Here is a 144,179-nt window from a genome sequence, read left to right as displayed (position 1 = left end):
AAGCACTAATGAATATCAAAATATATTGTGCTTGTTGAGCTTGATGTTGAACTTTGATAGTTGAATCTTCCCTTCCTTTCTAATTTGATGTGGCAATCTTGCTGGAACTTCAATGTACATTGGATCAAAGTGAAAAGGGATTGGTTGAATTGAGAGGAGTGAGAAAATAGAGTGAAAATAGAGATTGTGTGAAATTGATTATGGCTATCTTTAGGGTTTCTAGACAAGGGCATGATTTTTCACTTAGGGCAACTCGTAACTGAAGCAATTATTTGACAAAAGATTAGATGAGGAGAGAGCTTATATAGCAACCTTCCATTGCCCTATGGTCACAAAACTAATCATGACTTGAATCCATGCTAGTAGTTATACGACCATTATTAGTTCAGATCTAGATAGCGAATGGGAAAAAACAAAATGGAGGGCTATTTAGAGCTTAAAATCATGAATTGATGTGCCAAAAAGTTGTGCCGCAAGCATTGAAAAAAGTATTGAGAAGAAATCATGCAAAGACATGGCCTATATTAAGAGATCCAAGAGCTCCATTAGAGCAAGGTGCTAGCTGGCTATGGCAGTCAAAAGAGGTAGAGTGAAAACAATAGATCCTTGAGCAAGGTTTAGCTATGGAGGTCAGAAGTCAATGACAAGAAGCATGATGGCTGAGACTAGACACACAGATTGTTACTCAAGTGAATTAGGTTCCAAGATTAATTGACTTGGATTCATAATAAGAAAAATCTTGAGTAAACATGGACAAGACTGAAAGTACAAAAAAGTACAATAGCATTCATATTCAAGTGATTGTCAAATACACTCTTTTATAGTTGCAAGATGATACCACTTTCCTCCACTGTGCCTATGGGATAAAGTCAACTCTTCCTAGGTTGAGCTACATATTCCTTACCTAGGTGATCCATATAAAGAGGCAACACATGGGTGTGATTGCATATTTCTCAACATAATTCATACAAGAAATAGTAAAGACTAAGGTTCTAACCATGTTAAGGGCAAACATAGTGCATCAAGCCATGGCTAGCACCTAACACAACCCAATGGATGGTTAACATAGCCATAGAACCCTTACATTGCATACGTCAAATGCCTTATCTAGAACTAACATACCTAATGAGTAAAATTATGCCTTATTCATAGGCTTGCACCATGAATAGGCCACAAAGAGTATCAATAAGTAGAGCCGCTCTAGTAGGATACTTATAGCCCTCTATTGTGGTTGCATAATCCATTCAAAAGATAGTCACAAAACATAGGTATACATAGCATAAGTATGATTGTTACCCATTGGCTTAAAAAATTATTTTTGCCCTTAGGATTTGATCATTCTTAATTTTCACGACTTGTTATATGATGGATTCCTATGATAATATATGATATCTAACAATGACACAATGATTCACTATGTTTCTATCTATTTTCAGCATATTCTTTGTGTTCTATGTTTCTAATTCTCTGAGTATTAGTGTTGTAGGATGTATTCTCATGTTTCTATCAAAACCAAAAATGGGCCCGACACTAGCTCTAGGGTTTTAGCCAAGCCTCCTATACTCACCCAAATAATCCCACAACCTCGTAGCCAAGAGTGTATAGACATCATGAACCGATTTATTGAAAAAATGCATTTGTAGATACAATCGCTAGATTATAGTCCAACGTGATGCCCTTTCAACTCCAAGTAGAGGGAGTACCCAAACATATAGGTGGCTAGCACCTCATAACACAAACAAAGGGAGTATCCCCCAACTTCTTACTATGGGCCCATTATGGATCTCCTACACCCCAAGGATTGGCCCTAAGATGGGACATCTCAACATATAACACATATACACAAAGTCCACTCTTCACAATATTTGTCCTAAGAGATAGTATATTCCTCACCAAATTAGCACCCAAGGAAATGATAATAATAACCCTAAATCCTAAACCCTTAATACTTAAAATAAGATCAAAATCTATATAAAAAGTGCATCAAAAAATTCAGATTTTGAATTATATTCAGCATATAAAATCTCCTCTCTCCCTACCATTTAGGGTTTTTCTTGCGATGGGTAGGTTAACAAGTATTTCCATGTATGTTTCTTCATAATCTAAGCATTAAATATACACTAAAACATAGAAATAGGTATAATCTAAGGTAAATCATCATGCCCTACCTCCATTATACATGCACAAACATAAGCTTAATTTTTCATGCATGATATCTAATTTTTCCTCAATTAAAACTCCTTTTTTATTTTTTACAATTATTTATAATTAAAATTTTGCTCTTTTTTTTTGTAAAACACTTAAGAATACTAAGATTCATCATTACTCTCCGTTTTCCTTCATGGGAACACAAGTTACCATGACTAATAAAATTGATGATTTAGCATAAAACCAAACTTTTGCATGTTTTGAATAAAGTGTATAAACAATTAAGATTTGTTATTCATCTTAATGTTTCTAATAGAATAAACCATTTTCAAAAACTGAAAATCAATTTCAACCATAGGAAACCAATATGCACCATAAAACCAAAAGGAAGTCCACATACACATAAAATCTCACAAGCACGACTTGTAATTCCAAAATGGAAAGCCACTAATACAATTTTCTAGCTGCTAATGCTTCCTTGGTGCTTCCTTGATCTATCCCTTCCATTTTGTTAGGAACTCGCACCCATTCCATCTCTCTCTTAGCCCATATGAATCACATTTATGGAGAGAGAGAAAGATTGAAATTTGATCTTGCTAAATACTACATTTCTCGCGCAGATCGGAGTAATGGAGAGTGAATTTTTTGTATATCAAATGTCCAAGAGCAGGAAGGAAATTGAAAAATGTCATTTTTGGGGGCATGGAGGAGGTGCCAAAAAAAAAGCCCTACCCCCTCCCCCTCTCCGCCATACATTTCATTTCTTGCTTTTCCCTAGGATTGCTATCTTTCTAAACCTTCACATTTTTGCTTTTAGTACTTAGTTGTTTGTGAATTAAAATTTTATTATTTAGTTTTTCATATGTCTGCACACATGACTTTACATAAGATTTCAACCTTGCATGAGAGAGAGCTTAGGGCAACTATATGCTATATAACCATGAGCAACTTCACTTGCTTGGAGGGTCCATGTCTTTAACAATTGGTTCACCTAATAAGAATGGTGGAGTAGTATCACTTGTGGGAGTGGACAAGTTGATACATTGGTGCACATGAAGTTGTCATTTTGATGAGAGAATATAGGAAGTAGGATAAGGCTATTCTCATGCCTTACTCTCATTATACATCCATGAACATCCTCTTAATTATTGATAATTTTATATGCACTGAAACTAATTTTTCCCTTTTTTTCCTCCCAAAAATATATTTTTTCTTTTTTTAAATATAAATTACTCAAATTTTAAGTTTTTCGGTTAATATGATTAACATGGACTATGTCCATGAGCATATACATTATTATTCCATATAAACAACATTGAACCCATAAAAACTAGCAAAACCTCTATTTTTCCATTAAATCTCATGGGTTACTACTAACCTCTCAAATAACTAGTTCATTTTAGCATTTTCACACTTGAACCGAAGTAGTTTCGGCCCGCTTGAGGGGGTAACGGCCTCGGAATTGCAATTTAACTGAATCGGCCGCTTTTCAACATCAAAATCTATCGCTCTCTGCCTTCCATCACATGCTTTCTAGTAAGAGCGGATTTTTAGAGCTCGTTTTGAAGCAAAAAAAAGTTGGAGAGGCCGTAAAAGACCAATTTTTCATGCAAAATGAAATGGTTGTGGATCAATGAGCTGGAGTTTTCCTAAATGGAGTTTGATGCCAAGAACCCAATGCAAGTCTCAGTTCGTCGATCAATTTTTTTTTTACCCCCCATGTAATCTCCACAAGGTTTCATGTTATGAAGCAGCTATGTGATCCGAGAGCCGAAAAGTGCATGACAAAGGTCAGGTTTACAAATTTCAACATCACAAAGCTAGATATCCAGTCCATTCGCGAATCAGAGTTTGTTCAGGCCTCCATTTGACAAAAAAACCATTCAACCAAGTGTAAACACAAAGGTTGAACTAGTTTTTTTCAAAGTTAGAACTTAATGAAATGTGGGGGCCAAAGGGGGGGCTGTCATTTTTTTCGGTGCCCCCACCAAAATGATTAAAATTTTATATTTTTTTACTAATAGAGTTGCAAGGAATGATCGGGGCAACACAATGAAGAATTTTCTCAGCCTCCATCACGACAAACGGATCAAAAATTGACGCATGGAATGAAGAGATATGATTTTAGTATTTCTCTCTCCTCTCTCCTCTTGTTGTATGTTCTCATGGATTAGTGTATGAGAGAAGGGGGTGGACTGAGATGAAAGATTTTGATCGTGCAATGATGCAGGAGTGCAAAGGGACGTAAATTGAGGTTGGACAGATCGTCAACAACTATTGAAGAGTGTTAGCGGGTCTCCAATTTCAAAATACCTACGTCATAAGGTGCGATTTCATGAGTAAGTCATAGATTTCATCGTTTTATGATAACTTTTGGTTGGAAATGGTTGAAAGTGATTATATTTGATTACCAATGCTCTGATTTATCAAACATGTTGAAGTAATCAAGAAAAATTAGTCGTATAATAATTTTATGCTAAATACACAAAACTTGCAACTGTGAACTTTAAGAGGAGTTATGCGTTTTTTGGGGTTTCGTCATGCGCATTTTGTTCCTATGGGTTGAAACGTGATAAGAAAATCATTTTCGATGAGATCAATCAATCTAAACTAGTAATTTAGTAAATATCAATAATTATTTATAAAAAATGAAAATAAAAATAGTTAAAAATAGATTTTTTGCATCCAAAAAATTAAAAAAAAGATTTATGATTGTGAATGTATGGTAGAGCTAAAGCATGAGGCCAGTCCTATCTCTATATTAAACTGGGTTTTTAATGCTTTCGTAAAAGAAAAATACATGAAAATACTCCTTAAACCTACCAACGAATGCATAACTCTAAACGATAAAGAGAAGGGGGTTGTTGAGTGTTTAGAATGCAGTGAATTCTAATGTTTCATTATGCATGTCATGTAGGGTATGCTGTTGTCTAAAATTAAAAGGGTCTAGTAGCATGATGTCACAGCGCGTAGGGTTGAAGGTCACCACAGGGGTTTGGCAAGAAAACTGGACAAGATAGATGGAGTGAATGTTTAAAGGTCCAAGAGGTACTTCACAATCAATCACAAGGGTTTGAGAGAAAGGAATGTATGGGGGTTCTGTCAAGATTGTGGGAGAGAAGAAAGGAGTCTCACTTGTAGCTTTCTTGCTTGCACAATGGGGAAATACACACAAGGGTGGAGGCTGAAAACAGTTTTCCTCTTCTTAGTTGTGTAAGCCAAAAGAACTCTCATACAAAGAAATAGAAGAACCCTATATATGGGTCTCAAACCAAACTCAACTAACTAAGGTGGCATACTAACTGAGCCACGAACTAGAGTAGATAAGGATAGCTATCATGTAGCTATTATTCATGGGCGGTGTACCAACCGCGTCTGCAACTGACAAGTCGGTGACATAAATACACAACGGTCACCCTGGCGTATCACGAGTGGAGCTCGATATCTCAACACTCCCCCTCGAGCTCAATCCCAATTCCTGCACACCAAGCAGGTCTCTGAACTTGCGCAGCTTCTCTGTGCCCAATGCCTTCGTAAATATGTCAGCTACCTGATCCTCTGTGCTAACATAAACTAGATCAATAAGACCTGGTAAAACCCTCTCCCGCACATAGTGATAATGCACCTCAATGTGCTTTGTTCTAGCATGATAGACTGGGTTATTTGCCAAGTGTATACTACTCATGTTGTCACAATAAATGACAACTGGCCCATCTGTGGACTAATGCATATCATAAAGTAGCTTATGCAACCAAGCTACCTCACATGCAGCCATTGCTGCACCCCTGTACTCAGCCTCTGTGCTCGACAAGGCAAATGTAGGCTGTTTCTTGCTGCTCCAAGTGACTGCAGCACTCCCAAAAGAGAACACATATCCACTGGTAGATCGTCTATCAGAAATACTACCAGCCCAATCAGCATCAGTGTATCCATGCAGCTGTATCTGAACCCCAGTCTCATAAAATAGTCCATACTGCAATGTGGACTTCACATACCTGAGTATGCGTCTAGCCACATCCAAATGCGATTTCCTTGGAGCCTGCATAAACTGACTTACCAATCCAACAGCATAGCTCAAATCTGGCCTGGTAATAGTCATATAAATCAAGCTTCCTACTATGCGTCTGTACATAGTAGGGTCTTCCAGAAGCTCACCTGCATCTGCGCTCAACTTCACATTCTGCTCCAAAGGAACTGAAATAGGCTTACAGCCTGTCATCCCATATTTGGACAGCATGTCCAATCCATATTGCCTCTGCAAGAGCTATATCCCACTTGGTGATCTAATCACCTCAATGCCCAAGAAATAACGCAGCTCTCCCAAATCCTTCATCTCAAACTTCTGCTTCAATAGCATTTTCACATGAAGGATATCTTCATCACTGTCACTTGTCATAATCAAATCATCAACATAAATGATAAGTAGCATAATACTTTTCTCTGTTTTTCTCACATAAAGTGAGAAATCTGCCTTGGAAATTTGAAAGCCAATAGTGACAAGATACTGTCCTATCTTGTCAGACCATGCTCTAGGTGCTTGCTTCAAGCCATACAAAGCTTTCTTCAACCTACAAACAAACTCAGGATGAACAGCATGCACATAACCTGGTGGCTGCTCCATATAGACCTCTTCTTGCAAATCACCATGCAAGAAGACATTCTTTACATCCATCTGATGTAAAGACCATCCCTTTGATGCAGCCATAGCAATGACTGCTCTTACGGTTGCCATCCATAGCAATGACTGAATGTTTCTTCATAGTCAATGCCATATGTTTGTGCATACCCCTTGACTACTAATCTTGCCTTGTATCTATTCACAGAACCATTTGCATTGTGCTTCACCTTATAAACCCACTTACAGCCAATTGCATTCTTACCTTTAGGCAAAGGTACCAATTCCCATGTAGCATTTGCTTCCAAGGCATCCATTTCTTCATCCATGGCTTTCTCCTATTTTTATTTTCCCATGGCTTGCTCAAAAGAAGTGGGTTCTGGTTCCTGTATCACCTTGACCATATATGCATAGTGAATGGTTGTAAATCCATCATATTTCAGCCTATCCACAGGATACCTAACTCTGGTAGACCTGCGCAAAGTGGGTTCACTCCCAGGTGCTCTCAAAACATCCCTGGTCTTCCTTACTCTAGGTGTAACAATAGAAGGAATACCCAACTCATTATCAATGCTCTGTTCTGAGCCACTAGATTCACCATCCACATAAGAGTGACCTGCATTCACATCAAACATGGGCTGATCAACCTTCTCTTTTCCTTTTCGTGATACCTGCATACCACTATCTGCATTACTTTGAGAAGATTCTCCTAATCTCAATCTGCCTGTCCATGGCGAAGAATCTGAACCACTGCTAGAGGACGCTCCAGGTCCACTAATATTTTGTGACTGCTGCTGTGAATTCTGTGCAGCATTACCATTTTGTGCATCTACATCATCAATCACATTTACTGGTTTATACCAGCTACTCATCTCATCAAAAACAACATCTCTGCTCACTGTAAACTTACGAGTATAAGGGTTATAGCATCTATACCCTTTTTGCTGCAGAGAGTAACCAATAAAGATGCACTTCTCAGCTTTTGGATCCAACTTGGATCTCAACTCATCTGGCACATGTACATAGGCAATACAACCAAAAATTTTCAAATGAGAAATATCTGGTTTCCTACCAGTATACCTCTCCTCTGGAGTCATTCCATGTATTGCTGCAGTGGGAGCCCTGTTCATTATGTAGACTGCTGTAGCAACTGCTTTAGCCCAATAAAAATCTGGCAGGTCTATTTCATTGAGCATGGCACGAGACACCTCTCCAATATGTCTGTTTTTTCTTTCTGCAATTCCATTTTGCTGTGGGGTATGACTGCATGAATATTGCTGCTTTATGCCATGCTCCTGCAAGAACCTTGCAAACTCATTTGAGAGGTACTCTCCCCCTCCATCTGACCTTAGGCATTTTATTTGCAGGCCTGTTTCTTTTTCAACCATAGCTTTAAGAGTTTTGAAATGCCCAAAAACTTCACTTTTCTTTTTCATAAAATACACCCAAACTTTTCTGCTATAGTCATCAATAAAAGTAACAAAATAATGACAACCTCCAAGAGATGCAGCTTTAGTAGTCCACACATCAGAGTGGATTAATTCCAATGGCTTCTTACTCTCTTGAACATGTCTAGGAAATGGTTTCCTTACCTGTTTTCCAAACTGACAGGCTTCACATACCTTATGCATTTCTGCAACCTTGAATCTAGGCAATCATGCAACAATATTTTGGGCCTGCATTGATTTAAGTCGCTGTACATTAACATGACCAATGCGTTTATGCCAGATATCAATATCTGCAACTACACCGGTCCCATGTGCAAACATTGCTGCACTCAATTCAGACATGTCTGCATCCAACGTAAACATTCTGCCCTTCTTCTTTCCTTTTGCTATCAAGCGATCTTTATTTTTCATATCCTCAACAAAGCATCCATGAGGATTAAATCTGACCTGCAAGTCCTGTTCAACCATTTGACCAACAGAAACCAGATTCTTGGTGATATTCGGGACATGAAATACATTGGACAGGTATTTCTTTTTCCCATCCTGCATAGACAAAGGAATTTTACCAATCTGCATAATCGGATGTGCAGTATCATCACCAGTCTCCACAAATCCTAGTTTTTCCATTTTCCTTGAATCCTCCATCCATTCCGCATGACCTGTCATGTGGTTTGATGCACCTAAGTCAACATACCACACATCGTTGCTTTCTTCTGCACTTGTCACAGAATTGTTCATGTGCTGCACCATAAACAAATGCTCATTTCTGTCATCACCCTGTCTACTAGAAGATGCATAATTTCCTTGTTGCAGTTTTCCATTCATGATGTCATTCTGCTTTTTATAGCAGTCTTTAGCCATATGACCCATTTTACCACAATAGTAGCATTCAACATTACTGTTTGCATTTTGGCCTCTTTGCCATCCACCACGACCTCTTTGGCTCCCCCTGCCTCTAGAGTTACCACGTCCTCCTCCATAGGACTGGTTTTCTTGAGTTTGCTGCATATTCTGATTTCTACCACGGCCTCCAAATCGGCCTCCTCTACCTCTGCCTCTACCTCTTCCAGCATTTGAGTAGAAGACAGTTTCTTTTGAAGTTCCTCCTGAAGAAGATGCACCACCATTTCTCTACTCCTCAGAAATTAGAAGAGCAATCAACTCCTCAAAATCAGGAAATCTTTCACGAACTGAAATGGATGTCTGAAACTGTACATAATCCTTTCCTAGACCATTCAAGGTCACAGAAACTAAATCATCATCTTCCACTGGCGACCCAATGGAAGCAAGTGCATCTGCAATCTTCTTCACCTTCATGTGGTAGTCATTGATGCTCATATTTTCTCTTTGCACATTGTGCAACTCTTGCTTGAGCTGCATTTTCCTGGCTTGCGTATTTGTGCTGTACATCTTTGACAGAGTATCCCATGCCTCCTTTGGCGTACTTGCATCTTGAATATGCACAATCATAGAGTCTGAAATGCTAATAGACAGCCAGTACATAACTTTCCTGGCTCTCTCATGCCATGCTTTGAATGCCTGCATTTGCTGTTGATTGGGAACATCAGGAAGAACTGGTTCTTCTTCATTTCCTGCAACAAATTCCCAATATCCTTTTCCCATAAGGAAATTCGTCATTCTAAACTTCCATGCCTGGAAGTTGTTCTTGTCAAGCTTTTCAGTTACAATCTGTGAAAGAGAATCAGACGCCATTACAGAACACTGCGAAAAATTCTGTCACTGCAAAAACTCAGCTTCACCCTCACAAGGGAAAATCTGCAAAACTGGCGAAAGTGGTATTTGACCGCACAGTCACTTCCTAGTGACGATTTTGCATAAACAGGAACCAAGGATGATTTTGAAACTCCCAATATCTCTGCGCACAAGCATACGATGCAATTTCTACAATAACTTTTCAGCGACCTGTAAAACAGTGGTCACACAACATAAAACAGGGCCTTTTCCTGAGTGCGTGTAGAAAACTTCCGCCTCCAAAATAGCCCTCGCCCGCAGCATATACTGCCCTCTTGCTTCACCGCGAAGGGCGTCTCAACCTGAGACAATGCACTCCTGCAATTTCCGGCTGTGCTACTTGCAGAGATCTGCTCCCAAAACAGAAAATGAAAGCAACACTGCTCCTCTTACCAGACCATCGCGAGCTTGGCTTGCTTTCTTGAGCTCCTTACCACGAACAAGGCTCTGATACCATGTCAAGATTGTGGGAGAGAAGAAAGGAGTCTCACTTGTAGCTTTCTTGCTTGCACAATGGGGGAATACACACAAGGGTGAAGGCTGAAAACAGTTTTCCTCTTCTTAGTTGTGTAAGCCAAAAGAACTCTCATACAAAGAAATAGAAGAACCCTATATATGGGTCTCAAACCAAACTCAACTAACTAAGGTGGCACACTAACTGAGCCACGAACTAGAGTAGATAAGGATAGCTATCATGTAGCTATTATTCATGGGCGGTGTACCAACCGCATCTGCAACTGACAAGTCGGTGACATAAATACACAACGGTCACCCTGGCGTATCACGAGTGGAGCTCGATATCTCAAGAGGTTCAAGAGCTTAGACTCCAGAGATGATAGAGATAAGAGAAGGGTTGAAAGTTTCAAGCCAAGTTCTTGAATATCTTAATAGAGCTTCCAATTGCATGTTCTTAGCAAAGATCACAAGAGTATTATCTCATAAGTTCTAACTCAAATCAAGCTTTTTTCTTGACTATAAGAGCAATCACCAATTATAAAATCAAGTACAATATGATGTCATGTATCATAAACAACTCTGCATCCCATAATTCATGCATGATGCCATAGCATGAATCAACTTTGCATGATTACATTTAGTGTAGACTGCTAGGGACAAAAGCTTATGAGTCAATTACAAGGCTTGTAGGGCAAAGAGACTTGCTTCAAGAGAGCTTCAAATTGAGTTCCTAATAAGAATAAGTTACCACATCCAAGAAATAAGAGAAAAAAACTCCTCTTAATTCAACTCAAAGCATCTATGAATAATCTACAAACATTGCCCTGCCATAGGGGCACATAATACTTGCATATTTTGACAAGATGTCTTCTGTAGAGTAAGAAATCAATTAAAAGAACAATGCTATAGTAGAATCTTTGAATATGGCTGAAGATATCAGCCCCAAATCAACCCAAATATCTTTCGAAATTCACCTCTGATGATAGCATAAACTTCCCCTATAACATTGTCGATGTGTTTGGTGTCAAGAGTCCACCACGGGGTAAGAGACAGCAGGGTGAAGGTAGATTTAGGGAGAGGAGTAGACAGAAGAGAAGGGGTTCGAAGAAATTGAAGACGTAGAAGAATACTCCCAACAAGAATTAGAAAATGTAAAAGAATACTAACAGAGATGAAGCATGCCAGTTTCTTTCAGCATTATGAGAAGATATAACTCTAATAGAAAAAAATGTGTATAAAATAATACCTTCCTCTATGCTGCTCAGATCTCCAATCTAATTCCTCCATTGGCTCCAAAAGGGGGGTAAAATACTAGGACACCTGGCTAGAATTCAGCAGATCACTCCTTCTTCATCTCCCACTTTGGAGTGTTATTCACTGCCTGAAAACGGTAATTGCGCATCGCGTGATTTTGCCATACTCTCTTTTTACATAAAATCCTCTCAAATTAGCTAAAAGCTACATGCTTTCTTTTACATGTTATCATAATCTAGAAGTTGTCTACAATTTTTTGGATTTTTACAAGAGATAATATCTAAAATATCAAAAATGGGCTAAAACTTGTCCAAAAATCTAATATTTTTGAACCATGGACACTAACACTAATGCCTAAAGCGGCATTGGCTCTCTAAATCTAAATGGAAACCACACTCTAGATTTTCTTACACGATGTGCACATAGCGGCACGACATCCACCCCCTCCTAACCTGCACATCCTTTGGCATGTGCCAAAGTCTTACAGATTTGCAGTGTCAGAAGAAGTATCTTTTGCCATATCAATGTCTTCATCTTTTACCTCTTCTTCCTCCTCTATGTCTTCATGCTCTTGAATTATATCCAAGTATTCTAACTCATATGTTGAACTTTCTCTTCGTTTGAAGAGCTTGATTATTTTTCCAGCTATGGGTATCTTCATGCTTGTTCTATCCAATTCAGCCAATGAATATGTGACATTGTCACGAACAACCTTTACCACATACGGGCCAAACCAATGCTTTACCATCTTCCTAGAAGCACTGTACTGATTGTCTAGGCTGCTATCATAGACAAGCACCTAGTCATTTTCTTGAATTGCTCTTGGCCAAAGTTGATGTCCCTTATCAAATCTTATTTTGCTCTTTAGTCTTGCTGTCTTTAGCTTCTCAATAGCTGCTTGAACATCTTCAGGCCTTCTTTCTAGCTGCCATATTCAGCAATTCTTCTCTACTGATGCCTTCCTCCTAAGGTAGAAGACTCCATGTGAGAATAGAATCTTCAATTGGCATAATTGGTTTTTATCCATGCATAAGTTCAGCTGGCATATAGCCAGTCACTGTACTGTGAGTAGTCCGGTCAACCCATAATACAAAAGATAGTATTTTAGGCCATTCTTTGATCTTTCCTCTACAAAACTTTCCTAGAGCTTTGAGAATAGGTTGGTGCCCTCTCTCACTTTTCCCATTTCCTTCATGGTTGTAGGCTAATGTTAAAGCCAACTTAATACCCAATTGAGCAAAGAATTTTCCTGCCTCATCCAGCATCCAACTCTCCTCTATCTGTAGTTACTTTACCCACACAACCATATCTACAAAACACTTCTTCAAGCAAAAAAAAAAAAAACAACTTGAGTGGATTTGGTTGTTAAGGCTTTGCCTTTAGCTTGATTGGTTAGATCCTCTTTTGCAAGCACTAAATATCACATATTCCATATTCGTGTAGGCATAGTTATAAGATCAATAACCCATCTATAATGTATAGACAAAGGATAAGTTGGTTGTAACCCATCTCGATGCTTGACCATAGAATACATCTAACACACATAACACGTTTCAACAAAATATGTAATGCCCCGATACATGTTTTGCAACCAATATTTTTATTTGACTTTACTAAAGGTTCCCCATATGCCTCTATGGCCAGCCCACAGGCTTTCATAAAATTCCTTCATTACCTATTGTTGCAATCTATTGTTACCTAAAACTCGGACAGACGCTCCTTTCTTCTTCTTTATGTGCTTCCATAGATGCCCTTCTTTAAGAAAAAAGCCATAAGCTTTCCTCTTAATATGCTTGAACTCTTCATGAGTCCAAGGCTCCTCCTTCTTCATTGTGCTCAAATATTGGCCAATCTTCAACCAATCTTCTTTGTAATATTCTTCAAGGAAATGAACTAGAACTTGAGCAATGCAATGAGCATGCTGGCTTCTAGTTGACCACCCTTCTTCCATAGATAAATCTTTGATCTTTGTTGTTGTATGCTAATTTACAACAGTACCTTTTCTTGTTCTTGCTGTACTTAATGCTATACCATTAAAAAGATAAGCTTCATCTACAAGATTCAGCTTTAGGTTTGTATATGCAGCAACTGAAAAGGTACTTTCAGCAACCATGGAATGAAATTCAACAAGTATAGATTCTTCAGCTTCATCTTCTTCCATCAGCTCTTCTTCATTGTCATATCTTGCACGTGATAGCATGTCAACAAAACTAGATTTGCCTTTCCTGCAATATGCTTTAATTCGGGGTTGAGAGATTTAATATATGCAATCTATCTTAGCATATCAATGTCGGGTATAGAGCAGTTGGCAATCATGCCCAAGAGTGGAAGACAATCAGTTTCTACCACTACGGAAGCACCTATAAAGTATTCACGATCACACTTTAATGCTGTTACAACTCCCCAAACTTCCCTTTTTACTTGTGTATACATTCTTTGACGTTCATTGAGAACCTTTGCTCCAAAACGAATTGCATACATGTTATCTTCAAGGTCTTCTTGGCTTACAGCCCATCCTATCCCAATGGGACTTGTATCCATAGTAAGGATGATGGGTTGACCATTTGAATAATTAGCCCTTTTGAGAGCGGGGGGCTAAAATTAACAAATTCTTTAGTTTGCGTACAGTGAGAGTATGCTCTTTCCCCCAAGAGAATCTTTGGCCTTTTCTTAATAATTGATAGAGATTTTTGGCTACATGAGCAAAATGTGGTATCCATATGAGATAGAATACACATGCACCAAGAAATGTTCTCACTTCTAAAATATTTGTGCATTTTTCTTACATTCTGCTGATGGCATCTATCTTGATTGGTGAAGGTTTACGTCCACAGGGGCAACACCGATGTCCGACCACTAGGACTTCTTCTACTCCAAAAATCGACTTAGCTCCAAAAAGGGTAAGATGTACTTCTTCTAGCCTTGTCAAAATCCTATCACAATCATGAATATGGTTAACTACAAATGTCCTGTAGCCATCTTTGTCAATCTCCTCATTCTTTTCATTGTCTTCACATCCTTTGATAGGTACATCATCAAGAAATGGAAGAGTAAGCTGTGGAATATAGTCCCTTAAGACTTTGTGCATGGCATTCATCACATGAGCTATGGAGTTTGTTGCATCTTGTGGTAGAGTGCATATGAGGACCAATCCAAGAGGTGTCTTCATTGTGGTAATGTCTCAGATTTCTAATGAAAGCTGAAATCGGTCATATCCTGAATATAGGTCACCCATAGAATAAATTACTCTACCTGCAAAAGCTTCAGCAAATTCGTCAACAATTGGACCGAAACCAACATTTTGGATTGTGACATGATTAACATGTTGAAATATTTGCAATCACACCTACTTTAGTCCCTTTGTGAGGAGCAGTGAGGGCTTAGGACCAGAATCCCATATGCACAGTAGGAGAAAGTACCACCACTCAATTCCTATAAAGCATTGTACTTGCACTCTTTTTCTAATGCAATGATAGTACTCTTTTCTTTCTAGTAAAGTGTCATGTCACTGTCAATACACAAGATTGTGTTTATGAGTCCAAGTCTCAATCTTGGAACCTAATTCACTTAGTTAACAATTTGTCCTTGTCAGGTTCAATGCCTTCATGAGTTTCGTTTTCCTCTTTCAACCTCCATAGCTTCCGCATCTGCCATGCTCTAGATCCCACGTATTTTAACATAACAGGCTATAGATCTTGAATGAATTGTAAAGATCCATTTTTCTTATCAAGAGAATCCCTGCAGGTGAACGACCAACTGAAAGAGCAATTTCAACTATGTTCATCAGCGGAATTTGAAACGAGGAACTATATAAGGCTTTGGCAGCCAACTCAAGCTTGCAACAAGACATGCTAGCTAGGGTTTTTGAGGAAGCTATCAAAGTTGATGATCAACTAAAAGAGAGGAGCTCCAAGAGCTCCAACTCAGAAGAAACCATCTCGCGAGGTTTGGAAAGAGCACCAACCTCTGGTGAGCAACCAGTCCCATCATCCCAAGATAAGGGGAAGGCCACCGAGACGAACCATGACTTGGCTGATGTCAAGATGGAGATAGTCAAGCTGCAAGACCTGTGGAGACGACCAACGTGGCCACACATCCAATGTGTGTACTATGGTGAAAATCATTTTCCAGCTGAGTGTCAAGACCCTCCGGCAAGACCTTGTGCTAACTACGATAGGTTCGGTCACAACGTTATGCACTACAGATTGCCCAGGAGACTTTCGTACTTTCAACCATATGGTCAGCCTTACCTAGCAAACACACTGCAGCCACTTTTTGGAAGGGGAGCCCCATTGGCCCTTCCTGCGCCTAACGACATTAAGCCGGCTATCCCCATGATGGACATAAACCCTACAGGTATACCTAGGCTGCACGATTCCTATGTGACCCATCCATCAAGTGACGCTCCAGTCCACTACGTGGAAGAGCCAAATGAGGAAGAGACTTTCTTATACCCTTATGTCTCTCACAAAGAAGAGGGCAACGCTGTCCTTATGGACTATCGACCAGTACCAGTGATGGCGTTGGGGAGAGGACGAGGTAGAGGCCTAGGAGGGCAGACGCAGGATCCAATCATCTGTTGGACCTATGGTCACCCAGGCCATGTCTCATCACGTTGCCCCGAGAGGGAGCAGTAGAATAGAGACAAAGCTGACCTAAGGTGTGTTGAATGTGGAATCACCCATCTCTTCGTCGATTGCCCAAAGCAGAAACCTTCTGCAAATTCAGCCGAAGTACCATCTGTCCCATTGGGGCTGTTTGGCATCGAGGACCTTGATGGGCCGGCATATCACTATCGGGGCCCAGCAACCTCGATGCAGCCTCGACGGGAAAAAAGAGCCGCATGCGAAGGAAGAGGAGGCTGGAGGCTAAGATCTCACTGAAAGTTGAGAGTGCTACAACTCTGCCTGTTGGAAAGAAAGTCAAGGACATAGAGACGGAAACTTCAACCCCCAAGACGGCCAAAAAGGAAAGTGCCAAGGTAGGGGAGTACCTACATCCGAAGCGCCAACTTGAGGCCATAGATAAGGTGAAGAATTGGGTATCCAAGAGCACTTAAGAGACACTAAGCCCATCCTAGAGGACAAGAGCGAGGATCTCATCAGCATGAGCATGGCAATCTCACCCCCTCAACCAAAGTTAGGAGATGCAACTGCACCGCAGATAGTACCCCTTAGGGCAAGCCTTAGTGCCACAAGCCCACAAATCAGTCACGACCATTGGCCAGGAAAATCCGACATAGGAGAGGGACGAGCAGTTGACAGCCTCCTCACCACGCTAGTGATCACCCCAGTGACGTTAAGCCTAGGGGAGCTGCTTAAGCAGCACCCCACCCTATGGCAAAACCTCAAGTAATGGGTCGAGGAATCACGAGAATAGGTGTGGGATGTGCAAGATCAAGACGCAGAAACACAAATATCGAGTCTAACGCTACACTCTGTGACAAAATCCTTGCACATTAATGCTTTCTGGGAAGGCACCGAGATGCATGCAGTGTTACCAGTCCTTACCTTAGGAGACACAATAAGAAAGGGGATCGTAGACATAAGAGCAAGGGTTAGTGTGCTAAGCCATGTAGTACTGCAAACCTGGGGAAACCCACCTATTGAGACCACTCGGTTCAATGTCACATTAGCAAACGTCATGAGGGTGAGGCCATTCGGGGAAATTAAAAATTGGCCAGTGAAAAGCACAGGTGTTCAGTTCTCTGTCGACTTTATAGTCATGAAGGGGGTGGACTACGATGTCCTGTTAGGCCGGTCCTAGATGCGCAATGCTAGAGTTATTGAAGATTGGGGTAACGGCTTGATATTCTTAGGAAATAGGACGAAAGCTGTGAGGGTAGAGATGGACACTTGGAAGACCTCACTAGGCAACTTGGATGCCATCTCCTTGATGCTCAAGGGTGACAATCAGGTCAAGAAGTCTTATGGGCCCTTGACCAAGTATATCCCATGTCCAAAAAATGAGCGGGATTGGATGCATGTCCTTGCTACAATCGACTTGTTGTTCTCGAACCAAGAGGCGCATGAGCAAGCCATCAAGATGATGTCCTTGCTACAATCGACTTGCCGTTCTTGGACCAAGAGGCACATGAGCAAGCCATCAAGATGATGGGCACGACCGATGGCATGCCCTCTATACCAGTGTGCATGATGGAAGGAACCCATCTTGGGAGACCTAATCCCGTCACCTTCCAAGTGCCAGGCAACAAGTGAGAACTCCAGAAGGCCCTGGAATACTTAAAAGACAAGCTGGCTGACAATTCAGCAGCAAACCTCAAACCACTCTAGGATCTCTTAGGTGAATCCGAGTGGCAATGGACCAGGGTGCATGACTTGAACCTTATGTACAACTGGACCTTAGTCTCGGATCGACGATAAGAGATGTACCAAGCCCTATAGGACGAGGAATAGGCTGACACAGAGGACTCTGACGACGAGTACGAAGACTGCCAACCCTTCAGTGATGGAAGTGAGGGTGAGGTGGATTCAGTGGAATACGACATTGAGGGACATGAAATAGAACAAATACGAGCGGATTCTAAGCTGCAAAAAAGAAGTGCCTACAAGATAGAGTGAGGACTCATGCACATAAATTGTGACCATGCCTGGTTAGAACACGTAGGAGCCATAGACCTTGAGCAAGCAGGCCTAGCTCAACCAGGAGCGACACCAGTGCTTAGAGTAGAATCACCATCTGAACTGCGACCACTAGGGGAGACCCCCTCTTCTAGCGAAGACGGCGAGTTCGACTTTGAGTCAGTGGTGAGCTCGGATAACGACCCAAAAATACCTAGGCCACCTGACGCACAATCGGGGACTTACCTGTCCACCTGAGGCGCAGACGATTGAAGCAAGGAAGGGCAAACCAACCCAAGGACACCCGAATGGACGAACAACGAAAACCACCACGGGACCTTCCAAAACGATTTACAAAATTCAAGAAAGGAGATAAGGTAGTGATTTTGATGGGTGCCAAATGGCAAGGTCAAAGAGGTGAACTTAGCCCGGGAAGGGGAGACACCCCAACCAGTCTTCGTTGCCGATGACTTGGCTGAGAAAGAGGAAGTGAGTATGGTCGCTCTCTTGCGAGAGTATATGGACGTGTTTGCATGGTCCTTAGAAGAGCTTAAAGGGGTAGATCCGAGTGTAGTGACTCATAACATACCCATGACACCAGATGTAGCACCGGTGAAGCAGCGACCATACCCAATGAATCCTAAGAACGCTCGTGCTATCAAGGAAGAAATAATAAGCTGATGAAAGCAGGATTCATTTACGAAATTGAGCACATGGACTGGGTATCACCCATAGTCATTGTGATGAAGAAAAATGGAAAAATTAGAGTATGCATCAATTATAAAAAGGTGAATGCTGCTACTAAAAGGGATAATTATCCATTGCCATACACCAACCACATGCTTGAAAGAGTGGCAGGCAAGGAGGCCTACAACTTTCTGGATGAATTCTCAGGATACAACCAGGTGCAAGTGCATCCTACCAATAGGCATAAGACTTCCTTCGCCGCCGAGTGGGCCGTCTTTGCATACATAGTCATGCCTTTCGGGTTGACTAATTCCCCTGCCACCTTCCAATGTCTCATGTGCACCATATTTAAAGACATGCTTCACAAGGAGTTAGAAGTCTTTTTCGATGACCTCTTCATTCACTCGACCTCGATGGAACACTTGAACAAACTCCAAGCATTCTTTTACCAGTGTCGCCTATATTGTCTCTCCTTGAACCCCTTGAAATGCCAATTTTGAGTGAAGCATGGATGCATCCTCGGCCATGTGGTGTCAAAGAACGGCATTGCCACTACTTCTCGAAGGTCAGGGCTATTATTGACCTTCCACCCCCAACCAACTACAAGGGAGTTCAATGCTTCTTAGGCCATACGGGATACTATCGACGGTTTGTGTTGAATTACGCATTGATAGTTAGACCTTTATACAAGCTACTGTTGTCTTCGAATGGACTGAAGCATGCCAACAAGGATATGAAGAGTTGAAGAGGGCTCTAACCACAGCACCAATTCTATGAGCCCCAGATTAGACCATAACCTTCCACGTGCATATAGATGCTTCTAAAATTGCTATGGGGGCAGTGTTGTGCCAACTTGGTGAGCACAACCTAGATTATCCAGTGAGCTTTGCTAGCAAAAAACTCATGGAGACAGAAATGAATTACTCGACGACGGAAAGAGAGGGCTTGGCTATGGTGTTTGCTGTGAAGAAGTTCTGGCATTATCTATTGGCTACACCCTTTACCTTCTTTGTAGACCATCAAGCCTTGCTATACCTAGTGAACAAACCTTGCACTACATGATGCATAGCTTGGTGGCTCCTTTTGCTTTTGGAGTTTGACTTCTCCGTGGTTGTACGGAAGGGAAATCAACACTACATGGCTGATCATATGTCACACATCCCCACAGGGGAATCCATTGGATAAGGCATTACCGATGAATTTCCAGACACCCACCTCTTTAACCTCTCCAGCGGGAGGGATTTATTCAAGGCCGATCTAATGCCATATTGGGCAGATGACATAGTCCAACTACTTGAGCACGGACTGCCTAAACAACCAATAGAGAAGGCAAGACTGAGGCAAATTATTCTCAAAATCCAACCCTACCAGTTGATAGGAGGCCAGCTATATCGCTTAGGGTAAGATGGATTGCTACGCAGATGCGTTTGCGAACATGAGATGCACGACGTGCTCTTGGAGACACATAGTGGGATTGCTAGTGGACACTTTAGCGGAGATACAATGGCCTGCAAGGTGTTGCAGTCTCAACTATGGTGGCCAACGTTGTTTCATGATGCCGCACGATTTGTTAAGCATTGTGACAAATGTCAGTGGACGAAGGTCCCGATTCGCAAGGATCAGATGGAGTTGACCCCAATCATTGCAGGACAACCCTTTGAAAAATGGGGAATCGACTTCATGGGACCCATCAGCCCCACTGCACAGTATTCTCAGGCCAAATACATCATTGTGGCCACAAACTACCTAACGAAGTGGGCAGAGGCAAGAGTAACCCGAAAGAACGATGCTCGAACGACTGCCAAGTTCTTATGGGAGTAGGTGATCTCACGATTCGGATGCCCCATCGAACTAGTCAGTGACCAAGGGAAACACTTCATCAATGAAGTGATAACTCATCTCCTATCCACCTTCCTAATTATCCATCAGAAATTCTCTCCATACTATCCTCAAGAAAATGGCCAGGCAGAATCCACAAATAAGATTCTTGTCAACGTCCTAACCAAGGTAGTCTCGGCCTCATGCAGCGACTGGGATAACAAGCTGATGGCAGCCTTGTGGGCTTACCGCACAGCTTACAAAATGGCTGTCAGACAAACCCCCTTTAGGTTGACCTACTGAACCAAAGCAATTCTCCCTGTAGAATTCTTCGTGCCTAGCCTACGAATTGTGCTTTAGGAGTGATGGAAAGGAAAGGAGGCATGGACGCAATGCCTAGTAGAGCTCAAACGCCTCTCGAGACTCGTCTTCTAGCCATTCATGCACTCATATGCGAGAAGGCACGACGCAAGAGCTGTTTTGACAAGCATGTCAAGCAACGCGACTTCGAACAAGGCAGCCTAGTGCTCCTATACTCAGTCAAGGGGCACAAGCAAAAAATGAAGTTTTAGGGTCTTGGACCTTTCAGGGTCCGTGCGATCAGCCGAACGAGCAACGTCGAGCTCAAGACTCTAGCTGGTGAAGGAATAGGCTTCTTCAATGGCAGCCATGTCAAGAAATACTATCCCCCCATGCATCCTTTGCATGAACCACCAATGTTGGAACCACTAGTCAACGTCCGGGTAGCCACCATCACCGAAATCGATGACGAGGATGACGAAATCGTGAAACCTACATACCTACACATCACGGTCACTGCCAAGCGAACATGCATCTTCAATGCCTTAATTGACGAGGGAGTGGACTTCAATGTCTTGACTCACGATCATTGGACCCAACTTGGCGAACCGCTACTACAACCCACTAACGCCAGGTTAAATCCATATGGGGGCCACTCCTATGCACTCCTCGATAAGTGCAGGGCCGTCGTTTCTATCGAGACTGAAACTGTATCAATGATCTTCTATGTGCTGCCAAACACCAAGGATGCAGGCACAGAGATGCTGCTAGGGCAAACCTTCAAGAAGAAAACTCGTTGCCACGTCGATTATGAGTTGCAGCACATTCACCTTGCCATAGGCAGCATCTGTATTGATACACCTTTCAGCAAGGGTTGCACGATGGAACAGTCCGCACGACCACCGATAGAACTATCAGCATCCGAATCTAAGGAGAAGAGTAGTGCTCAGCCACCACCACCCACCACCTCTCAAGAACCACTACTCGTGGTAACAAAAGCTAAGGCTCAATAGCCTAGTTTCCAATGGAGGCCTAAACAGCCACACCCGTCACCTAGGAGTCCTCGCACATGACCTCATAAGACCCAAAGCTCTAAACCTAGGACACCAAGGTGCAGTTACAGAAATCAAGGCATGATCGGGCGAAGGTGGGTCTCTAAAGCCCTCCTGCATGCACAAGGCTACTATGAGAGGAAGTCCTGGTTGTATATCCCTAAAGCCCATACGGCCAAGACCGCCACTCGTATGCTAACCCCAAGCCTGATCACCCCCATCCCCATCAAACCTCAAAACCATAAGCTGCAGTGCTCCCCAAGCCCACATCCATCAAGCCCATCTACACATATGCCCGAGAGACTCGAACAAGCCTACCGGTCCAAACGACAAACATCATCGCATGACCCATCACCCACTACAATCCATCCGACTACAATGATCCACTCTGAAGGCAATAGTCCATCAAAAGTAGCTACTGCTTCCCCAGCCCTAAGCTAGGAAGACCAACCGCAACCTAAGGCACACCCGCAACCCCAACTATCCACGGGATGACATGGTTGATTGCATTAGACGGCTCGATGCCACCTTCAGAGAGCTAGCTCTGAGCTATGACCGCTTGGACTTAGGCTTGTTGCCTGAGCCTTTTGCCAACCAAAATTTGCACGAATCCTTGTGCTTGGGAGACATTTGAACTTGCCTTCGCAAAGGTAGCAAACTCGCTGCTGTGTTGCTCGACAGCGAGGTCTCTAAAGAGCAAGCCCTCAAACAATGCCTCATAACGTCATACGATCAGCAAACCACTTCTGCCATCACCAACCAAGAAATTGCAAAATTATCCCAACTTGCTGGGACTGAATCCCCATTCTTACGGCACTGGTACACTCTTAGGTTGCAATGGGAAGTAGAGGGATGTCGAGTCATGACCAATGCAGAGCATTGCTGTGCAATCAAAACACTGGAGTACGACCCCACTTATATCGTGCCAACCTCGTATAGAGTGTTAACCACTCTTCGCAACCACCCCCTGGATGAGCACATCAAGGGACACCCTTACCTCGATCGCCTACTGACTGAGGAGGAGCTACACATTGCTAGCCGCAGTGCCTCCGATGACTTCCTAATAGATGTTCTCACTTACATAACACACGTTGGCACTCGCCCTTTTGATCTCGATCGTGCAGCTCAGTTAGAGTACAACCCCGATTTTTACACTTGGTTCCTATGTCGATGACTCCTAAGACCCATTGCCGAAGGTCCTCAACCTCCCACACCTTCAATCCTAGTAAGGATTCTTCTCAAGCTGGGAAGGGAAGGGGAGTAAGGTGAATCAAGAGATCAATTAAAACCCGTGAAAATCAAGCAAAAGCATAAGCACGTAGACAACGAGTGAGGTAGGAAAATGTCAAGAGAACTTTAAAATAAAGGGCAAAAAGTTAAAGCTGAAAGGGAAGGCTCCACATTGGATAGGATTTTAAGGCTTTCATTCAATAAACACATAGTCTTTCCTTTCTAATCTATGACCTTTTTTTTTGTGAATTGTTAATTTGGAAGCACTAATGGAAACTAGGGTTTATGACAGGGACAAAAGATGTCGCAACAAGACCGTGCCCACCAACTTCCATTCACGGAAGAGGAAAGAGCGCAATACAACATCACTCTGGAGAGCCGCGCATATAACCACCTAAAGTTTTGAACCATTCACAACATAGAAGGTTTGGTGGCCAAGGAGGAGGTGGCCAGGAGAGTCGTTGAAAAATGCAACTTCCCCAAGTACCTGGAAAATTTTGCGCAAGAACCTGACCACACAAAGTGTGTGGAGTTTCTCAGGTCTTACAACCCCATCAATGAGTGCGGCACCGTCACAATAGGAAGGGGACAAAACGCCAAACAGGTATAGGTTCGCTTAACCCCTGCCTTGGTGGAGAAGGCGTTGGGACTGGAGCCAAAAATAGAAAATAAGCAGAAGAGGGATGTGTATGCCATGCTAAGGATGAGAAAGGAGGACGTACTGACAAATGACGACATCAGCATCCAGGACATCCCTAATGTGGAAACCAAATTGTAGGCAAAACTAGTACATGCGCTCTTCTCCAACCAGTGCTACAACGCCTTGATGCACCAAATCAGTGTGCCTGTGCTGGAGAACGTAGCGGCTCATACCTTGCATGAAGTCAACTAAAACGGCTATGTGCTCAAAACTATCAACCAAGCTAAAGCACTGGCTTTAGGAAGCACACCCACAGGAGGAGAGTCTCCAGCTTCTAAGGCCATAAAAAGAAAGAAGGCCTCGTCCAAGGCCTCGTTCATTGCCTATGGAAGCATTTTAACTACACTCATCCACCAAGAGGCAGTGAAAGAGACATGGGATGTAGAAGAAGAGGAAGGAGAAACGCCCGATAGGTCACCCCCTCATCAGGACCAAGAGAGGTCTAGCGACAGGACCAAGACTGATAAGGAACGGCAGGGGCAAGAAGAGCAATCAAGCAAAAAGCAGGTCAAGGAACCCAAGAAGAAGACAACATAGAAGAAAAAGAAGACGAATGAAGGCCGCAAGAAGGAGAAAGAGGATTTGAAAAAAGCAAAAGGACAATCCCTCAAGGAGGCCGAGGAGAGGGAGAAGAAGAGGAAATAGGAAGAGGAAGAAACAACAGAACAAGTTAAGAGGGCTAAAAAGGCATCAAAACAGGAGACTGAGAAGAGAAAAAGAGAAGAGCTGGAAGAAAAGGAGAAACTGGAGGAAGAGTATAGGAAAGCCAAAAAAGAAAGGCAAAGAAGAGTTGCAGAGGAAGAAGAGGAACTAAGAAGGAAGGAGGAGGAGGACTTGTTGGCCAAAGCCACACGCCGATCCATTGAGCAATAGTGCAGGGCTGATGATCCAGGAACCTGGAGCCAGCTGAGGGAAGAAGGGCCTAGATCTAGCACACAGGTACCAAAAGTCGTGCCGCCCGCTATCTTGGAAGGCAAAGGCAAGGCCCTCCTCCATCCTATCCCCACCCTCATGGCACCCTCCACTGAACCAACCATCCTCACCCCTAGCACCCCCACGAGCATGGAGGTTTTCAACTTCGTGGCTTGGATGCAATATTTTATCAATAAAGAAATGGCCTAGGGAAAGAGCACAGAAACCACGGCCACGGGGCAAAAGAGGCCAGCCACAAATGCTGAGTCGAGGCAAGACCAGAAGCATCCGAGAGTGGAGGCCTCGACCACCCCAACCCACACAACAATGACACCACTAACCAGTTACGACAAGTACGTCACCGAGCTGCTCTCCCAATTGGAGAGGGCGAAGGAGGAAAAGAGAATGGCTGTGGCTGAGTTGGTGGCGGAAAAGGAGTCAATAGCCACCTTCCAGCTTGAGAAAACCCACACAACAGCCATGCAACAATGACAGATCTTTGACCTTAAACAAGAATTAAAGGCCAAGGAAGACATGGAAGAAAGCTACGAATAGTGGCCCGAGGAGGAAAATCAAGAACTAGTGCAGAGGCAACGGGAATACAAGCTCCTCTTGATGCAACATGGGGAATTGGAGGCAAAAACCTCCAACATCGAGCAAATGATGGAGGAACTAAATGCCAAAGAGGAGGAGAGAAGACAAGAGAGGGAGCAGTAGCAAAAGGAGATCAAGTCTATGACCAATCAACCGCACCTGGGAAGGAAAGAGCAAGAGAATATGAGCAGAGAACTCAAAGCCCAGGAGCAGAAGCTCATAACCCTAGCACAGAAGCAGGGGGAGATTATGGAAGGAATGAACAAAAGGGCAGAGGAATGGGCCGCGCAGAATGAGAAACGGGTGAAGACACTGGCACGGCGCCTTGCTTTGGTGGAAAAAGAAAAAAACCTTATAGAAAGTAAAGCAGACGTTGCCCAGACAACCTTCAATGCCCAGCAACAGACCTTCCTCAACACATTACTGGACACGGCCGGGCCAAAGGGAAAGGAGTCATTGGAGGGGGTGCAGAAGAAACTGAGCATCGCATGCAGGGCCTTGCAATGCGGGGCTACAAATGCCACCCCAACCTGCAAACGTTAGGCTGAACTTAGAAGAACAACGAAAGTACCTACTATTGGCCGGCCTAACCCCCTAGGGGTTGGACGCACTGGGCTTTGAGGAAGGAGTGCAACTAGAAGACCGGCAGGGGGAGGAGGCTGACCTTGAATTCATCATGAGGAGAACCAGCGAAGAGATAATCCCACAACCCCCCTCGCCGCATGATCAAGAGCAACAACAGATTGATCCACCCTCGAAAAAACAAACCGCACTCCGGGAGAGATGGAGAAAATTAGTTGAAGAAACCAGGAGACAATTAAGAGCCAAACCAATCGTGCAGCCATCCGCACCCCTCCCACCGTGCCCCGATGACCTCCCTGCTAGATTCCATGCGGAGATGGTGATTTGGAAACTGCAAGAAAACGAAAAGGACCCTTTCACCTTCAGCTTCCTCATGCCTAACAGCCTGCGGAGGGTCCTACCAATTAAGGTAATGGAGGAGGTGATCTCGACTGGCAGCCGACTGGGCCAAAAATGGCTGCAAGAAAGAGAGAAAACCCCCACTCTATGAGGCACGGAGGAAGCAGAGTTTGGGCAAGACAAGGTGTTTAAAATACCACATAGTGTACAGGGCTACAATTGCCAACCCCTTTGGAGGAGTGTGCAATATTAGCTTGCTCACCTGGATGGTGTTTTGCAACACCCTACCCTATGAGAGGAATGACCCCATATTCATGGCGTATCCTCATAGGGTAGATGTGGATTTTGTTTCCACCCTCCATGGGCGGCATGATTTCCCCATCATCTACAACTCCAACGCCGCCTCCTTCGAGCATGCCCTCCTTTTTGACTTAGGAAGCCTAAATGATTCCATGGCGCACTTTCTCGTGGACTTCTCTTCCTGCCCCGATCCAGCCTTTATAACTACTTATAATTATCTTAGGCTGCTTAAGCTATTACTCAAGCAGGACCTGACCCCACAAGAACTGGCTTGCCTCCCCTCTTTTTTGACCCCAACGCCATTGACAGCTGCGCCATGGCGCACCTAATGATGAGAGCTAACCTTCTTCCCTCCTTTTGCCTAACTCTCCTAGAGGATATGAACGACAACCAGTTTACTAGGTGCAACCATCCCTTCCTCTCCACCACCTCCCTCCACGTCTGCATGAACCTCAAAGGGTACATGCAAAGCCATCAATTTTTTAGCTAGTCCATCTAACCCCCTTCTCCGCCTCAATCAAACAAGGAAGATTAGGTACAGCCTGTCGTTCTACTAGTGTAATACAAATAAAAAAGAGAGAGAGAAAAGAAGCAAAGCGCAAGCGGATCATTACACATGGAATAACCAAAACAACTCACTTACACCAGCACTCAGCACCACATAAAGCACAATCACCGCACCTCGAGGTCCTCAAGTTAGGCATTCCCGGTGGCTTTGGTTGGCCGGCTCCGCCCCTAACCCCCTAGCCCTTTTTGCTCCCTCACTTCACGCTTAAGGCCCATCAAGGGTAGGACATACCTAGGGAGGCCACTCGCCTATGGTTAGACCTGTCACCCTAAGCTACTCGCACTGCACCTCTGGCACAAATGGGGCCCTCAAGTGTGGGATATCACCCATGCTACCCTGTGGTTGGACCCAACTCCCCATTCCACCAGCAAGAGCACAATGCACTACACAATACGATAGACACCCCCCTCCTTAGGTGGAGCACCACACCCTGTCCTTCCAAGCATCACCAACGTGCCCAACCACCGACTTCAGAGGCCCTCGTCAACCACTCGGCTATCCGTTTGACTTCTCCAACCAATCTTACTACCATGCTTCCATGAGCACCCAAGTCTACATGTTGCCATGCCCTCACATGACTACTTCACCAACTGCCTCTTAAACACCAACAGTCGACAAGAGTGCCATGGGACTGGCACTCGTCTCGGAGGGGGATAATGTTAACCCCAAGCCAAGAAGGTGAAAGGATGAATGAAAAAGCAGAAAGAATATGGAAAAGGAGCAAGGACACGCATGCGGTATCTGAAGCTAAGCCGAGGCCAAAAGCGTAGTTTTAAGTAAAAAGCGTCTCAAAAACTCAAAAAACTCTTGTAAAAGAGTGCCAGGCTCCCTCCTGTGCCACCTGTAAAAGAATAGTCGAATATAGGCCTAGGGCATGAAGCAAAAAGAGGGAATTAGAAAAAGGGACCTTGCCACAATGGCCGGTCATGTAAAAAAGGATGGGTGCCCATGGGATTTTAGGGTTTGTATATATAAAGTTCAAAAAGTGAATGGAAGCTCATTCTTTGGTGTGTGCCCAACAAGAGCTCTTCTCTTCTTCTCCTCTCCTTGCTTGTGTGTGCTCTTGAGAGAGGGAGTGATTGTGAGTGTGAGGGAGTGAGTGAGTGGGAGTGAGGGATCAAGAGGGTGAAGCTCTTCACCATCTCCTCTTCTCTTCTCTTCTCTTTCTGTCTCTTGCATGCGCGGCTATGGCTATTGGAGCTTGGAGATGGAGGAGGCTTGAGCATGCTTGAGCTAGCATCTAGGATCATGGAGCTACCGGAGTGTGCAAGAGAGAAGGCAACTCATATCGGCATCAAGGTAAGCTCACTACACTCGTAGGATCGATGGCGCATTGGCTCTGTGAGAGGTAGCCATTGTCAAGATTACGGGAGAGAAGGAATGAGTCTCACTTGTAGCTTTCTCACTTACACAATGGGGAAATACACACAAAGGTGGAGGCTGAAAAACAGTTTTCTTCTTCTTAGTTGTGTAAGCCAAAAAGAACACACGTACAGAGAAATAGAAGAACCCTATATATGGGTCTCAAACCAAACTCAACTAACTAAGGTGGCATACTAATTGAGCCACGAACTAGAGTAGATAAGGATAGCTGTCATCTAGCTATTATTCATGGGCGGTGTACCAACCACATCTGCAGCTAACAAGTCGATGACATAAATGCACAACGGTCACCCTGTCTATACTACAAGCAATCAAGTGATAATGGAGGTATCTTTATTTTTTTAATATTTGTGATGTTATTATTTTTCACAATTTTTGTTTAATCATTAAGCATCAATTCATAGAGAGAGAGAGAGAGAGGATTGTGTGAGATGAACTAAGAAAATAAGTAATAGAGTGACAGAGAGTAAATTAGGGCAGAAGATAAGATGATGTTATTGTTCTCCACTAGCCAAGCTTCTATATAAATGTGTTTAAATATCTTTGATCAATTCTTGTTGTGTGTGTGTGTGTGTGTGTTTTGGATAGAACAAAAGATAAGATTTAATGCTAATTAAATGTAGATTAGAAGCTAAGATTATAGGCTGATTAGGGATTGATCAGGGTCTATCATGATTGAAATCAAGAGAAAGAGACAAGATCCAACTGGGTTAAAAAAACATAGATATAGTGAATCAAAGGGGTGTAATTGTGTGATTTGAATGTTAATCCAAGTTAAAATTAGCATACGTTTTTATTTGCAGAATGCAAGTGCAAGACATACCAAGAGAAAGAGAGATATTCACTTTCAATCAGAGGATAAATATGTACCAATGTTCAAATTTAGAACTATGGAAAGGGATGACGCAATAAGATACAGGCAACAAGAAAGAAATGTAGGGGAAAAAATGTGGACCTTTGGGTTGATGGGTGTATTTATCCACCCCATCCACTCACTCAAAGGCCACCACAATTTGAAGGGCTTACATCATTTGTAAAGTTTGTTTGTGAAGGCAATGAAGAATTATATAGATACGCTGCAAACTTGTCACACAAGGATTAGTAGGGGTTCATCAAGCCTTGACAAATATGTAGACAAGATTACAAGGGAATATGCAGTCTTCAATGAAAAATGATAGATTATTGGCTAAGAAGGATAGGGAGAACCAGAGCCCACAACAAGTAATGTCTATCATTGAAGATGCTATGCATGCTACACACATGCAGAATATGGAGTTATAGTCTAAATTTATGGACTTGGAGAAGGAGAAATGAAACATAAAGAGGAAGCTCACAAAAACTTTGGAGATTGGACCCACTTTAAAAACCAAAGAAGCATGTGAGCGCATCCAATTAGTTAAACCAATTCACCAATTAACCAAAGGAAGTGGACAATATCATAGATGGATATATGCTCAATCTGCTATAATGAGAAATATGTTCCCTCATACAAAGAATGATACTATTGCCAAAGTCCTAAGCAAGGATATGGTCAAAAATGCATTGGAAAATTATAAATTTAGGGACATTGTAGATGGTATCGCAAGTGAACATCTTAGGGATGTGAATAACTTGTTTACTGCTACAGATGCTCAAGGATTATGTGACAAGGTGGGAATGAGTTCTAAGTCATACAATATGCTCTATCAAAAATTGGATATAGGTTTTAAACAAGTCTTCAAAACTAAGCGAGTAATGCCTCTACCAAAACCATTTCATGTGAAGAAGGCTCCAAAACAACTAAATGAGAAAGTTTTAGAACTAATTGGTGAGCCTACACATCTGAAACACACGCACATATTGAAGTATGGCTCCAAAGAAGTTGCCTTTGTATTGAATGCATCCAACTACTTTGTATTGCATATATGCAGGGTTCAGATTGCTATGTTCAAGTTCTACAATATGTCTATGGAAGAATGTAGAGGTCCTAAAACTTGATGAGAGTGAGATTATCAAGGGGAAAAAACTTAAACATGTGAGTATAATACTTATGAATCCAGCATTAGATCCCAACATCGATGGAAACCATCCTTTATACTTTAGTGTGCAATCAGAGAATGAAATATGGTGGCTTACAACATTTGAAGTACCAAAGGAGGGCCATAAGGTACTTAAAGTTTTTTTTAACCTCATAATATACCCAGTGTTATTCAATAGCAAAATAATGGAGCTATTTTACACATCAAGGGGTTTGGGAATTATCAAGTTGAATGGCATCTTGCAGGTGATTTAAAAACATTGAACTATATATTTGGTTTATCAAATGCAATGAATGCAAAGTTTTTGTGCATATACTACATGCAAACTAGGAAGAAAGGGAAAGATGGAAAGAAAGAATGGCTTGCCAAGGCAGGACAACAATGTGCTCCAACACATAATCAAAAAGTCATGAGAAATGGAATGCTAGTTCTAGTGGATCCAAACTTGTGCCCTATTTTGGAAATACCACTAACAAGGGTTCACTTTTGCACATTGCATTGTTTGGTTAGATAATTGAGAAGCTAGTATATGAATATATGTGCTTTGCATATAGCATGCAGCCCATGTTAGAAGCTGATGCTACATGCAAGAAGGTAGAACAAGTCCTCTTTGAAGTTGGATTGCAGGGGGGCCAAGTAGAAATAAAAAAGAACGAGAAAAAATTGGGCAAGAGTGGAAATAGCCCTTGTAAACCATACTTTGGCATACCCAAGTCTAGGAAGTTTATATCTCCACCTCGAGATGAGGAAGGCAATATGCTTGTACAACAACCAAAGAAGTATGAAGCATGGAAAAAGTTGCAGCTTGTTGTTCTGGATTGGAGCAATGGGGAATGAACAAGAATTGTGAAGGCAGAAGTGTGGATATACCTAGATGGATTAGCAACTCTCTTACAAAAGTTGAGGTTTAGAGATGGTGATGCCAATATATTTAAAGAGAGTTGCTAAATCTCATAAGTCCATGGTGGAGGCATGAACTACAAACATCATAACACACTACATGGTCATTACTGTCACCATTACAAAAAATATCATCATTTAAAATTAGTTTGTGTTTCTAATCTCTCTTCTTGTGCAGCATATACTTGAAGCACATGGTCTATACTTTGCAGATCAAGGAAGCTTGGCAATATGGTCAACTCAAGGCATGGAACGATCTCACCAGCAAGCTCATTGTGTGTTTCTCAAAAGGTAATTGATCATGGAGGTGGCATCAATGATTCCAATTCTATGAGGAAATTATTCCAATGGTGTATAGGATATTAGAGATACGATACGAGGAAAAAGAAAAGAAGTCTAAAACCTCTCAAGCCGAATTTATAAGTAGGGCAATATATGAAGTGAGAAAAGTAAGATATGAAAATAGCATAGCTAGACAACACCATGTAGAATGGTTGGTAGCCCAAGAGAGATATGGCAAGAAATGGAGACCTAGATAAACAATTTTGCATTTAGAGTCCATGAGAGGGCACAGATACTAAGGATATGACACATCAATACTCCTATCTTTAACATGAGATGTCTTAAAAAATTTGTTTAAAACTTCAAAGATTTATCACTATGTTTTTCAAATTCAATTTTGAACTATGTTTTTTAATTATGAAAAGTCAATTTCAAAATCCTAATATAAAGGTATGAAAATTCCAAACCTTAAAACATTCACTAGCCTAAAGAGAGAGGGGCATGAGGAGGGTGCCAAGAGACAAAGAGAGGTAGGGATGGGGTGGAGAAATGAAATGATAATTTTAAAGTTCATTTACACCACAGTAAGTTTAAAAGTTTTATATTTAAGTCAAGTCTCTCATTTCATTTTTTCCCATTACTCTTTACTCTACCCTCCACCTTTCTATCCTTCTAGAAGGTGACTGCAAGAGCAAGAGCTCAACACTCTTCCGAATCTAGTGGGTGTACTGTGAGTGACAAAGATCCTCTGGTGGCCAACAATGATGGCCCTACTGCAAATAATAATGGTGGTGCTACTATGGCCAATAATGGTAGCCCTAGTGTGGTCAATAATGATGGTCCATCATTGTCCAGAAATAGTGGTCCACATGCTCCAGTTGCTCCACCTCCCACTACTGCTCTTCTAGCTAGTAATACACATCCTCCAACACATAAGAAGTGAAGATGGAGACCAGGCATAGCTACGCTACATGAGTAAGGAAATTCCAAAAGAGTGCCAACTTGATTATTCCTAAGGTGCCATTCTCTTGGTTGGTGTGAGAAATACTGCAAGATTTGTAGTCATGGCATCATCACAAGTTCTTTTCAAGGAACCAAGCAAGGAATGTGGGGCGATGGTCAAAATCCAAGCCTTTCTTGCTCTTCAAGAAGCAACTGCTACTTGATTGATCTAATGAGTGATTGTTAACTTTTAGCCATTCATGCCTGACGTATCACTATTAAGCCCATAGATCTGGTTCTTGTTTGTAGGATCCGCAACAACAAGGATGCATTTAATTTTAATGTCAACTATATGCTTTGAGAAGCTACCTTGTAATTGGATCTATGTTTTAAGCTTAGGTTTGATTATAGATTATAAGGAGCTTAGTTTTGGGTTATCTTTCAAGTAGACCTTCAAGTATTTGATAGCACTGGCCTACAAAATGGAGCTAAATTTTGCCTAGCTCTAGTTGTACTTGGTGTGATGCACTATCTACTGTGTATTTCATAGTTTCGTAATGCTAAATCCGATATGTGAAATTATATTTTGACCATGATTTGCATTGTGAAAATTTTCAAGTTTCCAATTTTGTAAGTAGCTTCATTGATGATAAATTCAATGTGTAATCACGCACACATCAGTGTGATCAGTTGTACGTGGGCCGATGGACTATATATTTACTGTATTTAGTGGTTTGGCAATACTATATGCGATATGTGATATTCCATTTTACCCTTGATTTATTTTTTTTTGAATTTTTAAGTTTCCAATGTTTCACGTAGTTTGGTTAACAATACATTTAATATGCAGTTGCGCACACTCGTTGGTGAGTTTTTATGTTATCAATGAAGTATAATCCACTTAATGCATTTTCAAAAAAAAAAGATTAAACAGTCAATTTTATAAATCGGAATCTGGTGAAACTTCACCCACACGCCAAGCATCATAAAAACTCATGGATATTTAAAAAAATTCTCCATCAAAAGCCTCTGAGACACCTATCCGGAGGCTCGCTTCTAGGGCCCCAGATGCAAGCCTCTGAATAGGTATCCCAAAGGCTTCTGATGGGGCCTTTTTTTTGGGTGGTTGATGTGTCCTAGAGGAGTCCACATGTAAAATTTCACGTCAATCGGATCACTGGTTATATTTTCCAAAGCCTAGATACATTAATTCAAGTTTAAGGATTTTTAAAAATTTTGGCTATAAGTCTAAAGTTTCACCTCATTTTACACATTTCACTTTTGAGTTTTGATTTTTCTCTCCTAGAAGACATGGCACGTACTAAGAAAGAGGCCCGGAAACACCCCCTAGAAATCCCATGCACAAGCCACCTCCCCCAGCTCCACCACCACACCAACATCGCAACTGTCAATGGAGGCCAGGCACATTGGCTCTTCATGAGAACTCCCATTACCAGAAGACTATGCATCTCCTAATACCGAAGGCTCCATTTTCCAAAAGCTATTGTGGGAGATTATGGATAGCATACTAATTAGGAACAGCAAGAGGCACTTACCAAATGGATCACGCGTGTAACAACCCGATCGCTAGACTTCCCAGGTCTCCTACTTCCACTATAGGAAGCTACCCAAGCCTACCTCATTGACTTGTTTGAAGACTTGGTATATTCAGCGGTGCATGTAAGGAGGGTCATCGTCACCGACAGGGATCTACGGATAGTGAGGTACTTTCGGCAATGGAATGATAGTCCTCATGGAGATCAACAATGATAGGGGTGTACTACTTAAACATATATAGAATGTAGCTTCTGAAGAGATTTTGTAAAACCCTGGTTGTAATGGATCCCATGTAAATTGTTATGAATATGAATACAAATTTTTTGGCCCACTTCTGAAGAGATTTTGTAAAACCCTGGTTGTAATGGATCCCATGTAAATTGTTATGAATATGAATACAAATTTTTTGGCCCACTTCTGAAGAGATTTTGTAAAACCCTGGTTGTAATGGATCCCGTGTAAATTGTTATGAATATGAATACAAATTTTTTGGCCCATCTCATTTTTGTTTAGTCACTTATTATTGGTTTTATTTATGTCTTTGAGTTATCGTTATATGCATTCCAATGAATACATATTGCACAAAATTCGATAAAGCATTGCATATTAAATTTAGGATACAAATCATGTTGTGTATAAATTTGATAAATAAACATAACATTCAAGTAAAAAACAATAATAAACTACATTGCACACAAATCCAATCAACATTGGTTTTCATTACTTCAAGAGAAGATTACAAAGTGCATTACATTGGTGAAGATATCATTAGACAATAAGTGCATCTACTCTAGAAGTTGCAGAGGGGCTCATTGGACATTAATTGGATTTCTTGTCTCATAAAAGAAATTGGCCAATGACTCTCTGCACTGACTATAAAAAGGATTATGGCCATTCCACAAGATAACCACATCTATGAGAGCTGTATGTGTCTCATCTCAAGTATCTTGATCCAAGCTGATCCACTCCCCTCACAAAAGTTGCCATCTTCTATATCAAAAGCGAATGCACAAAGTTTTTCTAGCGATGAAATACTTGTAATAAAATAAAAAATAATGGTAATTAAATGTGACTAACACAACAATTCATCTAAGTAAGACTTATGTCAATTAAATCAAGGCATGCAAAGTAGTAAAAAAGATTTACTTGAATGTAAGATTATATTGGTTGACCCTATACCCAATGCTCTCATCAAAATGTGTTCTTTTGACTTGCCAAGACTCACCCAATAGTTGACTCATCCATTTGTCGGATGGACACTTGCATTGATAAGTAATCTTTGCTTCCTTCAAAACATCATATGAATCAAACAAATGTGCAAACAATGAGAATGGAATAAACTAACTAAGATGCACATCTTTGGAGTATGTGGTGGGTTTTATAGCACTATTGATGTCATATTTTATCTTGGACTTACATGCTTATGACAACTCCAAGCTACCAATCAACCATTCACCATTAGATAGTGGCAGCAATGGGACATGCTGCAATCTCTGGCTTTCCACTACATACAATGAATTATTAAAAAATAAATTTTGAGTTTCAAGTTGACTTGCAAAGTTATTAGCATAGATTAAAGAACCTATGTCTTCATGCCAAACATGTATCTTGTTGCTCAAACATTCCACATTTTTCCATTCATGCAAAGGTGATGAATATAGAGCTATCAATAAAACAAGAATGAATTAGAACACTTCAAAGATTTTTAAAAACAACTTTGATTCAAAAGAATCAACAATGATCAAATTTAAAAACTTAATGTTTTGTTTATAATTTACAATGTAGTTCTCGTCGTGGTACTAAGATTTGTTTGTGTATATAAACATGTTGGATCAACACTTCTGTTATTGTACTTGTTTCATTAAACACTTTTCTCAACTCTAAAATTATACCTTTGCAATGTTTGTTGGGGTTTGCAGCATCCTTACACTTGACCTTGAAACTCCCTTGAGTACTTGGGTACATCAAAATCCAATCCAACTTATAGTACTTATCATGAATCCAATTACCGCCTCTATTTGTCCTATTGAAGACCTCCACTCTACAAGTATGTTACTGATGTTTTCCCTCTATGAAGACATCTATAATAACCAAATAGAAAAGTTACCTATCAACATCATGTGTATAATTTACAAATGCTATCTCCAAATGAAATGAAATTTAAATGGAGCAATTTTTTAAAAAAGCATTGTACCTGTAATTTTTTTCACAAAGAAGCCCAGAGATGTTGAGCAAGAAGTTGACTTATAACAAGAGCATTGTTCCTTCATTGACAAATTCCTTGAGTACAAAAATAAAAGAAATCTCAGGTCAAAGCACACATAAAACTTACATAGGCTTTGTCCAAATGATTTCAAATTTAACCATGCAACAATAGAAAAAAATGACAATATACATGTGGCTCTCTTTGCAAAGAAGCCCAAAGATGTTGAAGAAGTTGCGTTTTTTAAAAATCATTGTTTCTTTACCCTCAAAGATTCTTGGAGTACAAAAACAAAGGAAATCTCAATATGCATATAGCTTGCATACATTTTGTCCAAACGAGATAAAATTTAACTATGGAGCAACAAAAAAAAAAGACAACATATATGTACCTTTGTTTACAGAGAAACCCTAAGATGTTGAAGAAGAAGTTGAGTGTTCAAAAGATCATTGGTCTTGACTATAATAAGAGACTCCTAGAGTAGCAAAAAAAAAGAAATTATATGTCAAATTATGCATATAACTTGCATAGGTTTTGTCCAACCGAGATAAAACTTTACCATAGAACAGCCATGGAAGAGAACAATATACCTGTAAAGTTTTGTGAAGAAAATCTTAGGACTTCGGTAAAACAAGATGTACTCTCATAAAACATGTGAAACTCGCTTTGTGTTCGTGTAGAGGAAATGAAATTTCACAGGGTTACAAATAGGGCAAGCAACAGTGAGGTTGTAAAATTTTGTCAGGAAAGAAGAAGCGAGGAAAGAGATATGATAAATTTTAGTTCTGTCTAAGAAAGAGGAGAAAATTGAAAAAGAGGAGAAATAAAAAGTCAAACATAAAAAATAAGAAAATGAAAATTCAAGTCACAAACTACCAAGAAGTGATAGCATTGTATTCCCCACATTTCCCCTTATTTTATTGTTGAGGGAAGATTTAGGCTAAGATATTGCTAGAAGATTCATGTTACATGAATCTAGAATCCTAGCTCTCTCATTGGTTAGGCCTGTATTCGTTTATTCACTTCTTAAGGGGCAAAAAAGAGAGTCCATATTTCTCCTAATGATGAAGCACTATATTGACATGATCACCCAACAATATAGGAAAAAAGTTGTTGATGTCAATTTCCTCAAGAAGCAGCAGAATTTGATAGGGAGTCGATGCCTCTGAAGAGGGTGCTTCCTCAAGTTTCAACTGTAAGTAGTGTGGCGGCCAATATTTTCCTAGGAATTGTCCAAATGTTAAATGTGATATATGCAAAAAGTCCAGTCATTTAGCTAGTACTTGTTGGAGTAAGATTAGTTCTCTCCAGCAAGGAAGTAAATAGCTAGGTCCAATTAACCATTGAGCACAAGGAAATAATCTCCAGCAAGATGAGTGTCAGGTGCCTGCCCATCGGCTTCCCATGTACTCTTTTAGCGGTCTATTGAGAAACAAATCTAAGTGTCACTGCTCGGCACTCCCAGGGAATGTTCTGAGTTTTGTCGCCTAGGGTTTCCCAAATCCGTCTCGCAATGGAACGTTCACGATCGAATCCACTAGGATCAACCTGAAATTCGGGTTCCTAGTTGTCAAGGTCTCCTATTAGCATTCTAGTGTCGGGTTTTGGACATCCTACTTTACGCAGAGATACCCAATCTGAAGCAGACCCATGCCGCACTTGGTTCAAAGATGGAAAATGAGAGGGATGCGCTGCTCAACCTCTCTGGCCATAGGGCATAGTCCCATTCCGGTCCCCTAAAACGGCATGAATCAGGTTCTAACCTAACAATACCTAAAGGTCAAATGATGATAAAAACTTATGACAAGCCTCCCAGTTCTCTGGGACCACCCTGCCATAGGACGGACGTGTCGGGGGTTCCGCCCACCCGCTTCCCTTAATAGCTTTAGTTTTCTAATTAGGTCCTACCACATTTATGTGTAACACTTAAAATCGGCTTCATTAATTAAGCCTTTTAGGGAACAGGGTTCGTTTGCATAACTTATAGCACAGACGCGAAAACAGAGCAAAGCAGTCTATTGACAAACAAGTTCCTTAACTTATCTTCAAGTTAATCTTTGTCACCCGCCCATACAGGAAAAATTATGTATCGCTTCTGTCCAACAGAAGTATCCCTTCTGCCCTGTAGAAGTAATTGGTCCAATTCACATGGCACCACAAACTCAATCCTTTATCTAGAATGGGATCTCCCAACATGCCCAAATGTTGGGGGCCACAGAGGTCTTCAACTCCATTCTAGACCTAGCAAGGGGTGTCCAGAGCTCCAACTGACCCGCAAGCTGTCTAGGAGTGAAACATCATTCCCGTAGTTGGCCTTTTCACCACTTGACCTTCGGCCCATGAATCGAGCAGTGCCCTCTCGGGTTAATACACGGTGCGACCATGGAGGTGATCCACCCGTGCAATATATCCCTCCTTAATTAAATCCTTTAAGAATCAAGCACAAACAAGGCATTTATCCCTAATATCATTTTCCAAGAAAACATTCCTTTATTCCCATGGCGACTTGTCATCACACAAACCCTTGCCATGCATTTACCATAACTCACAAGCACTTGGAATAATCATCCAAACAACAGCTAACAACAAGTTGAATGTAAAAACATTTAGGATGTTGTTCGATCAATCAACAAAACCAATTGCATTATTTCCAACCAATGCAAGAATAGACGATATAACATTTCCATCATATATTTGCTCTCCCCCTTGGGATCTAAGAGCAATACTATGCAAAAATGATTCTTAACACTTCCTTCCTTCGGGTAGGGCATATGTTAAGGGTTTAAACACTATTCATGATGTAAGTTCTATAGGTCACTTACCTTGCTTGATAACCCAATCCTAGATTTGGATTGGAAAAAGTCATCGTTATCGGATGGAACTCAAGACATCTTAGTTTTAACCCTTATGATTAATTTCTTGTACTAGCTCTTAGTCAAGTCATGAGGCAACTAGAAAATTATCCTCATATATCAAACATGTTATAGGCATATCGTGTAAATACTTGATAAGATAAGTGCGAGATGATTTCAAGTAATTAGACTCCAATAGGCCGTGCATTGAGCTAGAATCTAGTTTTTCTTAATATTTGGGCTCTTAGGCTAAGTACTTTTGAAGTATCTAAACTTTAAACTAGTACTTTCTATTCATGATTCTCAATGTCATATTCTTTTAGTAATTATGCTATTTGTAACCCTTGACTATACTTTAATCTAGCACTTGTATGCACAATCTTTTAATGTCGTTCTTTTGACGACTATGGCATTCATAACACTTGACTAATTCTTCCTTGTAATTGCTCTACTAGCAAATAAGTCATATGTAACTAGGTGCAATTATCTTCCCTTAATATATGCACTTCACAAACTCCCTCTTTCGAGTAGGTGAGATGAAATTTATCATTTCCCATGACCTATACTCGTGCATCGTAATATGGGGCCTAACGTACCTCATACGAGAATCAAAGAAAGCATCTATCAATTTGAAAATACATTACTTACGACCGGAACCACAGTTGGATTGATAGTGATGCCTTTGCCCGAAGCCTTGTTGTTGGTTGCAGGATTGTCATCCGCACGCGACATTCTTCGCTTGGAGGCCATCGACCGCAGGTAGACTCAAGAGATTAAGAAGGTAGAATAGATTCAAGATGGGAGAGCGTAAGAGAAGATGGTTAAGTCGAGGATCGAGATAGAGGGAATTGAGCTAATTCTCTTCCTTGCAGCCTCTCGAGGTGACTCTTCTCTCTCTCTCTCTCTCTCTCTCTCTCTCTCTCTCTCTCTCTCTCTCTCTCTCTCTCTCTCTCTCTCTCTCTCTCTCTCTCTCTCTCTCTCTCTCTCTCTCTCTCTCTCTCTCTCTCTCTCTCTCTCTCTCTCTCTCTCTCTCTCTCTCTCACAATCTCTTGGAGGGGTATACTCTCTCTCTCCCTCTCTCTTGCAGCCTTTCAGGATCTCCTTATGCTTTCTTATGCCTCTCCCATGCCTCATATTTATAGTGAATTAGAGAAGAGGGCTTGTGGTTGAGAAGTGGAGCTCTTTGTGGAGGGGGATCTTGGAAAGATTAGTGATCTGATGCTCGGATCATAAAATGATGGTTCCATTGGCTTCGAAAGGGGGGTAAAACTCCAAGACACATGGTTAGAAAGCTCTTAGTTCACTCCTTCTTTTCACTGTTCAAAGTGTTGTCCACTGCCTGTGTACTACGATCGCGGCGCACGCGATTTCGCAAATCCTCTCTTTATTTTTATCTTTTTATAAAATCTCCAAACTAACTAAAATATCACTTGTCTTTTCTTTTAAATGACATCCAGCTCTAAAAATCTCCATATCTTTTTTTAGGATAATATCTAAAATATACTAGCTTTGCCCAAAATCTAATGTTTTTGGACCATCCAAACTATACACATTAACCTAGTGATTAATATAACTCATAAGTCTCGTTCACGTTGTAATTTACGTGAAGGGTGACTATGATCCTTGCCAATCCGAGAAAAATATCAAATTTACGACTCTCAATTTTTCTAAATAATATATTTTAAATTAAATAAAAATTATTAATAATTAATGTTAGTTAGTTTTTACCTTAGTTAGTCTTTAGTTAGTAATCTTACTAACTTATTAATTGACTAACTAACTTTCAAACTAACCAACTAACTTTTATTGTGTGGAAATATTACAATGAGGAACCAAAGAAAATATTGCAAAGAGGGAAAGCTATTGTAGAGGAACTGCCTAGTGGCAATTGAGTCAACCTTATTGAAGTTGTTTGTAGTAATGGCACTGAAGATTCTAATCTATGGGTTATTACAAGAAGTCAAAAAGGGAAGAGAACCTGACAAAGACAAGGTAAAACATGTCGAGGGAAACCCTAAGAAACATGATACGGGGACGCAAATCCTTAACCCCGATATGGAAGGGGGACCTCTAAAGATGCCATAAATGGTAAAACTGATCCCAATAAAGTGTTGCCAAGGAAGAAGGTAAAATCCAAGAAAGAGGCACCAAATTTGATTCAAAGACCAAAGAAAAGAATGGTCTGGTGAGAAAAGTGAGCTCTTGCTAGCTATCATGAATTTGATTTAGCGAGTTCTCTTTACGAAGTTAAGCCAAATGTAAACCTCCTATAGTTGATTAAGTTGTCAGTGCGCAAAGAGTTTAAGAAGAATCTTCGTAGTGCCTATATCATTGAGCCCTTGGGAATAGTGCGAGTAGGTGATGATTGGTTTGAGCATGTTGAAAAGCATTGTCCAAGGGTAGTAGCATATGTTGATGGAATATTAGTGGATCATGCTATCGCAGATATAGGATCCTCCATCAACATTATGAGTTCGGAATTGATGGAGAGGCCGAGATTGGAAATTAAAAAAGATACCTCCTGATTCTCTTAATGGATGATGATAGTTTAAGACAATCATAATGTTGCATTACTAAAGTCCATGTGATCGTCACTAATGTGAAATGAATTTTGGACTTTAGGGTTATCAGGTTTGTAGAGCAGCCTAGCTATCAAGTATTGTTAGGTAAGCCATGGATTTTACAAGCGGGCTGTTCGGTAGATATACCCACTAGTCGGTTGATCTTTGGTAGAGGTGCTAAACATATAGTAGTAGATGCCTACCCTGAATCTCCTCAAAGTGAAAGAGTTCCTTTATCCTCTATAGAAATAGATACATTGGAGGATATGGCCTAGTTATCAAGTATTGTTAGGAAAGCCACAAATCTTACAAGCATACTATCAAGTTGATATACCCATTGGTTGGTTGATCTTTGATAGAGGTGCTAGATGTGTTGTAGTAGACACTTACCCTCAATCTCCTCAGAGTGAGAGAGTCCCATTATCCTCATCGGAGTTAGATACATCAGATGCTCCATCTTCTAATGAGATGTTATCAAGTGACGAATCCAACAAGGGGTCCACTACAGAGGATATCTATCAAGTAACTTTGAATAAGCCAATAGAGGCTTAGGAGAGGATAAGAGATGCGGATGTAATTGAGCTAGACTTTGGTGTGATGAATGATTCACAGCCAATCAAATTAGGATCCATGCTCAATTTGGAAGAAAGAAAGAACTATGTGTGCTTGATTTAGGAATTCCATGATATCTTTGCTTGGAGTTACAATAAGTTGAGAGGCATTCCTCCCAACCTGACTATTCATACTATTCCTCTAAAGGAAGGTAGCCACCCTATGTGACAAAAAGTAAGGTATATGCCTTTCAAATTAAGGGACATGCTATTCGAAAAATTAACAAAACTATGGAAAGCTAGCCTAATATTTATGGTACAACACACAAAGTAGTGTTCATCAATTGTTATCGGGAAGAATAATAATAATCAAATCTGGCTTTGCGTAGACTTCAAGGAGCTTAATAAGTGGACAATTAAGGACTACTACTAGTTTCCATTTATTGATTCGATTTTGGATCAATTAGTGAGTAGGAAAATTTAGTCATTTATGGATTGCTTTATTGCATACAATCAAATGGCTATTGCAGATGAAGACAAATTGAAAATGATGTTTATCACTATCTTTGGTACCTTTGTGTATCATGTGATGGCCTTTGGTCTATGCAATGCGCTTGGGTCTTAGCAACATACAACTGATAAGACTTTTGGTGACATCTCCCCTAAGGAGTTAAAAGTCTTCATTGATGATTTGAGGGGGGTAGCCACCACAAGGGAAAGACAATTGCAGACAGGTTTTGAGCATTGGTGACATCTCCCCTAAGGAGTTAAAAGTCTTCATTGATGATTTGAGGGGGGTAGCCACCACAAGGGAAAGACAATTGATTATTCTAAGGAAAGGTTTTGAGCATTGCAGATAGTTCTGCGTTGCCCTTAATTGACAAAAGTGTGTCTTTGGAATGCCCTATGGATTGTACTAGGCCATGTGGTTAGTTCAACTGGTATTGCGACTATCACTGAAAAGATAAAGGTTATAGTCCCCATGAGCCTGCCACAAACTCCAAAAGAGATACACATCTAACTGTTCATCAATGGGATATTATTGGAGATTTATCAATGCATTGGTAGAAAGAACATTACCATTGACAAACTTGTTATCTTTTAACTATCTATTTAATTAGAGCAAAGCATGTCAAGTATCCTTTGAGGATGTGAAGCAAGAATTAGGGAAAGTACCAATCCTAAAAGCACCCATAAGAGGTGAATTTTTCTATATATTTTCAGCAGCCACAATGCATAGTATCAGCTACTATTTAGCCCAAATTTGGGAAAAGAAATGGTATCATCCAATTACCTTTGCCAATCGAAAATTGGGGATATCTAAAGTCAACTATACTTATATGGAGAAATTGTGCCTTGGAATGGTTTTCACGACAAAGAAATTTAGGTACTATATTCTCTATGAGAAAGTAGTATTTTTTACAAAGGCGAAGAGACTTAGACGGTTGATGAACAAGTTGTAGCTGTCTGATTGTTTCACAAAGTGGTTAATCACTTTGCAAGAGTTTGATTATGAGATTAGGAGTAAGCCACCAAAGTTACAGGGTATTGTAGAATGTCTTGTGGAATTTGGGGAGCCAAAGGAAATTTTGGCTAAAGGAAGTGGCATTGATGGTCTATTTAAAATCGAAACAGCTTTCATTCCTTCTTGGTATGTAACTATAATGCACTATTTATCTACAAGGGGATTTGGAGCTACTCTATCGAATCTGAGAAGAGAAAGATTAAGCAACAAGCACTACGCTTTTCGATTATAGTGGGTCTTTTGTATCAAAGAGATGTAGATGACATTTATCATCAATGTGTAGTACTTGATGAGGTACCATTCATTCTTGAGGAATTCCATGATTCAGCTTATGGGGGACATTTTGCTAGATGGCTTACTGCCTAGAAAGCTCTTTTGTTGGATATTGGTGGCTATCAATTGTCCTGGATGCTTTCAATTATGTTAGGCAATGTTGTGATGTCTGCCAAAGACATGATGCCAGGGAGAATCAGAAGTGATCTCTAAATCCTATTTTAGTTACGTTACCCTTCGAAAAATGGGGTATTGATTTTGTGGGACCAATATACCCTTCATCAACTACGCGTAAGTGTTATATATTTGTAGTGGACAAACTACTTTACAAAGTAGTCTGAAGCTTGAGCCACGATAAAGGATAACACTAAGGAAACAGTTAGTTTCATCATGAAGCAAATTGTTTGCCATTTTGGTCCACCTAAGGAGATAGTGTTTGATCGAGGGACATACTTCGTGAACAAGGTTATAGTAGCCTTAACGAAAGCTTTGAAGATTTAGCACAATAAAACTACCTAGTATTGGTGCGCAAATCAGATGTTGGATGCATACGTAGCGAGCACCCCAAGAACAAGGAACTCTACTTTAAGCTCAAAAATCAAGAGAATAGACTTGCACGACATGAGGCAAAAAGACCAATTGGGTTTAATCTCCCCCCATGCCTTGTGTGAGCGCTTCACAAGGCATGTATTTATAAATTTATTCATATCAAAGCTCAAAAATAGCCCAATTTTACAATAAGCATGCTTTAGCTTTTGTGTTTGCTTTTGTCCAAATAAAGAATAAAGCGGTTGGGTGGACCAAGAGTCAGGTTGTGCCCAAATACAATCTCCAATAATGAAATATTTAAACCATGCACCCATGCATATACAAAATAATAATTATTTGTCAAGCGCTTCAATAAATAAGCGTGCCTAAATGAATATTAGCACCATGCCTTTAATGATAATACGAGTGCCCATAAAAAATGATAATTGCTTCTAGGTAATTTGAATACACGCTATCGCTCCCAGTGCTTTCCAACGCCACTGCCACCTACTCTACACATCAATTGAAGCATTCACAATTGTTAGAAAGTAATAAAATTAAATCGAAAAAAAGTGAATACCTAGCAGTTTTCAGCTACAAAATAAATAAATAGGTTGAAACTCCGTCCTAACCTTAATTTAATATGAGTGCACTCTAAACTCATAAATGTCCATTAATTTAAATATGTATTTTGTGAAATCACCCACAGTCCCATGTGCACATTAAATTAACATGATGCCCGAAAAGGACAAGCGTCCCCGTCAACTTCTCGCACAACGAATCCACCTTGTGTACGAGCCCTGATAAATAAATATAGTTTTATGGAATCCATCGTGGAATAAAAACTCACAGAATCCACTGTGGTCTCATGGAATCCATCGTAGAATATGCCTCCTGGCATCATTGTTTGTGGTTTTGAAATTGTGTATGCACGCAAAAGATCTAAAATTTTATTGTTAGTAGCTTTTGTTTGGCCATTTGTTTCAGGATGAAATGCATATGAAAAATCAATCTTTGTACCTAAATTAGCAAACAAAGTAGTCCAAAATTTATTACAGAATCTAGAATCACGGTCAAAAATAATAACTTTTAGCAAATCATGGTTAGTGAAAATAGTCTTCAAAAACAATTGTGTAGCTTGAGATGCAATTAATGTTTTCTTGCATGGAATGAAATATGCTTGTTTTCTAAATAAATCTTCAATAGTCCAAATCATATCATAATTAGCTTGGGTGTTAGGCAAACCAGCTATAAAATCCATTGAAATACATTCCCATGGTCGTTCTGGAATTGGTATAAAGGCATTAATAAACCATATTGCTTACCATGGTGTCACTTAACTCTTTGACAAATTAAACATTCAAATACAAAGTTAGAAATATCATATTCCATTTGTGGCCAGTAAAAATCTTCAACCAATGTACGTAAAGTAGAAATAATACCTTTACAGCCTTGATATGGGAGACAATGAATTTCGTGCAACACAAATTATCTAAATGGAACAATTACATACAATCTTTTTTCATAAAACATAAATCCATCAAAATAAGACAATAAATCAATTTTAATCTAGCTATTTGTAACTAATTTATTCCAATTAACTTGAAAATTGGGGTCTTGATCATAGGTATCTTTCATAGGGATAAGGGAGTCAAAAGATATCACAGAGATATTATGGATAGTTGGTCTTCTACTCAAAGCATCGGCAACAACATTCTCTTTTCTAGGTTGATATTAGATAAGTGGGTGGAAACTTTGAATAAAACCAGTCCATTTAATATGAAAATCAGAGATTTGTGGTTGACTAAGGAGATGTTTGATGCTTTGTTGGTGGCCAGTTTTGATCATAAATTCAGATCCCATTACATAGTGTTTTCATTGACGTAAAGCTTGTACTACTGCTAGCAATTCCTTATCATAGGTAGAGTTGCAATAAGGCATTCCAGAAATGCTCGGTATATTGTGAAAAAGGCTCACGATCTCTTTGTTGTAGAAGATCCCACTATTTTATTGTTTTTTCGTGGAATTGAGCTGGAATAAAATTCTGTAAAATTTTCTTTTGAAAAGCCTCCCAAGTAGTAGGACAATCAATACTTTTGCAGACAACAATCCACCATAGTGATGCTCTATCCACTAAATGATTAGTGACACACTTGAGTTTGTCTTTTTCGGCATACTGTTCTTCATGGAAATAATCAGCAAACTGACTGATAAAAGTGAGAATAATCTTTCCATCACATAGCCCATTAAAAGTACGAAATTTGAAATTTCTTTTATTTATCTTGGCTTCTTTCCAGATAGATTGTGCTTTGAGTGTCGCATCAATCGTACGTCGTATAGCATCTTCGAGTTGCGGTCCATCTTGCTTCACAATAGATCGTTGAAGAGTGACCAGTTGAGCTTGCAAAGTTTGACGTGCTCTTTGTTCCTCTTGAAGCTACATCATAATTAGGTCCAATTTTTGCTCCACCGTTGGTTTCGATAAGTCACCTTCAGTCATAAAATCTTCCATTTTTTGATCGGTCATCCTGCAAAATTTCAAACAAACTCACACTCTCAAAATTTTGTTAGTGGGATGAGTGTAGCTCAAAGTCGGGTTTACAAGGCTTGCTTCTTTTTTTTAAATGGCTTTTTACGATCTTTCTTCTTTTTGCGGGTACGAAAATTGATGAAATCCTTCTTCCAATTAATACTTTGTTCGTGTAGATTGTGTATAGCAATCTGCTTGTTGAAAATTATCTCTATCGCAGCACGGGTGTGAATAGAGGCTTGCAGGGAGGTTGGAAACGAGTTCAGGATTAGCTCAGTGTTAATGCCCTCTAGGAAAGAATTTGAAGATTGAATTTTCAAGCTTTAAAGCCTTAAACTTTAGAAAATTTTAAGCTTAATAGGATTAATCTTGACGATCAGGACGGCGGTAGCTTTTCGGTGACCTCGTCATCCTGGAGTACGTCCTCCCGCCACAAACGACTGAATTTTGGAACCTTTAAGCTTTAATCCTAAACAATAAGCTTAATGGTTGATATTTAACTTTGCTGCCTGAGAGAGAAGAGAAAAGGAGCGTCTCGAGTGGTCCTCCGTCACAGACTGTGGTCCTTCGTAATCCAACAGCACAGCAGGGGGTTCTTCACTCTTAGGAACATGCTCCTATTGACGGATTGTCGCGAGGCTGACTGTAGAGCCTGTTCATTCCAAGAGCTTCACCTTCACGCAAGATGGTAAGAGATTGGAAGCCCTTGATCTCATCCTCACTGTAACACCACTAGTGCGCAAATCGGATGCTCGCTATGTACGCATCCAACATCCCATTTGCGCACCAAGTATAATCCTCAAGAATATGGCCAAGTTGAGAGTATGAATAAATAGGTTATCATAATCTTATCCAAGATAGTGTCAGAAAGTAAGCACAACTGGGATAAGAAATTATATGTGGTAGTGTTGGCTTACAATACGACATTTAAGAAAGCTACCACACCCCGTTCAAGATGGTGTATGGGGAAGACTGTGTTTTGTCATTGGAAATAGAGTTGCCACTGTGCGTTTTGCCCTCAATCATTCGTTGGGAGAGGCAAAAGCATTGTAGGAAAGATATACTTTGCTTGCAAATCTTGATGAAATTCAGTTGTAGGCTTTATTACATCAAGAGGTAGGGAAGAAGAGACTGAAAGCCCTTTAGGATCTTCAGGCTAAGAAATATAAATTTGTGAAGGGTCAATTGGCGCTATATTATGATGCTCATCGGGAATTATTTCCTAGTAAATTAGAACCTAAATGGGATGGCCTATACAAAATTGTACGTATAGGGAAGAATGGCTCTACAATCCTTTTAGTAGACTTGTTGGGGATAGAGTTTAAGAATAAAGTTAACTTTAATAAGCTAAAGCCTTACTACATGTAAGGGCTAACATAGGGCTTGGTGCCTGTGTAGGTTCTTCATGATTCAGCTTAAACTTCCAATAGGTACCAAGGCAATCAAATGGGAAGAATCATTCCTTATCTTGACCATCCATATCTAAAGTAATGTTACCACCAAGATTGAGCAATCTAGTGGAGTAAAGGTTACCAACTTATTGAGTGGTAAGACAGATCTTACACGTGGGAGATTAAGGTCTACTTCTACCATTGTCAACAAATTTTAGCTAGCATTCCTATTGAGTCTAGCAAGGAAGGAGGGATTGTGCCTGTTATATATCCTCTCTCTTGGTTTGATTTTGATTATCATAAGTATGAGTGAGCTTATCAATATGGCATGGCCTATCACTAAAGACTAGATCTATAGTTTGTATTTTGGTGGATTCTCGCGGAGCTTCTAGAGGGCCCGCTAACCATGTGAGTGTTGGGGTGGTCATTAAAGATCCCTGATGTTGGGTTTTCATGAAAATTGAAGACTTTAAGGACCTTTTTTTACTAATAATTTAGCAAAATACAAGGCCTTGATCATGGGGTTGAATGTAGCCCGATGTAGTAATATCCGTCGATTATTGGTGAAAGGTGACTTGCAATTAGTGATTAATCAATTAAATGGGACCAGTAGTGTGCGGAATCCCATCTTACGCATGTACCACCGTGAAGCCTTGTATATGTTGCATATTTTTGAGACAGTGACTTGTTAGCTAGTTCCTTGACATTGGAATCGCTTTGCAGATTCCCTAGCCAATTATGCTTTCGTCGAAGATGTGTTTTTTAATTGTGGTCCAGGGGAGCTTTACAATTACCTTCTAACATTGGCCGTGGACTACTTTGGAAACTTCTTACTGACACGTCCTATTTTGGTCATCGATGGTTAGTTTGGGTCATGAATCAAGTAGCAATTGAGCACCTTCCTATTCTATCATGCACACATAGGATTTTTTATCATCATATTCATTGGACACCCCTTGCTATTTATGCCAAGGCGTTAGCTAATAACCTAATGCACTTAGTGTAGGGCCTGAGGAGCCTATCCTCGGTCGATCTTGTGCTTTAGTAGAGCAATGTCAAGACCAAGGGGTTCTTTCAATAGTACGTTATTGAATGGTAGTGAAGTGGATTATCTCATAAGGCCAAGAGGGCCACTTTGTTGGTTGTGAGCTGTTATATTTCTTAAGGCCAAGAGGGCCATATGTCTATTTGGTGTAGGTATCTTTAATGTTTTTATATTTTAGTGATTGCATCATATAGGTTTGACGAAGTTCCTGGAGGGAGCCTTTGCTGCACAACAACTTCTTGTGGCCATTCCAAGTGGTGTCATCACCTTTCCGAGTTTTCCCTTTAAGTTGGTTTAGTGTTATATGTGTTTGTGGGAGTTATTTTCTTTTCATTTTTTGGAGATTTTCAATCAAGGCATGAAGTCCTAGGGTTAGGTTAGGTATATTTGGGGGAGGTTTGAGTAAATGTCTACCTCTTGTAATGCATTGTCATGCATTGAAAGACTTGTTTTAGAAGGCAGTCCTAGTGACCCTGTGTTCTGTTAGCCTACTAGGCAATTGTTCTAGGAATCCCTATTAGTGTGAGGCAATTAGAGAAGCCTACCGAAATAAAAAAATGAGAAATTCTTGAATATATATGAGTATAAAAGTCCAAAGGTGTGTAAAAAGGGGTTCTAACTCCTAAAATAGAAAAAAAATTTAAAAAAAATCTTAAGAATAATGGATTATTGCCTTGCAAGGGCTTGGTAGGTTCCTGGGTATAAGTCAACAGACCTGGGGATAAGAGTAGTGGATTATCACCTTGCAAGGGCTTGGTAGGTTCCTGGGGATGAGTCAACAGACCTGGGCTTGATGCCTTGTCTTCCTTGTTGGGGTAGTAGCTAGCCAAAATAAAGGAATAAGGACGATTGGGGAAAAAATAAAAGTGAGCAAAAAAAAGGGTTAAGTGTCACCTCACGAGAGCTTGGTAGGCTCTTGGGTACTGAGTCATACCTGATGCCAATGCCTTGTTCTCCTTGGGTCACTCTACACTCAACTCCCTCCTATTTACACTCTCAAGTATGGAAATCTCAAAAAGAAAAATATGCTAAAAGAAACTATATGATGACCAAGCTATAAAAGTCCTTGTCTCTAGTAGGAGTTCTTGGTCTAGTTGTCCTCAGTTAGGTAGGTATTTCAAACCACCACTACAATGACCTCTTTGATGGTTCTTTTCACTAGTCTGTGTTGGAGCACTTAGTTAGCAACTCACTTTGGATCTTTGTCAGATTATGCAGGGCCTATCCCTTGAGGATCATCATGCCTTGATTATGTCAAGGCATAGGGTGAGAGCTGTTCTTGAGCTTTGTTGAGTATTATTTCTTATGGCAACTTGATGCTTTTTATGGTTGTTGTTTGTGCATATCAACTCATGGGATTTGACGAGCTGAGTCGCCCTATCTAGTGGTTAATAATAATGAGAGTAGATTTTTAGAGCCTATCTTGAAGCGAAAAAGAGCTTGGGAGGCTATAAAAGACCAATTTTTCATGCAAAATGAAACGGTTGCGAATCAATGAGTTAGAGTTTTCCTAGCTTGACTTTGAAACCAAGAACCCAACGCAAATCTTGGTTCGTCGATTAGAGTCTATTTAACCCCACATTTAATCCTTGCAAGGTTTTGTGTTATGAAGCAACTATGTGATTCGGGAGCCGAAAAGTGCATAGCAAAGGCCATATTTATAGATTTTGATGTTATGAAGTCAGCTACTAGTCTGTTTGTGAATCGGAGCTCGTTCAAGCCTCTGTTTGACAAAAAAACCATTCAATCAAGTGTGAACACAAAAGTTGAACTAGTTTTTTCAAAGTTTGAGCTTAAGCTTATTTAATCTTATGAGAAATGAAAGGTCACGATTTTATGAAACGTGGGGAAGGGGGGCGTTTCTCTTGGTGCCCCCAAAATGATTAAAATTTTACATTTTTTTACCATTAGAGTTGTAAAGAATGGTTAGGGCAGTAGGATGAAGAATTTTCTCGCCCTCCATCTCGACAACAGATCAGAAATTGGCTCATGGAATGAAGAGATCTAATTTTAGTATTTATGTCTTCTCTCTCTTCTTGCTATATAGTCTCATGGATTAGTGTATGAGAGAACGGGGTGGTCTGAGATGAAAGATTGATCATGTGATGATGATGCAAGAGTGCAAAGGAATGTAAATCGAGGTTAGACAAATCGTCAGTGCTATATTGAAGAGTACAAAATGAGTCGATATATTATCAACGGAGGCTTATGTACCCAAAAGCAGGAAACTAAAGAAGAGAATTTTTTGCAAAGCTCATGATAGCCCTCTAGCTAGATATCTAGGGTAAGCCAAAACTCTAAATGTGATCAGGAAAAGCTACTATTGGCCAGGAATGAAAGCAAGTGACCTTAGATATGTAATCCAATACCTAAGCTGTCAAAGGATCAAGGTTGAAAAGATCAAAATTCCTAGCAAATTAGATCTCCTTGATATTCCCAAGATGAAACGGAAATATTTAGTATAGATTTCATAGTAGGCTTACCCACAAATCAAGGAGGATACAATTATATCCTAATGATCTTGGATATGCTTAGTAAGGTAGCTCATGCTATTCCAATAAAATCAACCCCTAAAGCTTTTGACATCACCAAAGTCTTCATCAAGGAGATGTTTTAACTATATGACTCCAAAAAGGATCATCAATGATCGTGACACTCTCTTTACCTCCAAATTTTCAACTAGTCTCTTCCAAGCCATAGGGACTCAATTATGCTTCAGTACAGCATACCACCCACAAATCAATGGAAAAACAGAAATAGTAAATAATATCTTGAAGGATATTTTGAGGGCTTATTGAAGTTGAGAACTAAAGGAATGGATTGAATACCTTCCATTGGTAGAGTACACCTACAATGCTTCATTCCAACAAAGCAACAGAATGACCCCATTCCAAGCATTTTTCGAGCTAGACTACCTATCTTTCCTAAACTTCTATAATCCAACCATAAAGGTAGAAGCCTCTAAAAGAATGTTAGATTACATGTGAGAGTAGGTCAAGGAAATCTAGCAAGATATAAAAGTAGCATAGGATTGCCTACACAAATCCACATAGAATTGATCGAATCTGTAAGGTGATATAGTCTTCCTAAAGATTTAACCCAAGAAAAGCTCTCTATCTCTTGGGAAGTTCAAAATCTTAGTCCCAGATATTGTGGGCCATACAAAATCATAAATGCTTTGGACACATGCATACAAGCTAGCCTTACCTTCCCATCTAAAGATCCATAATGTATTCCACATAAGCTTACTAAAATCTTATGTTCCCAATCCAAAATATATCTTGAATAATGAACAAATTGTAATACCAATCCAAGGAATCCTTGAAGTCCAACCCAATAGAATCCTAAAAATTAGGAAAAAAAACATTGATAAAAGAATATATAATCCTATAGAAAGACTTCCTAGAAGAATATACAACCTAGATTGAGGAATCCATCCTCCAAAACAAACACCCCGAGTTTCTCTCAAGATGGGGACATCTCAATTTCTCTAAGGGGAAGAAAATGTAACATGCCCAAATTCCTTAGTCAAATATACTCATTTCGGCCCTAATCATATGCCTCTTTTTACTTAGGGTAGCTTAAACTAAGTTAATTAGTGCTTTACCAAACCAAAGAGAACTTTTATAAATTGATTATAATTCTTATATATTAAATTATTTTATTTTAAAATTATATTAATCTATATTGGAATTTTTATGGATTCGATACCAATTTCTCAAATTATTTTACTAACCATCAAAATGTAACATATCCAAATTCCTTCATCAAATATACTCAATTTGGCCCTGTTCGCATGTCTATTCTTGCTTGAGTGTTAAATAGTGCCTTACCAAACCAAAATGATTCTTTACAAATTATTTATTATTATTCTAGATTAAATAGCTTATTTTAGACTTTTGAGATTTATTTTGAAATGTTAATGGATCGAATATACATTTTCAACATTAGTTTACTAACCATCAGCTTTTCCAAATCATGATTAATTTTTTTAGAATTAATTTGAATTTTTAAAAATTTTTGAATTATCAAAAGTCAATTCAAATTTTTTTATACTTTTGTACATTTTTTAATGTAATCTCCATTAATATCAAAAATCAATTCAAATTTCTTGATAATTTTGTACCTTTGTTATAAAAGTTGTAACCTCCATTGACATGATATTAATTTTATCCTAATTTTTTTTAAATAGCTATTTTTTTTCAAAATTTTTAATTTTATAAGTGGATTGAACTCTGTGTGTGTGTGTGTGTGTGTGTGTACATACCTACATACATACATACATCTACATATACACATGCGCGTATATGCACATACACACACACATACATACATGTATACATGCACATACGTGTGTGTGTGTGTGTGTGTGTGTGTGTGTGTGTGTGTGTGTGTGTGTGTGTGTGTGTGTGTGTGTGTGTGTGTGTGTGTGTGTGTGTGTGTGTGTGTGTGTGTGTGTGTGTGTGTGTGTGTGTGTGTGTGTGTGTGTGTGTGTGTGTGTGTGTGTGTGTGTGTGTGTGTGTGTGTGTGTGTGTGTGTGTGTGTGTGATGTCGAACTTCCCCAAGAATGGTATATGAATATCTCTTCCTTACAAGTGCAGGAGCTAAAACAACCTTAGGCATTCAAATCTACTCCCACATTGAGGAAAGGAAAATATGTTATTAGCACCCCTTCCACAACTAAATCCATCGGAAGGAGCTGAAAGCCATCCTAGGTACAACTAGCTTTGCATATCTAGCAAAATTTTCTCAAGCCTACATATTCTCATGAGTCTATGGATGAAAATAATATATGCACACGCTGCAAGAGACTCATCACTCCCACGTGTTGCATTACTAGAATTGTCAATACTCACAATTTCCAGCCTCAAGAGTTCTCTCATAATGACTCTTACTACAAAGCTATCCCATTCCTTCGCCCACTCATCAATGGTGATTGGACTACAAAGAAACATGCCCTAATTGGAAGTGTCTCTCCCTTCATTAACTCCAAGAACAAGTTAATCAGATTCACGGAAGTATGCACTCTCTCAATACCCATCTTGGTACTATTGAAACCTCTCTCAAACCTATGGAATCCTTTAAGCTCCAAAGTCTATCCACCTAGCTTTCCACCACCACTACTTCCTCTTCTAATAAAGTAAACCCTACTAGAACTGATAAGGGGTGGGAATTCCACCCACCTAACCTCCACAAAATCAACGCCCTTTTAGGTGAAGCCCCTCTAACTCCTTCTTGCCCTACCATGAGTGATCTCATGTATTGGGAATTTGAAATGAAATCTAAGGAAGATGATGAGGGTGAGGAACAATACGAAGAAAACCTCCAAGGTGTACCAGCTATTAATGGTACTACATGTTGGGGATAAAGGCGCCTCTGCCTAGCTACCCGTGTATTACTACACTGATAGTACCCGTCACTGCACACTGCAGGTGGTAGGCGCCCATCACCGTCACTTTATTCTTTATTCTTTTAGTGATAGTTTGAATAAAGGAAGGCCCAGTCACACATTGTGACTGTTGGAGTTCCCAGTTGTATCTCTCTCTCTTCTTGCTCTTGCTCTCCGCCATAGCTCACTTCCAAGCAAGTTTTGATCCTTCTCACCTTTTAACTGGTATCAGAGCTTTGGATTAGAGCTTGATCATGGAGCTTGGCCTGGCATTATTTCAGCCTGGATTGAAGACCTAGAGCTTGGAGCTTCAATGCCAGCCATGACTTCTTCCCCCCAAGGTAAGATTTCATCTCCCGCCTCTCCCCGGCCCTCATAGACTCTTTGCAGGTGTTCCTTGGCTTCATTAGGCATCTTATATGCCCCCATTTTCCTCTTATCCTCAACATAACCAGTAGGCCCCACAGTCAGCTCACGTTTTTTTTGCGCCTGTTTCAAAATCTGGCTCAAAAATCCTGTTTTTTCTCATATGTCGGGCATTCGGAAACCGATTTAGGCAAGGTCTAAGTCCAACTTGGGGTTTTGGCATGCTCAAGATGCGATGACAATGTTAAATTTGCCAAATTCTTATCATAGCATTTTCTACAATAGATCTGAGTTGATTTACAGCAAGAAAATGTCATGCTCTTAGCTTATGTGATGCTTCCGAGGCTTGGTATTTGATGCCCAAATACTTTGGGGATATTTGCCCAATGTTTTGAGATGCTTTGGGACTTGGTTTGAGCTTCCATAGCTCAATTTATGCAGGGATGTACTGCTGTACATTGTTTGGGAAACAAGGTTTTATCAAGGACGACTTATACATAATGCTCTTTGTTGACATTCGAGTGTCCTGTTGGATGTATTGATGCTTGGTCATCATGGTTTATGCACCTGGGTATGCTATTTGAGAGCTATTGAGCCTTGATTTGGATGCGGACACTTCGTTGTTGGTTGGGATTTATGCCACCTTGGTTGACAGGTTATTTTACCTCCAGTTTGGTTATGCCTATTAGTTCTGGGCTATGTCTTTGGGATATGCAATGAAGTATTGACCTTCAGGGTACAACATCGAGCTTGTCTTTGGTTTTGGATCTTCATTTGAGCTTGAGCTTGACTTTGGAATGCATTTGATGCTCCATCTTGGATGTACATATGGCATGTATGTTACCTATGTCTGACCAGTCTTGACATGCTTGGCCTATGCCACTACTACATGCTACTTATATTGTTTGGAGCCGATTGCTACTAGTTCCTTGTCTTGGCCTACATCTGGCTTCCAAGAACTTGGGATATTTCTTGGCTTGCCAAAGTTGTATTTGGGATATAGTTGATGTCTATGGATGCTCTAATTGGAGGCTACAAAGCCTATATGCTCATGATTTCTTATTGATGTCTGGTCTTGGATCTTTCATCACTAGTACTCTCATATGCCCTTCTTCAGCTTCTTGGCTTGATCCATACGGCTTTTGTGCTAGTGGGAGCATCGTCGGATATTTGACAGATATTGAGCAGGTGGTTTATGCTATTGAGCTTTGAGTCTTCTAAGACTGGGATCTTCTTCACTTGGATGTTGCATGGTTGATATGCTGCGGTCCTCATACATGTACTTGGGCTGATTTGGGCTTCGCACTCCCTGAGCATACACCTCTTTGTGTCAGGTCTTGCCAATGTTGTGTACACTTTGCTCTATTACATAGGGGGTGTGCTGGCTTACTGATGGATTTGTTTAACATACTTAGGTGTTTGCTCGATGTACGTATGACTATCATATGCTTATTTATGTGTGCTTGATGTTGGTTACGCTTTGATAGTTAGTGGTTGACTTGGTGCATTGATTTTTCCTACACTTTGCTCTCATTGTACTTGGTTGTAATTTATTACAGCAAGCAGTTATGTATGGATTGATGTGGAATTTTCATGCTGAATCATCCTGATTTTATGTACTTTTGATGTATTTGGTGGGCATCATCATTAGCTATCAGTTGTGGTCATTTTGCCTTGGTTTTAGTGGTATTTGCTTGATGGTATGAGTTATGCCTATTGGAAGAGCCAAGTTTGGTAGGTATTAGTGTAGAAATCGCAGATAAAGCCACTAAGGATGCATGGTGAGCAGCCTGAAACTATGATGATGACAAATGGGATGAGCTTGATGAGTTATGCAAGTCCACCCTCATATTGTCTCTCCCTAAACAGATGCATTACAATGTGGTTGAGGAAGCACAGAGTGCTTGGCAGCTTTCGGATAAAATTAAGAATCTCTATGACAAGAAAAGTCCAGCAAGTTAGATGTATTAGCTGAAGCAGCTTATGGACTTGTGCATGAAAGAGATTATGACAATGTTTGCTCACATGAGCAGTTCCATGATATGCTTAAGAACTTGACTTCGCAGGGTATTACCTTTAATGATGAGGTTACTCCATTTTTTTTGCTTGGGATTCTAAGTGAGTCATGGGATGTATTCCGCATTGCTTATGTGCTCTTGCTACTATTTTGAACTTTCCTGATGTAGAGAGTGCTCTTTTACAGGAAGAGATCAACTGTAAGAACTTGGAGCCTCTCATGTGCCACATGCTTTGACTGTTAGAGTCAGAGATGGTAATGGCAAGAATGATCGTGGAAATGGCCGTGGCAGGGACTCGTAGAAGTCTAATTCTAAGTCGCGTTGTAAGTTGCACAATAAATCTCGTGGGAGAAATGCTAATGTGACATGTCATCATTGCGGCAAAAAGGGTCATATATGCCCACAGTGTCATGAGTTGCGTAATGAGAAGCGCAATGAGAAGGGGAAAGACAAAGTACAGAAAAAGTCCTCTAATCACAGCATTATGCCTGCGAAATCCAGTGTGAAAATCAAGGAGATAAATGTTGTGCAAACTAATGACTCCGATGAGGAGTACATACTTGCAGCTAGTTCTTGTTATGCTACATCGTTGTGATCGATGTTCACTCTATGTATGCGTAGTATTGGCTTTTGGATTCTGGTGCTTCATTTCGTGTTACACCATGCCGTGAGTGGTTCCACTCCTACCGCACTGTCTCTGGTTCAATTCGCTTAGGTGATGATAGGTCACTTGCTATTGTTGGCATTAGGGATGTCCAGCTGCAGTTCTCTACTAGTAGTACTTTTTTGTTACAAGATGTACGTCATGTACCTACACTTACATGTAGTCTTATGTCTCTAGGGCAGCTTGATGATGCTGGGTTTCATGCTTCATTTGGGGATTTTTCCTGGAAGATCACCCATGGCAGACTTGTGCTTGCTAGAGGTGCCAAAGATGGTAGCCTCTATCCTCTTGTAGTTGATGGGTCCTCTATTGACCATGTTTTTCAGTGGGTTCCATCCCACATGTATCTCTTTGGCATACCCGTTTGGGTCATATGTCCTTGAAGGGAATGAAAATGCTTTCTAGTTTGTAGTCCTTATTGCCCCTTGACTGCGCATGTTTTGATTCATGTGAGCATTGTCTTTATGGCAGACAGACTAGGAATACACATAAGAAGCCTGGTAGGACACACATGAGTGAGCTCTTGGCATTGATACATTCGGATGTTTGTGGGCCCATGCCCTATCAGTCTATGGGTGGTGCAAGGTATTTTGTGATGTTCATTGATGATTTTTCACGTAAAGTATGGGCTTACCCCATTAAGCTTAAGTCTGATGTCTTGGCTGTATTTCAGAGATGGCTTGCATTTGTTGAAAACCAGACTGGGCATAGGCTGAAATGCCTTAGGACTGACAATGGGGGAGAATATATGTCATGTTCTTTTGAGCAACTATATGATGAGAGGAGTATTAAACGTCAATGGACCGCCCCCTATACCCCACCCCAGAATGGTTTGGCTGAGCGGATGAATAGAACCATCCAGGAGCGTATACGCAGTATGCTTAGCCATGCAGGCTTACCATAGAACTTTTGGGCTGAGGCAGTTAGTACAGTTGTGCATGTCATAAATAGATCACCTTCTAATGGTTTGGATTTCCAGGGAGGAGGTATGTATTGGAAAACCTCCATCTTATGCGCATCTATGTGTCTTTGGATGTGAGGCATTCTGCCATGTGCCCAAAGACAAGTGTACTAAGTTGGATCCTAAGAGTGTCAAATGCATTTTCCTTGGCTATGGGGATGTAGGTGAGATGGGTTACCGCCTCTGGGATCCGCAAGCGTGGAAAGTCATCTGCAGCCATGATGTAGTCTTCCATGAAGACAAGATGCAACAGCAATTGGTACACATGGCCAAGGTGTTGGATTGGTCGCAGAGCCTGTCGTAAGATGGTCTACTAGAGATAGACATCCACTTGATAGATTTGATCTCTCAATGCATTATGGCTTGGTTACAGATGCAAGAGAGCCTCTCACCTATGATGAGGCTATGCGCCTGGGTGGCAATCACTCTTGGGAGAGAGCTATGCAGTCTGAGATAGACTCCCTGCACAAGAATATGACTTGGGATTTGGTTGCACTACCTCAGGGCAAGAAGGATTTGCCATGCAAATGGGTGTACAAGCTGAAAAGTACCCCTAGAAACCCCAAGCCGGCTTATAAGGCAAGACTTGTTGCTAAGGGTTTTAAACAGGAGCATGGAGTTGACTTTGATGAAGTCTTTTCTCCTGTGGTCAAGATGACCACCCTACACTTGGTTTTGGCCTTAGTTGCGCAACTTGACTTGGACTTGTACCAGATGGATGTCAAGACTACATTCTTGCATGGGGATTTGCATGATGAGATATACATGGAGCAACCTAAGGGCTTTGCAGAACCTGGTAGGGAGCACCTAGTGTGCAAGTTGAAGAAAAGTATTTACGGCTTGAAGCAGGCGCCTAGGGAGTGGTATCATAAGTTTGATGCCTTTATACAGTCACAGGGCTACAGCAGAAGTGCTATGGATCCATTTCTTTACATGAAGAAAGCTTGTGATGGCTCCTTGCTTATTTTGGTACTTTATGTGGATGAAATGCTGATAGCAAGGAAAGCTCATGATGAGCTGGATGCTCTTAAATCTCAACTGAAGAAGAGCTTTGAGATGAAGGATTTGAGATAGGCCTCTCACATTCTTGGTATGCACATTAAGCACGACAGGCATCAGGAACTACTCTACCTCTCACAGAGGGAGTACATTCATGAAGTCCTTGAGTGTTTCGACATGTAGGACGTAAAGCCTATTGGCTATCCATTACCTTCTTATGTGAAGGTTTCACTAGCCGATTGTCCGCAGAAGGATGAGTAGAGGGCCAAGATTCTCAAGATTCCTTATGCATCAGCCATGGGTAGTTTGATGTATGCCATGATAGCCACTCGTCCAGATATTGCCTTTTCAATTGGTGTTGTGGCACGCTATATGGCTATACCTTGAAAAAATCATTGGGATGCCGTAAAGGGTATCATGAGATACCTGAAGGGAACTGTAGATATGTGTATTTGCTATGGCAGCCAGGATACAGGAGTTGTGGGCTACACAGACTCTGATTATGTAGGACATGCAGATAGTAGGAAGTCCACTTCTGACTATGTCTTTACCTATGTTGGAGGTATTGTTTCTTGGATATACAGGGTTCAGAAGTGTACGGCTCTCTCTATCACTGAGACTGAGTATGTTGCAGCCACTGAGGCTTGCAAGGAGGCCATATGGTTGGTCCGTTTGGTTCATGACCTTGGGATTGATACTATACCTATGTTGCATTCAGATTCTATGAGTGCTATTCAGCTAGCCAAGAATCCGGTCTTCCATGCAAAGATGAAACACATCGAGGTGAGGTATCACTTCATACATGGGGTCGTGGAGGACAAGTCTATTGATCTTGTCAAGATCTCCACTGACAAAAATCCTGCATATCTGCTAACGAAAAGCCTCACTACTGAGCACCTTGCCTTCCTCAAGAGATTGATGGGCATTAGATGAGATGACATTTTTCCTCATCATGTTGTACACGTATACATTGTATTATCTTTTCTTTTTTTTTTCACTCCTCACTAGGGTAGATTCACCTTTAAGTGGGAGGTTGTTGGGGATAAAGGTACCTCTGCTTAGCCTCCCGTATATTACTACACTAACAATACCCGCCTCTACACACTGCAAGTAGCGGGTGCCCGACGGTCACTTTATTCTTTATTCTTTTACTGACAGTTTGAATAAAGGAAGGCCCGGTCACACATTGTGACTGTTGGAGTTCCCATTTGTGTCTCTCTCTCTTCTTGCTCTTGCTCTCTGCCATAGCTCACTTCCAAGCAAGCTTCGATCCTTCTCACCTTTCACTACAACCATCAATGAACATGTTGCCTCTAGTTATACTCTACCACAAAAGAACGGAATCACTCTTCCTCTTCTACCAAAGAAGCTACTATACGAAGGTCTTATTGAACCAATATCCTCTCCCTGGGTTTGTTATGCTTCTGATGTAATAAGCATAGTGAACAAAAATAGGGCAAAAAGTAACTTGTCATCAATTACATGCCCCTTAACAAGTATCTGGTTGCCCTTGAAAGGCATCCTTCTTAAGAGACTTGGAGGTGCCCAAATTTTCAGTAAGTTTGACCTAAAATTGAGCTCTTGTCAATTGCCTATAGCCCCATAGGATCAATATAAGACTACCTTTTGTGTTCCATATGGCCTTTATCAATGGACAGACTTATTATTTGGGATCAAAACTACCGCTACCAAGCTCCAGGAATGGACCAAAATTACTTTTTTTTACTTACCTTTTGTCCTTGTGTACATGAGCAATACATCAAGCACCTTCAACTCTTTCTTTCCCAAATTGAAGAAGCAGGCATGCTTCTTTCCCCTTCCAAATTTACCCTCTTCACCCTTACCGTGGATTTTTTAGGCTTGCAAATTGCAAATGGCAAAATTGTGCTACAATATCATATTTTAATAGCCTTAAAAGCCTCTCCAAATATCTTGCATTGTGTAAACCAACTCCAATACTTTCTTGGTTGTTTAAACTAGATCAATGGATCTATGCCTTATATGATTCAGCATACTTCTCTTCTTTATCCTCTACTTCTAGAAAGACAATTTCCAATGGGGTGAGCCCCAAAGAATTACTTTGCAAGGGATTAAATGCCTAATCCAAGATCTACCTCCACTCCAACAACCTACTAAAACACCCCTAAATATCTACATGGATGTTAGTGATCTTGGCTAGAGAAGAGTTCTTTGTGAAAAGCAAGACAATGGTCATGAGGAACTCTACAAATTTGCAACTGGCATTTTTTCTAGCACTAAACATAATTATCTTTTATCCCATCGAGAAATAATGGCTATAATAAAATCCATCCAAAGTTTATGTATTTTTGTTGAATTTGTATCCTTCACTGTTAAAAGTGACCTCAACCATGTTGCCATCTATTTAAAAGGGAAAGCATCTAATGCTATTAGAAAAAATTGTTCAAACAAGTAGGACTATATCATGGCTATGACATCCTTCAAAACCAGGGTAGAGAAAATATAGAAATAGCATACTTATCATAGAACAAAGGACAATAGCCTACATCTCAAAGTAGTAGCACTATATATACTACTAAGATGATATACACCATTACCAAACTTACCATCAATTTCAAAAATTGCTTATGTCAAGCTTCTAAGAGGGGACCTAATCAAACTGCTTTAGTCAATCCTCATTCATACAAATTATCCGCATCATTTAGGCATAAACAATGTTAGATCCATAATGTACAAAGTTAGTCATTCAATTTTCAAACATAAGCCCAACCATCCTCAATTATCAATATAATTCATGGGAGCTATAGTTGTTATTACATCAAACTAACTTAGAAAAGTACTACTTGTCCCAAGGTTTCTATCAATAACAAAATATAAAAGAGCTCTTTCAATCATCATGTCATGCAACCAATAAAGCATGCAATGCAGAGTATATCTTACAACTTTAATCATGATAGCATGTAAGTACCATCCTACAGCTATTATGATATATGTGAATATGCATTGAAGGAACAAATTTAGATGTGATGCATGGTACTAAACTATTATAGGAGATAACTATCAATCATGATTGCATGTATTTAGAATAGCAATTTACTATCTCAACCAGCTTGTCAAACAATTTACTACCTTAGAAGCTTGTCAAATAGTTTTTTCATTAACATTTCCTTGTCCTTAGCCTATTCCCCTATTGTCCTTAACTAAGTAACTACAACATAACCATATTAATAGCACTTATCATCATAAGGTGACTCAATCAAATAACAACTTTAGTTTTGTTAATGTTAATTCAAAGCTACAACAAGAGCAGACTTTTGTTTTTTGCTATTTCTCAATACATTTATCACAATTTCAGAGAATATGCTACTCTTATTCTAGTAAAAGCAAACTTCTTTTTTGCTATTGTTGCTGGCTAAAGATATCATTGATCATAGTTAGCTAGATTATGTTAGTAGTAGTTCAATGCAGAGTACCATCTACCACCGAGAGGTGGACTATACTATTGCTAATTCAGTGCAGCATCATTCAATCCTAGGTAGTAGAAGATAGTTGCCAAACAATCATACCAACTAAGTTTCCACGTAGCTTCATCAATAGTACCAATTAGTGTCTAAAATGTTATCATAATCACTATTCACCCAAGACTGGAGGCCTAGTATTGGATGGTGTATGATTACATACTAAGCATGATCTCCCAATGATCATGATGATTCAGTACATTAATCACAATTTTATAGAATAAATTATTACTATTCCAATAGAAGCAGTCATGTTTTTGGCTATTGCTATTACTGAAAGGTATTGTTAATCTTAGCTAGAGTATGTTATTGCTACTTCAATGCAAAGTACCATCTACCATAGAAAGCTAGAGTATGCTACTATTAATTTAGTGTAGTAGCAATAGAGCATGTTTTTTGCTAATGGGGTGTAGAATTAGTTAGGATCAGCATCATGAGTTTATAACTATCCAAAAAAATGGTCCAATATTGTGGGGCTTACCCTACCAGGGTCAAGTTATCTATAATCCATATCAATTACACTAGCAATCCTAGTCTCATCTAAGTTACATGTCTATTGCTTGAGATTCAATAAATATCATTATTCAAAAAGGTTTTCATACTAATAACAATCCATTCTTAGCTATATTGTAAACTGTCTTTACTAAGGGTTATCAAGGGGCCACTCTAGTTTAGAAAAGCATACTATAATGTACATATCCAATTTAGTCTTTATTTTTCAAGCTCATAGCTTCAATAGTAGCCATAATGTGTGTAGAATCTTAAGAAATAAAGTAGGGTTAGAGTTAGATCACTTAAGGACAGCTTGGGATCTTTCTATTCATCTAGAAAATGGTTTAATAATGTATCCTAACCCCACCAAGGTTAGGGTCAATAGAAATTGTATGCATGCATACTTCACAACTACAATTCAATCATATTAATTTTTTAATTAAAAGACATGTCCTTCCTAGTAATTCAAAACAAAGGTCATGTTTTCTTCAAAGAGATTTCACCATCCATATGGCAATGCAACAATGTGATTTATGCAAAAATTTGCATGAGTAGCTCTCTGTTGCTTAGTACTACTTTGATTTATATTAAGAACAAGCTCATGAATATCCAAAAATTGTATTTTACTACATGAAACATACAATAGTGATGATAGATAGAGAACCCAATAGCTCATGGACACTCATAGCCAAGTCAAGCCTATGTGCTTCCTTTTATTACTGCACTCCACATTTGTGGGTTGTTTGAAGTTTATTCCCAACTTGCAAAGCATTACAAGAAACTAATGCCTCAATGTTCCCTTTCCAAGAATATCATGGCTTCACTCAAAGAAGACTAAAAGGCATCTTGCTAATGCAAAGTGGCAATCCAAGGCCCCATGATAGGAGAAACAAACCCTAGAGATATTCCCCTTGCTAATACCTCAAGTCCCATAGTGTTCTTTTTTTGGAGCCCCTACTAAAAAATATGCTTGAAGATTTAGTTATCACAACTCATATGTAATATAAACTTGTCATGCTAGGAAAGATGTACATACACGCATAGAATGTATGTACACATATTGGAGCTCCTAAGAGAACACCAAGAACACGGGGAAAGAACTACAACAAATTCTATATTGTCTCTCCAACAATCATATTTTTTGTCTTCCTATGAAACCACACAAGGAAAACAAACACCAAGAAAAATATCTTGATATGAAACATCATAGAATATATCTCCCACAGTAGCAAACTTAATGAAACACGTCATATTCTTCATAGCAATGAACCACAAAGAAAAAGAACCCGTGTACACCACTTTATGAATGAAATCAATCAATAGTATTCATGTCATAGCTTCCACAAAGAATCTATATCCTCCTTCTCTCATAGTCTCACAATATCTCTCTCATATATAATGTTTTGTTGTTAAAATTTGGTTCTCTCTCTCTCTCTCTCTCTCTCTCTCTCTCTCTCTCTCTCTCTCTCTCTCTCTCTCTCTCTCTCTCTCTCTCTCTCTCTCTCTCTCTCTCTCTCTCTCTCTCTCTCTCTCTCTCTCTCTCTCTCTCTCTCTCTCTCTCTCTCATCCATGATACAATAAAATACAATAGGTTACACTCCATAATCCTCATTTGGTCATGGAGGCACCTTCAAAGAGGTAAAGTTGATGTGAAGAGGCACGAGATCTCATATAGTGACTCTTCACAATGAACTACTACACTGTCACTCCCAATCTTGAGCTTCAATCTTCAACAACTACTATCTTCACTCCAACTAAACCATCATTGAAAACATGGTCAAAAGCAAGTCTTACAGGTGCCCAAACCTTTCCTATAAGTACCCTAAGCCATTATAGAGCTAAGAGTAGGTTTATCATGTGTTAAAGCCTTCCCCCATAGGTATTAGAGGCCATTACAAGTTAATTATGGGCTGCAAGGGGGTTTACAAGTGAAAATAGGGTTACAACAAGGTTCTAAAATGTGCTAGATAAATATGGAAAGTTGGTTCTAGAATAGGTGAATGTGGATCTCATGTAAAATGGATAGAAGACTTCATTATAGAGATTTAAAGCCAAAAATATCTTCATTCCGACATAAGTCAAAAGATATTGACAATGTAGTGACTACTGATCATTAAAACAACACAATTCACTATGGCCAAAATAAGAAGAAATATCCAATATTTGATACAATTCAAGAAGAGTTGAGGGCATATTGTAAAGATCATGATACCACTCAAGAAGCTATGAATCAAGATAATGAAGAAGGGGAGATGAATGCAATAAATGGTCATAAGGCACATAATCAGGTTGAAGAGATCAATACCACTCATGCATTTATCAATTCTAAAAACTATCAACATTTGTTTAGTGACATTGAGGGAATGAAGGATGGCATTTGATATCTAACCATAAGTCTAGACACCAAGTTTGACAAGGTTATTGATTTACTTGGAGAAAAGATGATTCCTAAAATACCCCTAATGCGTGAGGTTCCCCTACCCATCGTTCTTAGGACTACCAACCAACAAAAGGGTGTGAATTTTGAGATTTGAGATTCTTCAAAAGCAAAGAAATTTAATCTACCTTTGAATCCAAGTACAAGGAAAAGGGGCCATTTAAATCTAAGGCACATGATCAGTTTGAAGGAAACATGTGAAGAAGACTATCATGGGTGTATTACCCCTTTTACAAATCCTTCTATGAACCACTACCCAATGTGCCTAAGAGAGTAAAGATTAATAATCAACCTCCATATGAAGAAAGATTTGAGGGAAGATTTTTAGATGGCCAATTTAGTGGATTTTTTTTTTACACCAACATTCTTTTGGAAAAAAACATGTAAATGGAGGTTATAGTTCTTATGGACAATAGTAAAGTGCACGATCAAACACTGATTTTAATAAATTAGCTGACCAAAGATTATGACACCCCTCTTTTGGTGCTTCCAAGTCAATAGTGCTAAGAGATATATACATGGTAAACTTCTGTTGATGTTGGTATTTAATTTAAAGGGTGGGGGGAGGCGATGCACGATCAACAAAGAAGTAAGGAAGTCTTGATGCAAATAATCAATACGCTACTGAATACGGTCCACCTTAGCAGAAAGAGCATCACTTAATCAGGCTTGTTGCTTTATGCTTTACATCTTCTCTATGGAAGATTAAATAGAAGAGACTATAGGAGGAGGGGGAGGAATATCAAGTTTAGTTACTTTGCATTTCAACTTCTCAATCATCTTTTGTTGTATTGCAATAGTTTCTTGGGATTGTTGCAACTCACCCTCACAAGTACCTAGCTTAGAAGCTAAAACCACCATCTCAGAGAGGGCAGAATTATGCTCATGTGTCAAGGAGGCTTAAATATCTTTAGGAGAAACTAACTTATTTGTCCTCAAAGCAAGGGTTGCTTTCTGACCATCCAAAAATTCGTACCTTTGGTCATATGTTTGTGAATGTCACTTAGAGCGGATCTTTCTAATGCTAAATCATCCAAAGCTTTACTCCACTGACCAATAAAAGAATCCACCTTTTCTTGCAAAGAGTTACAAACTCATGTATACACAGCTTGGAGAGAAGTAGTCATTTTTGTTTCTAGTTTTGCTTAGACATTGGCGACCATTTGTGAATTCATGGACCCAAACACCATCGTTTTGAAAAACGATGGTGTTTGAGGATCAAGTTTTTCATCCCTTTGCATTACAAATAGATCAGTACAAGAAAGGAATGTAGGAAGAGAACTAGTAGAAATAACAAGCACACAAGCTTGTACACGAGAAGGATCAAGAACAAGAATAGAATATGGATTTTGTAGGCAAGAATGTTTCCTATGGATCACCTTGGTATGAGGTTTATCTTTCTCATCAAAATTTTCTTGCATTAGAGGAGGGGAAGGAACTATAGATGCAAGTTGCACATGAGTAGTATCAGAATCAGGAATAAGAATGCTAGCAAGGCAAGGCGTAAAAGTGGTCACCTTCTAGAGAAAGGCTCCATAAGAAAGATTACTACGCTATTTCATTTTGAACTTCTTGAGAATATTGATCTATCTTTGTCAAAAGAAAATGTGCCCAATTAAACTAGCTCCTTAGATAGCCATTTTGGCACATGCTTGCTAGACATAAAGTGATCTTGTAGGAATTGGCATAATTGATTCCAGATAGGAGAGAAGATATTAGCCACTAATAGCCCTAAAATGGTAATGACTTTGTTGGGCACTAAGGGGGTGGAAATCTCCTTTTGAAGAAGAGTAGCAATTTGCTCACCTAATAACATATGGTTGCCACTAGAAATAAGAGAAGCAAAAAGTGGTAAAAATAGAGCTTCATTGATGTTGCTAGAAGATTAAAAAAAGCTACAACCATACACCAAGGCCGAATGCTTGTTATAGGATTCCAGAAAGGAATAATAGAGTTTCATTTACGTTGGTAGAATATAAACAAAAGCTATGACCATACACCAAGGCTGAATGCTTCTTATAGGATTCCAGAAAGGAATAATAGACGTATATTGTAGGCAAAAGAATGATGGAGACCAGCTTGACAACTACAATATATGTCTAGCAATCATGAACTAGTAATGGGACATGCTGAACCACTAGTGGGGGCGCCATTCAAACTACACAAGATATACCATACACACACAAACCAGGAAATAAGAAAGGGAATTCCTCGCAGTATGTGGGATACTTGCAAGGTCTAAAAAGAAATGGCAATAAGAACACGACTCCTCAGCTTCCACAACTGCCAAAAATCCACGAAAGAAATAAACAAATAAGTGATTAGAAGCTAGTTAACCTCTTGTATTTTTAAAAAAACTCAAATAATCATAAGGACCAAAACAATAAGCCATATAGACACACACGTATGAATCTTTGTATGTGAATTCTTATGTTTGATTTTTGGTTCTAGTGGATTTGTGTTGATTTTTTCTTTGGTTTTGGAGAATATCAATATTTGTGTGGTCGATGTTATTCTACAAGCAACCATATATGTTCATTCGATGGAGCGTAACCCTTCAGATGGGTTGCAAGCCTATGTCTAAAAGACTTCATGGTGTAAAGATTATGCTTGGCATCCACCTTTAGAGGAGGATGTGCTAGTTCAGCATCAATGGTAGAGTACATTTTTTATATATGATATCCAACCCTTACACCCACAAGTTCTTTCATACATTGCAAAACATCCTTTATTCACATATGTTTTTTTTCAAGCCTTTAACTATTGATCTTCTATTTATCAAACTGATCCTATTGATCTCCTTTCTTATTAAAATATTTCTTAATTCCTTCCTATTTATATCTCTTCTTAACACTAATCCTAATTCCATTCCTATGCTTACTTTTTACCCTACATTATCTCCTCATATCCCTATATTTACCCCTTGCCCATTTATCACACTAAACATATTGTTATGCCTAATCCTCCTTATCCTTCTATTGCTTAGCCTCGTCCATCTACTTTTTCTATCAAATCTCTTTATATTTTCTTGTTTTCTTTTCCTCCTTTTCTAGCATCCTTGGCACTTACTATTTCCACTTTCAATGATTTATCCTATCCCCTCTCAATTATTTGACTGTGATTCCCTTACCTTAGTCATCTAATTATATGAACCTTCCTCCACCCCCGTCAGCCATGGATACAAGTGGGTTTGATAGTGATATGCTCCATCATCAACAGTGGAATTTACATGATTCTTTGATCATACCAGTTTTTAATTGACCTATTATTTCTAGATCATGGGAGACTCATCTACATGTTCACATTCGTATGTTCAGCTTGCTCTAATATATGCTCACTCAGAAGATTTTTTGTGAGGCTAGCTGGTCATTTTTATTGGTGTTTAGCTTTTATACATAAGCAATCACACCAAAATACAAGGAAGTATATCCCTCCTCTTCTTATCAATCCTAATGAGGATGTCTCATGAGCTCACATGGATGTGATGTACTATTTTGCTCAAACTTTTCTTACTAGGTTTGTTGTCCTAATGGAAAGGGTATGATGTCTCCAATTACTTTAGAATGTTCCTATCTATTTTGTGGATGAAAGTAGATCATTGGAGAGACTGAACATTAGTATGCAGTTTAGAAACAAATGTCTTCATCCTCAGAAGCAAGTGGATTAGCTTTCTAATGTATCTTGATTTTTAATGACAAATCTTCTTTTTGCTCTCAACAATTTTAGGGGGGATATCCCATTTAGACATTGGAGAGACTAAATCTTAGTATGCAGTTTAGAAACAAATGTCTTCATCCTCAAAAGAAAGTGGATTAGCTTTCTAATGTATCTTGATTTTTAATGACAAACATTCTTTTTGCTCTCAAAAATTTTTGGGGGGATATCCCATTTAGACTACATTGTCTTGTGAATGTGAGTTCAATGTTTTGTGAATGTTTTTTGTGTGAAATGTGATATGTGTATGTGAGTTATCCTTATTATAAGGAGACAAAGTTGGAGTTGAAGATTATCAAAAGTTGGATTATGATTAAAGATAAATATATGGATTTTATGCAAATGATCAAGAAAAGCTATTATATTCTTTAATAGTTTGTTGAATTATTTTTACTAAGTCAAAGGATTGATTAATACTGGTTTATGGTTTTCCTTTCATATATTTGTTCAAACTCAAGTTATTTTGTGGCCTAAATGGTGTTACAATTGATGGATTGAAGTTGATGATCAGATTGATTGGTTGTTTAGAGCCTTTATTATTATTTTTCCAAGGTCACGAGGACACTTCCTGATTAAGTGTGTAGATATGTTGATGGCTTAAATGACTTAATTTTTAGCTAATTTTTCTTGGATTTTGGGTGATTTTTTATTGATTTGCAATATGATTGATTGGTTATTGGATTGCTGCAAAGTGTTTTCGATTGTTTTGGGTTAGGTTGAGCAGGTTTATGAAGCTCATGATGGTTTTTGATTGAGTTATGATGTGTTGATTGGGTCAACTCTACCTTTGTTCGGTTATAATAGGTCTATTTTGTTTCTACTTTGATCTTTTTTCTTTCTATTTGAGAGGTTAAGATAATATATGAGTGGTTTGATGAATGACTAAGAGCATGTTGGATGATTTTCGATGGCTTGGATTGGTTTTAGTTTTAGCTTAATGGTTCTTTGTACTTCATGTTGGCCTTCTATATTGAGCTTCTGTGGATCCTTTGTTGTCTTCTGTATGCTTGTGTAATTGGTATATTTGATGAATGTTTAGCTTGGGGATACTTTTTAATCTTAGAAAGAGAATAATGGAAGCTCTTAATAGGTTGAAGAAGCAAAAGATGTAGCTAATGAAGACTTGAAGTGAAGACTAAAGTAATAGTGATAGTAGTGAGCCTTGAGAGGTCACTATAGTGGCTTTAGTGTCCCTTCATATCAAATATACCTCTTGGGAGGTGTATCCACAACCAAGAGAGGACTATTAAGTGTAATTCTTTGTTATTCTCATGTACTATTGAGAGAGAGCATATGTGAGAGAGATTGTGTATGAGAGATAGTTAATTTCTATGAAGCAACATTATATCTATATGTGAGAGATTGAGAGAAAGACTATAAAGACTATGAAGATGATGAAATATGAATACTATGTCATGATTTCCATTCAAAGTTGATCATCTCTGTGTGTTCCTTTATTTCTTTGGTTGTTGCTATGAAGAATATGAAGAATATGTTAAAGTTTTGTTATGATAAATCCATGGGAGATTCAATATCTGATATTGCATGAAGATTTGTTGTTGTATGTGTTCTTTTTCTTTTCGTGGTTGATTAAAGTATAAAGGACATGCTTGTTGGCATGACAAGATAGATTTTCTTACTATAGTTTTGGTGTTTTCTTAGTGTTCCTTTTGGGACTCCGTTTTGCTTTGTGATGACGATAAGGAGAAGGTAAGGCGGTGAGTTAACTATACCCTCATCAATTCATTTGTTCTTTCTTTCATGTGATTTCAGAGAATGGATAGATTGATGAGTGCGAGAGATGTACCAGCTATGTGAGAGGTAGTCATTGTGAAATCAAATGAATTGCTTGAAACAATAAGTGTTTCATCAAGTCCGATCAAAAGGAAAGCTTACAAAAGCTCTAATAGATAGAAAGACTACAAGAGTATGATTTTAAGATCAAATATCACCCAAGCAAGGATGATGATCTAATAGATGCCTTGAGCTTTGCCTTAAGCTCAAAAGCATTTCTCAACAACATGATTGAGATACAAAGCTTAAGAATCATATCAACCCTTGTAACCTTATCTTAGAGCTTGTATGCATGGCCATTTCTTAATACAAGGAATATGAGATGCTCATGGCCATGGTACTCCAAGGCAGAAGTTCTAATAAGAAACAAGCCAAGATAAAGGACTATCATGCAAGAAATGGTTGTCTCTTCTTCCATGATCACCTTTGTGTTCTAGATGGACAAGAAGTTAAGGCCAAGATCTTATGGAAGGCTCACGATAGCCTAATTGCTAGATATTCAAGGTATGCCAAAATTCTTAATGAAGTTCACAAAATCTGCCATCTGCCAAGACTAAATAGAGATGTCCTATGGTATGTCATCTAATGCTTAGCTTATCGAAGGGTTAAGGTAGAAAGAATCAAGATGCTTGGAGAATTACAACCCTTCGACATTGCACAAATGAAATGGAAATCAGTAATAATAATGGATTTTATAGTTTGATTGCCTAATGATATTAATGGGTATGACTCTATCATGATAGCCATGGATAGACTAACCAAGGTCATGCACTTAATTGTAAGAACACCTATAAATCATCTTATATTTTTTCGTGTCCTCATCAAAGAAATATCCAACTTCATGGTCTACCAAAATATATGATCAATGAGACAAAGACTCTAAGTTTACCTCGAAGTCCTAGACTTTCTTATTTCAAGCCACTAGGACTCAATTGTGCTTAATATTGCCTACCATCCCACAACTAATGGCCAAAGTAAGAGAGTGAATCAAACAATTGAATATGTCTTAAGTCATATTGTGACTAAGAATCGAGACTATATATTAAACATCTACCCCTTGTAGAATTCGCCTACAATTCACTAGCAGAAAATTAAGGTATCCTCATTTCAAGCTTTGTATGAACAAGAGTGTGAACACCCTGAACTTTTTAGACACCACTCCCAGGGTGGAAGAATCCAATGCTATGCTTGAAGAAATAGACCAACAAATTTAAACCATCCAACATGATATCAAAGCTACAAAACGATCAATTGAAATCATGTGCAAACCTTGAAAGATCCCTATGATCATTCAAAGAAGGTGTCATTGTTTTCCTAAGTGTGAAACCTAAAGAGAGCTCACTATCCTTGGGGAAATATAAGAAGCTTAGTCCAAGGTACTATGGACAGTACAAAGTATCCAAACCAATGGCAAAACAAGTTTGCAAGATAAAATTGTCACCCAATCTTAAATTCCATAATGTATTTCATGTAAGCCTACTCAAACCCTATATGTACGTATGATGAGCAAATAGTTATGCCTGCCCAAAGAATTGTAAAATTGCAACCCAAAAGAATACTTGAGATAAGAGAGAAGTCTCTAAGGAACCAAACCCTAAGGAAACACCTTGTACAATGGAAGAATTACCTAGAGGAATATGCCACTTGGGTTGAATAGAGTGCCTCCATTTTCTCTTCAGATGATGACATCTTGATTCCTCTAAGAGAGAGAGGACATAATGTCCAAATTATGTAGTTCAACTCAACAAAACAATGTGTATCTCAAACAAAGTTAATTAATATGAGAAAAATATTAAACAAGTGATTTCATTAATAAAATATGAATTTACAACACATTTGCACATTTACACGAGTAAATGATGGCAATAGATTAGTATAAGCAAAAAAGGGCACAAAACATAAGCCTCAAAACTTTTGATTAAAGAAGGAGAAGTCGCCACCACACCCAAGGTGAAGGAGAAGTCATTGCATATAAAGAAGGATAACTATCCTATTTGATGGCTATAGAAAAGTAAAGAAATATTCACACAAAAATATAAAAGAAATATATATGAAAAAAAAGGTTGTGTAGCACACCAACAATAATATTGATGATTGATCTATCATCCAAGCATGTTTGTCATTATTTGTGCAAACAAAAAAAGGAGTACAATTTCAATTTCTTGAGTCAATTATCCTCCTCAAATCAACATTATCAACCCAATTCAATCTTGTCATCAAGGCACATCAAGATTGCATAAAAGTGATGTGATGTAGTGGCACTTCAAAGAACCTTTTACAAAGCAAAGTTCTACTGTGTCAACACCAACTTGCGACATGAGTATGTTAAGGTATTCATTTCAAATGTACATAACATTTTTAAATGAAAAGTAAAAATTAATAAAAGTTCGTACAAGGATTTTATGCATAGTACTATATTAGCATGTCTTTTTTGCAGATCAGTTTTTAGCAAAAGGATCAAATGCGCACAACTTATGCAGTTGGTAAGTCTAACTACTTCATCACCGATCCCTATAATGCAATACGATGAAGTAAAGTATTATACTATAAAGAAGGGCACTATCCCCATTGATTCTTAAATCTTGGAGAGCACTTATGCTAGCTCTGTGCCACACTATACACCTACGCAAGTAGTACTATTGATATGTTTTGCGTACATTAAATGCTCGTGTATGTCATAATCCCATATGCAACTTACTTGCAAGAATATTGCCTTATCATTGTACTCTTCAACATTTAACTTTGATGTATTTTGTGCTATGCATGATGTTTGTGAAAGGTAAAGGTGTTGATGCCATTATAGAAGCACTTTTTTAATCATTCACCATACAAATTCTTGAGAAGAGGTATTACTATATTTTATGTTTCTTCTAATCCCAAAGACAATGAGTTATCAACTTGAAAACACAAAGGTAAGACTTGCTTGATCAAGATGGTCATAATTGTGATTTTTAATCATCTTTCATCTAATCCCAAATACCATAATGAGTGATCATTTAAATTAATACATAAACAAAGCACCTTTACATACATTTTCACATTTAATTTTCACTATCAACACTCAATCCAAAGTTGTTTCATGTTTGCAATTGTTGCACATCGTCCTAATTCAAGAATATTGTTAACCCACCAAGGGATTGAATTCTTATATAGCATTGACATTTCAATAATCTCTCTATTGATCCTCAAATTCGACACATTAACTAAGACATCAACAAATTTTCCATAGTTTTGGAGCAATACATGAGCCAATTATTGCTCACCAATCCAATATTTTCGCTAGCGTCTACAAATATCTAAAAGTACGAGCACCCCCATTAACTAGGGCTAGCCCCTCCATGAAACTTTTGCTAACCTTTAGTTCCAAATTCGTGAGCAAAGGGTCTATAGCTAATGCAAAAAATAGAGGAGCTATCTTGGCAACCCTTGTCTAAAGGAGTGTCGAATCAAATCCTTTAAATACACATAAAAGTATTGGTATTAAAAACAAGACAACAAAACATAGTGTAAAACTAGTAGCAAATCACTAGGATCGTCCCACTTTTTAATGGATCTAAGAAGCGGATTTCCAAATTAGCTCTACTTGAATAACTAGGGTTGTATAAAAAAGTAATATCTAGTTTGAAAGTTTGTTTTTGTGGTTTGGGAATAGCTTTTAATGCATGCACTTCTAGAATGTTGCATGCATGATTTGTCATCTATTTTCAATCATATGCGAGTCACTAGCAAGCATGGTGTATTGCTATCCAAGGTTTCACATAGCCAAACCCAAGTCTTTGCCTAAGAAGCTAATATATTCCAACACAATCCTACACCAATATTAGCTTGATTTTCTTCACATTCTTAGATATTATGGATCGTGCTCATAAGTTGTGCAATAACATTAAAGTATACTGAATTCGGTGTCATAAATTTACCATTGTTCATGTGCATCATGCAATGTTGTATGTGTGACATAGCTATAGGTTTAGCAGTGCTTCTTGCTTCCAAGCTTTTTATATTAAGGGAGACGGGGCCAGTTTGTCAATAGACATTTGTCTTTTGTGAGTTATATGTTCTATTTCTCTCTTAAAAATGAACTAAACCAAATGAAGGGGCCTACATAGGAAGCTTGTGATGAGTGAGTTTATCATGCCAACATTGCATTTGCAAACAAGTGAAGAAAAAAAACTTGACAAGCTAAGATAGGCCATGAAAACAAATACAATGGCTTGATTCATGGCATGGCACTTGAATGGTTATGACAATAAGCATATGCACAAAGGTACACACCCCAAGAAATCACAAGGTTAAGGCATCCATTCTACTGACTTATGGAACGACTTGCTCATTATGACTCATGGCTTTAATTTAACTAGGCCTATCAAATGTACAACTTGTATATGCCTAAAACCAAACAATCAATGTCCATGTTCAGGTTGTTGGTAGACCTTAGGTCACATGCTAATATTGCCAAAAAGCAATTAGATTCTTATTGACCACAAAAATAATATCAAATTCTGTGGAAGGGTGGCCAAGAAGTTGGCCATCATGAGCAATGGTTTTAATGGGCACTAGCATTGCACATGTTATTGATCATGACCTTAAGTCAAATGTGAGTTGCATATGCATTGACCTATATGCCTAAAAAGATTTGAACCCATACAAGTTGAGCTAAGTATATTGCCTACAACAGATGCAAGGGTTTCACATAGCACAGCCCTAATATGTCCTTAAAATATTGACGTGTTTTTCACTTGTTTGCAAATAAAATTCCAAAAAATATCAAGATATTGTGCCCTCTTTATATCAACTCGATGAAGGATTTGCATATTACCATGGCCTTGAAAAAGTGATGGGCAATGTAACCACCCCTTACACTTGGAGCTTTGCAAATAACATTATAAACATGCCATAGGGTGATTTTTTCCGTGATAATCTTATTCATCCAAGGCAGGATAAGAAGGAAATGTGGGCATGCCTCCTCTAGACCAAAAAATAACCTTCATAAAAGAATGTAGAATAATTTTATTTGTTGCGCTCGATGTGTGTGTATCGATTGTACACCCTCCACGCCCCTTCACGGGGAAGCTACCAATTACATGCAGACTAACAAGGCCACCACCCATTGTTGAGACACGTTCCAGCAATCCTCCACAGTTGCACCAGGGAGCTTGTGAAGGATTATACAAGCAAAAGAATAAACAAGCCATCTTACACTACTAAGAAGCAAACTCTCACCCAACAAAATCTGAGGCTTTGTCTCACCAGCTTACAGTTGATCTCTCAAATTCTCACAGCCACCTCCTCTCAGGCTCCCATGCACCCAAGAGTCTGCGACTGCCACCATTCGCAGGAGGAGCAAGGCCAGGAATGGTTCGAATGCTCGTGTTATTTGGATGAACGATCTGCTCAGCAGCAGAAGGAAAGAAAGAAAGATAGAAAGACTAATAATTACTAATCAAACTACACAATACACTGCCTTAACTGGTCAGCCAACAAAGCAAGTTCCACTACCTTAACAATGATAATGGCAAGTACTAAGTAGAGAACAGAAATGCATTGTGCGTCTAATTGGACAGCAAATAAAGCAAGTTCCGATACCTTGACAATAATAATGGCAATGACGCCACAAACAACCAAGAAGAGAAACAGCATGATACAACGATCTGTTGCAATCTGCACATGACAGAGGACATTAGCAGACCATTCTCAAAGCCATTAACTTACAATGTTTCAAACTGAGACTAGACAACTGTACCTGTCTACCAATCTCCTTCACAAGCTGAGAAGCTTTCTTGATTGAGAACTGAATTGTATCCAGTTCATTTACAATCCTTCCCATTTGTTCAGTCTGCATTATCAGATACTTTTTAGACAGGATGTATGTGTGGAAGAGTCACCAGAACTTCAGTAGACATAAAATAACTAACTTTCATGTGGTTATTGAGCCCATAAGCTCCAGCTTGTCTTAAAACCAGTCAAAATTTTGCCCCTCATTGCCTCAAATCATAATTCCAGGTCTCTATGCTCGGGGCCTGCACTTCAGCCCTTTCTTAAATAACGTTTCTCATATATCAAGCTATTAAAATGTTTTTTGACATTGTCAATTGAGGCCGTAAGCTCTGGTTTTGCCTTTGACCAGTTAAAAGTTTGCCCCTCTGTCAGTGTGCTTAGACCACCTACAGCTCCCAGGGATAGGCTTCTGATTCTTTGACAAAAGGCTTCTCAAATGATATTGAAGATGCATCCCATCCTCCATCTTCTTCAATCCCAAGTATGGAGAGCATGTCCATGTTGACAAATCACTTGCACCTTCACACAATTTGGGCAGACAACTCTTTGGACAAATGTGACCTGCCAGAGTGTCCCAACTCAAAACCAACCTTGTTTTGTTGGGACTAACAATCAGAAGGAAGGTCATCCCTTGAAGATATTGTGGCATTCGTGGCTTTTGATTGACATATGGGTACAAGCGTGCGCTTTGCAACTGGGTCTATCAGGAAGTAAAGGCATGGAACTGTACGTGCATGTTCCACCTCTCATTCACCACATAATGTAAGTGAACGAACAAATCACAGCTCAAAAGGGTACCCATTAAATAGGCAACCCATTGAAGGACCACTGACGTCTATGCAGCAGACAACTGGATACAATGGGTGCAGATGAGTGTTGCCAGACATGAGCAACAAGTGGCGAGCGGGACAGAGCTGGAGAGGAGGGCTTCTTAATGCATGTTTGCTTGCTAGTTTCAAGCAGGTAAGGAGGCTCTTCACCAGGGTAGTGTACTCAGCCATCGTACTACACGTTCTCCAAGCACTAAGAAAGTAACTGCTTCTGTATTCCAGGAACAGTGGCTATTGGAAATCCAAATAGAGTTCCCCTTCCCCCTTCCAGGCTCACACATCTGTTGGAACTTGACAGTCCCTAACACTCTCTCAAACATCAGCAGAAAGTTGAAACAACTTGAGAATGTAATGGCTAAAATAGACACCACAAGATAAACCCCAAACAACCAACAATGTTGGACAACAGAAAGATCCATCCCCATGATGCCCTACAAAATGCACATCATGCTCCTAGACCAAAATCCAGGCATTCATGGTTCACCATGCATAACCTATCTTTGGAACAAAGCCATCCATCTCTCAAAATAAAGTCCAAAGGAAGGCCCTCTTGACATCACCAAACTTCCACCTGAATTTTGGATTCTCCACATAGAGCTCTCACATGGGTATAACAATCATTGGACTGAACTGAGACAACTGTCAAAAATAACAGGTATGATCTGAGACCATGCCAGAATATTAGGTATGTGCTGATACCATCTCAAAATATGTGACGACCCAGAGAGAGTAGGGTTTGCAGGGAGAAGCATAGAGTGTGTACCGCAAACACTGAGAGAGAAGAGAAGCTCAGAAAACACAAAGGAAGAAGATGATGAAGCACTGAATCATGCTACGTGAAGAAAAGTTGATATAGCGGAGCTGAAGCTCAGAAGATGACTACATTGTCCTGCCTGAATCAGGTGGCAGCACCCGAAGGGAATCTGCACAGTGAAGGGGGCGAAACGCAGTCCTCTGCGCAATGGGCTATCGAAGGTAATGCTGAAGATGGACAGTTGTCGAGGGAGTGGAACGCAATCCTCTGGTGCCATTGGAGAAGAGGAAGATGATCACCAACACCACTAAGAAACTCCGGAGGAAGAGGAATCATAGGGCAGCCTACCAGATGAAGGAATCTGATCCTAGTTGGACTAGCAACTACAAAACACAGCCTAAATAGAATAGCAAGTGCTTGACGAGGGTGAAGCCAATGGCGGGAATTGCCCATACAGCAAAACACAGCAGTAGAAGGTCAGAAGGAATAAATGTGTGAGATAGGTGCATGAATGGGTGGAGAGGTGGCCTATAAATAGGCCTCAGCCAGTGTAGGGTGGCTCCCCACTGTGTGGGTGGCCCACTGAAAAAGTGCCCATAATATGGGCACCAGCCCGTTTTGGGGCTCAGTGTGAATTCCTAAATGAAGTGATTGTACTGAAAGGGTGGTTTCTCAATGCATCTATCCTACCAGCTTAATGCATCTACTGCTATACTCTTTCTCCTTAAGATACCTCAATCGCAAAGAAAGACTTCAAGACCACAACTGCCTACATGATGCATTTTGCTATGACTAAGGGAGAAGATGTGGCAACGTCCGGGGATCCATCCTGATTCAGAAATCATGTCCAATCAAGTGAGCTCTCCACTTGGGCACGGCAGAGACCACCACAAGAACTTCCCAAAATACTACCACCAACTTTGGGCTTATAGGCCACTGCATGTCCCTCTTGCTGTAAGGTAGCCCCAACTCCTTTCCACATGCATCTGTAATGATTAGGAACTGCTCATACAAATCAAGCAAATGCCAAACTAGATGATAAGATTAAATCACCCTCAAATCTTGGAAGACAGTCGCCATGTCCTTAAGACTTGGTCCAGGCACATCACTTGATCTCCTCGGTAATGGCTACGTAAGCTATGCATAATGATCCACAGCCAATAGGAGACTATGAGCCCAAGAAGGCTAATAACTTGTGCACATTGACTATGTCAAAATAGCCAAGACCTCTGTGGGATCCATGTGGATGACACTTGTTACAACAATCACATGACCCTTATAAGCAATCTCCACCAATGATGAACCTGCTCTTCTTCCAATCAAGAAAGAGGCAATGTGCCCAAATTAGATTTACGCAAGGCTACCTTCAGCTTCAAGCAACTCCACAGACCTGCTGCAGACCAAAATTTTATCAAGCAGAAAAGAGTTGTAAATTTCTTCAAGAAAGTAAAAGATCGTTTGCCATGCTCTATGAAATGGTGCATGCATCAATCCAAGGACCAACTAGCACAAAGCAAGCTCTCAAATCAAGTTATTGTCTTATGCAGACGCTCTAGGGAGAGATCATATTTGGTTGTAGCCTAACTTCAAGTCAAACATGCTGAAAATCATTGCATCTACCATCATAATCCACATGTAAGCACATGCAATAATCCTTCATGGGCACTATTGGTGAATTTGCTCAAAGTTTCCCCTTACAGATCCTTCACTCGTGCCTTCAGCTCTTTGAGCTCTTTCTTGCTTCTCATGTACAAAGCCCGGAAAGCTAGTCAACCCCAGGAATGACATCGAGATGGAAATAGATGGCAAGAACTTGGTGTGTCAACCAAGTGTCAATCATGAACAAAGCACCCACTAGCCATAAAGTTGAGAGGGGGGGCAGGGGGCGCTGATTTCCTCACTAGCCATAAAGTTGAGATATGAATTTGGAGGGGTACCCCATGGGAATAGGAATGTCAAGTAGGAATCCGCTAAGGAACATTGGACCCCACCTCTTCACAACTAGTGAATCTCCTACTCCATCTCTACATCCTTCTCCAAAATGGAGCATTCTTGCCCAAGATAATGGATATCATGGGTTCTGAGGGTCATATCCCCTCAAAGCCTCCAGTAGGCTCTTATGGCCAAGTCACTACTAGCTCCAATGAATCTTAGGATTTGGATTGGGAGCACTCGTTGAAATTAGCCAATAATTTATCGAGTGACTATATCAGCATAATCATAATGCTTTTCCTAACACTAATAAGGATGATGTTTTGGATGCTAGTGTGGACACAAAGGCAGTGTTGCATTCTTTTCTGGTTTTCTATGAGAGGTATTATTCTCTTCTTCACATGCAAGATCCTTAAGAGCTTTCCTAGATCCCTCAATGGTTGCATTCTTTGTTGCAAGAAGAATGTGTGGATAAAGTTTTTGTGGGACTCGAGGTGCTACTCAAATCATCTAAGAATCATGATGACCTTCTTGCAAGGTTGCCTTTGTTTTTTGATTACCAGCTAGTGCATTTGTGCCATCAAGTCCTATGGTAGATTTCCAATGTCTGGTTCAACAACAATGCCCAATTTGGGAGGAAGTTGAAGTTTGCCTTGCAATGTATTTGTTGGGTTTCAATCATGCCTACGCTCACAAAGGAGTGTCGGTGATGAGTAGGACACTGGGGCACTTTTTACTCTCGGTATGAGAGGTTTTTTCCCCCAAACTTTTTCTCTTCTTTCGTATGTGCCTATGTTACATACTTACGGCCACTTATCATGTTCGGGCGTGAACACCCCCTATAACCCTAAGGTTTAAGGGTTGTACTTTGTACTTTCAGCTTACACTCTTTCAATCTATTGCATTGGGTGTCATGCTTCACTCTCCACACTGTCTACTGCACTCTCAGCTGAACTTTGATCCTCTCAGCCTCTCACAATTGGTATCAGAGTTCAGCCCAACTCTGCTCTGGCTTCAAGCTCCAAGAGTCCACCACCTAAAGACTGCCAGCGCCAGTGCTGCCCATCTCCTACCGCCCTCCTAGCGCTAGCAGCGTTGCCTGCCTGCGCCACCTATTCTGTGCAGCCCCCGCCTTGGTTTGCGCCACCTGTCTACCTAGGAGCCCGCCTGTCTACCTAGAAGCCCCGCCTGCCTACGCCCGCCGGCCTGGACTCTATCGCCTGTCGCCTAGACCTCACGCGCCTACCGCTTCTTGCCCGCCTGACACCTCCTGCTATATCTGGACTCTCCCACTTGCCGTCTCCTGCCCACCTACAACCTGGACCTCGGGCACCTAATGCCCCCTGCCCTGCAATGTGCCGCCTCGGTGGTGCTCATCCTGCCAATGCCACTAGTACCACTGCATACGACTACAGCCTCGCCAGCACCTCTGGCCCGTCACTCCAACACGAGCCAATATGACAGTTAAATTCAAGGTAAAAAGACATTTTTTAATCTTTTTTTTTTAATTTCAAATCTTACTTGCAAGAAAGCATTGTGCTTGGGCAGCATATCTCTGCATTTGCAAGTGTATGGGACACAATTCATGCAGAGATTTTGTGAAAATTTTGGGGCTTTTGGCCTTTGTGAAGACATTGGCAAATGTATTGCAGTCTCAGTCAGAGATAGACTATTTTTGACAATTTTGGGGCAATAAATTTTGGGGCTTTTGCTCATACAATGTTGCTAAGCATTGAATGCACCTTGGATTGCATGTATTACAAACAATTTTGACAGAGTGTACCTCAATGTACTAATTGCAGCAAGCTATTTGCTGTAATTTCTAGAAATTTTGGAGATTTTCAGGTTGGTCCAGCTTGGGCATTGCTCTTTTGCTTTCTTTTGGTATTGATTATCATGGCAGATCAAGGAGGAGATGTATTTACCTATGTATTCAAGGAGGACAGATTGGATGGTAACAACTACTCACTTTGGTCCTTCATGATGACGAATGTGCTGGTTGCAAAAAATCTTTGGGACTACGTCAACAGAGAAGAAGTTAGGCCCGAGGTTGTAGCTCCTGCTACTCTTCCTCCAAAAGGACGTGAACAACGGGCACCTCAGTTCAGCCTACTTCACTTCAACCACTTCCCCAAAGACAAGCAGCTCAAAAAGCATGGGATACACAGGATGCACAGGCTTTGTCGCTAATTGCATTGGCATTTCAGCGGTCTATCATCCCTCACATTTGGTCTGCAACTTCTTCACGAGAAGCTTAGCTAACTTTGGAGCAGATGTTTGCTCGTAAGAATAAGACCGGCATCTCTTTCTTAAAGAAGGAGCTTGAGACATGGAAGATGGATGAGGATGATTCTATGCAGGATCACTTGAACAAAATTCAGGACTTACGGGAGCAACTTATGAATGTAGATGAGTATTACTCAGATGCACAGCTGATAACTACTACCTTGAACTCATTACCTCCTTCATACTTAGCTTTTCATACTACACTTTTATTCAGTCTAGTCACTTTGCTTCTAGAGGAGGAGCAAATAAGAAGAAATAGTGGTGTGGATGTCATAGCCTTTGAGCAGGCTTTTATGGCAAAACAAAAGGGCAAAGGCAGCCAAGTAAAGAATGCTCCGCAGAGCTCTGGGACTTCAAGCACTTCACAGGGTAATAAAAAGCAAGAGGACACGCAAGCCAAGAAGGGCAAATGTCATTATTGCAAGAAGCCAAGTCATTATATCATTGAGTGTAGAAAGTGCATTGCCAAGGAAAAGAAAAAGGAGTCGGAAATGTTTTTTTCTGATGCTTCTTCCACTCCTACTGAGTCAACGTCCTTTGTTGCAAACAGGGGCTATTGCTTTTATACATGCAGTTATGACTCTTCTTGGGCTGAGAGAGCATTTAGCTTTATTGAGAATGCAAGCTCTTGGTTTTTTGACAGTGGTGCTTCTAGGCACATCACATCTCGCAAAGATTTATTTGTTTCTATTGGTGCAACTCCAATTGGCAAGTGAAACCAGCCTTCCTCCTCGAATAGGGTGGTAAATCCCTAATTACAACTTAATTACAGCAGCAAACAATAAATGCAAATCTGAAAATACAATTTTTCCTACTGATCTTGGACAATGCACACCCAATTGGCCCCAAAATTAGTGCCCCTTCCGGTATTTCTTTAGCTTTATTGAAGAAAAAGTTGATTTACAATGGGATTCTCCCAATCCCTTTCAGTATTTCAACTCCCCTTGCTATCCAAAGTGACCAGCAAGTCTTCAATGTATTTTTTCTCTTAATTCGGGCACTCAATTGGCCTTTACCCACTTCATAGACCATGGAAATGCCCCAAATTCAATGATTGGCTAGTCCTCCACCCAAATTCAGTTGAAATTCACCTTCAGCTTTGTTGAATCCAAGTCTTGGAGCTTCCAATTTCTGACACGCTTCCCAAGGATGCTGCTAAACCCTAATTTCTGCTATAAATTAGGGTTTACAGTAGAGAAAAGGGTCCAAATGCTGAGATCTTTGGAGCAAGGTTGTGAAATGGCTAGGAGATGAGAGGGAAAGCTATAGAGAGAGAAATTCAGAGTTTTGTCGCGAATAATAACTGAAAATCAGTCAAATGCAGCTGTTGCCCTATCATAACAACTTGTAGATGCAAAGAACTGAAGAAAATCAGTCATTTACAGTTGTTGCCCTGTCTCAACAACCTGTAGATGTTGTCTCCTGCTGTTGATTGGTCTTCTCCTGCCCAAAAGGTCCTCCAATGGCTGCAAATCAAACCAGCAACCTCCCCTCCCTCTCCTTTGCAGGCTGAATTTATAGAAATGCTTCTCTCTAGCCTCTAAAGACGTTTTTCAGTCTTACATGGGCATTTTTGACAAGTGGTAGCCTTCCCAAAGGGTTTTTCCAACATTTTTCATAATCACATATTAATTTTTAGTCTTTAAATACTGAATTAATCTAATAATTATTTCGATGCCTTGAAAAATAATCTAACTGGCCAATAATTATATTGGCTAGGCAACTTCCATTTCCGAGTGTCTCTGCGCCATCTTTAACCATCTGATTGGTGTTAGGTACCATTAAATACCATTTCTCTAGTGTCACCAACTGACACTTATGGCCAAATGGATGACCTAGGCTAACAACTAGCACCAAATACCACCAAGTACTTGTGCGGCATAACTTACAGCAACTTTTGCCTTTGACGTCCTGTAATTTCTTTAGGTCTCAGGCTCGTAAATTTACTTTAACCCCACTGCACCTCACATGTGCAACATTTACTTAATCATGTGATTAAAATTAATCCACATGTTAAGTGAGGTTTCAAAAAATACATGTCCTCATGACAGCAAGTCTATTCAGTGTGCCAACAATGCATCATACCTCGTTAGAGGCATTGGGGAGATTGTGCTCATAGTCATTGATGGCTCTATTCTCTGCCTACAGGATGCTTTGTTTGTGCCAGGTATAAAGAAGAATTTGCTCTCTATTTCTTCTTTGGCACGTTATGGATTACAAGTCACCTTTGATGATGATAGATCCATGGTGAGAGGTAAGGAACACATGACTTTGGTCTTGATTAGCACTTTATATCATGGGTTATATGAGTTGGATGCTATTTCAGTTGATCAATCAGCATACTTGGCATCCACTCTTACTCCTGCTATGTTACAGGTAGAGTTACGGCATGCTTGCATCGAGCATGTGAACTATGGTAGCTTGATGCTCTTACAACATACATAGATGCTAGATGGATTACCCCTCTTGGAGAGACCTCCTAAGCACTTGTGTGAAGAATGTATTTTGAGAAAAATACATCGGTTTTCGTTTCCCCGTGATGTTGCTTTTAGAGCCACATCTAGATTACAGTTAGTGCATTCAAATGTATGTGGCCCTATGCAAACAAAGTCATTGGGTGGATGCTACTATTTTGTGACTTTTATTGATGACTTTACTCGCTTCTGTTGGGTCTATTCTATGGTTAAAAGTCAAAAGTGTATGATGCATTTTTGGCTTTTGTAGCACTTGTTGAGAACCAATCTAGCTATAAAATAAAGACTCTCCATTCGAACCGAGGAGGGGAATATATGTCCTCAATGCTGAATTCTTTTTTGAAGCAAAAGGGCATTGTTCATCAGTTCACTACTGCTTATACTCCACAGCAGAATGGGATTGCAGAGAGAAAGAATTGGTCACTCGTGGAGATGGCAAAATGTATGCTGAAAGCAAAGAGCTTGCCACGCAGTTTTTGGATGAAAGCCGTTATATGTGCTTGCCATGTTTTGAATAGATGCCCCACCAAAGCATTAAAGAATGTTGCGCCTTTTGAGGCTTGGAACAGCCGGAAACCTTCTGTTGGGCACTTTCGTACCTTTGGGTGTCTTGCATATGCACACATTCCCCAGGTACTCAAAAAAAAGTTGGATAGCAAGGTTGTCAAATGCATTTTTGTGGGATATACTAGTAAGAGCAGAGGCTACAGACTCTATGATCCTGTCTCTAAAAAGGTATTTGTCAGTAGGGATGTACTCTTTGATGAAAAATCAAAATTCTCCCTTGCTGGCTTTGATACATATCAAGCTGCCCGTGATTTATTTGAAGGGGTGCTGCCCATTTCATTTCGTGATTCAACTAGAGCTTCAGCAAGTGAACTTAATGTTCAGCCAACTGCTCCATTGGAAAATGCTGAAAATCAGCCTTTGGCTAATCTGAATATTCAGCAAAGTGCTGAATCTGAAATTCAGCAAGAACTTGTTCACTATCAGGAGGCAAGATGAATGCCTAGATGGTATTTATAAACTATGAAAGATAGTCATCTGGATGCACCCATGGCTGATCGTACTAGAAGGCAAGCTCGTATGCATGATATTGCACATACCATGGAGTTTGTTATGTCAGCAAGCACACTTGATGATGAGGAGCCTGAATGTTTTGAGAATGCACAACATAGTGTGCATTGGATGGCAGCAATGCAAGCTGAATTGGATTCTATCACTAAGAATCAAACATGGGATTTGGTGTCTTTGCCCTTTGGGAAGAAAGCCATTGGAACAAAATGGGTCTACAAGCTGAAACAGAATGCAGATCGATCCTTTGACAAATATAAGGAAAGGCTTGTAGCTAAAGGCTATGCACAGAAGAAAGGCATTGACTATGAGGAGACATTTTGCTCCTACCTCTAGAATGACTACCATCAGGTCTATGGTTGCTTTAGCTGCCCATTATGGATGGACTATGCATCAGTTAGATATTAAAACTGCATTTTTACATGGGGAACTTCATGAAGAAGTATATGTATAGCAGCCCATTGGTTTTGCAATTGAGGGATCTAAACACTTGGTTGGCAAGCTAAAAAAGGCTTTACATGGCTTGAAACAAGCTCCTAGAGCTTGGTATGCAAAGATTGATGTCTTTTTACTCAGCCAAGGGTTTATAAACAGCTAATCTAAGTCTACTCTTTACGTATGTCAAGAGGGGGGATCCATGCTGATCATTTGTCTATATGTTGATGACCTTTTGTTTACAGGGACACATTCTGATCAAATTTCAGCATTTGAACAAAATTCGCAACAAACTTTTAAAATGTCAAACTTGGGGTCTTTGCATTATTACTTGGGCATTCAGTTCATACATGATGCTAGAGATATTGGTTTATCAAAGTCAAGATAGATTAGTATACTTCTTGATAAGTTTGGCTCACAGGATTGCAAGAAAGACAGTTTGTACACTAATGGAACCTCGACTAAAGCTATCATTACATGATGACAGTGATTTGTTTGATATACACACATACTCCAGCAGTTGGATGCCTTATTTACCTATGCAACACTAGGCCGGACATACAGGTTGCAGTTTCAGCCCTAAGCAGATATATGCATCAGCCACGCATGTCACATTGGCAAGCTGTTAAGCGTGTCTTTCGTTACTTGCAGGGTACTAGATCTCTTGGATTGCTTTATGCCAAGAGGGAACCACTGCAGTTACACACTTACAATGATTCTGATCGGGCCGGTGATTATGATTCACGTCACTCCACTAGTAGCAATTGTTTCTTTCTTGGCTCATCTTGCATATATTGGCTTAACAAGAAAAATCCACTGTTGCCACATCGTCATGTGAAGCTGAATACAAGGCAACTTTCACTACCACAGTTGAATGTGTATGGATTAAACGCTTGCTGGCTACTCTGGATGTATTTGTTACGGAGCCTACTCCTTTGTTCACTGACAGTCAGAGTGCCATTGCAGTGGCATGGAACCCAGCGTTTCATGCGCGTACGAAACACATTGAGATACATTATCACTTTGTCAGAGAGAGGCTACATGCAGGTGATATCAGCGTTGTCTATTGTCCTAACACCAGTAATGTGGCAAACATCTTTACCAAAGCTTTTCCTCATGACAAATTTGAAGCATTTTGCAATGCTTTAAATTTGATCTCCTTTGGTGGCCGATGATCCGTGTACTTTTGATCACTCTTCACTCTAGAGGGGTTTGTTGGGTTTCACTCACGCCTACGCTCACAGAGAAGTGTCTGTGACCAGTAGGACACTGGGGCACTTTTTACTCTCTGTACAAGAGGTTTTTTCTCCTAGACTTATTCTCTTCTTTCATATGTGCCTATGTTACACACTTACGAGGACTTATCATATTTGGGTGTGAATATCCCCTACAACCCTAAGGTTTAAGGGTTGTACTTTGTACTTTCAGCTTATACTCTTTCAATCTATTGCATTGGATGTCGTGCTTCACTCTCCACACTGTCTACTGCACTCTCACCTAAGCTTCGATCCTCTCAACCCCTCACAGTATCGGCCTTTATTAAATGGGGCACTTTTGTAGACCACTACTTTTCCTACGGGAAATTGGGTCATTTATAGCCAAGTGTCCAAAAAATTTCAATGCCAAGGTTGAATATGTCATCGCTGCTGTAAATATGATGGTTGAGGGTCCTAATGATGTTGAGCTCCTTGTGCAAAGAAATATGGACAAAGGAAAAAAGCCCATGCAGCCCTCGAATCAATTTGAACCTAGTTGGGTTGATGTTTGTTCAAAAAAGAAGAAAAAGATTGATGTTGAGTTGCTAGCTGCCATGCACACAAGTTCTTAAGAGTTTTTACATACATACATGCAAAGGACGGATGAGCTTTCTTTTGAACATATCACTTCTAAAGTGCTTTTTTCAGCTAGTGGAAGTCTAGAAATGATGAGTAATTTGTTGATCGTCCTAGGGATCCAACAATCCATCTTGCCTTTGATAGGAAAGGCAAGGTGATTAAGGCAAGGTGATTACTCCCTAGGATTGTCGCTATCCACGATCGGCTCTTAAGACTAGGGATAATCCCTCTACTTCTAAGTTTGACTATCAAGGACAAAATGCATTTGCAGTCTCGGCTAATTTTCTGGTGGATGGGATATTTGAGGCATCAACAAAGAAAGTTATATTGAGGCAAGGTCGACCTCGAACAACCTAACTTTCTTTTTGTGAATATATGAAAATCGTCACTTGAAATGTTTATGGGATTTTCTCTCACAACAAGCAACATAAAATGTGGTGTATTTTGCATGAGAATAATTGGGGTATATTGTGTGCTATTGAGCATAGAAGTCACAGAGAAAAAAGTAGAATTTTTGATTGCCATAGGCTTCAATTGTTTTATGTTAGGACCACTTCAATGCATTACTCTAGTGTCCTCAAGGTTGCTCATGAGAAATTTCAATCAATGCTTGCAGAAAATGATATATTTTGGGCATTTTTAAGTAATTGAAATTATGTTTGAAGGCAAAATTTTATGGCTCGTTGGTGTTTATGCACTGAATGATTCCTTACATTGCCATCACTTATGGAATCTCCTAAAAGTATACATGTCCCTTGGTAGACCGAGCTTTGCTAATGGGTGACTTCAATACGTGTGATGACCCTTTGCAATATGCCTCTAATCACTTACTGATGGATGTCGCAAGGACATGAAATTTTGATGCTTTGCTTAGCAATTGATTAAGAAAGAATCAAATGTGCAAATGTGACTTGTGTTGAGCTAAAACACGTTTACACCTAATTAGCATCTTTAAACAGCCCCAAAATATGCTTTATTAATGAAAAACGCAAAATTGGTTCGAGCGAATCTCAATAGTTCCACAAAACCCTATTTTTTTGGGGCACCCTTTAACATCTATAAATAGATGGGCTGCCCACCCTTCAGCCTTATCCCACTTGTACAAGTTCTCACTCCCCTGTTGCGTTTGCTCCATCTACCATCGCCAGCCCATGAACTCTACCTCCTTCCTATGTTTGACTCTCCATCAGCCAAGCAACAAGTGGCAGCCCTCCATTGTCATCAAGCGTGAACCCTCCAGTCTATGTTCAGCCTTTTGTCGCCCAAGCAGTGGCTAGCGACCATCATCTACCTATTGGTGACCTTCTTCTCGCTACTAGCAACCATCCTATAGCTATGTTTGCAGCTTCCTACAACTGCCTTCTACTCTAGGCTTGCACTCCGACTAGTGGTCATAGCACTTGGGATCCATCTCTGATGGACGTCGCTCTCCAACACTCCATTGCTCTGCCCTTGGGCATTCTCTACACTCTTACATTCATTTATGGCATTCATTCACTTCATAGTTTCTTCTCTCTATGTTTGAGTTTTGTGTTTTCTGTTTAGGGTTTGAGTTTTTACTTGTCTAAGTCTTTGTGTTTCAATCTTGGTCATACATGCTGTGTTTCCTCAATGCAAATCTTGGCATATCTTCATATGGTATCAAAGCCAATGCTCTTCTAAAGAGTATCTTGCAATGATTGTGGAGGCTAGTCTTTGTGCGAGACTCACACGCGACTCGATGCTAACTCATAATGTCTCAAGCACCTTCTTCTAGGAATCCTATAATACCCTATCAAGCTTCTCCATCATTGGAGGCTCTAAGAAGGCATTATGGTCTCGAGGAGATAAACACACCTTCACCTTTGCCATCTTTTTCTTCCCGTTTTGGTCATTTACAGAGAAAGAGTTTAAGGAGTACTTGCGCATCACAAACAGTTTGTTTTACATCCCTCCAATGAGTGCTACTACTCTGTTTAGACCAATTGGTGAAACTGGCCATGTCTCTTATCTTGGAGGGATCACGACATTCATCACATCTAGTAATCCATCTCCTTCATCTCAAACAGGCCTTATGTCAAGTTCCTATAATCCTTTTGAGTCGTATGAGCCAAAACACTCTCATGTTTCTTCTTTTATTGTGTAGGATCCAAATGATTTTCAATATGTTAACTTTAATAGAGGAGGCTCTCGAAGCACATACCCTTCATTAGGTATATCTCTACCATCTCTTTCATTTAAGCAAGTAAACCACACTTCTCAACTCCCTCCCATCCCACCACTATCTTCTCCGCATTCTAATCTACTCTTCATTCCAAAAGGCCATTAACTCATTTTCATAGGTAGTAGCATTCTTTTTTGCATTTTGCAACCTTCTACTTGCATAAGCAATTGTGTGTCCTTCCTGGTCTAAGATTGCACCAAAGCACTCTCCTGAAGCATCACATTCCACAAAAAAACGTTTCGACAAGTTAGGTTGAATCAAAACAGGTCCTTTACTTATATAGAACTTTAGAGCTTCAAAAGCTTCCTTCTCTAGTTTGGTCCACCAAAATGCCACTACTTTCTTGGTTAAATCATGCAATGGTCTAGCAACCACTACAAACAATTTAATGAATCTCTTGTAATAAGAGCATAACCCTAAGAAACTTCGAACTTCGTGAACACTAGTCAATTCTGGTCATTCTACAATAGCCTTAACTTTTTCTAGATCCATCTCAATCCCATCCTTGGATACAATATGGCTCACATAGTGAATCTCTTCTATGAAAAATTCACTCTTTTTGTCATTCACATAAAGTTTATGTCTGCAGAGTTCTTAAAACACTATTTTCAAGTGTTGCTTATGCTCTTCTTCAACATTTGAATGAACTAAAATATCATCAAAGAAAGTACCTGTAAACTTTCGATGTGCTTTAAAGATTATTTCTATCATTCTATTAAAGGTTGCAAGAGCATTGTTGAGACCAATGGTAAAACAAGAAACTCATATAAGCCAGAAGTTGTCCCGAATGTTGTTTTATAAATAACTTGAGGAGCAATCCTTATCTAATGGTAGCCACTCTTTAATCAACCTAGCTAAATACTTTGGATCCATCCAGTCTATCCAAGATATCATCAATTCTTGGAATGGGAAACCTATTCCAAATTGTAATTTTATTAAGGGCCCTAAAGTCCACACACATGCGCCAAGATTCATCTTTCTTCTACACTAAGAGGACTAAAGAGCAAAAAGGTGAGGAACTTGGTCTTATTAGACGCTTCTCCAAGAGCTCATTCACTTGCTTCACAATCTCCTCTTGTTGTGTTGGACTCACACGATAGGGTGGCCTATTTGGAGGTGAGCTCCCAGGAATGAGATCAACGTGATCATCTTCCAGCTTCTCTAGTGGCAACCTGTCAGATAAAGTGTCTGCAAAACAATCTTTATACTCCTTTAAGAAACCCATTCAGTCCCCGTTTATATCTGAGATAAACTCTTCAATTCTAGACTCTTTGTTAGAATCTTTGACAAAATCCAAGTACGAGGAAATAGACTCTATCATTGCTTTACAAATTTGTACATGGGATAAGATGGAAATAGATTTTTCTTACACTCCTACATCAAAAGAGACATTTTTACCCTTGAAAGGGAATCTAAACGTATTTTAATTCCAATCAATGGCTAGATCTATTCTTCTATGCCAAGGTATTTCTAATATAACATCACATTGACCAAGATCTTCCATGACAAAACTCTCATGATCTACATAATCTCCTATCTCAATTCATAGTTTCCCAAGAATGGTAGTAACTTCAAACTCCATTCCTTGAAAAGAAACACATAATATTTCTGATGTTCCAAACCTCTCCCTTCGTAGATGTAGAGCTTTGACAATCCAAGGATGGATATAATGATATATAGCCCCTATATCAAAATGAATGAGGACATGTTGATTAGAAATCTTACCCCAAGCCATGTAAAGCTTCATTTTCTATAATGGAGTTTCATCCTGTTGCAAGGATTTCTTGGTTACAACATTTGCTTAAGGTGTCTTTTGGGGATGGTTTTTCTTCTTTGCCTTATTAGAACATTAGCCAACCATGTGTCATTTTTCTCCACAAGAGAAACATCATTCTTCTCTTGTATATTCTACTAACTGCTGATATGTTAGCTTATTTTTGGATAGCAAAGGTGATGTATCTCCATCCTTATGCTTTGGTTCTTGTTTATCTGACTTCTTTTGGTCAAACATCTTGATCTTCTTCCTTTGTGATTATTCTTTTGAGGCTTTACCAAGCATTCATGGCATATGCAGTTCTTCAACTTCTAAGGCTGCATCTTAGCCTACTTCCAAAGTATCAAACTTTGTCATCTTGACAGCTCGTCATAACATCGGATATAATTCATGGATAGACTTTCTCATCTCCATATTGAAAAAAACTTCATTAAGAGATGTAAATTTAAGAGAAATTGTTACAAACCTTTTGATATACATTTCAACATTGTGTCCATGGCTTTCCTTCAGCTCATTCCATTATTGTTGCACATCGGCTTCAAAGAATAAAAGTAGAAACTTCGTATTGAACATCTTCGTAAACTCTTTCCAAGACTTATGTTCCTTTCCCTCTTAAACAACTTTAAGCCACCAATTCAAAGCGGCATTCTTTAGATACATTTTAACCATTCTAATTTTTTATTTTTTTTTATAATCTTCACCACCAAAAGCAGCAACAAATTGTCTAGTAAAGAACACACCTTTTTGAGAATCTCTCTTACCATAGAAAATGTCAAACTTTACACTCTTCTCTCCAAACTTGAAGTCTCTTTTAGCATCATTTTCCTTTTCTAAAAGCATCTTTGGAGATTTAGCTACCATGGAAATGGCCAGTTCTTTGACTTTCTCCTTGCCCTTCTCCATGGAGAGATTCTTGGGACAAAAAGAAGCAACTTGCGTATGATGAGACTTCGAAGTCATCGCTTGGGTGGATCCTCAAATGATAGGTGATATTATACCTTTCATAGACTTACTTACGTCAAAAATATTGATATCTCTTATGCTAAGATAGACCTTCACAGCCGTGATACTATCTATCTCAAAAGCTTTCTCGGAAAGGAAATCTTCAAACACCTTCACTTCAGCCGGTGCTTTAGCCCTTCTCTCCATCAAAGCTTGAATTTCTAGATCAGCTTCTAGCTCCTTGTATATTTGTATCTTCTCATGACTAGAGAAGCATACAGATACAAAATATTAGGAGCCTTCCGGTTGTTTGTTAAATTTCTTCTCTTTGCCTCTTTACATGGTGAGAAACTTGGGCCTAAAGATCGTCACCCTAAAAAGTTTTTGCAAAGAAAAAGTCCTTCCTCTAAAACCAATGTAAGTACTGGAAAGAACATGAGAATGATAATAATCACCATGAAAATTAGGAGAGAGAGGGAGACAGACAAACAAACAGATAGAGAAACAGAGACATAGACATAGAAGAGTCGACACCACATTGAGAGGGGAATTGACCCCTTCCCCTTTACAAGAATTTATTAAAACAAAACCACAAGCACCAAGTGCCTGCACCATATACAAAAAGGTTGATTTACTGTAATTCTGAAAATTAAGATTTTGAAACCCTAATTTTTGTAAACTCCGAGTAGCAAGCTGATTTTCTTCTTTAGTACTTGGATTAGATCAAGCTAAGTAGAAAGTGTTCCTTGGATGAGAGATATATAGAGAATACAAAGCATGTGGCTGAAATTTTAGCATGAGGGCTTATTCCAAATGAAGAGAGAGACCTCCAATATATAAGTGTGAAGCTTGGGTGCTCAAAAGTGAAAAGTAGAGGCTACAAATGGTAAGTGTTTGTTGAAAATGACAAATGTAGGAACACTTGTATCTTCAAAATGGCACGTCCTATTCTAATGCCACATGTCACTTTTCTAAATAAAAAAGCTTCCAAACCTTCTACTCTAAAAATCTCTCAAATGGTTAAGAATTTGAGATAGCTGTTGAAGATTAAAAAATTTCTTACCAAATTCCAGAGCCTTTGACACAAATAAAATTTCCATTTGAGCAACTTTCAAAAATAGTAACCTCCTAAATTTTAGAAATCGCCAAATTTAGCTTCTAGAGAGCTTCATTATATAGGTTCACCGGTTCATGGTTTGTTTCTTTGATCATGAGAATCTGGTTTCACATTTTGAAACCACTCTTTATATGGGCTTCTAGCCAATGCAACTATCTGAGTATAAAAGTCTTAGTCATCTTAGCTTTCTAGTCAATCTGACCGCTCGACTAAACTTTTAATTTCTCTTGGGCATCTCGTCAATGACGACCCAAGTATAATTATAGGACATGCTGACCATTGACTACCCTTAAATAAAAAGATGAACATTTAATCATATTTTGAAATACTTAAATAATACAAATCGCCTTTTAAAGTACATGAGTATCAAATTAATTTGAAATCATTGAGCCAATATGTCTTCATAACAATTGATATACAAAAGGTTTAATACATGGAGCAAAAACAACAACAAAAATACACAACTTCAGATTGGCCTTTCTTTCTAGCTCAGTTTTTGGACCTGAGAGGGAGTATTGAGCTAAAATAGACATTACATGCTGAATTAGCCTCTTAAACAACCCCAAAAATGCTTATTTAATGAAAATCTCAGAATGGTGCACAGTTCAAGAGAGTTTTAAAACGGTGCATCGTCTGAGATCCTAAACTTTCTATAAATAGGTAGATTGCCTTTCATTCAACCCGATCTCGTTTTTACAGATTTTAAGCCCTCTAGCTTTGTTGCACACACCCCCCCGTTTGTGGAGAATATCTCAACCAATGTTGTCCATTGTTATCTACATCAGTCTAGCGTCCATCTCTGTCATGAGGACATGTATTTTTGAAAGCCCACTTAACATATGGTTTAAGTTTTTATCACATGGTAAGTAAATGTTGCACATGCAAGATGTAACTGGATTTAGGGTAAATTTATAAGCCTAGGACCCGAGAAAATCACGAGATGTCAAAGGCAAAAGTTGCTATAAGTTATGATACATAAGTATTTCGTGGCATTTGGTGTCAATAATTGGCCTAGGTCATTCATTTGGCCATAAGTGTCAGTTGGTGATACTAGAGAAGTGGCGTTTAATGGTACCTAACGCCAATATGATGGTCAAAGATCATACAAAGACACTCATGAATGGACGTTCCCTAGCCAATTCAATTATTGGCTAGAGAAATTAGTTTTCTAAGCACCCAAATAATCCTAGAAAAACCATTTGGAAAAGCTATCACTTCGCAAAAATACCCATACAAGATTGAAAAACGCCTTTAGAGGCCGGAGAGAGGCATTTAGTGCATTCAATATGTGAAGAAGACTGAGGAGTCACAGCTAGGGTTTGCACTAAGAAAACACAGTGTACGACCAAAATTTTAAAAAAAACACACAAGGAGACAAGCACAGACACAAATAAAAACTCATACCATAAACACAAAACTCAAAACTCAAACACGAACAAAAGAAAGGATGGAAAGAACAAAACTCTCAAGTGAATGAATGCTATAAATGAATGTAATAGTGTGCAATGTGCCCCAGAGCATAGCACTGTATCGGAGAGTCACATCCGCCGAAGACCAATCCCAAGTCTGTGACCACCAATCGGAGTGTAGAAACAAGAGTATGCTGTAAAATGATGATGCTAGAAGGGCCTGGAGCACTAAACGCAAGCAGGAGATGGAAGGTGTGTTGAGAAACCCTTCACCTGCAGTTTACGTTTTTGCATTTCTGCGTTTTGCGTTTAGGGTTTGCAGCCCCAAAAAGGGGCGCCATCCTAGACTGACTGTGCCTATTTATAGGCCACTCTTTCATTCATTCCTTACAGCTGATTCATTCAGTCCGTCACCTCTTCTCTCCAGCCTCTCCACTACCCTTACACCCCTTCAGGAGAACATTGCAATTCGTGGTTCGTGGCTGTCTTCATCATCTTCCTTGTGCTACAGCACCCTTGTTCCCTTATATCACATTCACTTCATGATTCGGAACTTCATCATTCCATTCATCAGAGTTTCTTCTCTTTTTTCTTCACTTCTCCATGTTTGCCGAGTTCACTCCGTACTCCTCCCCGCAAACCCTACTGTCTCGCTGGTACATCATCTTTTGACATGGTATCAGAGCTGAATCTACTCAAACAGCAGCAAAGATCCTCCACTCCAATGAAGGCAAAGACCGGTGGCGGGTTCGGCATCCACTTCTCTTCTTCTTCCGCTGCATCAAAATCTCGTTTTTGCAAATTTCAGGTGTTTCAGCTTGTTGCCCACACCCCATTCGCGGAGGACATCTCACCCGAAGCTGTCCATTGCTATCTCCATCAATTGGCGCCTCATTTCCAGCCCTCTTCACACAGTTTGAAGCTGATTTTAGTCAAGCGACTGTTGTTCCTGTGCAAATCTGCTGCCCTCCAGCCTACCACGTCATCACAATCCTACTACCTGCATTTTCAGTTTTTCTCTCTCCTGCAGGCTGTCCTGCCTGCGTTTTTAGTCTTTCTCTCACCTGCTGCCTATATTCTCAGTCTTTCTCTCTCCTGCACGCTGTCCTGCCTTCGTTTTTAGTCTTTCTCTCACCTGATGCCTGCGTTTTTAGTCTCTCTCTCCTCACTTGCATTTTTAGTCTTTCTCTCTCCTCACCTTCATTTTTCTATTGGTTGCAACCTCTTACTGCTGGTCGCATCCTCCTCCCACTGGCAGCTCACTTCCAGCCCTTCCACTACCCTCCCACCCCTTGAGGCAAACATTGTGGTTCGTGCTTTACACTGCCCTCACATCCCTTGAGACGAACATTGCGGTTCGTGGTTCATGGTGACTGATCTTTTTCTTCTTCAACAAGGCACACTGGTATCCATGATTTCTTTACCAATAGATGACCAAGCTACTAGATGCTCCTACTGTGGCATCTCCGGACACACCACCGATGCTTGCTGACTTCAACCCTTGCTCCTCACCCCCCTAGAGTATATACGTCTTCCACCAGGCACTCCTTGTGCCACCTCTCCTTTCTAGACCGCCTGCATCGGCTATTAGAGTACTATGCTCAAGGCAATAAGACGCATCCGATGCGCACTAAGTCCTTTCGAGCATATGGAGGATCGATTGGCGCTATGACCTCCTGGAGATCGTCGCAATGCTAGCAGCAATCTTCTCCCACTTATTTTCACATACAGTGGCTTCCACGACCTACGGCTCTGCAGTCCGCTCCACCGAGAGATAGTGATTGTTTGATACCGTCTCCTCGTCAATCTACTCCTTCGAGAGACAGTGGCTACTCGACTCCTTCCTCTTCTTCGGCTACCCAGACTACTCCACTAAGAGACAACGATTGTTGCCCACCTCTTGCTCATTCTGAGCCCTACCCTTCTCCACCCTCGACTACTCAGGTTCGAGAGGCTACCTCTAGGAGCTCTTCGACACCCCAGATACCTTCTTCGGCACGACCTATGGTACTTCCTTCGTCATCAAACATTTTGGAATCCGTAATCCATGAGTTTTTGGATTCTCTATCTACTTCAGAGGGGGATTCAAAGGGGGATGTTATTTCTTTGCCCTCATAGGGAACATCTACTTCTTCTTCGACTTCAACAAGAACCCCTCCATCTCCCACCTTAGAGGGGAAACCTACTCCACATGAAGCTCTTCACCCATCCTCTACTTTCTTGGAGTGGCTATCTTCGACCAGTCATCTCTTCTATTGATACCTAGGATCTTCAGGTACCACCTAGATCGGGACCTCGGAGGTTTAGCCATGACTTAGTGACAAGGCCTTCGTATTTCTTCCAGTATGGATGCACGGAGCTAGTGGCTTCTCTCCCGAGGTTGAGTTTCGGTTTCTCCAGTTCACTCTGTCTATTGTTCTTTACTGCAGGTTCCCTTTCCGATGGAAATCTTGGATATTAGGGATTCTCTACATCTTCTTACTCCTCTTCTCTTCTTGCCTTGGTCACTTGGTTAGCATGGAGCCACCTCCCGAGATCGAGTACGGGCATATCCTTATGGTTCTCGGCACCACACAAAGTCCGACATTCCTCCTATGCATTGCATGTTTTCATCATCTTTGTACTAGGGTGCTTGCGCAAGTGAACAATTTCCCCACAAGGCACACTGTCCAAGTGGCACTTGGTGCATAAGCATTGCATCTCCACCTCACTCTTCTCTTGTTCCCCTTTTTGGGCCTGAGAGGGGGTGTTGAGAAACCCTTCACCTGCAATTTGCATTTTTTCATTTCTGTGTTTTGCGTTTAGGGTTTGTAGCCCCAAAAAGGAGCGCCATCCTAGATTGATTGTGCCTATTTATAGGCCACTCTTTCATTCATTCCTTACGGCCGATTCATTCAGTCCGTCACCTCTTCTCTCCAACCTCTCCGCTATCCTCACACCCCTTCAGGAGGACATTGCGGTTCGTGATTCGTGACTATCTTCATCATCTTCCTTGTGCTACTGCACCCTTGTTCCCTTGTATCACATTCACTCCATGATTCGGAACTTCATCATTCCATTCATCAGAGTTTCTTCTCTCTTCTCTTCTTTTCTCTTCTCCATGTTTGCTGAGTTTACTCCCCCGCAAACCCTACTGTCTCGCCAGTACGTCATCTTTCGACAAGGTGACCCCCAGATGAGTGTAAACACAAGCTGTGGATATCGCCTAGATGAGGAGCACCAACACCTATCTCCTAGAGGAAGAGACCCCACACGCAAGCAATTGGAGTGTGTAGAAACTATTGTGTGGCTGGTCCAGAACCAAATGCAAGCTACAGAAGGTGATGAATGTACTAGCGATGGCTGGAGGATGCCAAATGCAGCCTGGAAGGGTGTCTCACAATGGGCAGCAGCTGTAGAAGAAGACACCATGCATTAAAACAGCAACCGATGGAGTGGCAATAGTTGATGCGGATGGATAGCTACGTGTGTGTGGACTGGTGGCTAAAATCTGCACACAAGGATGAGAAACCTGCACAAAAAGGTCTTGGACTAAATGGGGGTAGCCTGTCTATTTAGAGATAAGGATAGACCCTCCAAAATTAGGCTTTCACTGAACTCTCTCGAACCACATCTCACTTTAGGGTTTTCATTAAATTAAGCATGTTTTGGGGCTGTCTAACTGGCTAATCAGTATGGAATGCATTTCTTAGCTCAATACAACCTGCAATAGAGAGGGAGGAGATGCAATTGGTCTGATCTACAGCTATTAAACGACCTTTTGAGGCAGCCAAGGGTAGAAGAAGACCAATCAACAACAAGCGACAACATCTACAAGCTATTAAGACAGGGTAATAACAGTAAATAACTGATTTCCTTCAGTTCTTCGCAAAGAAAGTTTGGATTTTCTCTTTCCTTAGCATTCTCTCTCATCTCCTAGCCTTCCTCCAGCCTTGCTCCAAAGATTATAGCATTGAGATCACCAAAGGCTAAGAAATTTCAGATTTCTCTTCTGTAAACCCTAATCTACAGCAGAAATTAGGGTTTAGTAACAACCTCGAGAAGCATGCCAGAATTGAAAGCTCCAAGACTTGGATTCAACAGGGTTGAAGTTGTTTTCAATCAAATTTAAGTGGAGGGACTAGCAAATCATGAATTTGGGGCATTTTCCATCTCCATCAAAGCCAATGAAGGACAACTGATTGCTTGAATCAAGGGGCAAATCAAATTGAAGACTTGCTGGTCATTTTGGACAGTAAGGGGAGTTGAAATACCAAAAGGGATTGGGAAAATCCCATTGTACATTAACTTCTTCTTCAATTAAGTTAAAGAAATACCTAAAGGGATGCCAATTTTGGAGCCAAGAAAATGTCCATTGTCAAAGATTGTGAGTTAACTTGCATTTCTCAATTTTGTAATAAATGTTGCTGTTGTAAATAAGTTGTAATCAGGAAATCACCACCCATCCACGGAAGGAAGGCTAGTTTCAGTTTTCAACCTCCTCCTTGCTGATTCGCACTATTTCTAGCCAAGCAACTGCTACTTATTGCTGCACTATTGTCGTACAGCCTGTCCACATCAGCAAATTGCTGAATTTGCAGGCCCCACTTACCACCCAGCCATCCACAACTTCATCCCAACTGTCGCCATTAGTCCGTTGCCTGCATTTACTGTCTATTGCCTGTGCTTACTATGCACACTACTGCCATGTTATCAACTGAATCTGTGCTTGCGGTTTTCCCCCTCTTCTACCTGTCTCACACTGATCTAGCATCATTGTTTGATGATGTCCGACACTCAAAGGCTGCCTAGTTGTGTTTCAAGATCCATCAAGAGTACAACACACTCTTTCGCACATCACCCTTGCCTCGATCCTTAAGAGACAAGAGTTCGGGGTACAGTTTTCATTCCTTCCATGGTTTGTTTGCTACATGAGCATTGTATATTCAATATTCAATCATTCATTCAAAGTTCCACTATGTTCATTGTCTGTGAGTTACCCTAACCCTAACTATGTTTTGTTGAGTTTATGCTTTATCATACACTTTCATTTATGTTTCTACGTTAGGGTATTTCTTCATAAGTACCACGCTGAAATTTTCTTCGTCCTTCCATCCACAAACAAATGGTCAATCAAAAAAGGTAAATTCTACATTGCTTAATCTCTTGACATGCTATGTATCTCAGCATAAGTCACAATTGGAGCAGTATTTGCCTTTGATAGAGTTTGTATACAATAATGCAGTACATAGTGCCACTGGCAAGTGGAGGGTTGCAAGAAAGTGCCCCTTATTTTGCACACAAAGGACAAGATCTTTGAGGCTAATCGTTAAGTGGAAAACATGGATGCAGCCTATGCAAAGGTTCTTCAAAGGTCTCAAGAGCAGCAAAAGAAGGCAACAGATCACCATAGATGTGTTTTGCAAATTGCAAAGTGATTGCATTTTGAAAAGGCAAGGCTGAAAAATGTGAAAGGTAGAGTGAGGTTTCCAAAGCTGAGTATGAAATATTATGGTCCCTTCCAAGTGTTGGAGAGGATCATTTGCAAAAATTCAGCTAGAGGTTGAGGAGCTAGATGAGATATTGGTACCCAAGCAAATTTTGATATACAAACAAAGAGAGATCAAAGGTGAAGTTCCTAGAACATACTTAGTGAATTTTCACAATTATTCACCAATGGATGCTAAGTGGATGGAAGAGGATGACTTGATAGACCATCCTCAATTGTTGCAATTTTACCTCGAGGCCTTTCAATTAGAACCAACTTTGGATCAAGTTTAGACATGTTCAACAGAGCAGGGGTCCAAAGCATTACCTAATGCTCGAGGGAAATGTCAATTTTCCAATGATGGATAGTTCTCATATATAGTGGATCTCAAATGTATTCCGCATGCATCCAAGGTACTATGTTGATAATATGTCTACCATAGCCCATGAGGTCACTATTCTGTATACTAGTCACTATAGCTAATATGCATATGATATGATTTTTCGCCTCTAGCTCTAAAACTATGCATTTGCATAGAGGGTACCGATGTACATCAATATACATTAGGTTACATCAGTGTACGATCATTAGAGATTGATTATCAATTGCTGGTTTTCAATGGATGATCATCAATTCCAAATGATATTCTACTAGTTTTGTGGACAGCAATATGTTTTATGAATGCCATTGATAATTTAGCCATTGTTTATGCAGAGTGTATGCTTTACTATGGTTATTTGTCCAAAATAGTTGTGATACACTAGTGAGAGATGCATTCAATGAATTTCCGACACAAGTTTTGCATTCTTTATGAGTCTTCTGTTTTGGTTTTGTTGGCTGGAAATTTTTCAGCAAGTATTTGGCATGAGGGTGGTTGAGCAATGGCAATCAATGATGTTTTGACTATGACGCCTTTTGAGAAATTCCAATGCATTATACTTTGCTTTGGCACATTAGGGTGCAATGGAAGATGATCGCATGGATTTTAAGGGGAGGTTTGTCATGAGGGTGGGAAATTTTGATGCTTTGCTTAGCATTTGATTAAGAGATAATCAAATACGCAAATGTGATTTGCACGTGATGTGTAGGATAGGTATTTCCCAATGTGGGATCTAGAATCTCAAGATATCAATTGATGCCAAAGGCAAAAGTTGTAACAAGTGATACCTGACAAATACTATGTGGTATATGGTGTCAAAATTTGACCTAGAACGATTAATTAGCCATAAATATCAATGGTGATACTAGGGAATTGGCATTAATTAATTAACCAATGCTAGTTTTGAGGCTAATGAGTGCTCAAGAATACTTAGCTAATAAATTAGCCTTGCCATAGCCAGTTTTCAAAATTAACAAAGCTGGATAATTCTGGAAATTGTTTTTGGAAGGCCACCACTTGGCAAACCTTACCCATGCAAGTGGGAAAAGGTGGTGGGAGGTTGGGAGAGCAAAGGGGAGACTATTCTCGAGATGGAGAAACAGGAGGAGAAACTCTAGCATCAGTCACCAGCAAGTTGGAGGCAATTTGGACTAGCTAACTGATCCCAGGCAACAAGCGGCAGCCAAAGGGGGCTCCTCACAAGCAAGTGACAGTGGCAAATTGCAAATGACAACAATTCAAGGGCCATCTGGCAGTTTCCGACGGCTGCAAAGGCTGTCTAGAAAGGGCAGCAATTGTTTTCCTCCATCTCGCCACGAGAAATATAAGAATTTTTTCTCCCCTCAACCTATTCTCATTCTACCTCAACAATTTCTAGCAAATTCAATCATTAGAGGGGGAGATTTTGATGAATCTCTACTGTAAACCCTGATTTACAACAAAATTTAGGGTTTGACAAGCACCTCAAGAAGTGTGCTCAAAAAATGCAAGGCTAGAGACTTGAATTTCAGTCACTAAAATCAAAAATATCAAGAGATTCAAGTGATCATTCAGTCAACAAACATTTGGGGCTAAATTTTTCACCCAAAGAGCACAAATTAAGACCAATCCCAAAGCAAACCAAGGGGCAAATTGGTTTGAAGGCTTGCTAATCATTTATGACAAGGGGCACTTGGATCGGTGGAGGAGATTAAAGAGTCTCAATGTACTCCACACATTTGCAATAAAAGATAAAGAAATACTACAAGGGACACCAGTTTTGGGGCCAATAGGTTGTCCATTCTCCAAGGTTAAGTTGTAAATTGTGCATTTCAATTTATGCACTTTAGTTACTTGCAATAATTATTGATTAATCAAGTTATTACCACCCTCTTCGAGGAAGGCTAGTTTCATATGAATGCATCAGAGGGTCATACTTGAGATGATTTTGCATTGATTGTTCTCAAACAAGATCTTTGGCCTTGGCTCTACCTATCAACCTCAGGATTTACTCCAACATACAGCAATATGGTCTCACTTGGATCGTATATATGTTATGCAAGATGATGCTTTCTTACCTGAGATTCTAGAGATGAGAGTATTGCAATACTATGCTTTATTAAATCACTTTCCTTTGTAGTCTGACATGCTTAGACAGCCATTAACCCCCTTTGCACAATTTTTGGGGTAGACTTCCTTTGTGCTTTAGCTCCTCCTATTTGAGTCATCCAATCTTCAATGGTTACATGAAACATTTGCTTAATAGGAGTCGTAGAGCGTAGAAAATAGACTATCATGAACATGGCACACTCTACACTGTTCATAGTGGAGCTTCCTAAGCACCTTTGGGTCAAGGTTGTTAACACTTCAATGTACATCCTCAACCGGTTTCGACTACAACTGTTCCTCAAAGGATTCCCTTCGAGGCATTTTTTGGCACTCAGCCTCTCATTTCCCATTTCAAAGCCTTCAGGTGTCATGCATGCACGCACACTCCTAATGAAAGCTCATTTCCCCGAGCTGATCTCCTGATTTTGGAAGGCTACTCTTCTAAGGCAAAAGCCTTTTGTTTGTTCAATCCTTGGACAAACAAGGTGATTATCCAAAGAGAAGTTTTTTATGAGAGGAATATTGTACATAGCACTGTATTGGCCTCTGGGTCAATCCTTTCTTCCACATAGAAGATAGTGCCATTTGAGCGGGTCTACTACCCACTCCTCACCCACCTACAAAATCTTCCACACCCTGACCTCCTCCACAAAATTCATTACCTCGCTAGTACCAACAAACCATGCGAGATTCAAGGATCCTTCCACCGGATTTCACTCCAAAGAGCCCTAGAAGATCTGCTTAGCTTGCACCTAGTGTTTCATTTGTGCCTATCTAGCATATTCTAAGTCGGAGAGTTGCCACAAGACTATAGAAAAAGAGCTTGCGAGCATTGATCAAAATGAGACTAGGACTTTGTTGGATCATCCAAGCCACAAGAAAGTCATCGAGACTAAGTGGATCTTTAAGACTAAATTCAAAGTTGATGGAACTTTGGATAAATATAAGGCTCGCCTTGTAGTACCAGGTTTTTGCCAAAAACATAAAACCGATTACAAGGAAACCTTTGCACCCGCTGCATAGTTGGCATCATTCTGTCTATTGGTTACACTATTCGATCTATCAAATGGACAATTAAAGTGTCTGCCTGAACGGTTATTTGAAGGAGTTCTATGTGAAGCAAGCTCTCGGATTTTCTTCTATTGATCGTAAAGAAAAGATCTTTTATTTGCGAAAAGCTCTTTACAAATTGAAGCAAATACCACAATTCTGGTTCAATAGGATGAACAAGTTCCTTAAGACTCATGGATTCCATTCTACCCCTTATGACCCGAACTTATATATAAAAACCACTTTCAAGAGGGTCAGCTACATTCTCTTATATATTGATAATTTACTTATTACAAGCATAGATTCTACTATCATCAAAGATATTAAGGCCCAGCTTTGTTCCACATTCAAGATAACTAACCTCGATCAATTATCCTATTTCTTAGGGATGGAGATAGTTCGATTTGAGATAGTATTTTTGTATCTCACTACCTAGAAGTACACTCTTCAATATTAGTGGAACAATATTATACTAATCAGACTCGTTCTGTGGCCATGCCACTTGACCCTATTGTCCATTTATCTAAGGATTTCTATACCTACAGATCTATTGTAGAAAAACTTCTCTAGTTAATTCATACTGGGCTTGATCTTGTAAACTTTGTTTCTTTACTCAATCAGTACTTTAATACACCTAAAATGTCACATTGGATTGCTTATATGTGTGTATTGAGATATGTTCGGTGCACCTTTTCCTATGGTCTAACTTATAGTCATAGTTTGCTTTGCAAGGGTAATTTGATTCAAACTAGGTTGGAGATTCCAACACCCCCGTCAATCTCACAGCAACTACATGTTCTCGTTGAATGCAACTCCCATTTCTTGGTCAATTCGTAAACATGAGACAGTGGCTACTTCCAACTAAGGTAGAGTATCAAGCCCTCTTTAATGGCACCACTGAGGCTATCTACTTGAAAAGACTACTGATTGTTTTTCACTTACAGTGCGACTCTCTCACTGTCATCTACTTGGGAAATATTGAGATAGGAGTATCACAAGCAAGTGGGCAGGCTCACATTGGACTGAGTAGACGATTGGAACAATCAAAGACTCAAGTTGAGCCAATGTTAAGACAATCTACAAGAATCTCTAGACCACCAAATAGGTGCAGTCCATCTCTTCACTATGCCATGGTTACAAATTGTGGAGAACCTTTATACTATGTTGATGCTATGATAAGGGATGACAATTATAAGTGGAAGAAGGCTATTCGATTAGAGAGATACTCTTTTGTCAGAATGATACTTGTTTGAGAGTTAGTTCCTTTGCCTAAGGGCAAGCATACCTTACCATCCAAATGGGTTTACAAGCTGAAAATGTCTCCATCTGATGCATTGCGTAAGTACAAGGTAAGATTGATAGCCAAAGGATTCAAGCAAGAGAAGGAATAGACAAGTAGTCATAATGACCACCCTTTGTACGGTACTTTGCATTGGTTGCCAAGGAAGATATGGAGCTTATATTGATGGATGTTAAGATAGCTTTCTTAAATAGGAATTTGCATAAGGATATTTGTATGCAATAACCAAAGGCCTTTGTTATGGAAATCAAGGAATAGTCGGTATGCAAGTTTCATAAGAGCTTATATGGATTGAAACACACTCCTAGAAAGTGATACCATAAGTTCAATGCCTTCCTAAGATCTTAAGGATACACTAGGAGTGAGATCGATTGCTACTTATATACACGGAATGTTAGAATTTACCAATTCTATGGGCAATGCTCAATGTTTTACTCTTTAGTTCTTTTTCAGTTCTTAGTGTGAACACAAGTAAGGTTATAAGTTGTGTCACCACTCTTAGAGTTGGCGTTAGAGTCAGTTAACTCTAGTTGAGTTAGAGCTAGGTCTTTCTTAGACCTATCTTGTACCTTTCATTCTCATTCTTTCAGTTCAGCAAGTACACTCTACTCTTTTGCTTCACCACACTCTCATTGTCTCTCTTTTCTCTCCTCCATAGCTGACTGTCATTTTCCAACATTTGACATCAAAGCAGGTTCTAAGCATAGATTCCGTTCAGTCACCATCAGCCAGTACTGCCCCGCCTAAGGTCCTATTGCTGTCAGCCAACTCTCAACCCAAGGAAGAGGAGGATGAGCTGATGTTGTTTTCAGCCTGCGTGTAGCCCTACGCGCAGTCCTACGTGCAGCCCACATGCAGCCCGAGGAGCTGCTGCTGTTTGCTATTCTGCCCCTTGTTTTCACACCTCTACCTACCATATTCTCAGCCCTACCTGCGCTTTTCTGTGAACCCTAAGAAATGCAAAAACCCTAATTTTCAGATTTGGGGTTTTTTTGAAATTTTTGCAATTTTCCATCCATTTTGGTCATTCTTTGCGAATCTCAGCTCATGCGGCCCAAAATTTGGGGCTTTTGTCAGTTTTCGCTCCCAGAGTTCAAATTGACAAACAAATTGAAAATTTTTCACAATTTCTTTGACATTCCCGCCAAAAATTTTGAGGCTTTTGCTCAATTTACAATCCCGTGTGCAAATCCTCATTGGAAACACTAATATTGCATAATTTTATCAACATTTGTGCAAGAAATTTAGGGCTTTTATCCTAGAGGCTTCGGCACGCATCAGGAGGCAAATTCCAATTGTTGTTCGCTGTTGGCACACACCTTGAGGTGACATTACTGCAGAAATTCAAGCTCTAAGATACAAATTTCTTCAATTTCTTTGAAATTTTAAGAAGAAATTTGGAGCTTTTGCCCGGCACACATTCTAAGGCAACAAACAAGTGGTACAGTAGCATTCAATTGCTATTACTGTTAGATTGAGTAGAAAATTTTGAAAATTTTCAGTAAATTTTGGTAAGAATCGATATTACATTGCTATAATTTGTACTTTTGAGGACACGCATTATGAGATAGATGTGGTACAACAGTGCGTTGCTGTTATTTCTTGGCTGAGTGTTGATTTGAGTCAAATTAGGCACACTTTGACATTTGTGTAACAGTTTGGTACTTGTTACATAGTCCTGAGGGGATTTTTGGTACTCTGAGGAGTACAATCTATACTTTAGCAAAGAAGTATTTAGCTGCAAATTTTTATCCATTACTGATAGCATGGCACGTTAGGGGACTAATGACCAAAGTAACATCCTTGGTGTTCTCACTCAATCAGGAGGACAAACTTGATGGATCAAACTACCTGTTGTGGAGTTTTATGGTCCGCAACCTTCTTGTAGTGAAGGACTTGTGGAACTATGTTACAGGTGATTTGTAGCGACCAGGAAGTCTTGCACCTCAAACACCTTAGCATAATGCTAGAGGACAAGCTGTTGGTGTTATTGCCCCTCCTTCCCCTCCTACGAGGATTAGAGGAGATGGGACTCAAAAGATACAAATGCACTTTCTTTGATTGCCTTGTCAGTGAAAAGATCAATCATTTCACACATCCGGTCTTGTAAGACCTTAAAATCAGCATGGGATCTACTTAAGCGTATGTTTGTAGCACGTAACAAGACCAAAATATCTTATCTTCGTAGAGAGTTGACCAATGTAAACATGGATGAGGGTGATAGCATTGACAAATCACCTTACTCACATACAGGATTTGTGCAAGCAACTGCTCAATGTGAATGAAATCATTCACAATGCTGAATTGGTAAATATCACACTGAACTCTCTTCCAAAGTCGTATCTTGGTTTCCACACCTCTCTGATGTTGTCTTTGAGGGGGGGCAGCAGCCCCTTACATTTGTGGAGTTGGAAGCTCTCTTGTTGCAAGAGGAACAGACTACTCGGAAGAATGTTACATTGCATTCAAGAGATGTGGCTATGCTTTCCAAGCTCAAAGGCAAAGAAAAAGTCAAGCAAAATGCAAAAACTCAACAAAAGGGTGATGTTGGACAGCCATCAAATTAGGTTGTCCACGACATAGAAAAGTCTAAAAGAATGGGAAATGTCATTATTGCAAGAAGCCAAGTCACTATATGGATGAATGTTGCAAGAGATTAGTCAAAGAGAAGAAAAAGAACTTTGATTTGGCTGGCCAAGAGACGTCAGCCAACAAAACTACTAATGGTGATGCTTCAACCAACTTTGTGGAGAAGGACTATGCATTTCTAACTTGCAGTTATGATTCTTCAATGGCTGATTCAGCATTTAATGCTGCTGAAATGCAACAAATATGGTATTTTGACGATAGAGCTTCAAAGCACATCACTTCTAGGAAGTGTTTGTTTACATCTTTGCATTCAACCCTTGCTGGGAAGCGTGCTACATGTGCAAACAATAGCAGTTATGATGTTTGTGGCATTGGAATAGTCACTATTACTGTTGTAGATGGTTTTGACTTCATGCTTCTAGATGTCTTGTTTGTGCCTTGCATTACAAAGAACTTGTTGTCTATCTCTACTTTTAGCAAGCATTGCTTTCAAGTCATCTTTGAGAATGGCAAATGCATTGTCAAAGACAAGGAGATGGAGTATGCACTCAAGCTATCTAGGACCCTGTATAAGGGTTTGTTTTTGTTGGATGCCTATGGTGCACAGTCTTATGATGCTCTGACAGCCACTACTCTATCGCCCACTATGCAAAATGTGGAGCTATGGCATGCCCACTATGAACATATGAGTTTTGGGAGTTTGATAACCCTTTAGAGGAGTCATATAGTAGATGCATTGCCTCCAATGGAGGCTCCACCTCCTCATGCATACAAGGGATATATTTTGGGCAAGATGCATAGAATTGCCTTCAAAAAGGATAGTGCAATGTGTCCTGTCCGAAAATTGCAGCTTATTCACTCTAATGTTTATGGTCCCATGAGGACACATGCACTTGGAGGTCATCTTTACTTTGTTACATTTATTGATGACTACTCTCGGTATACATGGGTGCATGGGTTGAAAGCAAAATCTAATGGGTTTATGCATTTTAAACATCTTGTTGCAAAGCTTGAGGCTAAAACTTAAAATTTGCAGACACTTCACACGGATAGAGGGGGGGAGTACATGTCTCGTTCTTTTGAGACAAATTTGCTTGATCATGGCATTACACATCAAGCCACTGTTAGAATGACTCCTTAGCAAAATGGTGTTGTTGAAAGAAAGAATTGTACTCTTATGGAGATGATTGTTGTATGCTCAAAATCAAGGGGCTGCCTCATAAATTTTGATTAGAAAGCCTTTAGTGTGCAAATCATGTGTTGAATCGTGCACCTACTAAGGCACTAAAGACGATCATCATGTCTGAAGCTTGGTATGGCAAGAAACCCACGGTTGACTACTTTGGAGTGTTTGGTTGCATAGCCTATACACATGTTCCGAAAGAGCTTTGTGGGAAGCTTGCTGACAAGGCTGTAAAATGCATATTTACTGGCTATAGTTCGAAAAGCAAAAGCTATCGCTTATATGACCCACGCACAAAGAAAGTTTTTGTCAGTAGGGATGTCATATTTGCTGAAAATGTTGCATTTTCACATGATCTCTTTCAAATGCCAACCACCCATGACATTGATGATGTTTTTGAGGATCTCTTGCCACTTTCTTTGGAGTCCGTGCCTGCTGTAAATTGTTGGATAGACATAATACAACAAGTTATTGCTGCACCATATGTGCCTGAACAACAAGGTATTGATGATGGTTTGCCACATGCAGTGGAAGAAGCAGTACATCATGAAAGGGCTGCTGTAAATGCAGAAAAAACAGTCTCGAGATGGCTGTTACAAACTCTCCAGGAGAGTAAAATGGATGCTCCTTTAGCTCAACGCACTAGAAGGGTTGCTAGACATGCAACACATGATGCACGGGAATCCCACTTGGCTAATTTTTATCGAAGTAGATGATTGTAATGAGCATGTATTTATGAGCTCACTGTTGGATGATGATGAGCCTACTTTCTTGAACAAAGCTCAGCAAGATGTATATTGGATGCAAGCCATGTAGGATGAGTTAGACTCTATTGCCACAGTGATTCAGATTCGGTTGATGATGCAAACACTAGGCAGTTTACTAGTGGACACTAATTCTTTTCGGGCCGTTCATGCATTTTATGGCTAAGCAAGAAACAGCGTACAGTGGCTACCTCATCCTGTGAGGCTAAGTATAGGGCCTTCACGGCATCAATGAAATGTGTATGGCTGCACTGATTGTTGGCTAATCTACATTTACCATTGGAGAGTCCTGCACCCATTCTTTTTGACAGTCAGAGTGCTATTGCAATGGCACAAAATCCTGTGTTTCATGCTCACATGAAACATATTAAGGTGCATTACCATTATGTCAGAGAGAGATGCTATGCACAAGAGATCAGCTTAATATATGTTCCTACACAAGAAAATGTTGCAAACATTTTCACAAGGCACTACCTTGTGAGAAGTTTGAGGCTTTTCACAAGTCCTTAAACTTGCTATCCTTTGGTGATTGATCATTCCTATACTTTACCACATTGGCATTGCAAGGGAGTGTTAGAATTTGCCAATTCTATGGGCAGTGCCCAACATATTAGTCTTTAGTTCTTTTCCAGTTCTTAGTGTCAACACAACTAAAGTTATAACCACTCTTAGAGTTGGAGTTAGAGTCGGTTAACTCTACTTGAGTTAAAGCTAGGTTTATCTTAGACCTATCTTGTACCTTTCATTCTCATTCTTTCAATTCAACAAGTACACTCTACTCTTTTACTTCAGCACACTCTCATTGTCTCTCTTTTCTCTCCTCCATAGCTAGCTGTCTTTTTCCAACACAGAAGGCAATGGATGGTAGCCCTATGATCTTAATACTTTATATGGATGGCATGCTCATTGTTGGGAAGCCACTCATAGATGTGGATACACTAAAGAAAAGGTTGCATGAAACCTTTGACATGAAGGACTTAGGGAATAATAGCCACATTCTTTGCATATGGATTATGCAAAACACAAACAAGAAGATCCTCTATTTGTCTCAAAAGAGGTATATTGGGAAGATACTGGAGCATTTCAATATGGAGAGAGGAAAGGCTATCAATGTTCCATTGCCTCCATATTTGAAACTGAGCCAAGAGAACAACCCTACGTAAAATAAGTAGAAGGTTGAAACAGCCAAGGTTCCTTATGTATCCGCAGTTTATAGCTTGATGTATACTATAGTCGCTACACATCAAGATACTACCGCTATCAATGTTCCATTGCCTCCATATTTAAAATTGAGCCAAGATAACAACCCTACGTCAAATAAGTAGAAGGTTGAAACGGCCAAGGTTCCTTATGTATCCACAATTTATAGCTTGATATATACTACGGTCGCTATACATCAAGACACTGCCTATGCAATGGGAATGGCTAGCAAGTTTATGGCAAATCCCAGCAAGAAGTATTGGGAAGCAATGAAGAGTATCATGAGATTATTAAACGGCACTAGAGTTATGCGCATATGCTTTGGAAGGAAGAATGCATCTATCCTTAGGTATGGATGCAGATCTTACAAGAAATGTAAACTCCAGAAAGTCTATGGCAGGGTTTGTCTTCGCATTCACAGAAGGTGCAATTTCATGGATCTCTCGATCACAGCCATGCATGGCCTTATCTACCTCTAAGACCAAATGTGTTGTAGCCAACACGGCATGCAAGGAGACTATATGGCTTACTCATCTAGTAGAAGCTCTAGGCATTGCAAGAGGGATGCATATTTTTCATTGAGATAGTCAAAGTGCCATCCAACTTGTATGGAATCTTGTCTTTCGTGCAAGACAAAGCACATTGAGATGGAATATCACTTCATCAGGGAGGTGCTTGAGGATAAGCAAATTGAGCTTGTCAATATTCATAAGGATAACAACCCTACAAATCTTCTCACAAAGAACTTATCTTCTGAGCACTTTGTACACTCAAGTACTAATGGGCACTAGATAGTATCTTCAATGTTTTATTCTCCCTCAAAGGCACATTGCCCTTTAAGTGGGAGGTTGTTAGGATAAAGGCCAATGACCAAACACCATGGGGGCACCCCTTGTACACTATACAATCATATGCAAGTGAAGATAATGAGAATAAAGGTAACTAAGTACCCACCAAAACTTGTGTGTGTGTGTGTGTGTGTGTGTGTGTGTGTGAGAGAATAAGTGTATATTAATGTTGGAATATTTACATCCGGCCTTCAGGCCATCCAAACAGAAAGAAAGGATACAACCCTCTCTCTCTCTCTCTCTCTCTCTCTCTCTCTCTCGTTGCATTGATTCCACATCCCACCATCACTTCCTCGGTTGCATGTTGTAGTTTCTTACCAAGAAAAGTTCAATTGTATCTCATGTGTACACAGAACATAGGACATTGTGATGCCCTTAGCAACTCAATAACTTACGAGTTCCAATATGCCTATTCTAAAACTTTACTCAGTAATATGATCTGCTGAGGATCCATCCTAGGATTGATTCGACTCAATGGTTATATTAGTGGTTTGGTATCAGGCAATACCTCTGCAGGAAAAACATTAAGTCTTCCTGTGCAAAGAGAGGACCGGCAGTGATCCCCATTAACCTTTAATCTGAACTTTTCATCTACTGTTTGGGTCTTTCGTGATGAAAGAGAGTAATTTTTTTTAAAAAGCAATGGAGTTTCTTGCAACTCATAACATATCATGTAAAAAGAAATTGCTATGCTTCAGACATATGGAGTGTAACTATATTTTCAAGGATAATTGAGTTTTGGAAATTAATATGCATGTAAGTCCTTGTTTCACATCCAGGGCACTATAAGAAAATCCTTTCCTAGTAAGGGAAATTTTTAAGAAAGAAAACCCTGAACAAGCATATCAGAACAAGTGTGAGTTCAAACAAACTGTACAATTTTCTTATTGTGAATAGCATATGAGTACATTCTAACCAGACACTTCATGTATGAACGATTAGCACAGTAACACCAGAGCAGTGTTACACACTTTATGCATGTCAAGTGAAGGCAATAGTGTCAAATCTAGAAGTTACCCAACCTCCCTATGTTCCCCTTACCTGAGCCTTTAAATTTTGAGCTGTTTGTGCACCTACATTGATGGTATCTTCCACTACCTGTGACATCAAGACTGTTATCCATAGTCATACAATCCACAATAGACTACGTGAGACTTCAGCAAGGCCAAATCCTATTTCATGTCAACTTCAGTTTTCAAGCCCTTGCCTTTTTTGATCTTTCAATTGCTTGGTCTGTTTCATCCATTGTCTTGTTTCCAGATTCAATCAGTTCCTGGTTTGTCATTGCTGCAAGGATGAAAATTCTCAATCAACTCACGGCTATGATTACTCTGAAATTGTATGCATAATCAACAGGAGAAGAAAATTCCTGTGAACACTTAATGAATTTTTATTACCATGATAATCCACACAGTATGCAAGATGTAGCAAGATGTAAATATAGAGCTATTGAACTGAACTGCTACCCTAAATCAGCTATCACACAATTGTTGACAGTTTGCATAGATACTACTATATGATGAAGTAAAGCCAAAGATAAATGCTCTGAAACCGTATAATTAGAGTTTCTTAGCAATTTAGGTGACGTAATATGTAAACATCCATCGATAAGTGAAACATTAAGCTATGGAAATGTCTTCACAGACCAAAAGAGCATAACAGGGAGGGAAGATTCCTATGACAGAACTACAATTATGAAAACTTTTTATCAGTAATGTTTGCATCCCCGAACTCCACAGCACAAGGAAAATTCATATTTGAGTGAACCGGTTCAGCAACACATATCTTATATTGACCATTGTCCACTAATGGTTGGTGTAGTTTGACCTGTAGACTTGGATCCAGAAGATATAGACTGAAGCAATCACATATATACGGCTTTGCTCCTTCAGCAGACATCGTGGAAGGGCATCTCAGCAAGGCAACAGCACATACACATACAAGACAATAAGAGTGTTTCACTGAAAGCCATTAAACACATCTGTAGAAAATGCTGCTCGTACAGTGTTGGCCTTTTTGCTGTAGGACAAAAAAGAAAACTATAACTACCATGCAGTAACACATGCACATAACAATGAGGACGATTGCATGTCAACCAGTACTCATTCTTGTGTCTCCAAAAAGCACTGCACGTAAGGCGAACAGAAACCTATAGCACAAAGTGACTGAGTAAGAGAGACTACAAGCAGAAACCAATAAGAAGTAGCTTAAAAGGATACAGATAAATATAAAACAACTAGAGAGAACTACATCTCATTCTCTACGAACTGAATATACAACAAAGCGTATAAACAAAAGAGATGATCAATGCAGAATCAACTGACCATCCAAAAACCAAGATTACAATGTATTCTGCCCATTTATTTGAAGATTCTTCTCTCTCTGCTATCAAGGACCTGCAGACAGCAAGAGGTCACTGAAACTTACTTGAGGCCATTCGAACATTTTCATCAACCAAAGGCTCTCCTCCACCGTCCATAAGCTCTCCTTTTTTGTTACCAATCACATTGGTATACCTGGAAGATAGCAAAAAATCTTTTGATGATTCATATGTGAAGATCCAAGAGACAGGTTAGGAAATACAGAACAAAGCATCTGTGACGTTGCCCCTCCCAAGTATCACATAAATCTCCACGTACGTCTTTCGAAGTGCCACATATGAGTTGAGTTCTTTGATCTGCCATATTAAAATGGTAAATCAGAACTGCAACTACACCAAAGCAGAGCCTAAATATTTGGAAGTTCAAGTACTTGCCAGAGACTGCTTCCTCTCATTGAATTGTTTATGGACATCTGAAGGATACTTTGACTCTTCCTCTTTTATCTCCCGGTCAAAATCTTTGATGAGCCTGGACATGCAGACATATTTCCATCATCAGAGAGCAGTGAGAAAACAAACTGGCCCATATGGCTATTGCAATAATTCATCATATATTAGCATTACCAAGACCAATCACAAGGCCAGTACGAATGTGTGCATGAAATGCATCATGGCTCAAATTTCAATGCAAGGCATGCAAAATTGTTGACAGCTTTAAGGCATTGCTATAAGACACCATACAGATGAGTTATCACTACTCCTCGGTCTTGCACAACTGACTGCACAACAAATACAGCTGTAGCATGAAAAATGTGCAGTCCATGTACATATTATTAACCTTCCACCTCTGGCCCAAGAAATTAACTAGCTGCATTAAAAATCGGTTTCAATCTTCCCTTAGTGGCACTGATAATTGGTGCCCTCAGTCTTCAGAGTCAACTTCGTAAGAGGATGGCAGATCACTAAATCACAAAATGAACAAAACAACTGCATGAAAACCACATTTGTCAACCACTACTTATGTTGCACCTGATCAATCACACAGTTGATTGCTCCCTCTAAAAAGAAGGCATTAGGAAACCCTAAAAACAGAAAATCGACAGTTCATTTTAAGAGCCTCAGAATATGTTTCTATTATGCAGCCGTTGCTTTCAATGGAAGTTGAAAGCCAATCACAAACTCTGAAGAGTCTTCCTGTTTACATTTAATGTGGATGCTCACTTGGAAAAAAACTACACAAACCAAGAAAAGATAATGATATTGCTGCTATTGCAATTCATATTAAGCACAATTCAAACAGTAACACTACAATGTTATCAGTAATCTGCAAAAAACTGCAGTTCAGAAATAAAACGTAATGTGTATATAACTGCAACAGTCGGGCAGGAGAAGCTCGTGACACAGACATAGACCATGCAAACAAAGCACATTCTATACAAAAGGGGGAAAAAGGAAGTTATGGCATAATGAATATCTTGCACACTTCCAGAATCTATAAGAAAACCAAATACAAGAACACCAGTCACAGTCAACTCACAAAGATGGATGGAGAAATGAATCTATGCAATGAAGTGTCAACTGATGTACTGACTCACTGACTGATACAAGTGACTCTAAAAAATACCAATATGTGTGATACAACTCAGTGGCATAAAAAGACAATGGACACCAGTCGAGGTGCTAAGTGTGCTTCAAATGCGTAGAGGCACCCATGACAAAAGATGGACATGCCAAAAACAGAGGTGGACACCACCTAAACACCCTCTCCTGGTGACATTTGGAGAACCAAATGAAGATGGGAAAACCCTGATTGAGCCAGACGGATAATCTGAAAATACAAAAGTGCATGACCAGCAAAACAAGTAGCCCCCTCTCACTATTGAAACTACTGAGCATCCACCATGAAGTGTTTCAAATGGAAGGAGAGAGATTAAGCACCCCCCCAGAAGGTGCAGTAGGGTGTGCCAATGCCAACTCAGTACTGAAGAAACTTGGTACTGATTCTGGGACCTGGAATCTCAATCTCAAATTGGAAGTCTCATTGCATCTCCAGTAACTCCTCCGAAAAGAGAAAATAGTGATCCTCCATAATCTTGGAGTGTTAACCTCAGCCTGGAACCTGCAAATAGATGGTCAAATAATAACTTTGGAGGCCCATGTGGGGCCCCATCAAGGACCCAAAAGCAGATGGCCCCTTCTAGAACCCAGAAGTAGATGGCTCCCTTTGGTACTGGAATGGCTCCCACATGAACCTAGATGTCCACATCTAGAGCGGAAATAACCCCTCTACAGCTAAAATGTCTCCCTGTGAGATGAAAGTGTACTCCAAACTGTCCTCTTTGAAATCCTATCTGTGATATCCTCTGAAGCGTCTTCTGAGAGATCTCCCTCTTGTGAGAGTGGAGTGCCCCTCTCTGAAACAATAAAGCCAATAATCACTGATCCTCCATATCATCCAAAAATCATCATCATAATCAAAGAAACATCCTCGAGCATGTGACTAAGAAATCCTCAATGATGTCATTCGAAGAAAGGACGTGTGACTAAAAGAAGTTACATCCTTCAACCAACCAACCTCTATATCATGCTGAACAGCATCATCCTCAAAAGAAATATATCATACATGACTGAATCCAATGAGCTAGCATATACATTCAAAGAGTACCATAGCCAAAATCATCTTGTACAAGAGTCTCTCTACAAACAAACTGTAAAAGATCCCCCTATATGTATCAAAAAGAGTAGCCATCGGCAAAGTTACAGCAGTTTCCCTGCAAATAACCTGTAAAAGATCCCCCATCTATGTATCCAAATTCCATTGAAATAGAATCACAAATATATGAATCAGTGGACCCCGTATGCATAGACTGGTCACTGATCACAGAGAGTTTCTATACATAGGCTAATACAAAAGAACATACACCTCTCCTACGCACAAAATCTTCCAATCTAATGAAGCAGACATGTCTGCTTCTGGCACCAAGGGCCATCCTTAAGACCAACCACATCTGAGACTTGTGCAATGGGTCACTTGGCCAAAGCATGACAAAGGTCTCTTAGGCAGGTCCCCTTTTGCTGCATAAGTGGCTACTCCAAAATGCTTAACAAACTTTAAACACATGCTTCAAATCCTAATGAAACAGGGGAGAAGTACCTCAAATTGCAACCGGTCTATGACTCACATAAAGCGGTAGTCCCTTCAATTAATACCTGGTCTTTTCACACACACACACAAACAGAGACCTCACTCCCTCGCTCAACACCAGTTTGGCACCAAAGTCTGGCGCCCCTTTCGGTATTTCTTTTTCAATCAAAAGATGGAAAATTACCAAAATGAAATGTTCCAAGTACAAATCCTATGAACAGTTGGCTTTCATCTTTTCTGAGTAAATTTCAGCTACATAAGGATAGTACAACAGATCCAGAACAACATCCAAGTAGGAAAACACTTTCTATGACCATAACTCAATAATTCAAGTGTAGAATTGCAATCTGTAGAACTCTGTATTTATTGTTTTTCACCTGTTTCTTGACCTATTCTCTGCCTTATTCCATTCCAAATCTGTTCCATGCTAGTTGTTGGACTATAAAATCTTTGACCCTAGCATCATTCCAGCAATTAAACAGTCCCACAAACAGCACTAAATCAGAGCTGAAAACACTATTCCTATATGGCATGGTCATCACTTTCTTTAGTTCCTGCATTGGAGAAGCAATCAGCTACTCCTGAACCTGGACAGTGAGACACTTGCCTCAACAGAAGTGCAAAGAAAACACAAAATTGTATATTCGATGAAATTAGCCCATCATGCAGAGCATTTCCTCTGAGAATAGAGAGAGAGTTGACCAGAGGAAGCAAGCTCTATCTCCGTACATGAGTCAGAGATGAAGAAGTACTCTCCATAGTTGATGTACTTACAGCAATCTGTCCTCAGCCCCTCAAAACTTCATGCTCAGATCTGCCCCTTCCTACCTATTACGTTTTTTTTTTATGCTCTCTCTCTCTTTTGGAAATTTGTGCCAAAATTGTGACACATGGCATACATGTAATAATTTTCCCATTTAAACCTTGCAGTCTAAAATTCTCCATGATCGGTGCAAAATTTGACATCAGCACAGACCAAAGAATTAATCCTCATGCAAAAATGAAGACAATGACGCAAACAGATTCTGGGGTCCAAAAATAGTAACTCCCTAAATTTTAGGAATGGTGACCACCATATTCCTCAAGTTGTTCTAAGCAACTTTTATCATTGCAACCACATCAAAAAATATTATGTGGCTCAGTTACGGTGACTTATATTCCGTGGGCATTCTCACATGTGCATCTTCTGTCTTGGACAGACTCATTGTCTTGCACTATCTCCAGTGGCTAAGCACACAATCCCAAACCACTCGCATTCTTTTCTTCAGTGCTCATTCAATATAGAACCGGTCCCAAGGCTCAGACAAACCATTAGTTGAATTTGTCCCAATGGCTGCCTCTTCTAGCCATGCAAAGATCTCAACTTAATCCAAGAGAACTCCGGGGGTAAAAAGCAACAGCAACTAAAGAAAAGGAAAATAAAATATTTATATAAGTAAATAAGGAAAGCAACTGCAAAAAGTATCACCACCTAGTGACACAAACAAAGTTCCCAAGAAACCCGTTTCATAAGGTTAGGAAACTCATTTCATACCTAAGCATATCATAAATGTATGAAACACCTATTTTAAACTTTCACAAATACCATACCCTAAATGTCTTGGGACTTTTGTAATCATCGTTTATCATGGATTTACTTCACACGTTGACATGGATATTGGCATTGATTGTTGTTTTGTTTTGAGTTGTCATCCATGATGATTGCATAAATTGATGGCTTCTTTTATGACTCAAGTTGATGTTGAGCGTGGATAGTGGACCATGATGCATGCAAATATTAATGCTATGTTGAATCTTCGTTCGCATTGTATAGAATAATGAATACTCAATTTGTATTTTCTATGTCGCATGAGTCATACAATATATGTATGTAAAACTTTCATACTTTTGTATGTCTCGAATGAAACCCGTTTTTACATTTTACAAAACTCATATGAAACTATGAAACCTGTTTCATATCTCCCATTTCAGAAACCCTTGGCAACTATGGCCTCGAACTACCTCAAAAGCTAAACTATATGCATGCCAAATACCAAGCTGCTATCTCTTCAATTCTTGCCAAGTAATGCAATCCGCATTAGTCACATAAGTCATATAACTCACATTAGTCATAGGCACATGATATCAGTCAAGTGAAGTGGTTTGATTTTAATAGACTTGTCTTAAAAAGTGAGGGGTATGAAACTATGGCAAACGAAATGAATAAAGTGAAGGGTATGAAAGTATGACAAATGAAATGAGTTTGAAATCTGTGTGCTTTATTACAGAAAGTTGTGTTTATTGTGAAGAATCTAATGCCATGACATGCATCGATGATCCTGCCATCGACCAAGCCATGTGCTTGTTCCTCCTTAATTTTGTCTCCAACGTTTGTCTAATTAGTAATTTCTGAAAACTAGCCAAGCCACGTAGACAATTTGCCAAAATAATCCACTTGCCATGTTTGATTGTCGTCTCAATCAGTGTTTGAATTTGATATTCATGCCTGCAACAGCTGTCATACCTTATTTGGCATTTGACTTCTTTCTTTAGTCTCCTCTCCGACTATTGCCTTGGACTGAGTGCTTTGACCTGCTTACTTTTTCTTCTGCTACTACTTCTTCCCCTCCCCCTTCACACTGTTCTTTCCATTGAAAACTATCACTCCTCCACAATCTTGCTTGGCTTCTTCTACTACTTCTTCTCCTTCTTCTCCGCCACCCCCATGTTGTTCTTCCCATTGCAAACTATCACTCCTCCACAATCTTGCTTGGCTTCTTTGCAATTTAACAATGGACAATGGCTTGCACTATGAACCATGAAAGAAACTAAAATGCGGAAACACTCGACTCAGAAAGATGGCAAATACGTACAAATGAAGTATCACATTTCATGCAAGCTTGATGCATCTTGAGTAGAATCCATCATTGCCTGTTTATGTCACTCTGTTGTTACTTGTCTTACGCATACCAATTAGTTTTACAGTATCAGTGCATGTCAGCAAAGCCAAAGCTCCTTTTATCTCCACTGCTTTTGAACAAATTGGAACTGAAATTATGGAGCTTTGCCAAACTCACATAGATCTACAAATGCTCTTCTATAAATATAATCATCAAATAATAATGCAGGCAAGGATAAAGGCAACCTACAGCAAATGCTCGCCCAAAATGCAATCCTGCACTCTCATGTGCTCCGAATCCTCAAATAATGCACTGATGCCTAGTCCAAGACTAAATCAATGGTTAGCTACAATCAACCTCAAAGAGCCACAATTAAACATAAACACTCCTACTCGTGGACCACAATTTCCTCAAGCTTGTCAGCCGGCTCCATGCACTTGTAGACAATTGTTGTCAAAGACCATTGATCACAAGGACTGCACAATAGGATACCTTAAATAGGCCACACACGAACGCCTGACCAACCTACTACTACTCATATTTCCAACCTACAAGTCAAGCCTGCCACATCATCACCAGTCTGCCAACCTACAACCTGTTGTGCTGCTCAACCTACAATCTACTCATGATAGTCATTACACCATTTGGTGCACTAGAGATATGCCTTAAATAGGCATGTTTTATTGGCAGTCATGTCATTTCATATCTCTTTTGGTGTCCTTTTCCTGGTTGTGAGTCTTAGTCTGACTCAGATGAGGAGTCAAAACGTTTGGTGCTCTGGCACCGCTCATTTCCGTTGGTTCTTTCAGCCTGTGTTTTCTCTTCCCTCTCTCCTCATTGTCAAATTCTCATCCTCTCCTTTTGCTCCTTCTGGCACCCTCACTGCCCTGCCTCTCCAGCATTTGTGCAAGGACCTCAGTCCAGAATCAATTGGTATTGTATGCAGTCCTGTTTCATTCAGCATTATACAGGTTTTGCAGTTCATTCTTTCTTTCTCATTCACTTGCACTGTTGCTTCTGCCTGTGCAGCCACATGATATCAGAACCAAGTGAGTTCCATATGTGAAAGATATTGCTGCACTTTGTGTAGCAGCTGTCCTCTCTTCACCCCCAGCTGTCCCCACAGGCCTATTCATGTTCTATATGCACAGAGGCTCTTGATTGCACTGTTGCTTCTACATGCACATTCTACGTGGTGTCAGAGCCAAGTGTGTTCAACAAGTTAGAGATTGTTGTGCCTTGCGTGGTTGTCCTTTCACCCCCAGCTGTCCTTACAAGCCTATTTGTGTACTACTATGCATGTAGGCTCTTGATGACATCTTGATAGGCCGGTGGTAGGCAATCTTCATCCCCTGCCGCATCTTCAACAAAGCTTAGGGACTGCTTTTCTGCATATTCCCTTGCTGGTTCCCTCCATCCTGATCTCCTTTTCCAGGCATGAAAGCTCCCATCCTCCAGCAGAACTGCTACATCCCTAATCCCCTTTTCTTCTTCTAGAGAGAGAGCAGAGAGAGACTATCACAATGGTCACCAGGACATTGGGGGAAGATCAATCATTCAAAGATGCAATGCTAGAGGAACTCTGTGACCATAGCTGGTGTAGGTGATGTTGTGACACTGAAAAGAAACCAAAACCAGAGCACAACCTCAACAAGAAACTCCAAACTCATTGATACCCACACCACAAACAAAGTCAATAGGTAACTAAAAGAGTGTCAGTGCTCAATATAAACCAAAATACAACCTCATTGTACCTCAGTACTAGGTACATCGTCACAATCTTTAGGCCAGGGTTGGCGGAACACAATGTATAAGGGCATGTCCACAATACAATTCACTCCTCAATGAACTCGATATCTACAACACCAAGATGAAAATTCTTCAGCAAAAGAAAGTCTTAGCTTGAAACATAATGTCCCTTTTTGTACTCATAGTCTTCATCCAAAAAGATCAAGCTCGCGACCAAGGCTCACACACCAATAGCATCAACATCACAATCCTCTGCAACTCCCAAGCTAGTGGGCCACTACAAGTGTTACGTGTACAACAAATGCAGAAGCATATGACCGGACTGAAAGAAATAAGTGAACACAGAGAGAGGAGAGAGGGAGAAAGAGACTGATGAATGCAGAAGACTATCATGAATGTATGCTGAATACAAAAGGCAGTATGTACAAAGAATTGTAGAGAATGTCCAGCCAGAGACTCTCTCTCACTCTACACAAAAACAAGATAGAAATGACCCAGGGCAGGCCTACCCTAAATAGGGCAAAAATAACACAAAAATGGATCAGGTCAGCCAGTCTAAAATTGGCAAACTGCTGCTAAAATTGGCCAACTGCATAAAAGCTGCTGCGCATGGCTGTCACATGGCACATCTGCCCCACGTACCTGCATTGTATGGCCTGCTGTGATCGCTGTCCAAATTGGCAGACTGGAACAGGCCAACTGCATAAAAATGCTGCACAAACTGCTGATTGCCACATGGCACATCTGCTTGGCCTGCCCACACTGTATGGCCTGCCATGATCACTGCCCAAACTGCTCCTGTACATAGCAATGCTGCATAGACTGCCCTAATCTGCCCTAACCATGAATGTGCCCATCTTGGAGGTGACCAAATCTCTAACACCCCCTCTCAAGTTCTGGATGTGGCACAAGGCTAAGGGATCTAGAATGCTGATGAAGAACCGCCTGAGGAAGTGCCTTGGTAAACAAATATGCCACATTATCCTCTGTCTTACAATACTCCACATCAACAAATCTATCCAAGATCTTCTCACAAATGAAGTGATATTGTATCTCAATATGCTTCGTCCTCGCTGAAATATGGGATTCCATGCAACTCTCATTATCGCATAGTAGTGCGGTAGCCCCTATTTGTGAACTAGTTCCAAACTCCTCCAACAAACCTAAAGACAAACAATCTCACAAGTGGTAGAATAAGTTGCTCAATACTCAACCTCTCTAGAAGAAAGGATAACCACGGGATATTTCTTGTTGCTCCAAGAAATCACACAACATACCAACAAGAAAACAATAGTTTGTGATCAATCACCTATGATAAACATCACCAGTCCCCTTGTCCAGCCTTATGCCAAGTAGAATGCAGTATTTATAAAACATGGTCATAATTGGCTCTAAAATCACTTGTTTAATGAAATTTCAATATTTCTTGAAAGCTTATTTAGGAACAATGTAACCTAGTCATTAGGGTACTTGGGAGTCCCTTTTGTGGAGGACTCAATAAGGGTAATCATCGATATTCAGCCAACTTGACCTTGAAGTCGTCCTTGTCTAGTATCTTGAATTCTTGGAGCTCGTGATAGAACAGTCCTATCCCAAGCCGCATGATTGTCAATCAAGTATTTCCACTGTTCAGAGGCAAGGACAAAATATTGAAGCTATGAGTGGAATTTCGAAAGCAACCCTTGCAATAACTCAACGACAATAGAGACATTACATGCCTTCCAAGAATGGATAACCTCAAGTGGAACAAGTGGAGGGTCTAAATAGGGTTCAAGACCCTCAACAATGTCCCATGAGTTTTGGGAGTTAAGGACATGTCCCATTAGATTGGACCAAGGGGAATAGTTAGAACCATTAAAACTATTGAAATGCATGGATCTAGAGCACGGCTATGGCGGCTTGTAGGCGTAGAGTGAACTCATGATGATAGAGACAAAGACACTATTTGTTACACAAGTGAATTAAGTTCCAAGATTGAGACTTGGACTCATAAACACAATCTTGTATATGACTGACAATAACAAGGCACTTAACTGAAAGTACAGAGCATCATGACATTGTATTCATTCCATATGAAACGTGGTAGTCAAGTACAATGCTTTATAGTTGTTGGATGGGTACAGTTTTCCCTTTCTGTGCATATGGGATTCTTACAGCCTGCATGTCTTCATCCCAAACTGCCTCATACAAAGAGGCTACATTAGGTGTGATTGCTAATATCTCAACACCCCTCCTCAATCACAACCAGAATGTACAAAGTGTGTAGAGGCTTTAGTGAAAGTAACACCTACAAAGTGTGGGCACACCATAAACATGGCAAAACACCAGAGGCTATCGCAGAAAAGGCTAAGTGTGGATACCACAAACATGATGGACATCCAGAGGCTGTAGCAAGGGCCTTACAGAGGCTGTAGTACAAGGCTACATGAGGAGTTTTACAAGCTTATGATAAAGACATTTAGGCTAGACATTACAAGGCTAAAGAAGTCAGTAAAAAATTGGATCAAGGACCGGCAGGCCCTTGCAGTTTTCAGCATTACTTTTGACATAGATCTTCAATTCATTGTAGGTCTTCTTACTCTTTTTGATCATGTACTTGCTCTTCACTTTGCTTGCCGCTTCAAACTCTTCATGATTTTTATGCTTCTTATTATTATTTTTCTCTTTGATCTTTTGGTCCTCTTCTTCTAGGTTCTCCTGATCTGCTTCTTCATTGACTTTGCTTGCATATGCATTGGTCTTCATGTCCATGTCCCCCTCAAGCAAAGATATCACCATTTTTTAGATTTGCATGATGATCGAGGCAGCTGGAATGTCTTTATCCCAAACTGCCTCATACAAAGAAGCTACATTAGGTGTGATTGCTAATATCTCAACAAAAACAAGTCTTATCACCAACTGCATACTTAGCTGATAACAAGGAAGAACTTTGAAGTGTCGGATAAAAAGGATAGGAGGGATAGAAAGGAGGGTAGGGCAGATAGGCAAGAAGAGGGATTAGGTCTTATCACTAATCCACACTCGGAAAAGAAAGTGCTTAGGAGGGTATCCCATACAAGAAAAATCCCAAAAGTATGAGGTGGGAAACAAGCCTCTCCCACTGGTGTATCTGCACCACTCGGATGTAAAAACACAAAGGCCCTAAGATGAAAAGATGTGTGTAAGTTTGTAGAATCCCCCAATGTACTATGAGATTGCATGTGTGGTGGAGTGAATGGTGATGTAAATGCAGGTGTGAACATTCAGTGAGATCCAACAGAAGAGAAGGGTGTAATGGGTAGGATTGGAAATTGAGATGGATGGAATAGAAATAAATGGAGATTCATTGGTTTAAGAATATTGAAAATTAGATGACGATGAAAATGATGTTTGAAATAATGATGCACTGACTTCATTCTAACTTTCAAAAACAAAACTCAAAGGAAAACTAGAAGGGGATTACCTAACTTTTCCTTATATACACTTCTTGAGTTACATATAAAAAACAGTCCTCTTCAAGACTTAAACTGAATAAACATTTTGAAGATTTCCTTCTTCTTGGCCATTACGAATATCTTGCATGCAAGTAGAAACAATGGAGGTATGGAAGTGTTTGAAGCTATCTTCCCTCTGAAAGTTCATGTTTCTAATGATGAGCTTTCTTGATCAAGGGCTTAGGTTTCTTCAAAGCGTACCTAGTTCTAATACCATCTAAAGAAATACTGGAACACAGAACACAAAACACAATCATACGACAAAGCACAAATTGATAAAAGGACTCAATGGGGTTAGGGTATCTCAAGGACAATGAACACAACAAATAAAAGAATAATGAATGAATAGATACAATGCTCAATGCAGCAAACACACTATGCAAAGTGAATGCAAAACCTTGAACTCTTGTGTCTTTGAAGGACCAAGGCAAAGGGAATGAGTTGAAGAGCGTGTAATACTCTGTACAGATCCTGAAACACAGAAGACAGCCTCCAAATGTAATAGGCAGCAACAAACACAGATTTGTTGAGTCTAGATTAGGCTGAACACGACTGGAGCAGCACAAACAATGGTCAGCAGGCAGAAGAGAGCCAAAATGAAGCGGACGGCAGATGGGAAGTGTACACACAGCAGTATGCTGTCCCTGCTGATGATGAGGACAGTAAATATGCGACAAACACTGTAGCAGACTTGGCGGCAGCAAATGCAGCCTGGGAAGGTGCCTCTAACAATGGGCAATGGCTAGAAACAATCAACTACAGGTTGAAAACTGACACTGATCAGCAAACGCCAAGCAAAAGGGCTGAAAACTGTCATCAACAGCTGATGGAGGACTAAAAGTAGCAACATGCCTCACAATATCTCCAAGGGTCTCAACTTTGTCATACACGTCATAGTACACTACCACCATAGCACAACTCATGCCTCATCCAAGGAGTCCCATCCTAGCCAAAAGTGTTAGGAGGCAAACCTTTCACTTGACATATCAACCTTGAGACCAACCCCATAGACATAATTCTTTGGACTCCCACACTATCGCATCAACTCAATGATGATATACCTACTAGCATTTGCAAGATATTGAGTCTCGAACCTCAACACCAACCAAAGTCTTTGCATCCAATCCAAAACCCTAGAACAAACTGTTGTGGCCCCAGGCAACAAACCCTACTAGTCAAGCAATTAGATTCTGACATCCTAAGATTTCTATTCTACTAGAGTTAAGAATCAAAAGAAGCTAACTACTGCATCTAGCAAGGCCACGCTTTTCAAAGTTGTACAAACATTTTCTAAGATCTACAAGAGAGGTGGTGGCGTTAACAAGGTCAGCACCACAATCAATGTATTAGAAACATTGGGAAAACACTTTGCATATGGGAATATCAACATCGCCAAGTGAAAAACCAACCATATAGTGATTGTTATCAAAATTTGCACAAAAAGAGGGACTAAAAAGATAAAGAACCAAAATTGGTGTGATTGCATGCTATCCACATTGCCTATAAGACCCAAAATCTAGTCATCCAAAGCCAAAGTTGTACATACAACAAAGTGACAGCAAAGGACTTGCAACACAAATGAACATGGCATTCTCATATGACTTCAAGAATAATATTAAGCTAAACAATACTTTTAAATAAGTTGTTTTACTTGTTTCAAAGGCACTGGTCAATAATTCTATTTATAGTTTTTATCAAACATGTTTGATTGGCCAATCAAATGTCTCAAAACATATGACAATAGGAGTATGAAATCCTAAATACTTCACATAATTTTGGGGGGGAAAAACAAGCTAGAAAACGCAAAAAACATCACGATTTTGCCAAAAAGGCTGTCACTTAGTAAAAAACATAAAAAACACTTGACGATTTTACCCAAGAAGGTGTCACCTTGTTGTTGCTTGCCTTCTCCCTGCCCCAAAACGTGGAAAACCTGCTCATGGACTGCAACGGTCCATACAGCCTTTAATCTTGATATTGACTGCCCCAAAGTTGAAGCCTAAGCTTTTCTTATTGTTTTTCTCCTGTCTCTCATTTCACATGTGCTGTTTTTGTCTATCTGAAATTTCAAACCTCCTTCTCTCTCTCTTTCTTGCATATCTCGACTCTCAAGTTTGAGCAGCTCATTACTATTGCAAATTTATTGGATTGAAGTCTGAAATTTCTGAAATTTCAGACGTTAACAGCCATTTAACTCTCAAATTTTTGAGAAATACTCTTTTTCCCTTTATGAAAGGTGCTATAATGACTTGCAACACATGGTTGTGAGTGAAGATTCGACCAAGAAGAGAGTGTGTCATACTAATAAAACAATGCAAGTGGCTAGTATCATTTTGGGGGGCACTTTTTGGCAAGATGCAGAGACTATTTTGAAGATATGTGCACCTATTCTAAAGATCCTTTGCCTTGCAGATAAGAGAGTGTGTCATACTAATAAAACAATGCAAGTGGCTAGTATCATTTTGGGGGGCGCTTTTTGGCAAGATGCAAAGACCATTTTGAAGATATGTGCACCTATTCTAAAGATATTTTGCCTTGTAGATAGGGAAGGTGCAACAATGGGACGTGTTTATGAGCTGACAAATCTTATGATTGACTAGATAGAGGGCATTGATGATATGGATGCTAGCAAATTATAGCAAGTCCTTGTTAATAGATAGGATATGTTGCATTTCTCTTTACATGCAACTGCTTATATTTTGCATCCAATATGGGGAGCAAAGAATCCAAGTGGTGATAGTGAAGTGCATGAAGGTTGAATCAATGTGACTAAGAGGTACACTCTTCATGATGTTGCAAAGTAACGTGTTTTATGTGATAAGTTGGACACGTATAAGAGTGAGACAGGCGGATGTGCACAACCTGTTACAAAGGATGTGGCAAGGATGCACCAAGGGTGAAGTAGTGGGAAACATTTGGGGCTTGCACACCTCATTTGCAGCAACTAGCTATTAAGATACTTTCTCAAAGACCTTGTGCATCTCCAGTTGAGAGGAATACCTTCTCTCTAATACATACAAAGAGGAGAAACAAGTTACTTCCAAAGCATGCAGAGAAACTTGTTGTGTTTATTTTGTTGAGCAAAGGAGGAGGAGGAGGTTTTGTTGAGCAAAGGAGCAATAGCAATAGAAGTAGTAGTAGTAGCAGTAGCAGTAGGAGTAGTGTGCAACTCGTCCATGATCAATATTTGTAAGCTTGTCCCCATATAGTTTGCTTCAGCCTTCTACGACGGTTTAGACTCTAGACTCTACTATTATGTGACCCTTTGCCTTTTCTGCCTGTCTTTTTTTACATGTATATCCGTTTTTGGATTTCTTTCACTTGTAGGCTGCAGCTATCAGTGCTTCAATTGTGTCTGGCTCAAATGATTTGAAATGAGAATCCAAATTAGTTTTGGCATATCGATGTGGTGTCTTGATCATTGAATGCCTTACTCGTAGACTAAAGGTTTTGAAACAATGGAGTTCTACTTTCCATTCAGCATGTTAGCTTAGTTACTCAATTTAGAATAAAATACTAGATTTAGATACAATTTTCTGTTTTTAAAGGTAAAATTTGGGCAATGTATGATTCAGCCTCAGGGTGTGCATTGTACTCTTTTCATACTTTCATACCTGTCTGTTATGACATATGATTGCCATATGAAAAGACTGATTCTATCCATTGACGTGTGGTTTGTGGTGAGCAAATGATTTTATTCTCATCCATGTATGCAAACTATAACAGCACATACCATGCAAACTGGTCTCCCACAACAAGTAGACACATATACATCTATACAAGCAAGAGTTAAGAATCGGAAGAAGCTGACTGCTGTCACTCAACCAAGCAGGCTTTTCAAAGCTGCACATTAATCCTTTTGAAATCCGCTAATTCACAAGGGGTGATTGTACCAAGGAGGTCAGCACCATAATGAATGTATTAAAAACCACCCGAAAAACACTGTGTATGAGACTATCAACATCACCAACAAGTGAAAGCCAATCACATAATGATTGTTATAACCATGGGGAAAAAAGGAGGGCCAAAATGATGAAGACCCAATTTGGTTTGGTGGCATGCTCTCCACATTGCCCACAAGACCAAAATCTTGTCATGCAAAGCCAAAGTAACACATACAGCAGATTGTGAGCACAAGAGGCATAAGCAAAATGAACACTCTTGTATGACTTTAAGAATAATATCATGCTAGACGGTACTTCAAAAACTGTTGTTTGGTGTAAATCAAAACAACTGATCACAATTCTATCCATTGACGAGTGCAAACGATTCCGTCCTATTCCATGCATGTAAACTATTACAGAACAAACCATGTAAACTTGCTGACCTCACATTTAAGTTGTCCAACCAAAACAAGAGCAGCATAAACACCATTGCATACAGAGCATAATCAGCAAATGTATGTGGCTTTATACTCTTGTAGAATTCTTCACTATCATAACAATAAAAAGGTACCCAGGTCATGCAAGTGCAAGCAAAACTTCACCACATCCTTTGTCATATATTATCCCTTGTGGTATTTTCTCCATTCTTTACTTGTTTGCTAACCAAAGGAGTAGCTGCTACTGGAAATAGTAGTTGAATCCCAAGTGTCACTCCATAAGGTACAGCCTTTTCGAATACATATTCCACTTCAACCTCAACACACAAATAGAAAGGCAACTTTTGAAGTTCCCAAATGAATGAAGAATTGTAAAGCTTGTGATAAAGTAATAACTTTACAAAACAGAAAGTAAGAAACCTTCGGAAGCCATTATGATAAACACGTCAGCAGTATCACAGTAATTTGAAACCGCTTAAGAAAAAATCAAAGGACATATGAAGTGGGTGAAACCATACACATAGAGTTCAACAGGATCATAGTAGTCTGAAACTGCTTAAGAAAAGATCAGACATATGAAGCTGTGAAACCATTACAGAGTCCAAAAACAGCATATTACTGCTAGAGACAAAGTTCAGCAACATCAAAGCTTTCTCCTTCAACTTTCTTAATCAATCACAAAGCAGACTAACTTTGGGAGCTAGAACCTCAAGAATCAACAATGCTAAACAATAATTCAGTCATGCAAATACAATAGCAAAATCTCAACCTTTTACATTCTCTCATCTTCCCTGTGAGCTCTTCCAGTTGTTTGCTTTGCCTGTTGGGATCTTTAATCTTGTCCAGCTTTTGGAACCCATTTCTGTAAGCCAACATGAAAACAAAACTCTGATCACAAAAGATAATGATACCAAAAGCAACTACATGAATAAGCTAAGACAAGTACATTTTAGAAATTGTAAAATCTGGGTGCTAAAGCAATTAGCCAAACGTTATTATCCCTCAAATTTTTTGATGATAATTGTAAATAGCAGTAGCAATTACAAAGCATACGATGAAGGGTAGTGCAGCCATTACAATACATGTGATGAAGTATAGAAGACAGCACAATTACCTACACATAGATATCATAGTAACAAGAGATCCTGCTCTTGAGATTTCAGAATACTGAGCTTCTTCCCACCCTTGCTCTGCTTACTTCCTTCCATCTCAGGCTCCTCAACAATATTCTGTGAATATTCTTACCTTGTCCATGGATAAAGACCACCTTCTCTATACTTTACATCAGCTTATTGAGGAATCTTATGAGCACCCTTGTCTACATCTTCACACACCATACATTCATGTCCTGTCCTATCCAATCTACCTAAGGGCCAAAAGTTGGAAGGAAACAACTACCTTTAAAAGCTGAAGGACGAGGACATCATCAACACCTACAGAGTTTTGTCACAATTGATTTAGCGTTGACTCTTAAGGCTCCCCAACCTAAAGGTTCGGTGAGAGACTCTGTTTGTTTGTAAATTTGCAGTAGAGGTTGTTGCTTATAGGAAGGATATTGGCTAGGAGGACATGCATCTCACCTTCCTAACCCATTTTCCAATATAGGAAGCTGTCCGTATGACCCATTTAGGGAAGTGCAAACCAAAGGAAGAAGCCGCCAAAGATGTGAAGGAAAGTTCGTCACTTCCACCCACATGGAACGAGCTTGGAATTACCACAAAAAAGAAGCTCCAAACATTTTCCATTGATGACTCTCTTGCCATGCATCCGAAGATATGGCAATGATTCTAATTACTTGTCTCCCATCTCTGAAGTATAATTTCTTCTACACTAGCTTGCTCACCTCCACTGTATCGGACACCATTTTGGGGGAGAAACTAGCCCCATAGGTGGATCCATATCCAAGAAAGCTTTTATTGTAGGTTCAAGAGGGGGCACCAAAACAGACAAGAAGGCCAAGAACAAGAAGAAGAAACAAGTTAAGCACTCGGAGACTTTTTAAGACTCTAGCATAGCTCCAAAGGAGAAATGGTAAACCTAAGTGCCCACACTATAGGAAGGGCACCCATCTCGAGGAGAAAGGATGGAGGTTGGAGGTACATCATCTAAGCCTTCGTCTACCTCTACCCCAACTGTTACAAGTCTATGTTCCTTCACATTCATAAAATGGAGGAGCCTATTGAGCTAAAAATGCATTATGACCTGATTAACTCTTTATTACAGCCCCAAAACTCAATTATTACCAAAGTTTCATTAAATAGTGCATGTTCCTAGTCAATGTCTGTGACCCATAAGCCAAACCCTAATTTGGGAGGATGCACAATTCTACAAATAGACAAGCTGCCCACTACTCAACCCTAATCCTATTTTGCAAATTATTGGCAATTGTCTCTGCTGTCCACACCCCATTGACAGAGCATATCCCAATCTAAGTTGCTGTCTACTGCCATCTACTCCTGTCCACAGACAGTGGCGCCTGCTGTCCAGCCCCTCTCTCCTTGCTAGTGACTGATTGCAGCCTGCTGTCCACATCAGACAGGCAGCGTTTGCTGCTTATGTGCCTGTTCCAACCTGTGTTCTCCATTGCGCAGCTGTTGCTGAGTGCTGACATCATCATTCAGATCTGCATTTTCCATCCACCAGCCCTGCCGTACAGCCTGCCACATCATCATTGCAGCTGCTACAGCTATCACCTGCCCATTCTGAATTGTTTCCCACCTATTGCTCACTATTCATGCTATCCAACTTCATCCAGCACTAATCTAGACACTCCTAGATCTGCATTTGTTGAAGCCGATGTACCTTCAGTGGCTGTCTGCTGCGTTTCGAGATTTGTCAAAGTACGACACACTCTCCATGTCATACTCTCTAACCTAGTCCTAGCGATACAGGAGTTCAAGGTCCAATATTCACCTTGAACAGTGTGCTTGCTGTATTGAGCATTGTATTTAGTCATTATTCATTCATTTGTCAAAGTACGACACACTCTCCATGTCATACTCTCTACCCTAGTCCTAGCGATACAGGAGTTCAAGGTCCAATATTCACCTTAAACAGTGTGCTTGCTGTATTGAGCATTGTATTTAGTCGTTATTCATTCTTTGTCAAAGTACGACACACTCTCCATGTCATACTCTCTACCCTAGTCCTAGCGATACAGGAGTTCAAGGTCCAATATTCACCTTGAACAGTGTGCTTGCTGTATTGAGCATTGTATTTAGTCATTATTCATAGCATACATCAATTGCAAATCATATGTATCTTACGTAAATGTACTTCTCTTGCATGACTTGCAAATGTACATTGTATACCATCCATGCATCCTATACATGCATTACATTGAATATAATGGCAGAAATATTGTCAATATAAAATACCCTATATGTAAACGAAGTACATCCGAGATCCACTATATAATTGAGCTATCCATCACTAGGGGAGTGGAGGTTCAACCTTTCTCTTAAGCATCAAGCAATACTCTGGACCTTCTATGCTCTATTAAACTTAAATGAGTCCAATCCAAAGTCGGCTCTAAACTGAAACACATCAAGGTAAAATGCAACACTAAGGATGATCTAGCAAGTCACCCTCCTCCATCCATTTAGATCCTTTTATATGTGAAACTATATTGAAACTTCACCAAGAAGCACATGGAAACTTTAACTCTTCATACCCCAAAACCTACATTGGGTTCTAGGCCCTTTTTCTCTAGAGCATGGAGATCCTTTATACTTTAACATTCCAATTCTAACTTAACCTATATGAAACATCACATCCAGTTGACTAGCCCCTTGTGTGTACCTAACATGCTAGGAACACCAAAAGCAGTATGAAACATCTCTTTATATACTTTGGATCATTTCAATATGACTGTATGTGGGAATTCACATACCACCACCCATAGCAAGATACATTTTCCCATACATTGCAAGCATTACTAGCTGCATTTTCCTTGTGCCCTTCATCTTCCAGTGTCTACTCCGACATTCCTCTACTCGGAGGACTACGTTTCGCTTCCTCCATAGAGCAATCTTTTTCTTGTTATCAACAGCTCTTCCCAAAGGACTATGTTTCACTATGTTCACAGTGCAGATTTTTTCTAGGTGGCGGCACCTAATCAGCCAAGACAACGCAATCATCTCCGAGCTCCACTCCAGTGTATCAGCACGATTCAATGTTCATCATTCTTCATTCATCTTCTTCTTCACTGTTTCTGAGTTTCTTTGTCTTAATGTTGTCGTACACTCTATCTATCATCTCACAACATGATATCAAAGCATACCATTTTGTCTCTCCACAAGTAAAACTGTCTACCCCCATTTCACTTAAAGCAGCATCTAATCAGTCCACCAATGTCACTATTTTGGACTTTGGTCCTCAAGTACTTCTTGTCTCCCTTGAGGATAGACTTAATGAGTCCTCATCACTTTCTGAGTTGCTCCCTACATTGAGTGCATAGCCAAAAGCAATTGAGCCCATTCAAGGCTACATTCCATTTGTGTACAATATGTTTCATACAATACTATACTATGTGTTCAAACTATATGGTACCATACAAATTCCATGCATTTGAATTGTATTTTAAAACAATGTCCACTTTAAAGTGAAAGTAAACTGTACTAGTATTGGATGGATAATGCCTTGTGGCAATCTGTCTCATGGGTAGTCACTCTCATGTTAATACAAGTAATATTTACTAAATATTCTATGTATTTCTTGATGACCGTACGAAAGACCGGATTTTATCCGACATTTTTCTGTGTGCCTTTGATACTGTAAGTCCATGGACTAGACAGATCAGACTGATCATACCTGACTACCTTAAGCCTAGTTTCACTAGAGATCCTGCAATCCGCAGATTGTGGAGCCTTCTACCGGTTCCAATGGCACTGACACTAACCAGAGAGAATGTTTAATTCAGAGGTTTGTCTCGCTAGAAGATGAAGCCTACCTTTCATGTGGGCCTGCTTGGGCAGTTGAAGGCCATAGAGGTGTCCCTAAATTCTCGATTCAACGAAGTGCTGGAAATGGTAATCAAAGACAAGAAGTCGGGCAATTGTTCGAAGGTGTCATTTCGACCGAATGAGGATCAAAACAGCTGTGAACATTACAAGACTATTTGAGGTAATGCTGCAAAACTCCAATGGCCGCCGGGAGACATAGCAGCTGTAATGTCAAGATGTGGTCCATATGTGCTTTAACACGATACAGCCTTTGCCACACATTTTAATAACATGGCCTTTCACACGACAAGGCTTTAGCCAGACAGCCTAATGCGATGTGTACATCAAAATCGAGGAAGCAAAAAAGGCAGAGAAGAGCTGCGTACTGAAGTGCTCGGAAGTGATCCTGCAGCTGGCCGTCGATGTCTGCGAGCGCGGGGGGCAGATCGACAGCAGAGGAGGAGGCGCGCGCCATGATGGGCTCGGTGGAGATCTGGTGAGAAGGCGAAGGCACCTGATGGAAGCGCACGAAGCGCCCTGTGCCCTCGTTCATCAACGGAGATCAACGAGGCAGCAGCAACGACAGCAGCGAAGAAGAATGCTGACAAAGAGGAGGAATGAGTAGGACGGCAACGATTGTGATGGTGATGGCGATGGCGATGGCGACGATAGTGCTTTCGTCTCAGCAGTACAGGCCCGGATGGGAGGATCGCATCTATGATGGTGATGATGATGAGGAGCCTTCTCCATTTCCATTTTTCAACGCTTTTTGATGTGTGACGCCCTTGTTTACTCCTCATAAAAATGGTTCCTCCCTTTTTAATTTGTCGCCACTTTCGCTGGCTATGTGCTTTCGTAGGGTCGGAGTGGCCCTTCCCAAAAAGTCCCACTACTCTTCGTAGGGTAGATATAAATATATAATAAAAGGTCGGACCTTGGAAGGGAAAACAGTGGATCATTCAAAATCTTTCTTGCCCTGCTTAAGCTCCCTTTTTTATGGTAATGCTTTTTCATTGAAGATAGGACATCTTGCCCGCACCCGAAGAGGGGCCTTTCCATCCTTAAGGATCCCTTCATCCCAAAGGATAGGGCAGAGGACACCTACAAAGAGACCAGGCACTCTTCCTTCATGGAAACTTGGATACAGATTTCTTATACTCAATGATGCACACAAACCCCCTTGACACGCAAACAAAGAATGGCAACGTTCGATCCATTTGCATGAGCTATCGAAGCAAAAACAAGCAAACATGTGGTGCAAAAAAAGCCGTCTAAAGCGTAACGAAGAGGAGCCTTAGAATAATTGTTAATGGAAGAGTGGCGAGCTTTGAACCGACATCAGCCAATCAGAATGCCGCTTTTCTTCTCCACTACCCATTGACCCCCACACCTCCTTGTCACAATATCAACCCGTGCATGCCACTGTAAATTGTCACTCTTTAGGACCCCATCAAAATACACCCCCGTACCCTATTGTGCTACAGAGCTACTTGATTGAGGAGATTCAAACTTTTGACCATCACGACCTGCTTACTCAATGGTTTAAAGGCTAGCAGTTTTGCAATCCATCAAGGACAGGTGTAAAGCATTCACAATTTCCTATGTTTATAACATGAATCACTTGTTAATTTTAACCTGGGATATAGAAGAACATTTTAACATTGACTTTGCATGTCAAATGTACTCTCCTTTTCTTTTTAAGTTGGCCTAGCTGGCATTGTTGGCCAAGCCCATTAGGTGCACTTCACCTGGTTGCCATCACCATATACTTAACCTAACCTTCTAATTATTATTCCAATTATGGGAAGTAAAGATATTTGGAATGTGATCTATGTATTTTTTAGCTCTTCTCTATGAAATAAATTGTGGATGGATTTACTTGGCAATGAAAAGCTATTTAGCAAACATGTTATCTTTCATTCCAAATAGTAGAGGATGGCTTTAAAAAACTAGGAATATGTAATCCCCTCTTTAGTTAACTAGATTGTTGATTTATTTAGCAAGAAGCTCCGAAATAAGTTAGGCATGCTAGGTTTTCTGCATATGATAACACATACACACATTCTCTCTCTCTCTCTCTCTCTCTCTCTCTCTCTCTCTCTCTCTCTCTCTCTCTCTCTCTCTCTCTCTCTCTCTCTCTCTCTCTCTCTCTCTCTCTCTCTCTCTCTCTCTCTCTCTCTCTCTCTCTCTCTCTCTCTCTCTCTCTCTCTCTCTCTCTCTCTCTCTCTCTCTCTCTCTCTCTCTCTCTCTCTCTCATGTGAATTTTACTCAAACGGTTATGGTGGTAGACTTTGTTAACCTCAAGATAGATACACTTATTTATACTTCCCTTTTTGTGTAGTTGGCATGTAGTTGAGCCTAATTAACTTTGTTCCCTCTATGTCTGTGTGTGAGTGTGTGTAATTATATACATATAAAGTTCATGTGCATATTTATTTTATAATTGTTCCTTTCTCTCTCTCTCCTCTTATCATGCAAATCATGCAATCCTTTCTATCAACATATGTCCCCCACACCACATCACTAAGACCTTTCCAACTATTAGATTATAACAACCCAAACCATTGAGATTCCATTAGAAGTGCCCTGAAACTAATACACACATATATCAATTAAATTTACTTTTATACAATAACAAATCTACTAATATTCATTTTCTAGTTGATGACAAAGCATTCAGTTAACTGAAAGACTCCCATATCGGTGGTTGATTAAAAGAGGCACAGTTTGGCAAGTTTGAGTAAAATATGACCATCTCCAAAGTAGGCTTTGAAGACCTACAATGTTTATGTGGGTGAAAAAGTAGAAAAGTTTAAGCATATTCCTGTCGAAGGGCCTAGAGTAGAGACCTTAAACCAATGAGATAATTTTCACCATTCTATAGATTAACACATCAATTGAAGCAACTTTCTTCTTACCATAGCCAAATCTCAATTTTTTTTGTGTATGTTTGTGTGTGAGGATGTGCATGGTTCATTCCCCTTAATAGTAAGCTTGTTTAAGGACAACTTCTCCTCCACAATTGCTAAAGGGGCATATCTCCACTATATGTGATGGTTTTTGTAATGTACATTTCTCTGTTTCAATGGTATAGAGGCTTAGTTTCTCAAAAAGTTACAAGGCCAAATCTTAAAGAGACCAGTAATACCTATACTATGTGGAGAATGTAGTAGAAAGCTTGGAAGTTTGGTCAATGATGACCTTCAAAGAGGAGTAAGAGGATCATGTGATGTACCCACAAACTAGGGCAAAGGAGTAGGAGGATCATGTGGTGCGCCTACCCCCTGCCCTAGACAAGCTAGGGCAAAGGATGTTGGTAATCACTCAGATGCCTTTAAATACCTTAGGATTTACAAACATAGCTGGTAATGTAACTTCCAAGTCTACTTTGCAAATGGCCTCAACCCACTAAGATTAACCTAAGAGACTTATGGCCTAACAATCTCTAACAACAATCTAGCACCTAGCCAAGAAGGATCAGTTTGCAATCAATCAAGGTTGAGAGCAAACTCATTGTAATTGGCTCAAAGGGAGCGAGAGATGAAGGGGAGGTAAAATGAACCCCTCTGCCCATAAGGTATAATATCACTCCCGCCCTCTAAAATGGTTCTAGTCTAGCTCTATGACACAACCCTAGTATTAATTTAATTAGGCCCTACCACATGAGAACATATAAAAATAACATTCTTAATTAGCCCATTATATAGAGCTCATTGAGCACCTTTAAGCATGACAAAAAAGCAATGGTCGAAAACAATCATTTTCAAACAATTGCATAAGATATTTGAAATGATCTAACCACTCTTAAATCTAAGATTGGAGGAAATTTTCAACTCATCTCAAAATCCTCCATCTGCTTATATCTTGTCATTGGATATCTCCATGCACCATGTCTGTATCAAAGATTTATTGTCTCATTATAAGTAAGTTGAGGTTAATGTTAACATGGCTAGAGCCCCCATCAATCATGTGCTAGAGTAGGAAAGAACCTTCGCCACACATTTGATCTCCTCGTCTAGGTGGTGATCTCACTCAAATGGTAATAGTCAGTTGGGTGGGAAACCTATCTAAGACCTATCTAGGGCAAGAGTCAAGGGGGGTATATATGCTAGTCTCATTCTCAAATAACCTCATCATATCCATTGTCATGATAGATTTCTTCAATCACATCAACAAACAATCACATCCTACCACTATCATTTCAACCAAACAATAATTCCACTTCAAACAACCAAATTTCACTTACAACATCTTTTCATGATACCATTGCATGATCCCTACTTCAACTACAATTCTCACAAAGAATGTTTCAAGAAAAAACCTCATATCCTTTATAATCCTTCCTTGTTTCAAGTGTCCTTGATATTGTTGCATGATCCCTATTTTTACCACAACACACCCATGGACTTACAACCATTGCATGATCCCAATCTTCAAAATCAATTCTTCTATACTATCATAAGGTATGATTTAGGATAAATAACATCTTTGTGCCTCTTTCTGTCTCAACTATTTCTAGTGCTACCATCACATAATCCTATCTTGACCTAGACTATGACCACACAAGCACTATTCAAGGAATTGACTAGTTTATACTCACCTCTCTAAAACTACCCCCTCTAGCTTGGGACATGGGTACAACACTTAGCCCTTAATGTTACATAATAATAACTTTTATGAAGTCCTTTGAGTTTAAGCTAGCGTCGCACTACACTATCCCTCTATGGGAGCTGTAATTAATGTCCTCTCCTTTCTTGTTCTCATTCTTTATTATACTCTTTACACAACCCCTTTCCTAGCAAGGATAGCAATTTTCATTATAAGTTATACCTACTTCCTCAAAAACCCTAGACAAATCTATGATTTTGTGCATTATTACTTTCTTACAATTTAGTAAAACTTCTATTGACCACTCATAAAAATAATATGCTAGAAAACATAGAGAATCCCTCATGATGACAAAATGAATCTATCCCCTTATTGAGTCCCTATAGTTGTTTCTTTAGTTAGAGTGATATGTCTACAAAAATTTCATGGAATCACATAAGGAAAGAACCTACTATGTCTCTTCCTATCTCAACTCCTCAGTGCTACCATCACATAGTCTTATCTTCACCTAGACTCTTGGTTGCCTTATACTCACTTCTTTAAAAGTATCCCCTCTAACTTGGGACTTAGGCATAGGGCTTAGGCCTTGTTGTTACATAATAAATACAAAGTGCCTTGAGTTTAAGGTAGGGTTGAACTATGATTTTCCTCTATGAGAGTTGTTATTAATATCCTATCCTTCTTTCTCTTTTTCATTCTTTATTACACTCTTTACATGACCCTTTTCTTAGTGAGTATAGTAATTTTGATTGTAAGTTACATGCGGTTTCTCAAAACCCCTAAATGAATCTACAATTTGGTGCACTTTTACTTTCTTACAGTTTAGCAAATCTCCTCTAATCCACTTGTAACAGTAATATGCTAGAAAACACCTAAAATCTCTAGTGATGACAATTGAGTCTATCCCCTTCTTATACAAAGCAATTCCTTTTAGCTATTTTTTATTAACATCAATATGTCCATAAAATTTTAATTGATTTTTAATGAAATGACCCAAGGAAAGAACACGGACTTCATGAAGGACATTAATGTGCTTTTGATGATGATTCCCTGCTATGTTCATGCATCTTTGTGATACCATGAGGATATGGAAGTGACAGATTAGATAAGAGAAGAGAAGGTTGGGTGCTTAGAGCTTCTTTCCCTATGTGTTTTGAGTCATTGCTCTCTCTCTCTCTCTCTCTCTCTCTCTCTCATATATATATATATATATATATATATGTGGCCATGGGCTCCTCAACACACAAGGGAGGATATCTTTATATTATTGGTTGGGGGTTATTTTTCCATTTACTATTTCTTTCTTTTTGTTATAATGTTAATAGCAACCAAAAAATGATCATGACAGTAAAAGAAACAAATAGAAGGTATTAAATGGCAAGGTGATGATTGCAAAAGATGGAAAGACAATAAAAGTGCAAATCTAACAAAGATATATATGCCAAAAATATACTAGGAATTAATCATTTCCATGGCATGTGCATAATATTTGTCTGTTAATCTCATAGCCATCTAATTATTTGCAATAATATTTTGAGAGCTAGGCTCAATCCTCATGCAAGTTGTAAAAAATTTCAAGGGAAAGAAAGACCACGCAGCTTGCATCCACTTTTGTAGAATGAGCAGTTTCAAATCAAATGGGGAGCTATGGAGTAGTGGAGGCAGATTGAGGATCATCATACGAATCATGGAGCTACTATTGATCCTTCATGTCATGGTGTCGAGGAGAAGGCAAGACGGTAAGCTCACTACACCCTTATCAATTCATTTATTCTTGCTTTCATGGGGTTTAAGAAAAGGAAAAATAGGTTGGTGAGCATGAAAGACGTATTGGCTATGTGAGAGGTAGCCATTGTTGAAACTAGAGAGATGCTTGAAATAATAAGAATTCTATCAAGTTCGATATTCAAAACTTGGGAAAGTTTTGAAAATTTGGTTCCATTGCTAAGACATTAGGGAATCACTTGTGACAACATACATTTCTTTATCATGTATTGGAATAGAAGCATGACACTGAAACAAAATAGGAGTGTGTTCTTCAAAACAGATAAGAAGTGGCTCCCGAACAAGTGTGAGGTAGGTTAGGACAAATGGAATCGGAGAGACTAGATTATTTTTTGTTGAAAATTTGGATTTAGAAGTAGAGTAGGGAGTTACATAGCATTAGGAATGAGTAGACAATCAAAACCATTAAAAAATCCAAAATTTTGGTCTCTATTTACATCTTGTGGAAAAGATGAGGAGCCTGCTTGTGAATTTCAAGTGAGATGTGTGGAACCAGGGCGTTTAGCTTGAGTCTACAACTTTTTGCTTTTGGGATTCACATGTGATGTGTTTTGGAAATTTTCCTTCTTATAAATTTGGAAAAACAAGGGAATCCACTAGCATGAGGGAAGAAGGGAAGAGATTAAGATAGAGCACTAGAGAGAGGAGGAGACAAGAGTAGAAAGGCCTGCATACAAGGTCTCCATCATCATCATCTTGGCCTACTACAAGGTCTCAACCTTCATCATTTTAGCCTAAAGCAACCAAATCATCTTCTTGGCTCTCAACAACCTCAAATTTACCACTTGCACAGCCATCACCTCAAGCCACCCCATACATCGACCTCCTAGGCTCTCTCACTAAATGTTAGGCCGTGTCTAAGACTTAAGGCTAAGAGGCTCTTAGCCCAAGTCATAATGTTTACCCAATATATTAATGCACATATGGTGAAGAACACCAATATTATCCTGTTAGCCCTCCTTTCTCCCCTCAATCTCCTTCCCCTTAGCCCTCTTTCTTCTTCTCCTTCCCCCACTCCACCACCTCTTCCTCCCCTTGGT

General features: G+C 39.8%; 1 protein-coding gene across 2 annotated transcripts; it reads right to left on the bottom strand.

Moving 5' to 3' along the window:
• Nucleotides 1–76,786: 76,786 nt before the first annotated feature.
• LOC148013783 (putative plant SNARE 12) lies at nucleotides 76,787–137,527 on the bottom strand. Of its 2 annotated transcripts, XM_087667683.1 has the most exons (11): nucleotides 137,133–137,527; nucleotides 132,573–132,665; nucleotides 116,672–116,765; nucleotides 116,556–116,593; nucleotides 116,344–116,432; nucleotides 115,124–115,203; nucleotides 114,958–115,014; nucleotides 77,949–78,041; nucleotides 77,792–77,866; nucleotides 77,456–77,595; nucleotides 76,787–77,360 (listed from the first exon to the last, which is right to left on the bottom strand). In XM_087667683.1, exons 1-10 carry the CDS (start codon nucleotides 137,297–137,299, stop codon nucleotides 77,482–77,484), a joined length of 900 nt encoding a protein of 299 aa, XP_087523809.1. In that variant the 5' UTR covers nucleotides 137,300–137,527; the 3' UTR covers nucleotides 76,787–77,360; nucleotides 77,456–77,481. The 2 variants fall into 2 exon arrangements, with proteins under 2 accessions (XP_087523809.1, XP_087523808.1); XM_087667682.1 differs by having other exon boundaries at nucleotides 76,796–77,595; nucleotides 137,133–137,526.
• Between the last annotated feature and the right edge of the window lie 6,652 nt (nucleotides 137,528–144,179).

Source organism: Lygodium microphyllum, chromosome 26 (genome assembly GCF_053477565.2).
Source record: "Lygodium microphyllum isolate KBCC chromosome 26, Lygodium_microphyllum_v1.1.10, whole genome shotgun sequence".
Taxonomy (NCBI): Eukaryota; Viridiplantae; Streptophyta; class Polypodiopsida; order Schizaeales; family Lygodiaceae; genus Lygodium; species Lygodium microphyllum.
This window is presented reverse-complemented; position numbering and strand designations above follow the sequence as displayed.

Excerpts from the sequence above, each read along its gene's own strand:
- LOC148013783 (XM_087667683.1), bottom strand. The coding sequence starts at position 137,299 with ATGAACGAGGGCACAGGGCGCTTCGTGCGCTTCCATCAGGTGCCTTCG. Across the intron at positions 116,594-116,671 it reads ATGAGAGGAAGCAGTCTCTG|ATCAAAGAACTCAACTCATA; the intron begins GCAAGTACTTGA and ends TTAATATGGCAG. Across the intron at positions 77,867-77,948 it reads TGAAGGAGATTGGTAGACAG|ATTGCAACAGATCGTTGTAT; the intron begins GTACAGTTGTCT and ends TGTCATGTGCAG.